General features: G+C 39.2%; 1 protein-coding gene across 1 annotated transcript in view; it reads left to right on the top strand.

The window, feature by feature from the left end:
- The first annotated feature begins 141,252 nt into the window (after positions 1 to 141,252).
- Positions 141,253 to 144,179, top strand: part of LOC137639837 (uncharacterized) — a 4,797-nt gene continuing 1,870 nt past the window's right edge. Inside the window, exons 1-2 of the mRNA XM_068372078.1 lie at positions 141,253 to 141,530; positions 141,667 to 144,179. The exon at positions 141,667 to 144,179 is cut by the window's right edge and continues 1,097 nt beyond it. Of these exons, the coding sequence (XP_068228179.1) occupies positions 142,437 to 144,179 (1,743 nt within the window). The 5' untranslated portion in view covers positions 141,253 to 141,530; positions 141,667 to 142,436. The remainder of the gene's footprint in view (positions 141,531 to 141,666) is intronic.

The raw sequence follows: 144,179 nt of genomic DNA, 5'->3' as shown, positions 1-144,179 counted from the left end.
GCACTTACACCTCTTCGCACACCCTCCCTTACATCCACAGGATATAATAAAGAGCACTTGCTATGGGGCTACAGGCCTATCAGTGAAGACGGGAGTCAGCACGTTACCTTTGTAGTACCAACCCCAATTTGTAGGATCTAGCTTTCCAGGATTTTCCAGCCACTCTTGTATTGTAAAGTAAGTCCTATATGAATGGTACTTAGCTGCTGCAGAGGTTTGGGGGAGGCTCTCTAGCTTAAAATTGCTGCTCATTTTGCTCACCTTCTGTGTGTACAATATGTACCGAGACTTGTCAAGAGATGTTGATTTATTACACTTGTAGAGATTTAATACAAAATTTTCCCCAACCCTAGCTATCTCATCATGACTTGAATCACACTTTTTAAATTTATCAACCATGTCACACTGGCTGTGGTTCTCTAAAACAGTAAGTGCTCGTTTCTTTCCAATGCTAAAAAGGGCAGACACCTTATCCCATCCGTGATTGCATGGGCTAGAAGAATGTGTCGACGGGACTGATGGCGCATTACCTCTTGCATATCACTGATATTATAGACATTATTACGTGAGTACATCATATATACATTCTTATATGTTACTTTATCAATGAGCATTACTAGTAAATCAGTGTCAGTGCCTACTAGTATCACTGGGCAATCAGTGTGGACCTCTGCATAACTAGTGGTTGTGCTGGTCAGTATGTAATCAGCATCTGCCTCTGCCTGTAGACATTTAACTCCTTTACTTGAGAGCTGAACTTTAACTTCTTCTATTAGCTCTGACTTGTTTGTTCTATTGGCCAAGAATGAACGTTGATTAGTAGTGACTGGATGTTCAAGATCGACAATTATATCAGCAGAGACCGTGTGAAAAAGACTACGCCGGTTCTGCTCCGCAAATTTTGTTGATGTAGCATAATACCCATCAAAACATACTGTGCATTTACCAAAGGTGTTTAGTACGTATGATACATATGTACTACAAACATCACCATATGTGCAACCATCTACATCTCTTGGCCAAGGAACACTTTGCAGTAGATGTCCACCATTGACAATGCAATATGGATTTTGAAGGTCATCACTTGAGATGGGTACAACTGAAGCTTTTATGAGACTTGCGAGATTACTTTTAGTATTCTTGCGCATCATCTCTTTATCAAATAATGCAGGAGGCTGTTTGCTAAACTCATGCTGAAGGTAGACTTCCATTTCAGATTGTTGTTTTTTATAACACTTGTGACACGCATGAATAATAGTGTGGAATCTACCTCTACCACTTTACCACGGACTGTCACTCCATTGGTGGCTGCTCCTATTGATGTAACTCGATCATTTCTTTTGAGTTTAACATCTGCAAAATTCTTACCTGTCACACTTTCAGCTGATTTCCTTCCCATCTCAAAGATACACTCAGCATTCGCAGATGTTGGTGCCACGATACCAGTTGTGAGCGAGATAAGATTTTCACTGTGCTCATCTGTGTATGAGAATGGCGAGTGGTCATCAAACCAATCTCGAAAAGGATATAGTGTTTCCTCTAATGTTCAGTCATGGAGGCTCTCATGTCAGTGTGTTGATCACTTGTCTGAAAATAAATTCCACAAAAATCTTCAACTACCTCACATATTAGAATAGTCTTTGGCAGGACATGAATCATCCTTGCCTGAGTGCTGCTTGTGATGCCACGGCCATGCTTCAAACCTCCACAAGTCTTCAACATCGGCATTAAAACTTGTTCTATGGTCTGGTCAGTAAAATTCCCAGACCAGAATCGGTCACTCCGGCGTATTTCCAGTATTCAGATTCTGTATATGTAACATACTGATCCTTGTCCATGATGGTGGGGAGCTCTTTCATCTGTGTGTGGTAGAGGTGGGCAGACTATGCATATGCTAGGTGTCCACCAGAATGGAAGATGGGGATCATTGCATTGACACAAAATAGATGCATTTCCCAAATACCAGTACGCTCAGCGCGTAGAAACAAGAGCATTAGACTTATCATCTTGACATATTCAATCCACACTTTTTCTGTTCTTGAGTTTGTAGTCAGATTATGTTCTAGATCAAGTAATACATTTGTTAGATGAGCCACAGAGGAGTCCTGTTGAAGAGTCCCAACCTCATATTTCCCATCAAGCAGCTTTTCATGGATAACTCTAAGATGATCCAAGTTGAGTGTCTGGAGGATTTGGACTGTTATTAATGAATGGCAGAATGTCTATTCTGTTTACATCATTGTGGATTTGCTTCATGAGAGTTTGATTGAAACCACTCCATAATGGGCACCGTGCAGTCTGTGTTGTATGGAAGCTGGCCAGCCAGATATTGTCTAAGGTTATATCTAATCTCAAGAAGGAATGGTTGGTACTGAAAGTTTCTAGTGGTTTGATTATTACATTTCTGAGACCTGGTACTTGTGGTTTTTTGTATTTTTTGTTGGGCAATTGTGCAAATCTACCAGCATCTACAACGGACTGAACTTATGTTGAACGAGACAAGTTTTCTTCTACAATCTTTCCAGCTGGCGTTACACCTGCGATGCCTCCCAAAACAGGCCATGTTCCAAATCCAGTCAGTGTATGAGTGTCAATGTCTGCATTGTCAAATACAAAATTCACAAAGATTACTTCTCAGTATTCTTCTGCAAACGCTAGACTGCTAAGTAAATCAACTAAGTAAATCCCAAGTATGAGGTAGAAATTTATTTCTATTTGAACACGATGTTGTGTTGATATTTATCCATATTGACTCATTAGGGGTAATTTGAATGAATTACTACCAATTGTGTCACGTGGTGGCCCGGGGAAATCTGGTAAAACTCGCTGGTAAAGAGACTGATGTCTCACCAGGTAAATCCTCGAACAGATAGATTATTGTCAGGTTCAGATTTCCTTTTATGGGCTCTCGTGGCATGGTTGGTTTCGACCTGGCCTTTCATTAGAAGGGGCTAGCGTTCGATCCCAAGTATGAGGTAGAAATTTATTTCTATTTGAACACGATGTTGTGTTGATATTTATCCATATTGACTCATTAGGGGTAATTTGAATGAATTACTACCAATTGTGTCACGTGGTGGCCCGGGGAAATCTGGTAAAACTCGCTGGTAAAGAGACTGATGTCTCACCAGGTAAATCCTCGGACAGATAGATTATTGTCAGGTTCAGATTTCCTTTTATGGGCTCTCGTGGCATGGTTGGTTTCGACCTGGCCTTTCATTAGAAGGGGCTAGCGTTCGATCCCAAGTATGAGGTAGAAATTTATTTCTATTTGAACACGATGTTGTGTTGATATTTATCCATATTGACTCATTAGGGGTAATTTGAATGAATTACTACCAATTGTGTCACGTGGTGGCCCGGGGAAATCTGGTAAAACTCGCTGGTAAAGAGACTGATGTCTCACCAGGTAAATCCTCGGACAGATAGATTATTGTCAGGTTCAGATTTCCTTTTATGGGCTCTCGTGGCATGGTTGGTTTCGACCTGGCCTTTCATTAGAAGGGGCTAGCGTTCGATCCCAAGTATGAGGTAGAAATTTATTTCTATTTGAACACGATGTTGTGTTGATATTTATCCATATTGACTCATTAGGGGTAATTTGAATGAATTACTACCAATTGTGTCACGTGGTGGCCCGGGGAAATCTGGTAAAACTCGCTGGTAAAGAGACTGATGTCTCACCAGGTAAATCCTCGGACAGATAGATTATTGTCAGGTTCAGATTTCCTTTTATGGGCTCTCGTGGCATGGTTGGTTTCGACCTGGCCTTTCATTAGAAGGGGCTAGCGTTCGATCCCAAGTATGAGGTAGAAATTTATTTCTATTTGAACACGATGTTGTGTTGATATTTATCCATATTGACTCATTAGGGGTAATTTGAATGAATTACTACCAATTGTGTCACGTGGTGGCCCGGGGAAATCTGGTAAAACTCGCTGGTAAAGAGACTGATGTCTCACCAGGTAAATCCTCGGACAGATAGATTATTGTCAGGTTCAGATTTCCTTTTATGGGCTCTCGTGGCATGGTTGGTTTCGACCTGGCCTTTCATTAGAAGGGGCTAGCGTTCGATCCCAAGTATGAGGTAGAAATTTATTTCTATTTGAACACGATGTTGTGTTGATATTTATCCATATATATATATATATATATATATATATATATATATATATATATATATATATATATATATATATATATATATATATATATATATATATATATATATATATATATATATATATATATACATACATACATATACATAAAAGAAGCAGGAAGAGGAAGCGAAAATGATGGATGGACGAACTACGGAAGTTTGCTGGCGTGGATTGGCACAAGGAGACCATAAGCAGACGCAAGTGGAAGAACTGGACTGAGGCCTTTGTTCTGCAGTAGACTAATACCGGATGAGTATATTATGTATGAAACATATATAGATAACGTGTTGCCATATTCAAATATGTAGCCTACATAATTAAAATGACCAATTTAACTCATCAAAAAACTAATGACAGATCAAGGGTTTAAGAATAAAGGTAATTAGAAATTCAGTACCACAGAGAGGGAGACCAAAGTAAAGGTGGATGGGCTGTATCGGGGAATACCTTCGATCAAAGGGTTTAACCCGTAATGAAGTGTGGGACAGAGGTAGATGGAGAACGCTGACCACAATAATCGACCCCACATAGAAGTGGGAAAAGATGCAGACAAAGAAGAAGAAATTCAGTACGACAATGAAAGTGTTTAGCGATGTCTGCAATAATAATATCGTTGAAATTCCTTTGCGAAATAGGACAATTGTGGCACGTCAACCTAGCTGACGCAGTTGCCATTCAACGCTACCAGACGTACGATGTATATGAATACGCCAAAATGGCCTCTATTTCTCCAGATTGATATATATATATATATATATATATATATATATATATATATATATATATATATATATATATATATATATATATATATATATATATATATATATATATATATATATATATATATATATATATATATATATATATATATATATATATATATAGACACGTAAACTGAATAATTACGGACCCAATTTGAAAAGTTGGTTGACTTTATAGTTAGTCGCCAACAGAAAACTAGCCAAATTTAACCCCTCCCGACAATGCAGTAAATCTCTCCGTCTGCTGATAATTCAATGTTTATAAATCTCTTTTCTTAATGATTTGACAGTTTCACAATGGTTCGGCCTATTGAGAATTCCCCATCAGCCTATTGACGTCAGTAGAAATGCCGAATGCATTCCTGACAAGGCTCTGAAACATCCTTCGTTTCTGCGAAGACAGTAAAAGCTCTGACGGGAAAGAGAACTTTGACGCTGAAGCAGGCTGTTCTCTTCCAAGATTTCATTTGTTTATTCTCCGTTTATTTGAGAGAGAGAGAGAGAGAGAGAGAGAGAGAGAGAGAGAGAGAGAGAGAGAGAGAGAGAGAGAGAGAGACTAGAATAGGAAAGAATTATCATAAATCGAGTCATAATGAACGGAGGAGGAAAAAATGAAATCTTGGAAGAAAACAGTCTGCTTCAGCGTCAAAGGTCTCTTTCCCGTCAGAGCCACTTTGAAGATTCCTAGCGAAGCTTTTACTGTCTTTGCAGAAAGACGGAGGATCATTCAGAGCCTTGTCAGGAATGCATTCAGCATTTCTACTGACGATGAGTGACACCTTGGAGTCGAACTCGGATCCGAGAGTGTTTTGAACACTATTTCGAATCGTGAAGTCTGTTATGGAATTCTCCTCTTCTTCTTCTTCGTCTTCGTATTCTTATTATTCCTAGCGAAGTTTTTACTGTCTTTGCAGAGAGACGGAGGATCTTTCAGAGCCTTGTCAGGAATTCATTCAGCATTTCTACGGATGAGTTTCACCTCGGAGTCAAATCCGGATCTGAGAGTGCTTTGAATCCTTTTTCAGATCATGAAGTCTGTTGTGGAATTCTGATGACAGAATTGAATTAAATAAAAATAAGGATAACTGAATGCATTACTCTATACCGTTAAAAATGGCGATTACAAGTTACAATGTATTTTTATTAAGTGTGTGGCCGAGAGAATTCTCGGAAAATATTTGTTATATCTTTAACGTCGCTCCTATCAATACGATGAACGCTCTAGGTCCTAATGATTACGAGCAAAACATACGACGCTTAATGAGTTATATGATATGGAATCTCCACAGCGAAGAGCAAATAAAGGAGAAAGTAGATGGAGATTTTAATTGCTATGAATACACCCATTGTCGGTGTGAAGAGAGAAGCAACCAAGTCGAAGTAAGGAGAAAGGAGGAGGAGAAGAAGACAAAAAATAATGAAACAAAAGAATTGAAGAGAGAAAAGAAGCATCTAAAGGAGTGTATGAGTAGACTTGAAAACCAGGTCGTCAAAAAATATAGAGGTAATACAAAGAAAATCGAAAAACTGGAAAAGGAGCTTCTACACCATCATACTCAGAAAAAGGAGAATGGAAAAGAGGAGAAGAAGAAAAAGGAGGAGGATGGAATGGCGAAGCATGAGAAGGAAAGTTAAAAGGAGGAGAAGAAGAAGAAGAAGAAAAAGAAAATCGAAAAACTGGAAAAGGAGCTTTTACATCATCATAATCATAAAGAGAAGGAGAATGGAAGAGAGGAGAAGGAGGAGGATGGAATGGCCAAGCAGGAGAAGGAAAGTGAAAAGGAGGAGAAGAAGAAGAAGAAGAAAAAGAAAATCGAAAAACTGGAAAAGGAGCTTCTACATCATCATACTCAGAAAAAGGAGAATGGAAGAGAGGAGAAGAAGAAAAAGGAGGAGGATGGAATGGCGAAGCATGAGAAGGAAAGTGAAAAGGAGGAGAAGAAGAAGAAGAAGAAAAAGAAAATCGAAAAACTGGAAAAGGAGCTTTTACATCATCATAATCATAAAGAGAAGGAGAATGGAAGAGAGGAGAAGGAGGAGGATGGAATGGCCAAGCAGGAGAAGGAAAGTGAAAAGGAGGAGAAGAAGAAGAAGAAAAAAAAGAAAATCGAAAAACTGAAAAAGGAGCTTCTACATCATCATAATCATAAAGAGAAGGAGAATGGAAGAGAGGAGAAGGAGGAAAAGGAGGAGGATGGAATGGCCAAGCATGAGAAGGAAAGTGAAAAGGAGGAGAAGAAGAAGAAAAAGAAAATCGAAAAACTGGAAAAGGAGCTTCTACATTATCATAATCATAAAGAGAAGGAGAATGGAAGAGAGGAGAAGGAGAAGAAGAAGGAGGATGGAATGGCCAAGCAGGAGAAGGAAAGTGAAAAGGAGGAAAAGAAGAAGAAGAAGAAAATCGAAAAACTGGAAAAGGAGCTTCTACATCATCATAATCATAAAGAAAAGAAGAATGGAAGAGAGGAGAAGGAGGAAAAGGAGGAGGATGGAATGGCCAAGCAGGAGAAGGAAAGTGAAAAGGAGGAGAAGAAGAAGAAGAAGAAAATCGAAAAACTGGAAAAGGAACTTCTACATCATCATAATCATAAAGAGAAGGAGAATGGAAGAGAGGAGAAGGAGGAAAAGGAGGAGGATGGAATGGCCAAGCAGGAGAAGGAAAGTGAAAAGGAGGAGAAGAAGAAGAAGAAGAAAATCGAAAAACTGGAAAAGGAACTTCTACATCATCATAATCATAAAGAGAAGGAGAATGGAAGAGAGGAGAAGGAGGAAAAGGAGGAGGATGGAATGGCCAAGCAGGAGAACGAAAGTAAAAAGGAGGAGAAGAAGAAGAAGAAGAAAAAGAACATCGAAAAACTGGAAAAGGAGCTTCTACATCATCATAATCATAAAGAGAAGGAGAATGGAAGAGAGGAGAAGGAGGAAAAGGAGGAGGATGGAATGGCCAAGCAGGAGAAGGAAAGTGAAAAGGAGGAGAAGAAGAAGAAGAAGAAAATCGAAAAACTGGAAAAGGAACTTCTACATCATCATAATCATAAAGAGAAGGAGAATGGAAGAGAGGAGAAGGAGGAAAAGGAGGAGGATGGAATGGCCAAGCAGGAGAAGGAAAGTGAAAAGGAGGAGAAGAAGAAGAAGAAGAAAAAGAAAATCGAAAAACTGAAAAAGGAGCTTCTACATCATCATAATCATAAAGAGAAGGAGAATGGAAGAGAGGAGAAGGAGGAAAAGGAGGAGGATGGAATGGCCAAGCATGAGAAGGAAAGTGAAAAGGAGGAGAAGAAGAAAAAAAAGAAAATCGAAAAACTGGAAAAGGAGCTTCTACATTATCCTAATCATAAAGAGAAGGAGAATGGAAGAGAGGAGAAGGAGAAGAAGAAGGAGGATGGAATGGCCAAGCAGGAGAAGGAAAGTGAAAAGGAGGAGAAGAAGAAGAAGAAGAAAATCGAAAAACTGGAAAAGGAGCTTCTACATCATCATAATCATAAAGAAAAGAAGAATGGAAGAGAGGAGAAGGAGGAAAAGGAGGAGGATGGAATGGCCAAGCAGGAGAAGGAAAGTGAAAAGGAGGAGAAGAAGAAGAAGAAGAAAATCGAAAAACTGGAAAAGGAACTTCTACATCATCATAATCATAAAGAGAAGGAGAATGGAAGAGAGGAGAAGGAGGAAAAGGAGGAGGATGGAATGGCCAAGCAGGAGAAGGAAAGTGAAAAGGAGGAGAAGAAGAAGAAGAAGAAAAAGAACATCGAAAAACTGGAAAAGGAGCTTCTACATCATCATAATCATAAAGAGAAGGAGAATGGAAGAGAGGAGAAGGAGGAAAAGGAGGAGGATGGAATGGCCAAGCAGGAGAAGGAAAGTGAAAAGGAGGAGAAGAAGAAGAAGAAGAAAAAGAACATCGAAAAACTGGAAAAGGAACTTCTACATCATCATAATCATAAAGAGAAGGAGATTGGAAGAGAGGAGAAGGAGGAAAAGGAGGAGGATGGAATGGCCAAGCAGGAGAAGGAAAGTGAAAAGGAGGAGAAGAAGAAGAAGAAGAAAATCGAAAAACTGGAAAAGGAACTTCTACATCATCATAATCATAAAGAGAAGGAGAATGGAAGAGAGGAGAAGGAGGAAAAGGAGGAGGATGGAATGGCCAAGCAGGAGAAGGAAAGTGAAAAGGAGGAGAAGAAGAAGAAGAAGAAAAAGAACATCGAAAAACTGGAAAAGGAACTTCTACATCATCATAATCATAAAGAGAAGGAGAATGGAAGAGAGGAGAAGGAGGAAAAGGAGGAGGATGGAATGGCCAAGCTGGAGAAGGAAAGTGAAAAGGAGGAGAAGAAGAAGAAGAAGAAAATCGAAAAACTGGAAAAGGAACTTCTACATCATCATAATCATAAAGAGAAGGAGAATGGAAGAGAGGAGAAGGAGGAAAAGGAGGAGGATGGAATGGCCAAGCAGGAGAAGGAAAGTGAAAAGGAGGAGAAGAAGAAGAAGAAAAAAATCGAAAAACTGGAAAAGGAACTTCTACATCATCATAATCATAAAGAGAAGGAGAATGGAAGAGAGGAGAAGAAGGAGGATGGAATGGCCAAGCAGGAGAAGGAAAGTGAAAAGGAGGAGAAGAAGAAGAAGAAAAAAAAGAAAATCGAAAAACTGGAAAAGGAGCTTTTACATCATCATAATCATAAAGAGAAGGAGAATGGAAGAGAGGAGAAGGAGGAAAAGGAGGAGGATGGAATGGCCAAGAAGGAGAAGGAAAGTGAAAAGGAGGAGAAGAAGAAGAAAAAGAAAATCGAAAAACTGGAAAAGGAGCTTCTACATCATCATAATCATAAAGAGAAGGAGAATGGAAGAGAGGAGAAGGAGGAAAAGGAGGAGGATGGAATGGCCAAGAAGGAGAAGGAAAGTGAAAAGGAGGAGAAGAAGAAGAAAAAGAAAATCGAAAAACTGGAAAAGGAGCTTCTACATCATCATAATCATAAAGAGAAGGAGAATGGAAGAGAGGAGAAGGAGGAAAAGGAGGAGGATGGAATGGCCAAGAAGGAGAAGGAAAGTGAAAAGGAGGAGAAGAAGAAGAAAAAGAAAATCGAAAAACTGGAAAAGGAGCTTCTACATCATCATAATGATAAAGAGAAGGAGAATGGAAGAGAGGAGAAGAAGGAGGATGGAATGGCCAAGCAGGAGAAGGAAAGTGAAAAGGAGGAGAAGAAGAAGAAGAAGAAAAAGAAAATCGAAAAACTGGAAAAGGAGCTTTTACATCATCATAATCATAAAGAGAAGGAGAATGGAAAAGAGGAGAAGGAGGAAAAGGAGGAGGATGGAATGGCCAAGAAGGAGAAGGAAAGTGAAAAGGAGGAGAAGAAGAAGAAGAAGAAAATCGAAAAACTGGAAAAGGAGCTTCTACATCATCATAATCATAAAGAGAAGGAGAATGGAAGAGAGGAGAAGAAGGAGGATGGAATGGCCAAGCAGGAGAAGGAAAGTTAAAAGGACGAGAAGAAGAAGAAGAAGAAAAAGAAAATCGAAAAACTGGAAAAGGAGCTTTTACATCATCATAATCATAAAGAGAAGGAGAATGGAAAAGAGGAGAAGGAGGAAAAGGAGGAGGATGGAATGGCCAAGCAGGAGAAGGAAAGTGAAAAGGAGGAGAAGAAGAAGAAAAAGAAAATCGAAAAACTGGAAAAGGAGCTTCTACATCATCATAATCATAAAGAGAAGGAGAATTGAAAAGAGGAGAAGAAGGAGGATGGAATGGCCAAGCAGGAGAAGGAAAGTGAAAAGGAGGAGAAGAAGAAGAAGAAGAAAAAGAAAATCGAAAAACTGGAAAAGGAGCTTTTACATCATCATAATCATAAAGAGAAGGAGAATGGAAGAGAGGAGAAGGAGGAAAAGGAGGAGGATGGAATGGCCAAGAAGGAGAAGGAAAGTGAAAAGGAGGAGAAGAAGAAGAAGAAGAAAATCGAAAAACTGGAAAAGGAGCTTCTACATCATCATAATCATAAAGAGAAGGAGAATGGAAGAGAGGAGAAGGAGGAAAAGGAGGAGGATGGAATGGCCAAGCAGGAGAAGGAAAGTGAAAAGGAGGAGAAGAAGAAGAAAAAGAAAATCGAAAAACTGGAAAAGGAGCTTCTACATCATCATAATCATAAAGAGAAGGAGAATGGAAGAGAGGAGAAGAAGGAGGATGGAATGGCCAAGCAGGAGAAGGAAAGTGAAAAGGAGGAGAAGAAGAAGAAGAAGAAAAAGAAAATCGAAAAACTGGAAAAGGAGCTTTTACATCATCATAATCATAAAGAGAAGGAGAATGGAAAAGAGGAGATGGAGGAAAAGGAGGAGGATGGAATGGCCAAGAAGGAGAAGGAAAGTGAAAAGGAGGAGAAGAAGAAGAAGAAGAAAATCGAAAAACTGGAAAGAGCTTCTACATCATCATAATCATAAAGAGAAGGAGAATGGAAGAGAGGAGAAGGAGGAAAAGGAGGAGGATGGAATGGCCAAGCAGGAGAAGGAAAGTGAAAAGGAGGAGAAGAAGAAGAAAAAGAAAATCGAAAAACTGGAAAAGGAGCTTCTACATCATCATAATCATAAAGAGAAGGAGAATGGAAGAGAGGAGAAGAAGGAGAATGGAATGGCTAAGCAGGAGAAGGAAAGTGAAAAGGAGGAGAAGAAGAAGAAGAAGAAAAAGAAAATCGAAAAACTGGAAAAGGAGCTTTTACATCATCATAATCATAAAGAAAAGGAGAATGGAAAAGAGGAGAAGGAGGAAAAGGAGGAGGATGGAATGGCCAAGAAGGAGAAGGAAAGTGAAAAGGAGGAGAAGAAGAAGAAGAAGAAAATCGAAAAACTGGAAAAGGAGCTTCTACATCATCATAATCATAAAGAGAAGGAGGATGGAAGAGAGGAGAAGGAGGAAAAGGAGGAGGATGGAATGGCCAAGCAGGAGAAGGAAAGTGAAAAGGAGGAGAAGAAGAAGAAGAAGAAAATCGAAAAACTGGAAAAGGAGCTTTTACATCATCATAATCATAAAGAGAAGGAGAATGGAAGAGAGGAGAAGGAGGAAAAGGAGGAGGATGGAATGGCCAAGAAGGAGAAGGAAAGTGAAAAGGCGGAGAAGAAGAAGAAAAAGAAAATCGAAAAACTGGAAAAGGAGCTTCTACATCATCATAATCATAAAGAGAAGGAGATTGGAAGAGAGGAGAAGAAGGAGGATGGAATGGCCAAGCAGGAGAAGGAAAGTGAAAAGGAGGAGAAGAAGAAGAAGAAGAAAAAGAAAATCGAAAAACTGGAAAAGGAGCTTTTACATCATCATAATCATAAAGAGAAGGAGAATGGAAGAGAGGAGAAGGAGGAAAAGGAGGAGGATGGAATGGCCAAGCAGGAGAAGGAAAGTGAAAAGAAGGAGAAGAAGAAGAAAAAGAAAATCGAAAAACTGGAAAAGGAGCTTCTACATCATCATAATCATAAAGAGAAGGAGAATGGAAGAGAGGAGAAGAAGGAGGATGGAATGGCCGAGCAGGAGAAGGAAAGTGAAAAGGAGGAGAAGAAGAAGAAGAAGAAAAAGAAAATCGAAAAACTGGAAAATGAGCTTTTACATCATCATAATCATAAAGAGAAGGAGAATGGAAGAGAGGAGAAGGAGGAAAAGGAGGAGGATGGAATGGCCAAGCAGGAGAAGGAAAGTGAAAAGGAGGAGAAGAAGAAGAAAAAGAAAATCGAAAAACTGGAAAAGGAGCTTCTACATCATCATAATCATAAAGAGAAGGAGAATGGAAGAGAGGAGAAGAAGGAGGATGGAATGGCCAAGCAGGAGAAGGAAAGTGAAAAGGAGGAGAAGAAGAAGAAGAAGAAAAAGAAAATCGAAAAACTGGAAAAGGAGCTTTTACATCATCATAATCATAAAGAGAAGGAGAATGGAAGAGAGGAGAAGGAGGAAAAGGAGGAGGATGGAATTGCCAAGCAGGAGAAGGAAAGTGAAAAGGAGGAGAAGAAGAAGAAGAAGAAAATCGAAAAACTGGAAAAGGAACTTCTACATCATCATAATCATAAAGAGAAGGAGAATGGAAGAGAGGAGAAGGAGGAAAAGGAGGAGGATGGAATGGCCAAGCAGGAGAAGGAAAGTGAAAAGGAGGAGAAGAAGAAGAAAAAGAAAATCGAAAAACTGGAAAAGGAGCTTCTACATCATCATAATCATAAAGAGAAGGAGAATGGAAGAGAGGAGAAGAAGGAGGATGGAATGGCCAAGCAGGAGAAGGAAAGTGAAAAGGAGGAGAAGAAGAAGAAGAAGAAAAAGAAAATCGAAAAACTGGAAAAGGAGCTTTTACATCATCATAATCATAAAGAGAAGGAGAATGGAAGAGAGGAGAAGGAGGAAAAGGAGGAGGATGGAATGGCCAAGCAGGAGAAGGAAAGTGAAAAGGAGGAGAAGAAGAAGAAAAAGAAAATCGAAAAACTGGAAAAGGAACTTCTACATCATCATAATCATAAAGAGAAGGAGAATGGAAGAGAGGAGAAGGAGGAAAAGGAGGAGGATGGAATGGCCAAGCAGGAGAAGGAAAGTGAAAAGGAGGAGAAGAAGAAGAAGAAGAAAATCGAAAAACTGGAAAAGGAACTTCTACATCATCATAATCATAAAGAGAAGGAGAATGGAAGAGAGGAGAAGGAGGAAAAGGAGGAGGATGGAATGGCCAAGCAGGAGAAGGAAAGTGAAAAGGAGGAGAAGAAGAAGAAGAAGAAAAAGAACATCGAAAAACTGGAAAAGGAGCTTCTACATCATCATAATCATAAAGAGAAGGAGAATGGAAGAGAGGAGAAGGAGGAAAAGGAGGAGGATGGAATGGCCAAGCAGGAGAAGGAAAGTGAAAAGGAGGAGAAGAAGAAGAAAAAAAAATCGAAAAACTGGAAAAGGAACTTCTACATCATCATAATCAGAAAGAGAAGGAGAATGGAAGAGAGGAGAAGGAGGAAAAGGAGGAGGGTGGAATGGCCAAGCAGGAGAAGGAAAGTGAAAAGGAGGAGAAGAAGAAGAAGAAGAAAAAGAAAATAAAAAAACTGAAAAAGGAGCTCCTACATCCTCATAATCATAAAGAGAAGGAAAATGGAAGAGAGGAGAAGGAGGAGGATGGAATGGCCAAGCAGGAGAAGGAAAGTGAAAAGGAGGAGAAGAAGAAGAAGAAGAAAAAGAAAATCGAAAAACTGAAAAAGGAGCTTCTACACCATCATAATCATAAAGAGAAGGAGAATGGAAGAGAGGAGAAGGAGGAGGATGGAATGGCCAAGCAGGAGAAGGAAAGTGAAAAGAAGGAGAAGAAGAAGAAGAAGAAAAAGAAAATCGAAAAACTGGAAAAGGAGCTTCTACATCATCATAATCAGAAAGAGAAGGAGAATGGAAGAGAGGAGAAGGAGAAGAAGAAGGAGGATGGAATGGCCAAGCAGGAGAAGGAAAGTGAAAAGGAGGAGAAGAAGAAGAAAAAATATAATGAAAAAAATCAGAGGCAAGAGGAGGAAAAGAAGATAATTACCCCAAATCGTGAAGAAGAACTAAACAAGAAAATAGAAGAATTGAAGAGAGAAAAGATGCGTTTAAAGGACTGTATAAGGAGATTTAAAAACAAGATTGTAAGAAGAAATAGAGAGAATAAAAAGAAAATTGACAGACTTGAAAAGGAGCTTCTACGAAAACAAGAAATCAACGCTAGTTTGATAGTTCTTTATGGAAAGAAGGAAAATAAGATGACCAAGAATAGCAAGGATCAGAAGGAGAAGAAGAATGGAAAGGAGGAAAAACAGAATACCAATAATCAGAGGAATAAGGGGGAGAAGGGGAAGAGAAAAAATAAAGAAAAATTAAACAAGGACAAGGAAGAGAATAGAAAAAGTGAGAGGCTAAAAAAGGATATACAACAATTAATGGAAAACGTAAACAATTCGGAGAGTATTGACAGAACATCAAAAATCTCTCCAAAAAAGGAGATCAGAACAGGGCAACCACTCAATGGAACCTTCATTGAACAAGAAATCGTTGATCATATAAACAATGGCACTCCCCCATGGGATAGAGAAAAATACCCAAATTACCGTAAATGCGACTCGGTTATGGAGGTCCATCACAATAACCCAAAAATGCCCATCCAAGTCTTCCGTTTAAAGTTCGATTGTGGCAAGTGCTACTTGGGCCACTTTCTCAATCAAATTCTTAGACCCTTGGTTGGATTTGATTACATTGAATACTTAATCTGCCCTGTATGTATTAGAATAAGTTTTGATACACAAAGGTGGGAAGAGTTTCAGAAAGATAGGAAGGAAAGGGAGGAGGAGTATCACAAGCAGAATGAAAGGAGTCAGGAGGAAGAGCAGGCGAAGAAGACAACTGACCCTAATCGTCAAAAGGAACAAGAGGAGATAATAGCAAGATTGAATATAGAAATTAAGCGTTTAGGTTTTCGTATAGAGATTCTTTACGAAAGGATGGCCAAAGGCATTAGAAACACTAGCAAAGAGGTCAAAAGGCTTCAAAAGGAGCTCCGACGAGAAGATAAAATCAACGCTCGTTTGGTGGGGCTTTATGGAAAGGATGAGGAGACCTCCTCACATTCATCACTTGATTCTTCCTCCTCACATTCATCACCTGGTTCTTCCTCCCCACAGTCACCACTTTATTCTTCCTCCTCACGTTCATCACTAGATTTTTCCTTCTCAAATTCATCACTTTATTCTTCCTCCTCACATTCATCACTTGGTTTTTCTTCCTCACATTCATCACTTGAATTCCCCCTCTTCTTAAATCCACCAGAATCCTCCCCTTTCTTAAAGGCACTCTTCTCAAAAACAACACCAGAATCCTCCCCTTTCTTAAAGTCACTCTTCTCACAAACACCACCAGAATCCTCCCCTTTCTTAAAGCCGCTCTTCTCACAAACACCACCAGAATCCTCCCCTTTCTTAAATCTACCCTTCTCACAACCACCACTAGAGATTCAAGATATGCTTCGGAGGAATTATGAAGAATGGGATGAAAGGACGACAACCCGGGATTCTGCAAAATTGTCGTGCTAGAGAGGTATCTTGACAAGGAATCACTGTACCCGTTTCGCCATATGTGCCGTCTGTTGCATATAATGCATACCACCGTGAAATTCCAATGGGAGTCCAAGGAGCGATACTTTGAAGGGTTACCAGAAAAAGACAATGAAGATAATAAATGGTTGATGCCCTTTTACAGAAAAACATCTGAATTTGAGTTCTTTGAAAAGGATGAATACCAGCCAGAAAATCTGACACCACGGCAGGTCTATGAGGCAATGACTGAACTCTATAAACTGTGGAATTTGAAAAGGTACCATCTTATGACAAACAATTGTCAATCCATGCTTAGAGAGCTTCTAGAACATCTAGGAGTTGAAATAACTGAGACAAACAGGCTTATAAGATGGCAGCATGTGTAAGGAGATTGTACTGAAAAGTCAGCATGAGGTTGCAGAAGAATCTTCAATTTGAGAGAGGATGCCCATACTAGATTGGCACGGGGAATACAGATAAAGTTAGCAGAAAGAGAAGGAGAATGGAAGGGAGCAAAATAAGAAAAAAACGAATACCAAGAATCTGGAAGAGAAGGCGAATGGAAATGAGAAGCAGGAGAAGGAAAAAGAAAAGGATGAGGAAAAGAAGAAACAACATACTAACAAGAATCAGAAGAAAGAGGAGGATAAGAAGATGGGTAGATGGAAAACGCTGGCCAGAAACATCGACCCCACACAAAAGTGGGAAAAGATGCAGACAAAGTAGGAGCAAAAGAAACATAAAATTACTTTATATATCGAAATTGATATGAAACCCAAGACAGTAAATACTTTTGAGGATCAAAGTGAGATTAATTTGTGCGGTGGATCGAGATGATTCGAAAAGTTCTTAGTCTCTATTACACAATATGAAAGAAAAGACCAAGAAAAAATATAAACAGACATCTTAATGTTGTCTAAGCAACCTGACAATTAAGAGGATGGCAAGTGAATTCCTGCCTTCTGGGTCAAAAGAAATAATCTTCAATATAGACTCAGCAGAGGGAAGAAGTCCCACTTGTTCTAGTATGCAATGTTCCTTGATAAAGATTCACCTGTACTGTTTCTTTATCATGTGGATGGATGCAGAAAAAACAAGTGTGATATCTTTTAGTATGCTGTGTCCCATGACGGAGATTCCACAGTACTGGAATAGTGGATCAGGAGTTTTTGTGATTATGGTAACAACGGACCTTAAGGATCAAGGATTTTTAGGAGATAAACTGTCAATGGCAAGTGCATTCCAGCCTTCCGGGTCAAAAGAAATAATCTACAATATGGACTCAGCAGAAGGAAGAAGTCTCCCTTGTTCTAGTATGGACTGTTCCTTGATAAAGATTCACCTGTACTGTTTCTTTATTATGTAGATGGATGCAGAAAAAAACAAGTGTGATATCTTTTAGTATGCTGTGTCCCCTGACGGAGATTCCACAGTACTGGATAGTGGATCAAGAGTTTTTGCGATTATGGTAACAAAGGACCTTAAGGATCAAGGATTTTTAGGAGATAAACTGTCAATGGCAAGTGCATTCCAGCCTTCCAGATCAAAAGAAATAATCTACAATATGGAATCAACGGAGGGAAGAAGTCTCCCTTGTTCTAGTATGCACTGTTCCTTGATAAAGATTCACCTGTACTGTTTCTTTATCATGTGGATGGATGCAGAAAAAAACAAGTGTGATATCTTTTAGTATGCTGTGTCCCCTGACGGAGATTCCACAGTACTGGAATAGTGGATCAGGAGTTTTTGCAATTATGGTAACAAAGTACCTTAAGGATCAAGGATTTTTAGGAGATAAACTGTCAATGGCAAGTGCATTCCAGCCTTCCGGGTCAAAAGAAATAATCTACAATATGGACTCAGCAGAGTGAAGAAGTCTCACTTGTTCTAATATGCAGTGTTCCTTGATAAAGATTCACCTGTACTGTTTCTTTATCATGTGGATGGATGCAGAAAAAACAAGTGTGATGTCTTTTAGTATGCTGTGTCCCCTGAAGGAGATTCCACAGTATAAGAATAGTGGATCAGGAGTTTTTGCGATTATGGTAATGAAGGACCTTAAGGATCAAGGACATTTAAGATATAAAGTTTCAATGGCAAGTGCATTCCAGCCTTCCGGGTCAAAAGATATAATCTAAAATATGAACTCGGCAGAGGGAAGAAGTCTCAGTTGTTCTAATATGCACTGTTCCTTGATAAAGATTGACCTGTACTGTTTCTTTATCATGTGGATGGATGCAGAAAAAACAAGTGTGATGTCTTTAAGTATGCTGTGTCCTCTGAAAGAGATTCCACAGTACTGGAATAGTGGATCAGGAGTTTTTGCTATTATGGTAACAAAGGACCTTAAGGATCAAGGACATTTAGGATATAAACTGTTAATGGCAAGTGCATCCCAGCCTTCCGGGTGAAAAGAAATAATCTACAATATGGACTCAGCAGAGGGAAGAAGTCTCACTTGTTCTAGTATGCACTGTTCCTTGATAAAGATTCACCTGTACTGTTTCTTTATCATGTGGATGGATGCAGAAAAAACAAGTGTGATATCTTTTAGTATGCTGTGTCCCCTGACGGAGATTCCACAGTACTTGAATAGTGGATCAGGAGTTTTTACGATTATGGTAACAAAGGACCTTAAGGATCATGGATTTTTAGGAGATAAATTGTCAATGGCAAGTGCATTCCAGCCTTCCGGGTCAAAAGAAATAATCTACAATAAGAAATCAGCAGAGGGAAGAAGTCTCACTTGTTCTAGTATGCACTGTTCCTTGATAAAGATTCACCTGTACTGTTTCTTTATCATGTGGATGAATGCAGAAAAAACAAGTGTGATGTCTTTTAGTATGCTGTGTCCCCTGAAGGAGATTCCACAGTATTAGAATAGTGGATCAGGAGTTTTTGCGATTATGGTAATGAAGGACCTTCAAGATCAAGGACATTCAAGATATAAAGTTTCAATGGCAAGTGCATTCCAGCCTTCCAGGTCAAAAGAAATAATCTACAATATGGACTCAGCAGAGTGAAGAAGTCTCACTTGTTCTAATATGCAGTGTTCCTTGATAAAGATTCACATGTAATGTTTCTTTATCATATGGATGGATGCAGAAAAAACAAGTGTGATGTCTCTTAGTATGCTGTGTCCCCTGACGGAGATTCCACAGTACTGGAATATTGGATCAGGAGTTTTTGCGATTATGGTAACAACGGACCTTAAGGATCAAGGATTTTTAGGAGATAAACTGTCAATGGCAAGTGCATTCCAGCCTTCCGTGTCAAAAGAAATAATCTACAATATGGACTCAGCAGAGGGAAGAAGTCTCCCTTGTTCTAGTATGCACTGTTCCTTGATAAAGATTCACCTGTATTGTTTCTTTATCATGTGGATGGATACAGAAAAAACAAGTGTGATGTCTTTTAGTATGCTGTGTCCCCTGAAGGAGATTCCACAGTACTGGAATAGGGGATCAGGAGTTTTTGTGATTATGGTAACAAAGGACCTTAAGGATCAAGAACATTTAAGATATAAAGTTTCAATGGCAAGTGCATTCCAGCCTTCCAGGTCGAAAGAAATAATCTACAATATGGACTCAGCAGAGTGAAGAAGTCTCACTTGTTCTAATATGCTGTGTTCCTTGATAAAGATTCACCTGTACTGTTTCTTTATCATGTGGATGGATGCAGAAAAAACAAGTGTGATGTCTTTTAGTATGCTGTGTCCCCTGAAGGAGATTCCACAGTACTGGAATAGTGGATCAGGAGTTTTTGTGATTATGGTAACAAAGGACCTTAAGGATCAAGGACATTTAAGATATAAAGTTTCAATGGCAAGTGCATTCCAGCCTTTCAGGTCAAAAGATATAATCTACAATATGGACTCAGCAGAGGGAAGAAGTCTCACTTGTTCTAATATGCAGTGTTCCTTGATAAAGATTCACCTGTACTGTTTCTTTATCCTGTGGATGGATGCAGAAAAAAACAAGTGTGATGTCTTTTAGTATGCTGTGTCCCCGGAAGGAGATTCCATGGTATTGAAATAGTGGATCAGGAGTTTTTGTGATTATGGTAACAAAGGACCTTAAGGATCAAGGACATTTAAGATATAAACTGTTAATGGCAAGTGCATTCCAGCCTTCCGGGTCAAAAGAAATAATCTACAATATGGACTCAGCAGAGGGAAGAAGTCTCCCTTGTTCTAGTATGCAGTGTTCCTTGATAAAGATTCACCTGTACTGTTTCTTTATCATGTAGATGGATGCAGAAAAAACAAATATAATGTCTTTTAGTATTCTGTGTCCCCTGAAGGAGATTCCACAGTATTAGAATAGTGGATCAGGAGTTTTTGTGATTATGGTAATGAAGTACATTAAGGATCAAGGACATTTAAGATATAAAGTTTCAATGGCAAGTGCATTCCAGACTTCCAGGTCGAAAGAAATAATCTACAATATGGACTCAGCAGAGGGAAGAAGTCTCACTTGTTCTAATATGCAGTGTTCCTTGATAAAGATTCACCTCTACAGTTTCTTTTATCATGTGGATGGATGCAGAAAAGAACCAGTGTAATGTCTTTTAGTATGCTGTGTCCCCTGAAGGAGATTCCACAGTACTGGAATAGTGGATCAGGAGTTTTTGTGATTATGGTAACAAAGGACCTACAGGATCAAGGACATTTAAGATATAAAGTTTCAATGGCAAGTGCATTCCAGCCTTCCAGGTCAAAAGAAATAATCTACAATATGGACTCAGCAGAGGGAAGAAGTCTCACTTGTTCTAATATGCAGTGTTCCTTGATAAAGATTCACCTGTACTGTTTCTTTATCCTGTGGATGGATACAGAAAAAAACAAGTGTGATGTCTTTTAGTATGCTGTGTCCCCAAAGTAGAATCCACGGTATTGAAATAATGGATCAGGAGTTTTTGTGATTATGGTAACAAAGGACCTTAGGGATCAAGGACATTTAAGATATAAACTGTTAATGGCAAGTGCATTCCAGCCTTCCGGGTCAAAAGTAATAATCTACAATATGGACTCAGCAGAGGGAAGAAGTCTCCCTTGTTCTAATATGTACTGTTCCTTGATAAAGATTCACCTGTACTGTTTCTTTATCATGTGGATGGATGCAGAAAAAAACAAGTGTGATATCTTTTAGTATGCTGTGTCCCCTGACGGAGATTCCACAGTACTGGAATAGTGGATCAGGAGTTTTTGCGATTATGGTAACAAAGGACCTTAAGGATCAAGGATTTTTAGGAGATAAACTGTCAATGGCAAGTGCATTCAAGCCTTCCGGGTCAAAAGAAATAATCTACAATATGGCCTCAGCAGAGGAAAGAAGTCTCCCTTGTTCTAGTATGCACTGTTTCTTGATAAAGATTCACCTGTACTGTTTCTTTATCATGTGGATGGATGCAGAAAAAAAAAAGTGTGATATCTTTTAGTATGCTGTGTCCCCTGAAAGAGATTCTATAGTACTCGAATAGTGGATCAGGAGCTTTTGCGATTATGGTAACAAAGGACCTTAAGGATCAAGGATTTTCAGGAGATAAACTGTCAATGGCAAGTGCATTCCAGCCTTCCGGGTCAAAAGATATAATCTACAATATGAACTCGGCAGAGGAAAGAAGTCTACCTTGTTCTAGTATGCACTGTTCCTTGATAAAGATTCACCCGTAATGTTTATTCATCATGTGGATGGATGAAGAAAAACACAAGTGTGATATCTTTTAGTATGCTGTGTCCCCTGACGGAGATTCCACAGTACTGGAATAGTGGATCAGGAGTTTTTGCGATTATGGTAACAAAGAACCATATGGATCAAGGATTTTTAGGAGATAAACTGTCAATGGCAAGTGCATTCCAGCCTTCCGTGTCAAAAGAAATAATCTACAATATGGACTCAGCAGAGGGAAGAAGTCTCCCTTTTTCTAGTATGCACTGTTCCTTGATAAAGATTCACCTGTACTGTTTCTTTATCATGTGAATGGATGCAGAAAAAACAAGTGTGATATCTTTTGGAATGCTGTGTCCCCTGGCGGAGATTCCACAGTACTGGAATAGTAGATCAGGAGTTTTTGCGATTATGGTAACAAAGGATCTTAAGGATCAAGGATTTTTAGGAGATAAACTGTCAATGGCAAGTGCATTCCAGCCTTCCGGGTCAAAAGAAATAATCAACAATATGAACTCAGCAGAGGGAAGAAGTCTCCCTTGTTCTAGTATGCACTGTTCCTTGATAAAGATTCACCTGTACTGTTTCTATATCATGTGGATGGATGCAGAAAAAACAAGTGTGATATCTTTTAGTATGCTGTGTCCCCTGACGGAGATTCCACAGTACTGGAATAGTGGATCAGGAGTTTTTGCGATTATGGTAACAAAGGACCTTAAGGATCAAGGATTTTTAGGAGATAAACTGTCAATGGCAAGTGCATTCCAGCCTTCCGGGTAAAAAGAAATAATCTACAATATGGATTCAGCAGAGGGAAGAAGTCTCACTTGTTCTAATATGCAGTGTTCCTTGATAAAGATTCACATGTACTGTTTCTTTATCATGTGGATGGATGGAGAAAAAACAAGTGTGATGTCTTTTAGTATGCTGTGTCCCCTGAAGGAGATTCCACAGTATTAGAATTGTGGATCAGGAGTTTTTGCGATTATGGTAATGAAGGACCTTAAGGATCAATGATATTTAAGATATAAAGTTTCAATGGAAAGTGCATTCCAGCCTTCCAGGTCAAAAGATATAATCTACAATATGAACTCGGCAGAGGGAAGAAGTCTCACTTGTTCTAATATGCACTGTTCCTTGATAAAGATCCACCTGTACTGTTTCTTTATCATGTGGATGGATGCAGAAAAAAACAAATGTGATGTCTTTAAGTATGCTGTTTCCCCTGAAAGAGATTCCACAGTACTGGAATAGTGGATCAGGAGTTTTTGCTATTATGGTAACAAAGGACCTTAAGGATCAAGGACATTTAAGATATAAACTGTTGATGGCAAGTGCATTCCAGCCTTCTGGGTCAAAAGAAATAATCTACAATATGGACTCAGCAGAGGGAAGAAGTCTCACTTGTTCTAATATGCACTGTTCCTTGATAAAGATTCACCTGAACTGTTTCTTTATCCTGTGGATGGATGCAGAAAAAAACAAGTGTGATGTCTTTTAGTATGCTGTGTCCCCGGAAGGAGATTCCACGGTATTGAAATAGTGGATCAGGAGTTTTTGTGATTATGGTAACAAAGGACCTTAAGGATCAAGGACATTTAAGATATAAACTGTTAATGGCAAGTGCATTCCAGCCTTCCGGGTCAAAAGAAATAATCTACAATATGGACTCAGCAGAGGGAAGAAGTCTCCCTTGTTCTAGTATGCAGTGTTCCTTGATAAAGATTCACCTGTACTGTTTCTTTATCATGTGGATGGATGCAGAAAAAACAAGTGTGATATCTTTTAGTATGCTGTGTCCCCTGACGGAGATTCCACAGTACTGGAATATTGGATCAGGAGTTTTTGCGATTATGGTAACAACGGACCTTAAGGATCAAGGATTTTTAGGAGATAAACTGTCAATGGCAAGTGCATTCCAGCCTTCCGTGTCAAAAGAAATAATCTACAATATGGACTCAGCAGAGGGAAGAAGTCTCCCTTGTTCTAGTATGCACTGTTCCTTGATAAAGATTCACCTGTATTGTTTCTTTATCATGTGGATGGATGCAGAAAAAACATGTGTGATATCTTTTAGTATGCTCTGTCCCCTGACGGAGATTCCACAGTACTGGAATAGTGGATCATGAGTTTTTACGATTATGGTAACAAAGGACCTTAAGGATCAAGGATTTTTAGGAGATAAACTGTCAATGGCAAGTGCATTCCAGCCTTCCGGGTCAAAAGAAATAAATTACAATATGGACTCAGCAGAGGGAAGAAGTCTCACTTGTTCTTGTAGGCACTGTTCCTTGACAAAGATTCACCTGAACTGTTTCTTTATCATGTGGATGGATGCAGAAAAACAAGTGTGATGTCTTTTAGTATGCTGTGTCCCCTGAAGGAGATTCCACAGTACTGGAATAGTGGATCAGGAGTTTTTGCTATTATGGTAACAAAGGACCTTAAGGATCAAGGACATTTAAGATATAAACTGTTGATGGCAAGTGCATTCCAGCCTTCTGGGTCAAAAGAAATAATCTACAATATGGACTCAGCAGAGGGAAGAAGTCTCACTTGTTCTAATATGCACTGTTCCTTGATAAAGATTCACCTGTACTGTTTCTTTATCATTTGGATGGATGCAGAAAAAACAAGTGTGATATCTTTTAGTATGCTGTGTCCCCTGACGGAGATTCCACAGTACTGGAATAGTGGATCATGAGTTTTTACGATTATGGTAACAAAGGACCTTGAGGATCAAGGATTTTTAGGAGATAAACTGTCAATGGCAAGTGCATTCCAGCCTTCCGGGTCAAAAGAAATAATTTACAATATGGACTCAGCAGAGGTAAGAAGTCTCACTTGTTCTTGTATGCACTGTTCCTTGATAAAGATTCACCTGAACTGTTTCTTTATCATGTGGATGGATGCAGAAAAACAAGTGTGATGTCTTTTAGTATGCTGTGTCCCCTGAAGGAGATTCCACAGTACTGGAATAGTGGATCAGGAGTTTTTGCGAATATGGTAATGAAGGACTTTAAGGATCAAGGACATTTCAGATATAAAGTTTCAATGGCAAGTGCATTCCAGCCTTCCAGGTCAAGAGAAATAATCTACAATATGGACTCAGCAGAGGGAAGAAGTCTCACTTGTTCTAATATGCAGTGTTCCTTGATAAAGATTCACCTGTACTGTTTCTTTATCATGTGGATGGATGCAGAAAAAAAAAGTGTGATGTCTCTTAGTATGCTGTGTCCCCTGAAGGACATTCCACGGTACTGGAATAGTGGATCAGGAGTTTTTGTGATTATGGTAACAAAGGACCTTAAGGATCAAGGACATTTAAGATATAAACTGTTAATGGCAAGTGCATTCCAGCCTTCCGGGTCAAAAGAAATAATCTACAATATGGACTCAGCAGAGGGAAGAAGTCTCCCTTGTTCTAGTATGCAGTGTTCCTTGATAAAGATTCACCTGTACTATTTTTTTATCATGTTGATGGATGCAAAAAAAAAACAAGTGTGATGTCTTTTAGTATGCTGTGTTCCCCTGAAGGAGATTCCACAGTACTGGAATAGTGGATCAGGAGTTTTTGCTATTATGGTAACTAAGGGCCTTAAGGATCAAGAACATTTAAGAGATAAGCAGTCAATGGCAAGTGCATTCCAGCCTTCCAGGTCAAAAGAACTAATTTACAATTTGGACTCGGCAGAGGGATGAAGTCTCCCTTGTTTCAGTATGCAGTGTTCCTTGATAAAGATTCACCTGTACTGTTTCTTTATCATGTCGATGGATGCAGAAAAAACAAGTGTGATATCTTTTAGTTTGCTGTGTCCCCTGACGGAGATTCCACAGTACTGGAATAGTGGATCAGGAGTTTTTGCGATTATGGTAACAACGGACCTTAAGGATCAAGGATTTTTAGGAGATAAACTGTCAATGGCAAGTGCATTCCAGCCTTCCGGGTCAAAAGAAATAATCTACAATATGGACTCAGCAGAGGGAAGAAGTCTCCCTTGTTCTAGTATGCACTGTTCATTGATAAAGATTCACCTGTACTGTTTCTTTATTATGTGGATGGATGCAGAAAAAACAAGTGTGATATCTTTTAGTATGCTGTGTCCCCTGACGGAGATTCCACAGCACTGGAATAGTGGATCAGGAGTTTTTGCGATTATGGTAACAAAGGACCTTAAGGATTAAAGATTTTTAGGAGATAAACTGTCAATGGCAAGTGCATTCCAGCCTTCCAGGTCAAAAGAGATAATCTACAATATGGACTCAGCAGAGGGAAGAAGTCTCCCTTGTTCTAGTATGCACTGTTCCTTGATAAAAATTCACCTGTACTGTTTCTTTATTATGTGGATGGATGCAAAAAAAACAAGTGTGATATCTTTTAGTATGCTGTGTCCCCTGACGGAGATTCCACAGTACTGGAATAGTGGATCAGGAGTTTTTGCGATTATGGTAACAAAGGACCTTAAGGATCAAGGATTTTTAGGAGATAAACTGTCAATGGCAAGTGCATTCCAGCCTTCCGGGTCAATCGAAATAATCTACAATATGGACTCAGCAGAGGGAAGAAGTCTCCCTTGTTTCAGTATGCAGTGTTCCTTGATAAAGATTCACCTGTACTGTTTCTTTATCATGTCGATGGATGTAGAAAAAACAAGTGTGATATCTTTTAGTTTGCTGTGTCCCCTGACGGATATTCCACAGTACTGGAATAGTGGATCAGGAGTTTTTGCGATTATGGTAACAACGGACCTTAAGGATCAAGGATTTATAGGAAATAAACTGTCAATGGCAATTGCATTCCAGCCTTCCGGGTCGAAAGAAATAATCTACAATATGGACTCAGCAGAGGGAAGAAGTCTCACTTGTTCTAATATGCAGTGTTCCTTGATAAAGATTCACCTCAACTGTTTCTTTATCATGTGGATGGATGCAGAAAAAACAAGTGTGATGTCTTTTAGTATGCTGTGTCCCCTGAAGGAGATTACACAGTATTAGAATAGTGGATCAGGAGTTTTTGCGATTATGGTAATGAAGGACCTTAAGGATCAAGGACATTTAAGATATAAAGTTTCAATGGCAAGTTCATTCCAGCCTTCCGGGTCAAAAGATATAATCTACAATATGAACTCGGCAGAGGGAAGAAGTCTCACTTGTTCTAATATGCACTGTTCCTTGATAAAGATTCACCTGTACTGTTTCTTTATCATGTGGATGGATGCAAAAAAAAAACAAGTGTGATGTCTTTAAGTATGCTGTGTCCCCTGAAAGAGATTCCACAGTACTGGAATAGTGGATCAGGAGTTTTTGCTATTATGGTAACAAAGGACCTTAAGGATCAAGGACATTTAGGATATAAACTGTTAATGGCAAGTGCATTCCAGCCTTCCGGGTCAAAAGAAATAATCTACAATATGGACTCAGCAGAGGGAAGAAGTCTCTCTTGTTCTAGTATGCACTGTTCCTTGATAAAGATTCACCTGTGCTGTTTCTTTATCATGTGGATGGATGCAGAAAAAAACAAGTGTGATATCTTTTAGTATGCTGTGTCCCCTGACGGAGATTCCACAGTACTGGAATAGTGGATCAGGAGTTTTTACGATTATGGTAACAAAGGACCTTAAGGATCATGGATTTTTAGGAGATAAATTGTCAATGGCAAGTGCATTCCAGCCTTCCGGGTCAAAAGAAATAATCTACAATATGAACTCAGCAGAGGGAAGAAGTCTCACTTGTTCTAGTATGCACTGTTCCTTGATAAAGATTCACCTGTACTGTCTCTTTATCATGTGGATGAATGCAGAAAAAACAAGTGTGATGTCTTTTAGTATGCTGTGTCCCCTGAAGGAGATTCCACAGTATTAGAATAGTGGATCAGGAGTTTTTGCGATTATGGTAATGAAGGACCTTCAAGATCAAGGACATTTAAGATATAAAGTTTCAATGGCAAGTGCATTCCAGCCTTCCAGGTCAAAAGAAATAATCTACAATATGGACTCAGCAGAGGGAAGAAGTCTCACTTGTTCTAATATGCAGTGTTCCTTGATAAAGATTCACCTGTACTGTTTCTTTATCATATGGATGGATGCAAAAAAAAACAAGTGTGATGTTCTTAGTATGCTGTGTCCCCTGAAGGAGATTCCATGGTACTGGAATAGTGGATCAGGAGTTTTTGTGATTATGGTAACAAAGGACCTTAAGGATCAAGGACATTTAAGATATAAACTGTTAATGGCAAGTGCATTCCAGCCTTCCAGGTCAAAAGAAATAATCTACAATATGGACTCAGCAGAGGGAAGAAGTCTCACTTGTTCTAATATGCAGTGTTCCTTGATAAAGATTCACCTGTACTGTTTCTTTATCATGTGGATGGATGCAGAAAAAACAAGTGTGATGTCTTTTAGTATGCTTTGTCCCCTGAAGGAGATTCCACAGTACTGGAATAGTGGATCAGGATTTTTTTGCGATTATGGTAACAAAGGACCTTAAGGATCAAGGATTTTTAGGATATAAACTGTCAATGGCAAGTGCATTCCAGCCTTCTGGGTCCAAAGAAATAATCTACAATATGGACTCAGCAGAGGGAAGAAGTCTCACTTGTTCTAATAAGCACTGTTCCTTGATAAAGATTCACCTGTACTGTTTCTTTATCATGTGGATGGATGCAAAAAAAAACAAGTGTGATGTCTTTTAGTATGCTGTGTTCCCCTGAAGGAGATTCCACAGTACTGGAATAGTGGATCAGGAGTTTTTGCGATTATGGTAACAAAGGACCTTAAGGATCAAGGATTTTTAGGAGATAAACTGTCAATGGCAAGTGCATTCCAGCCTTCCAGGTCAAAAGAAATAATCTACAATATGGACTCAGCAGAGGGAAGAAGTCTCCCTTGTTCTAGTATGCACTGTTCCTTGATAAAGATTCACCTGTACTGTTTCTTTATTATGTGGATGGATGCAGAAAAAACAAGTGTGATATCTTTTAGTATGCTGTGTCCCCTGACGGAGATTCCATAGTACTGGAATAGTGGATCAGGAGTTTTTGCGATTATGGTAACAAAGGACCTTAAGGATCAAGGATTTTTAGGAGATAAACTGTCAATGGCAAGTGCATTCCAGCCTTCCAGGTCAAAAGAAATAATCTACAATATGGACTCAGCAGAGGGAAGAAGTCTCCCTTGTTCTAGTATGCACTGTTCCTTGATAAAGATTCACCTGTACTGTTTCTTTATCATGTGGATGGATGCAGAAAAAAACAAGTGTGATATCTTTTAGTATGCTGTGTCCCCTGACGGAGATTCCACAGTACTGGAATAGTGGATCAGGAGTTTTTGCAATTATGGTAACAATGGACCTTAAGGATCAAGGATTTTTAGGAGATAAACTGTCAATGGCAAGTGCATTCATGCCTTCCGGGTCAAAAGAAATAATCTACAATATGGACTCAGCAGAGGGAAGAAGTCTCACTTGTTCTAATATGCACTGTTCCTTGATAAAGATTCACCTGTACTGTTTCTTTATCATGTGGATGGATGCAAAAAAAACATGTGTGATGTCTTTTAGTATGCTGTGTCCCCTGAAGGAGATTCCACAGTACTGGAATAGTGGATCAGGAGTTTTTGCTATTATGGTAACTAAGGGCCTTAAGGATCAAGAACATTTAAGAGATAAACAGTCAATGGCAAGTGCATTCCAGCCTTTCAGGTCAAAAGAACTAATTTACAATATGGACTCGGCAGAGGGATGAAGTCTCCCTTGTTTCAGTATGCAGTGTTCCTTGATAAAGATTCACCTGTACTGTTTCTTTATCATGTGGATGGATGCAGAAAAAACAAGTTTGATATCTTTTAGTTTGCTGTGTCCCCTGACGGAGATTCCGCAGTACTGGAATAGTGGATCAGGAATTTTTGCGATTATGGTAACAACGGACCTTAAGGATCAAGGATTTTTAGGAGATAAACTGTCAATGGCAAGTGCATTCCAGCCTTCCAGGTCAAAAGAAATAATCTACAATATGGACTCAGCAGAGGGAAGAAGTCTCCCTTGTTCTAGTATGCACTGTTCCTTGATAAAGATTCACCTGTACTGTTTCTTTATCATGTGGATGGATGCAGAAAAAAACAAGTGTGATATCTTTTAGTATGCTGTGTCCCCTGACGGAGATTCCACAGAACTGGAATAGTGGATCAGGAGTTTTTGCAATTATGGTAACAAAGGACCTTAAGGATCAAGGATTTTTAGGAGATAAACTGTCAATGGCAAGTGCATTCCGGCCTTCTGGGTCAAAAGAAATAATCTACAATAAGGACACAGCAGAGGGAAAAAGTCTCACTTGTTCTAATATGCAGTGTTCCTTGATAAAGATTCACCTGTACTGTTTCTTTATCATGTCGATGGATGCAGAAAAAACAAGTGTGATATCTTTTAGTTTGCTGTGTCCCCTGACGGAGATTCCACAGTACTGGAATGGTGGATCAGGAGTTTTTGCGATTATGGTAACAACGGACCTTAAGGATCAAGGATTTTTAGGAGATAAACTGTCAATGGCAATTGCATTCCAGCCTTCAGGGTTAAAAGAAATAATATACAATATGGACTCAGCAGAGGGAAGAAGTCTCACTTGTTCTAGTATGGACTGTTCCTTGATAAAGATTCACCTGTACTGTTTCTTTATTATGTGGATGGATGCAGAAAAAACAAGTGTGATATCTTTTAGTATGCTGTGTCCCCTGACGGAGATTCCACAGTACTGGAATAGTGGATCAGGAGTTTTTGCGATTATGGTAACAAAGGACCTTAAGGATCAAGGATTTTTAGGAGATAAACTGTCAATGGCAAGTGCATTCCAGCCTTCCAGGTCAAAAGAAATAATCTACAATATGGACTCAGCAGAGGGAAGAAGTCTCCCTTGTTCTAGTATGCACTGTTCCTTGATAAAGATTCACCTGTACTGTTTCTTTATCATGTGGATGGATGCAGAAAAAAAACAAGTGTGATATCTTTTAGTATGCTGTGTCCCCTGACGGATATTCCACAGTACTGGAATAGTGGATCAGGAGTTTTTGCAATTATGGTAACAAAGGACCTTAAGGATCAAGGATTTTTAGGAGATAAACTGTCAATGGCAAGTGCATTCCAGCCGTCCGGGTCAAAAGAAATAATCTACAATATGGACTCAGCAGAGGGAAGAAGTCTCACTTGTTCTAATATGCAGTGTTCCTTGATAAAGATTCACCTGTACTGTTTCTTTATCATGTGGATGGATGCAGAAAAAAAAAGTCTGATGTCTTTTAGTATGCTGTGTCCCCTGAAGGAGATTACACAGTATTAGAATAGTGGATCAGGAGTTTTTGCGATTATGGTAATGAAGGACCTTAAGGATCAAGGACATTTAAGATATAAAGTTTCAATGGCAAGTGCATTCCAGCCTTCCGGGTCAAAAGATATAATCTACAATATGAACTCGGCAGAGAGAAGAAGTCTCCCTTGTTCTAGTATGCACTGTTCCTTGATAAAGATTCACCTGTACTGTTTCTTTATCATGTGGATGGATGCAGAAAAAAACAAGTTTGATATCTTTTAGTATGCTGTGTCCCCTGACGGAGATTCCACAGTACTGGAATAGTGGATCAGGAGTTTTTGCAATTATGGTAACAAAGGACCTTAAGGATCAAGGATTTTTAGGAGATAAACTGTCAATGGCAATTGCATTCCAGCCTTCCGGGTTAAAAGAAATAATATACAATATGGACTCAGCAGAGGGAAGAAGTCTCCCTTGTTCTATTATGGACTGTTCCTTGAAAAAGATTCACCCGTACTGTTTCTTTATTATGTGGATGGATGCAGAAAAAACAAGTGTGATATCTTTTAGTATGCTGTGTCCCCTGACGGAGATTCCACAGTACTGGAATAGTGGATCAGGAGTTTTTGCGATTATGGTAACAAAGGACCTTAAGGATCAAGGATTTTTAGGAGATAAACTGTCAATGGCAAGTGCATTCCAGCCTTCCAGGTCAAAAGAAATAATCTACAATATGGACTCAGCAGAGGGAAGAAGTCTCCCTTGTTCTAGTATGCACTGTTCCTTGATAAAGATTCACCTGTACTGTTTCTTTATCATGTGGATGGATGCAGAAAAAAAACAAGTGTGATATCTTTTAGTATGCTGTGTCCCCTGACGGATATTCCACAGTACTGGAATAGTGGATCAGGAGTTTTTGCAATTATGGTAACAAAGGACCTTAAGGATCAAGGATTTTTAGGAGATAAACTGTCAATGGCAAGTGCATTCCAGCCGTCCAGGTCAAAAGAAATAATCTACAATATGGACTCAGCAGAGTGAAGAAGTCTCACTTGTTCTAATATGCAGTGTTCCTTGATAAAGATTCACCTGTACTGTTTCTTTATCATGTGGATGGATGCAGAAAAAAAAAGTGTGATGTCTTTTAGTATGCTGTGTCCCCTGAAGGAGATTACACAGTATTAGAATAGTGGATCAGGAGTTTTTGCGATTATGGTAATGAAGGACCTTAAGGATCAAGGACATTTAAGATATAAAGTTTCAATGGCAAGTGCATTCCAGCCTTCCGGGTCAAAAGATATAATCTACAATATGAACTCGGCAGAGGGAAGAAGTCTCACTTGTTCTAATATGCACTGTTCCTTGATAAAGATTCACCTGTACTGTTTCTTTATCATGCGGATGGATGCAGAAAAAACAAGTGTGATGTCTTTAAGTATGCTGTGTCCCCTGAAAGAGATTCCACAGTACTGGAATAGTGGATCAGGAGTTTTTGCTATTATGGTAACAAAGGACCTTAAGGATCAAGGACATTTAGGATATAAACTGTTAATGGCAAGTGCATTCCAGCCTTCCGGGTCAAAAGAAATAATCTACAATATAGACTCAGCAGAGGGAAGAAGTCTCACTTGTTCTTGTATGGACTGTTCCTTGATAAAGATTCACCTGTACTGTTTCTTTATCATATGGATGGATGCAGAAAAAACAAGTGTGATATCTTTTAGTTTGCTGTGTCCCCTGACGGAGATTCCACAGTACTGGAATAGTGGATCAGGAGTTTTTGCGATTATGGTAACAACGGACCGTAAGGATCAAGGATTTTTAGGAGATAAACTGTCAATGGCAAGTGCATTCCAGCCTTCCGGGTCAAAAGAAATAATCTACAATATGAACTCAGCAGAGGGAAGAAGTCTCCCTTGTTCTAGTATGGACTGTTCCTTGATAAAGATTCACCTGTACTGTTTCTTTATTATGTGGATGGATGCAGAAAAAACAAGTGTGATATCTTTTAGTATGCTGTGTCCCCTGAAGGAGATTCCACAGTACTGGAATAGTGGATCAGGAGTTTTTGCGATTATGGTAACAAAGGACCTTAAGGATCAAGGATTTTTAGGAGATAAACTGTCAATGGCAAGTGCATTCCAGCCTTCCGGGTCAAAAGAAATAATCTACAATATGGACTCAGCAGAGGGAAGAAGTCTCCCTTGTTCTAGTATGGACTGTTCCTTGATAAAGATTCACCTGTACTGTTTCTTTATTATGTGGATGGATGCAGAAAAAACAAGTGTGATATCTTTTAGTATGCTGTGTCCCCTGAAGGAGATTCCACAGTACTGGAATAGTGGATTAGGAGTTTTTGCTATTATGGTAACTAAGGGCCTTAAGGATCAAAAACATTTAAGAGATAAACAGTAAATGGCAAGTGCATTCCAGCCTTCCAGGTCGAAAGAACTAATTTACAATATGGACTCGGCAGAGGGATGAAGTCTCCCTTGTTTCTGTATGCAGTGTTCCTTGATAAAGTTTCACCTGTACTGTTTCTTTATCATGTCGATGGATGCAGAAAAAACAAGTGTGATATCTTTTAGTTTGCTGTGTCCCCTGACGGAGATTCCACAGTACTGGAATAGTGGATCAGGAGTTTTTGCGATTATGGTAACAACGGACCTTAAGGATCAAGGATTTTTAGGAGATAAACTGTCAATGGCAAGTGCATTCCAGCCTTCCGGGTCAAAAGAAATAATCTACAATATGGACTCAGCAGAGGGAAGAAGTCTCCCTTGTTCTAGTATGGACTGTTCCCTGATAAAGATTCACCTGTACTGTTTCTTTATTATGTGGATGGATGCAGAAAAAACAAGTGTGATATCTTTTAGTATGCTGTGTCCCCTGACGGAGATTCCACAGTACTGGAATAGTGGATCAGGAGTTTTTGCGATTATGGTAACAAAGGACCTTAAGGATCAAGGATTTTTAGGAGATAAACTATCAATGACAAGTGCATTCCAGCCTTCCAGGTCAAAAGAAATAATCTACAATATGGACTCAGCAGAGGGAAGAAGTCTCCCTTGTTCTAGTATGCACTGTTCCTTGATAAAGATTCACCTGTACTGTTTCTTTATCATGTGGATGGATGCAGAAAAAAACAAGTGTGATATCTTTTAGTATGCTGTGTCCCCTGACGGAGATTCCACAGTACTGGAATAGTGGATCAGGAGTTTTTGCAATTATGGTAACAAAGGACCTTAAGGATCAAGGATTTTTAGGAGATAAACTGTCAATGGCAAGTGCATTCCAGCCGTCCGGGTCAAAAGAAATAATCTACAATATGGACTCAGCAGAGTGAAGAAGTCTCACTTGTTCTAATATGCACTGTTCCTTGATAAAGATTCACCTGTACTGTTTCTTTATCATGTGGATGGATGCAGAAAAAACATGTGTGATGTCTTTTAGTATGCTGTGTCCCCTGAAGGAGATTCCACAGTACTGGAATAGTGGATCAGGAGTTTTAGCTATTATGGTAACTAAGGGCCTTAAGGATCAAGGACATTGAAGATATAAAGTTTCAATGGCAAGTGCATTCCAGCCTTCCAGGTCAAAAGAAATAATCTACAATATGGACTCAGCAGAGGGAAGAAGTCTCACTTGTTCTAATATGCAGTGTTCCTTGATAAAGATTCCCCTCTTCTGTTTCTTTATCCTGTGGATGGATGCAGAAAAAAACAAGTGTGATGTCTTTTAGTATGCTGTGTCCCCGGAAGGAGATTCCACGGTATTGAAATAATGGATCAGGAGTTTTTGTGATTATGGTAACAAAGGACCTTAAGGATCAAGGACATTTAAGATATAAACTGTTAATGGCAAGTGCATTCCAGCCTTCCGGGTCAAAAGAAATAATCTACAATATGGACTCAGCAGAGGGAAGAAGTCTCCCTTGTTCTAGTATGCAGTGTTCCTTGATAAAGATTCACCTGTACTGTTTCTTTATCATGTCGATGGATGCAGAAAAAACAAGTGTGATATCTTTTAGTATGCTGTGTCCCCTGACGGAGATTCCACAGTACTGGAATAGTGGATCAGGAGTTTTTGCGATTATGGTAACAAAGGACCTTAAGGATCAAGGATTTTTAGGAGATAAACTGTCAATGGCAAGTGCATTTCAGCCTTCCGGGTCAAAAGAAATAATCTACAATATGGACTCTGCAGAGGGAAGAAGTCTCCCTTGTTCTAGTATGCACTGTTCCTTGATAAAGATTCACCTGTACTGTTTCTTTATCATGTGGATGGATGCAGAAAAAACAAGTGTGATGTCTTTTAGTATGCTGTGTCCCCTGAAGGAGATTCCACAGTATTAGAATAGTGGATCAGGAGTTTTTGCGATTATGGTAATGAAGGACCTTCAAGATCAAGGACATTTAAGATATAAAGTTTCAATGGCAAGTGCATGCCAGCCTTCCAGGTCAAAAGAAATAATCTACAATATGGACTCAGCAGAGGGAAGAAGTCTCACCTGTTCTAGTATGCACTGTTCCTTGATAAAGATTCACCTGTACTGTTTATTTATCATATGGATGGATGCAGAAAAAAACAAATGTGATGTCTCTTAGTATGCTGTGTCCCCTGAAGGAGATTCCATGGTACTGGAATAGTGGATCAGGAGTTTTTGTGATTATGGTAACAAAGGACCTTAAGGATCAAGGACATTTAAGATATAAACTGTTAATGGCAAGTGTATTCCAGCCTTCCAGGTCAAAAGAAATAATCTACAATATGGAATCAGCAGAGGGAAGAAGTCTCACTTGTTCTAATATGCAGTGTTCCTTGATAAAGATTCACCTGTACTGTTTCTTTATTATGTGGATGGATGCAGAAAAAACAAGTGTGATGTCTTTTAGTATGCTTTGTCTCCTGAAGGAGATTCCACAGTACTGGAATAGTGGATCAGGATTTTTTTGCGATTATGGTAACAAAGGACCTTAAGGATCAAGGATTTTTAGGAGATAAACTGTCAATGGCAAGTGCATTCCAGCCTTCCGTGTCAAAAGAAATAATCTACAATATGGACTCAGCAGAGGGAAGAAGTCTCCCTTGTTCTAGTATGCAGTGTTCCTTGATAAAGATTCACCTGTACTGTTTCTTTATCATGTGGATGGATGCAGAAAAAACAAGTGTGATATCTTTTAGTTTGCTGTGTCCCCTGACGGAGATTCCACAGTACTGGAATAGTGGATCAGGAGTTTTTGCGATTATGGTAACAACGGACCTTAAGGATCAAGGATTTTAGGAGATAAACTGTCAATGGCAAGTGCATTCCAGCCTTCCGGGTCAAAAGAAATAATCTACAATATGGACTCAGCAGAGGGAAGAAGTCTCCCTTGTTCTAGTATGGACTGTTCCTTGATAAAGATTCACCTGTACTGTTTCTTTATTATGTGGATGGATGCAGAAAAAACAAGTGTGATATCTTTTAGTATGCTGTGTCCCCTGACGGAGATTCCACAGTACTGGAATAGTGGATCAGGAGTTTTTGCGATTATGGTAACAAAGGACCTTAAGGATCAAGGATTTTTAGGAGATAAACTGTCAATGGCAAGTGCATTCCAGCCTTCCGGGTCAAAAGAAATAATCTACAAGATGGACTCAGCAGAGGGAAGAAGTCTCACTTGTTCTAATATGCACTGTTCCTTGATAAAGATTCACCTGTACTGTTTCTTTATCATGTGGATGGATGCAGAAAAAACATGTGTGATGTCTTTTAGTATGCTGTGTCCCCTGAAGGAGATTCCACAGTACTGGAATAGTGGATCAGGAGTTTTTGCTATTATGGTAACTAAGGGCCTTAAGGATCAATAACATTTAAGAGATAAACAGTCAATGGCAAGTGCATTCCAGCCTTTCAGGTCAAAAGAACTAATTTACCATATGGACTCGGCAGAGGGATGAAGTCTCCCTTGTTCTAATATGCACTGTTCCTTGATAAAGATTCACCTGTACTGTTTCTTTATCATGTGGATGGATGCAGAAAAAACATGTGTGATGTCTTTTAGTATGCTGTGTCCCCTGAAGGAGATTCCACAGTACTGGAATAGTGGATCAGGAGTTTTTGCTATTATGGTAACTAAGGGCCTTAAGGATCAATAACATTTAAGAGATAAACAGTCAATGGCAAGTGCATTCCAGCCTTTCAGGTCAAAAGAACTAATTTACCATATGGACTTGGCAGAGGGATGAAGTCTCCCTTGTTTCAGTATGCAGTGTTCCTTGATGAAGATTCACATGTACTGTTTCTTTATCATGTCGATGGATGCAGAAAAAACAAGTGTGATATCTTTTAGTTTGCTGTGTCCCCTGACGGAGATTCCACAGTACTGGAATAGTGGATCAGGAGTTTTTGCGATTATGGTAACAACGGACCTTAAGGATCAAAGATTTTTAGGAAATAAACTGTCAATGGCAAGAGCATTCCAGCCTTCCGGGTCAAAAGAAATAATCTACAATATGGACTCAGCAGAGGGAAGAAGTCTCCCTTGTTCTAGTATGGACTGTTCCTTGATAAAGATTCACCTGTACTGTTTCTTTATTATGTGGATGGATGCAGAAAAAACAAGTGTGATATCTTTTAGTATGCTGTGTCCCCTGACGTAGATTCCACAGTACTGGAATAGTGGATCAGGAGTTTTTGCGATTATTGTAACAAAGACCTTAAGGATCAAGGATTTTTAGGAGATAAACTGTCAATGGCAAGTGCATTCCAGTCTTCTGGGTCAAAAGAAATAATCTACAATATGGACACAGCAGAGGGAAGAAGTCTCACTTGTTCTAATATGCAGTGTTCCTTGATAAAGATTAACCTGTACTGTTTTTTTATCATGTGGATGGATGCAGAAAAAACAAGTGTGATGTCTTTTAGTATGCTGTGTCCCCTGAAGGAGATTACACAGTATTAGAATAGTGGATCAGGAGTTTTTGCGATTATGGTAATGAAGGACCTTAAGGATCAAGGACATTTAAGATATAAAGTTTCAATGGCAAGAGCATTCCAGCCTTCCAGGTCAAAAGAACTAATTTACAATATGGACTCGGCAGAGGGATGAAGTCTCCCTTGTTTCAGTATGCAGTGTTCCTTGATAAAGATTCATCTGTACTGTTTCTTTATCATGTGGATGGATGCAGAAAAAACAAGTGTGATATCTTTTAGTATGCTGTGTCCCCTGAAGGAGATTCCACAGTACTGGAATAGTGGATCAGGAGTTTTTGCTATTATGGTAACTAAGGGCCTTAAGGATCAAGAACATTTAAGAGATAAACAGTCAATGGAAAATGCATTCCAGCCTTCCAGGTCAAAAGAACTAATTTACAATATGGAATCGGCAGAGGGATGAAGTCTCCCTTGTTTCAGTATGCAGTGTTCCTTGATAAAGATTCATCTGTACTGTTTCTTTATCATGTCGATGGATGCAGAAAAAACAAGTGTGATATCTTTTAGTTTGCTATGTCCCCTGACGGAGATTCCACAGTACTGGAATAGTGGATCAGGAGTTTTTGCGATTATGGTAACAACGGACCTTAAGGATCAAGGATTTTTAGGAGATAAACTGTCAATGGCAAGTGCATTCCAGCCTTCCGGGTCAAAAGAAATAATATACAATATGGACTCAGCAGAGGGAAGAAGTCTCCCTTGTTCTAGTATGGACTGTTCCTTGATAAAGATTCACCTGTACTGTTTCTTTATTATGTGGATGGATGCAGAAAAAACAAGTGTGATATCTTTTAGTATGCTGTGTCCCCTGACGGAGATTCCACAGTACTGGAATAGTGGATCAGGAGTTTTTGCGATTATGGTAACAAAGGACCTTAAGGATCAAGGATTTTTAGGAGATAAACTGTCAATGGCAAGTGCATTCCAGCCTTCCAGGTCAAAAGAAATAATCTACAATATGGACTCAGCAGAGGGAAGAAGTCTCCCTTGTTCTAGTATGCACTGTTCCTTGATAAAGATTCACCTGTACTGTTTCTTTATCATGTGGATGGATGCAGAAAAAAAACAAGTGTGATATCTTTTAGTATGCTGTGTCCCCTGACGGATATTCCACAGTACTGGAATAGTGGATCAGGAGTTTTTGCAATTATGGTAACAAAGGACCTTAAGAATCAAGGATTTTTAGGAGATAAACTGTCAATGGCAAGTGCATTCCAGCCGTCCGGGTCAAAAGAAATAATCTACAATATGGACTCAGCAGAGGGAAGAAGTCTCACTTGTTCTAATATGCAGTGTTCCTTGATAAAGATTCACCTGTACTGTTTCTTTATCATGTGGATGGATGCAGAAAAAACAAGTGTGATGTCTTTTAGTATGCTGTGTCCCCTGAAGGAGATTACACAGTATTAGAATAGTGGATCAGGAGTTTTTGCAATTATGGTAATGAAGGACCTTAATGATCAAGGACATTTAAGATATAAAGTTTCAATGGCAAGTGCATTCCAGCCTTCCGGGTCAAAAGATATAATCTACAATATGAACTCTGCAGAGGGAAGAAGTCTCAGTTGTTCTTATATGCACTGTTCCTTGATAAAGATTCACCTGTACTGTTTCTTTATCATGTGGATGGATGCAGAAAAAACAAGTGTGATGTCTTTAAGTATGCTGTGTCCCCTGAAAGAGATTCCACAGTACTGGAATAGTGGATCAGGAGTTTTTGCTATTATGGTAACAAAGGACCTTAAGGATCAAGGACATTTAGGATATAAACTGTTAATGGCAAGTGCATTCCAGCCTTCCGGGTCAAAAGAAATAATCTACAATATGGACTCAGCAGAGGGAAGAAGTCTCACTTGTTCTTGTATGCACTGTTCCTTGATAAAGATTCACCTGTACTGTTTCTTTATCATGTCGATGGATGCAGAAAAAAAAAGTGTGATATCTTTTAGTTTGCTGTGTCCCCTGACGGAGACTCCACAGTACTGGAATAGTGGATCAGGAGTTTTTGCGATTATGGTAACAACGGACTTTAAGGATCAAGGATTTTTAGGAGATAAACTGTCAATGGCAAGTGCATTCCAGCCTTCCGGGTCAAAAGAAATAATCTACAAATTGGACTCAGCAGAGGGAAGAAGTCTCCCTTGTTCTATTATGGACTGTTCCTTGATAAAGATTCACCTGTACTGTTTCTTTATTATGTGGATGGATGCAGAAAAAACAAGTGTGATATCTTTTAGTATGCTGTGTCCCCTGACGGAGATTCCAGAGTACTGGAATAGAGGATCAGGAGTTTTTGCGATTATGGTAACAAAGGACCTTAAGGATCAAGGATTTTTAGGAGATAAACTGTCAATGGCAAGTGCATTCCAGCCTTCCGGGTCAAAAGATATAATCTACAATATGGACTCAGCAGAGGGAAGAAGTCTCACTTGTTCTAATATGCAGTATTCCTTGATAAAGATTCACCTGTACTGTTTCTTTATCATGTGGATGGATGCAGAAAAAACAAGTGTGATGTCTTTTAGTATGCTGTGTCCCCTGAAGGAGATTACACAGTATTAGAATAGTGGATCAGGAGTTTTTGCGATTATGGTAATGAAGGACCTTAAGGATCAAGGACATTTAAGATATAAAGTTTCAATGGCAAGTGCATTCCAGCCTTCCGGGTCAAAAGATATAATCTACAATATGAACTCGGCAGAGGGAAGAAGTCTCACTTGTTCTAATATGCACTGTTCCTTGATAAAATTCACCTGTACTGTTTCTTTATCATGTGGATGGATGCAGAAAAAACAAGTGTGATGTCTTTTAGTATGCTGTGTCCCCGAAGGATATTCCACAGTACTGGAATAGTGGATCAGGAGTTTTTGCGATTATGGTAATGAAGGACCTTAAGGATCAAGGACATTTAAGATATAAAGTTTCAATGGCAAGTGCATTCCAGCCTTCTGGGTCAAAAGATATAATCTACAATATGAACTCGGCAGAGGGAAGAAGTCTCACTTGTTCTAATATGCACTGTTCCTTGATAAAGATTCACCTGTACTGTTTCTTCATCATGTGGATGGATGCAGAAAAAACAAGTGTGATATCTTTTAGTTTGCTGTGTCCCCTGACGGAGATTCCATAGTACTGGAATAGTGGATCAGGAGTTTTTGCGATTATGGTAACAACGGACCTTAAGGATCAAGGATTTTTAGGAGATAAACTGTCAATGGCAAGTGCATTCCAGCCTTCCGGGTCAAAAGAAATAATCTACAATATGGACTCAGCAGAGGGAAGAAGTCTCCCTTGTTCTAGTATGGACTGTTCCTTGATAAAGATTCACCTGTACTGTTTCTTTATTATGTGGATGGATGCAGAAAAAACAAGTGTGATGTCTTTTAGTATGCTTTGTCTCCTGAAGGAGATTCCACAGTACTGGAATAGTGGATCAGGATTTTTTTGCGATTATGGTAACAAAGGACCTTAAGGATCAAGGATTTTTAGGAGATAAACTGTCAATGGCAAGTGCATTCCAGCCTTCCGTGTCAAAAGAAATAATCTACAATATGGACTCAGCAGAGGGAAGAAGTCTCCCTCGTTCTAGTATGCAGTGTTCCTTGATAAAGATTCACCTGTACTGTTTCTTTATCATATGGATGGATGCAAAAAAAAACAAGTGTGATGTCTTTGAGTATGCTGTGTTCCCCTGAAGGAGATTCCACAGTACTGGAATAGTGGATCAGGAGTTTTTGCTATTATGGTAACTAAGGGCCTTAAGGATCAAGAACATTTAAGAGATAAACAGTCAATGGCAAGTGCATTCCAGCCTTCCAGGTCAAAAGAACTAATTTACAATATGGACTCGGCAGAGGGATGAAGTCTCCCTTGTTTCAGTATGCAGTGTTCCTTGATAAAGATTCACCTGTACTGTTTCTTTATCATGTCGATGGATGCAGAAAAAACAAGTGTGATATCTTTTAGTTTGCTGTGTCCCCTGACGGAGATTCCACAGTACTGGAATAGTGGATCAGGAGTTTTTGCGATTATGGTAACAACGGACCTTAAGGATCAAGGATTTTAGGAGATAAACTGTCAATGGCAAGTGCATTCCAGCCTTCCGGGTCAAAAGAAATAATCTACAATATGGACTCAGCAGAGGGAAGAAGTCTCCCTTGTTCTAGTATGCACTGTTCCTTGATAAAGATTCACCTGTACTGTTTCTTTATCATGTGGATGGATGCAGAAAAAAACAAGTGTGATATCTTTTAGTATGCTGTGTCCCCTGACGGAGATTCCACAGTACTGGAATAGTGGATCAGGAGTTTTTGCTATTATGGTAACTAAGGGCCTTAAGGATCAAGAACATTTAAGAGATAAACAGTCAATGGCAAGTGCATTCCAGCCTTTCAGGTCAAAAGAACTAATTTACCATATGGACTCGGCAGAGGGATGAAGTCTCCCTTGTTTCAGTATGCAGTGTTCCTTGATAAAGATTCACCTGTACTGTTTCTTTATCATGTCGATGGATGCAGAAAAAACAAGTGTGATATCTTTTAGTTTGCTGTGTCCCCTGACGGAGATTCCACAGTACTGGAATAGTGGATCAGGAGTTTTTGCGATTATGGTAACAACAGACCTTAAGGATCAAAGATTTAGGAAATAAACTGTCAATGGCAATAGCATTCCAGCCTTCCGGGTCAAAAGAAATAATCTACAATATGGACTCAGCAGAGGGAAGAAGTCTCCCTTGTTCTAGTATGGACTGTTCCTTGATAAAGATTCACCTGTACTGTTTCTTTATTATGTGGATGGATGCAGAAAAAACAAGTGTGATATCTTTTAGTATGCTGTGTCCCCTGACGGAGATTCCACAGTACTGGAATAGTGGATCAGGAGTTTTTGCGATTATGGTAACAAAGGACCTTAAGGATCAAAGGATTTTTAGGAGATAAACTGTCAATGGCAAGTGCATTCCAGCCTTCCAGGTCAAAAGAAATAATCTACAATATGGACTCAGCAGAGGGAAGAAGTCTCCCTTGTTCTAGTATGCACTGTTCCTTGATAAAGATTCACCTGTACTGTTTCTTTATCATGTGGATGGATGCAGAAAAAAACAAGTGTGATATCTTTTAGTATGCTGTGTCCCCTGACGGAGATTCCACAGTACTGGAATAGTGGATCAGGAGTTTTTGCAATTATGGTAACAAAGGACCTTAAGGATCAAGGATTTTTAGGAGATAAACTGTCAATGGCAAGTGCATTCCAGCCTTCTGGGTTAAAAGAAATAATCTACAATATGGACACAGCAGAGGGAAGAAGTCTCACTTGTTCTAATATGCAGTGTTCCTTGATAAAGATTCACCTGTACTGTTTCTTTATCATGTGGATGGATGCAGAAAAAACAAGTGTGATGTCTTTTAGTATGCTCTGTCCCCTGAAGGAGATTACACAGTATTAGAATAGTGGATCAGGAGTTTTTGCGATTATGGTAATGAAGGACCTTAAGGATCAAGGACATTTAAGATATAAAGTTTCAATGGCAAGTGCATTCCAGCCTTCCGGGTCAAAAGATATAATCTACAATATGAACTCGGCAGAGGGAAGAAGTCTCACTTGTTCTAATATGCACTGTTCCTTGATAAAGATTCACCTGTACTGTTTCTTTATCATGTGGATGGATGCAGAAAAAACAAGTGTGATGTCTTTTAGTATGCTGTGTCCCCTGAAGGAGATTCCACAGTACTGGAATAGTGGATCAGGAGTTTTTGCTATTATGGTAACTAAGGGCCTTAAGGATCAAGAACATTTAAGAGATAAACAGTAAATGGCAAGTGCATTCCAGCCTTCCAGGTCAAAAGAACTAATTTACAATATGGACTCGGCAGAGGGATGAAGTCTCCCTTGTTTCAGTATGCAGTGTTCCTTGATAAAGATTCACCTGTACTGATATTTTATCATGTCGATGGATGCAGAAAAAACAAGTGTGATATCTTTTAGTTTGCTGTGTCCCCTGACGGAGATTCCACAGTACTGGAATAGTGGATCAGGAGTTTTTGCGATTATGGTAACAACGGACCTTAAGGATCAAGGATTTTTAGGAGATAAACTGTCAATGGCAAGTGCATTCCAGCCTTCCGGGTCAAAAGAAATAATCTACAATATGGACTCAGCAGAGGGAAGAAGTCTCCCTTGTTCTAGTATGGACTGTTCCTTGATAAAGATTCACCTGTACTGTTTCTTTATTATGTGGATGGATGCAGAAAAAACAAGTGTGATGTCTTTTAGTATGCTTTGTCTCCTGAAGGAGATTCCACAGTACTGGAATAGTGGATCAGGATTTTTTTGCGATTATGGTAACAAAGGACCTTAAGGATCAAGGATTTTTAGGAGATAAACTGTCAATGGCAAGTGCATTCCAGCCTTCCGTGTCAAAAGAAATAATCTACAATATGGACTCAGCAGAGGGAAGAAGTCTCCCTCGTTCTAGTATGCACTGTTCCTTGATAAAGATTCACCTGTACTGTTTCTTTATCATGTCGATGGATGCAAAAAAAAACAAGTGTGATGTCTTTGAGTATGCTGTGTTCCCCTGAAGGAGATTCCACAGTACTGGAATAGTGGATCAGGAGTTTTTGCTATTATGGTAACTAAGGGCCTTAAGGATCAAGAACATTTAAGAGATAAACAGTCAATGGCAAGTGCATTCCAGCCTTCCAGGTCAAAAGAACTAATTTACAATATGGACTCGGCAGAGGGATGAAGTCTCCCTTGTTTCAGTATGCAGTGTTCCTTGATAAAGATTCACCTGTACTGTTTCTTTATCATGTCGATGGATGCAGAAAAAACAAGTGTGATATCTTTTAGTTTGCTGTGTCCCCTGACGGAGATTCCACAGTACTGGAATAGTGGATCAGGAGTTTTTGCGATTATGGTAACAACGGACCTTAAGGATCAAGGATTTTAGGAGATAAACTGTCAATGGCAAGTGCATTCCAGCCTTCCGGGTCAAAAGAAATAATCTACAATATGGACTCAGCAGAGGGAAGAAGTCTCCCTTGTTCTAGTATGCACTGTTCCTTGATAAAGATTCACCTGTACTGTTTCTTTATCATGTGGATGGATGCATAAAAAAACAAGTGTGATATCTTTTAGTATGCTGTGTCCCCTGACGGAGATTCCACAGTACTGGAATAGTGGATCAGGAGTTTTTGCAATTATGGTAACAATGGACCTTAAGGATCAAGGATTTTTAGGAGATAAACTGTCAATGGCAAGTGCATTCCAGCCTTCCGGGTCAAAAGAAATAATCTACAATATGGACTCAGCAGAGGGAAGAAGTCTCACTTGTTCTAATATGCACTGTTACTTGATAAAGATTCACCTGTACTGTTTCTTTATCATGTGGATGGATGCAGAAAAAACATGTGTGATGTCTTTTAGTATGCTGTGTCCCCTGAAGGAGATTCCACAGTACTGGAATAGTGGATCAGGAGTTTTTGCTATTATGGTAACTAAGGGCCTTAAGGATCAAGAACATTTAAGAGATAAACAGTCAATGGCAAGTGCATTCCAGCCTTTCAGGTCAAAAGAACTATTTTACCATATGGACTCGGCAGAGGGATGAAGTCTCCCTTGTTTCAGTATGCAGTGTTCCTTGATAAAGATTCACCTGTACTGTTTCTTTATCATGTCGATGGATGCAGAAAAAACAAGTGTGATATCTTTTAGTTTGCTGTGTCCCCTGACGGAGATTCCACAGTACTGGAATAGTGGATCAGGAGTTTTTGCGATTATGGTAACAACAGACCTTAAGGATCAAAGATTTTTAGGAAATAAACTGTCAATGGCAAGAGCATTCCAGCCTTCCGGGTCAAAAGAAATAATCTACAATATGGACTCAGCAGAGGGAAGAAGTCTCCCTTGTTCTAGTATGGACTGTTCCTTGATAAAGATTCACCTGTACTGTTTCTTTATTATGTGGATGGATGCAGAAAAAACAAGTGTGATATCTTTTAGTATGCTGTGTCCCCTGACGGAGATTCCACAGTACTGGAATAGTGGATCAGGAGTTTTTGCGATTATGGTAACAAAGGACCTATGGATCAAGGATTTTTAGGAGATAAACTGTCAATGGCAAGTGCATTCCAGCCTTCCAGGTCAAAAGAAATAATCTACAATATGGACTCAGCAGAGGGAAGAAGTCTCCCTTGTTCTAGTATGCACTGTTCCTTGATAAAGATTCACCTGTACTGTTTCTTTATCATGTGGATGGATGCAGAAAAAAACAAGTGTGATATCTTTTAGTATGCTGTGTCCCCTGACGGAGATTCCACAGTACTGGAATAGTGGATCAGGAGTTTTTGCAATTATGGTAACAAAGGACCTTAAGGATCAAGGATTTTTAGGAGATAAACTGTCAATGGCAAGTGCATTCCAGCCTTCTGGGTCAAAAGAAATAATCTACAATATGGACACAGCAGAGGGAAGAAGTCTCACTTGTTCTAATATGCAGTGTTCCTTGATAAAGATTCACCTGTACTGTTTCTTTATCATGTGGATGGATGCAGAAAAAACAAGTGTGATGTCTTTTAGTATGCTGTGTCCCCTGAAGGAGATTACACAGTGTTAGAATAGTGGATCAGGAGTTTTTGCGATTATGGTAATGAAGGACCTTAAGGATCAAGGACATTTAAGATATAAAGTTTCAATGGCAGGTGCATTCCAGCCTTCCGGGTCAAAAGATATAATCTACAATATGAACTCGGCAGAGGGAAGAAGTCTCACTTGTTCTAATATGCACTGTTCCTTGATAAAGATTCACCTGTACTGTTTCTTTATCACGTGGATGGATGCAGAAAAAACAAGTGTGATGTCTTTTAGTATGCTGTGTCCCCTGAAGGAGATTCCACAGTACTGGAATAGTGGATCAGGAGTTTTTGCTATTATGGTAACTAAGGGCCTTAAGGATCAAGAACATTTAAGAGATAAACAGTCAATGGAAAATGCATTCCAGCCTTCCAGGTCAAAAGAACTAATTTACAATATGGACTCGGCAGAGGGATGAAGTCTCCCTTGTTTCAGTATGCAGTGTTCCTTGATAAAGATTCACCTGTACTGATATTTTATCATGTCGATGGATGCAGAAAAAACAAGTGTGATATCTTTTAGTTTGCTGTGTCCCCTGACGGAGATTCCACAGTACTGGAATAGTGGATCAGGAGTTTTTGCGATTATGGTAACAACGGACCTTAAGGATCAAGGATTTTTAGGAGATAAACTGTCAATGGCAAGTGCATTCCAGCCTTCCGGGTCAAAAGAAATAATCTACAATATGGACTCAGCAGAGGGAAGAAGTCTCCCTTGTTCTAGTATGGACTGTTCCTTGATAAAGATTCACCTGTACTGTTTCTTTATTATGTGGATGGATGCAGAAAAAACAAGTGTGATGTCTTTTAGTATGCTTTGTCTCCTGAAGGAGATTCCACAGTACTGGAATAGTGGATCAGGATTTTTTTGCGATTATGGTAACAAAGGACCTTAAGGATCAAGGATTTTTAGGAGATAAACTGTCAATGGCAAGTGCATTCCAGCCTTCCGTGTCAAAAGAAATAATCTACAATATGGACTCAGCAGAGGGAAGAAGTCTCCCTCGTTCTAGTATGCACTGTTCCTTGATAAAGATTCACCTGTACTGTTTCTTTATCATGTCGATGGATGCAAAAAAAAACAAGTGTGATGTCTTTGAGTATGCTGTGTTCCCCTGAAGGAGATTCCACAGTACTGGAATAGTGGATCAGGAGTTTTTGCTATTATGGTAACTAAGGGCCTTAAGGATCAAGAACATTTAAGAGATAAACAGTCAATGGCAAGTGCATTCCAGCCTTCCAGGTCAAAAGAACTAATTTACAATATGGACTCGGCAGAGGGATGAAGTCTCCCTTGTTTCAGTATGCAGTGTTCCTTGATAAAGATTCACCTGTACTGTTTCTTTATCATGTCGATGGATGCAGAAAAAACAAGTGTGATATCTTTTAGTTTGCTGTGTCCCCTGACGGAGATTCCACAGTACTGGAATAGTGGATCAGGAGTTTTTGCGATTATGGTAACAACGGACCTTAAGGATCAAGGATTTTAGGAGATAAACTGTCAATGGCAAGTGCATTCCAGCCTTCCGGGTCAAAAGAAATAATCTACAATATGGACTCAGCAGAGGGAAGAAGTCTCCCTTGTTCTAGTATGCACTGTTCCTTGATAAAGATTCACCTGTACTGTTTCTTTATCATGTGGATGGATGCATAAAAAAACAAGTGTGATATCTTTTAGTATGCTGTGTCCCCTGACGGAGATTCCACAGTACTGGAATAGTGGATCAGGAGTTTTTGCAATTATGGTAACAATGGACCTTAAGGATCAAGGATTTTTAGGAGATAAACTGTCAATGGCAAGTGCATTCCAGCCTTCCGGGTCAAAAGAAATAATCTACAATATGGACTCAGCAGAGGGAAGAAGTCTCACTTGTTCTAATATGCACTGTTACTTGATAAAGATTCACCTGTACTGTTTCTTTATCATGTGGATGGATGCAGAAAAAACATGTGTGATGTCTTTTAGTATGCTGTGTCCCCTGAAGGAGATTCCACAGTACTGGAATAGTGGATCAGGAGTTTTTGCTATTATGGTAACTAAGGGCCTTAAGGATCAAGAACATTTAAGAGATAAACAGTCAATGGCAAGTGCATTCCAGCCTTTCAGGTCAAAAGAACTATTTTACCATATGGACTCGGCAGAGGGATGAAGTCTCCCTTGTTTCAGTATGCAGTGTTCCTTGATAAAGATTCACCTGTACTGTTTCTTTATCATGTCGATGGATGCAGAAAAAACAAGTGTGATATCTTTTAGTTTGCTGTGTCCCCTGACGGAGATTCCACAGTACTGGAATAGTGGATCAGGAGTTTTTGCGATTATGGTAACAACAGACCTTAAGGATCAAAGATTTTTAGGAAATAAACTGTCAATGGCAAGAGCATTCCAGCCTTCCGGGTCAAAAGAAATAATCTACAATATGGACTCAGCAGAGGGAAGAAGTCTCCCTTGTTCTAGTATGGACTGTTCCTTGATAAAGATTCACCTGTACTGTTTCTTTATTATGTGGATGGATGCAGAAAAAACAAGTGTGATATCTTTTAGTATGCTGTGTCCCCTGACGGAGATTCCACAGTACTGGAATAGTGGATCAGGAGTTTTTGCGATTATGGTAACAAAGGACCTATGGATCAAGGATTTTTAGGAGATAAACTGTCAATGGCAAGTGCATTCCAGCCTTCCAGGTCAAAAGAAATAATCTACAATATGGACTCAGCAGAGGGAAGAAGTCTCCCTTGTTCTAGTATGCACTGTTCCTTGATAAAGATTCACCTGTACTGTTTCTTTATCATGTGGATGGATGCAGAAAAAAACAAGTGTGATATCTTTTAGTATGCTGTGTCCCCTGACGGAGATTCCACAGTACTGGAATAGTGGATCAGGAGTTTTTGCAATTATGGTAACAAAGGACCTTAAGGATCAAGGATTTTTAGGAGATAAACTGTCAATGGCAAGTGCATTCCAGCCTTCTGGGTCAAAAGAAATAATCTACAATATGGACACAGCAGAGGGAAGAAGTCTCACTTGTTCTAATATGCAGTGTTCCTTGATAAAGATTCACCTGTACTGTTTCTTTATCATGTGGATGGATGCAGAAAAAACAAGTGTGATGTCTTTTAGTATGCTGTGTCCCCTGAAGGAGATTACACAGTGTTAGAATAGTGGATCAGGAGTTTTTGCGATTATGGTAATGAAGGACCTTAAGGATCAAGGACATTTAAGATATAAAGTTTCAATGGCAGGTGCATTCCAGCCTTCCGGGTCAAAAGATATAATCTACAATATGAACTCGGCAGAGGGAAGAAGTCTCACTTGTTCTAATATGCACTGTTCCTTGATAAAGATTCACCTGTACTGTTTCTTTATCACGTGGATGGATGCAGAAAAAACAAGTGTGATGTCTTTTAGTATGCTGTGTCCCCTGAAGGAGATTCCACAGTACTGGAATAGTGGATCAGGAGTTTTTGCTATTATGGTAACTAAGGGCCTTAAGGATCAAGAACATTTAAGAGATAAACAGTCAATGGAAAATGCATTCCAGCCTTCCAGGTCAAAAGAACTAATTTACAATATGGACTCGGCAGAGGGATGAAGTCTCCCTTGTTTCAGTATGCAGTGTTCCTTGATAAAGATTCACCTGTACTGTTTCTTTATCATGTCGATGGATGCAGAAAAAACAAGTGTGATATCTTTTAGTTTGCTGTGTCCCCTGACGGAGATTCCACAGTACTGGAATAGTGAATCAGGAGTTTTTGCGATTATGGTAACATCGGACCTTAAGGATCAAGGATTTTTAGGCGATAAACTGTCAATGGCAAGTGCATTCCAGCCTTCCGGGTCAAAAGAAATAATATACAATATGGACTCAGCAGAGGGAAGAAGTCTCCCTTGTTCTAGTATGGAATGTTCCTTGATAAAGATTCACCTGTACTGTTTCTTTATTATGTGGATGGATGCAGAAAAAACAAGTGTGATATCTTTTAGTATGCTGTGTCCCCTGACGGAGATTCCACAGTACTGGAATAGTGGATCAGGAGTTTTTGCGATTATGGTAACAAAGGACCTTAAGGATCAAGGATTTTTAGGAGATAAACTGTCAATGGCAAGTGCATTCCAGCCTTCCAGGTCAAAAGAAATAATCTACAATATGGACTCAGCAGAGGGAAGAAGTCTCCCTTGTTCTAGTATGCACTGTTCCTTGATAAAGATTCACCTGTACTGTTTCTTTATCATGTGGATGGATGCAGAAAAAAAACAAGTGTGATATCTTTTAGTATGCTGTGTCCCCTGACGGAGATTCCACAGTACTGGAATAGTGGATCAGGAGTTTTTGCAATTATGGTAACAAAGGACCTTAAGGATCAAGGATTTTTAGGAGATAAACTGTCAATGGCAAGTGCATTCCAGCCGTCCGGGTCAAAAGAAATAATCTACAATATGGACTCAGCAGAGGGAAGAAGTCTCACTTGTTCTAATATGCAGTGTTCCTTGATAAGGATTCACCTGTACTGTTTCTTTATCATGTGGATGGATGCAGAAAAAACAAGTGTGATGTCTTTTAGTATGCTGTGTCCCCTGAAGGAGATTACACAGTATTAGAATAGTGGATCAGGAGTTTTTGCAATTATGGTAATGAAGGACCTTAAGGATCAAGGACATTTAAGATATAAAGTTTCAATGGCAAGTTCATTCCAGCCTTCCGGGTCAAAAGATATAATCTACAATATGAACTCGGCAGAGAGAAGAAGTCTCAGTTGTTCTAACATGCACTGTTCCTTGATAAAGATTCACCTGTACTGTTTCTTTATCATGTGGATGGATGCAGAAAAAAACAAGTGTGATGCCTTTAAGTATGCTGTGTCCCCTGAAAGAGATTCCACAGTACTGGAATAGTGGATCAGGAGTTTTTGCTATTATGGTAACAAAGGACCTTAAGGATCAAGAACATTTAGGATATAAACTGTTAATGGCAAGTGCATTCCAGCCTTCCGGGTCAAAAGAAATAATCTACAATATGGACTCAGCAGAGGGAAGAAGTCTCACTTGTTCTTGTATGCACTGTTCCTTGATAAAGATTCACCTGTACTGTTTCTTTATCATGTCGATGGATGCAGAAAAAACAAGTGTGATATCTTTTAGTTTGCTGTGTCCCCTGACGGAGACTCCACAGTACTGGAATAGTGGATCAGGAGTTTTTGCGATTATGGTAACAACGGACTTTAAGGATTAAGGATTTTTAGGAGATAAACTGTCAATGGCAAGTGCATTCCAGCCTTCCGGGTCAAAAGAAATAATCTACAAATTGGACTCAGCAGAGGGAAGAAGTCTCCCTTGTTCTAGTATTGACTGTTCCTTGATAAAGATTCACCTGTACTGTTTCTTTATTATGTGGATGGATGCAGAAAAAACAAGTGTGATATCTTTTAGTATGCTGTGTCCCCTGACGGAGATTCCACAGTACTGGAATAGTGGATCAGGAGTTTTTGCGATTATGGTAACTAAGGGCCTTAAGGATCAAGAACATTTAAGAGATAAACAGTAAATGGCAAGTGCATTCCAGCCTTCCGGGTCAAAAGATATAATCTACAATATGAACTCGGCAGAGGGAAGAAGTCTCACTTGTTCTAATATGCACTGTTCCTTGATAAAGATTCACCTGTACTGTTTCTTTATCATGTGGATGGATGCAGAAAAAACAAGTGTGATGTCTTTTAGTATGCTGTGTCCCCTGAAGGAGATTCCACAGTAATGGAATAGTGGATCAGGAGTTTTTGCTATTATGGTAACTAAGGGCCTTAAGGATCAAGAACATTTAAGAGATAAACAGTAAATGGCAAGTGCATTCCAGCCTTCCAGGTCAAAAGAACTAATTTACAATATGGACTCGGCAGAGGGATGAAGTCTCCCTTGTTTCAGTATGCAGTGTTCCTTGATAAAGATTCACCTGTACTGTTTCTTTATCATGTCGATGGATGCAGAAAAAACAAGTGTGATATCTTTTAGTTTGCTGTGTCCCCTGACGGAGATTCCGAAGTACTGGAATAGTGGATCAGGAGTTTTTGCGATTATGGTAACAACGGACCTTAAGGATCAAGGATTTTTAGGAGATAAACTGTCAATGGCAAGTGCATTCCAGCCTTCCGGGTCAAAAGAAATAATCTACAATATGGACTCAGCAGAGGGAAGAAGTCTCCCTTGTTCTAGTATGGACTGTTCCTTGATAAAGATTCACCTGTACTGTTTCTTTATTATGTGGATGGATGCAGAAAAAACAAGTGTGATATCTTTTAGTATGCTGTGTCCCCTGACGGAGATTCCACAGTACTGGAATAGTGGATCAGGAGTTTTTGCGATTATGGTAACAAAGGACCTTAAGGATCAAGGATTTTTAGGAGATAAATTATCAATGGCAAGTGCATTCCAGCCTTCCAGGTCAAAAGAAATAATCTACAATATGGACTCAGCAGAGGGAAGAAGTCTCCCTTGTTCTAGTATGCACTGTTCCTTGATGAAGATTCACCTGTACTGTTTCTTTATCATGTGGATGGATGCAGAAAAAAACAAGTGTGATATCTTTTAGTATGCTGTGTCCCCTGACGGAGATTCCACAGTACTGGAATAGTGGGTCAGGAGTTTTTGCAATTATGGCAACAAAGGACCTTAAGGATCAAGGATTTTTAGGAGATAAACTGTCAATGGAAAGTGCATTCTAGCCGTCCGGGTCAAAAGAAATAATCTACAATATGGACTCAGCAGAGGGTAGAAGTCTCACTTGTTCTAATATGCAGTGTTCCTTGATAAAGATTCACCTGTACTGTTTCTTTATCATGTGGATGGATGCAGAAAAAACAAGTGTGATGTCTTTTAGTATGCTGTGTCCCCTGAAGGAGATTCCACAGTACTGGAATAGTGGATCAGGAGTTTTTGTGATTATGGTAACAAAGGACCTTAAGGATCAAGGACATTTAAGATATAAAGTTTCAATGTCAAGTGCATTCCAGCCTTCCAGGTCAAAAGAAATAATCTACAATATGGACTCAGCAGAGGGAAGAAGTCTCACTTGTTCTAATATGCAGTGTTCCTTGATAAAGATTCACCTGTACTGTTTCTTTATCATGTGGATGGATGCAGAAAAAACAAGTGTGATATCTTTTAGTATGCTGTGTCCCCTGAAGGAGATTACACAGTATTAGAATAGTGGATCAGGAGTTTTTGCGATTATGGTAATGAAGGACCTTAAGGATCAAGGACATTTAAGATATAAAGTTTCAATGGCAAGTGCATTCCAGCCTTCCGGGTCAAAAGATATAATCTACAATATGAACTCGGCAGAGGGAAGAAGTCTCAGTTGTTCTAATATGCACTGTTCCTTGATAAAGATTCACCTGTACTGTTTCTTTATCATGTGGATGGATGCAGAAAAAAACAAGTGTGATGTCTTTAAGTATGCTGTGTCCCCTGAAAGAGATTCCACAGTACTGGAATAGTGGATCAGGAGTTTTTGCTATTATGGTAACAAAGGACCTTAAGGATCAAGGACATTTAGGATATAAACTGTTAATGGCAAGTGCATTCCAGCCTTCCGGGTCAAAAGAAATAATCTACAATATGGACTCAGCAGAGGGAAGAAGTCTCACTTGTTCTTGTATGCACTGTTCCTTGATAAAGATTCACCTGTACTGTTTCTTTATTATGTGGATGGATGCAGAAAAAACAAGTGTGATATCTTTTAGTATGCTGTGTCCCCTGACGGAGATTCCACAATACTGGAATAGTGGATCAGGAGTTTTTGCGATTATGGTAACAAAGGACCTTAAGGATCAAGGATTTTTAGGAGATAAACTATCAATGGCAAGTGCATTCCAGCCTTCCAGGTCAAAAGAAATAATCTACAATATGGACTCAGCAGAGGGAAGAAGTCTCCCTTGTTCTAGTATGCACTGTTCCTTGATGAAGATTCACCTGTACTGTTTCTTTATCATGTGGATGGATGCAGAAAAAAACAAGTGTGATATCTTTTAGTATGCTGTGTCCCCTGACGGAGATTCCACAGTACTGGAATAGTGGATAAGGAGTTTTTGCAATTATGGTAACAAAGGACCTTAAGGATCAAGGATTTTTAGGAGATAAACTGTCAATGGAAAGTGCATTCCAGCCGTCCGGGTCAAAAGAAATAATCTACAATATGGACTCAGCAGAGGGAAGAAATCTCACTTGTTCTAATATGCAGTGTTCCTTGATAAAGATTCACCTGTACTGTTTCTTTATCATGTGGATGGATGCAGAAAAAACAAGTGTGATGTCTTTTAGTATGCTGTGTCCCATGAAGGAGATTACACAGTACTGGAATAGTGGATCAGCAGTTTTTGAGATTATGGTAACAAAGGACCTTAAGGATCAAGGACATTTAAGATATAAAGTTTCAATGGCAAGTGCATTCCAGCCTTCCAGGTCAAAAGAAATAATCTACAATATGGACTCAGCAGAGGGAAGAAGTCTCACTTGTTCTAATATGCAGTGTTCCTTGATAAAGATTCACCTCTACTGTTTCTTTATCCTGTGGATGGATGCAGAAAAAAAACAAGTGTGATGTCTTTTAGTATGCTGTGTCCCCTGACGGAGATTCCACAGTATTGGAATAGTGGATCAGGAGTTTTTGCGATTATGGTAACAACGGACCTTAAGGATCAAAGATTTTCAGGATATAAACTGTCAATGGCAAGATCATTCCAGCCTTCCGGGTCAAAAGAAATAATCTACAATATGGACTCAGCAGAGGGAAGAAGTCTCCCTTGTTCTAGTATGGACTGTTCCTTGATAAAGATTCACCTGTACTGTTTCTTTATTATGTGGATGGATGCAGAAAAAACAAGTGTGATATCTTTTAGTATGCTGTGTCCCCTGACGGAGATTCCACAGTACTGGAATAGTGGATCTGGAGTTTTTGCGATTATAGTAACAAAGGACCTTAAGGATCAAGGATTTTTAGGAGATAAACTGTCAATGGCAAGTGCATTCCAGCCTTCCGGGTCAAAAGAAATAATCTACAATATGGACTCAGCAGAGGGAAGAAGTCTCCCTTGTTCTAGTATGCACTGTTCCTTGATAAAGATTCACCTGTACTGTTTCTTTATCATGTGGATGGATGCAGAAAAAACAAGTGTGATATCTTTTAGTATGCTGTGTCCCCTGACGTAGATTCCACAGTACTGGAATAGTGGATCAGGAGTTTTTGCGATTATGGTAACAAAGGACCTTAAGGATCAAGTATTTTTAGGAGATAAACTGTCAATGGCAAGTGCATTCCAGCCTTCCGGGTCAAAAGAAATAATCTACAATATGGACTCAGCAGAGGGAAGAAGTCTCCCTTGTTCTAGTATGCACTGTTCCTTGATAAAGATTCACCTCTACTGTTTCTTTATCATGTGGATGGATGCAAAAAAAAAAGTGTGATATCTTTTAGTATGCTGTGTCCCCTGACAGAGATTCCACAGTACTGGAATAGTGGATCATGAGTTTTTGCGATTATGGTAACAAAGGACCTTAAGGATCAAGGATTTTTAGGAGATAAACTGTCAATGGCAAGTGCATTCAAGCCTTCCGGGTCAAAAGAAATAATCTACAATATGGACTCAGCAGAGGGAAGAAGTCTCCCTTGTTCTAGTATGCACTGTTCCTTGATAAAGATTCACCTGTACTGTTTCTTTATCATGTGGATGGAAGCAGAAAAAACATGTGTGATATCTTTTAGTATGCTGTGTCCCCTGACGGAGATTCCACAGTACTGGAATAGTGGATCATGAGTTTTTGCGATTATGGTAACAAAGGACCTTAAGGATCAAGGATTTTTAGGAGATAAACTGTCAATGGCAAGTGCATTCCAGCCTTCCGGGTCAAAAGAAATAATCTACAATATGAACTCAGCAGAGGGAAGAAGTCTCACCTGTTCTAATATGCAGTGTTCCTTGATAAAGATTCACCTGTACTGTTTCTTTATCATGTGGATGGATGCAGAAAAAACAAGTGTGATGTCTTTTAGTATGCTGTGTCCCCTGAAGGAGATTCCACAGTATTAGAATAGTGGATCAGGAGTTTTTGTGATTATGGTAATGAAAGACATTAAGGATCAAGGACATTTAAGATATAAAGTTTCAATGGCAAGTGCATTCCAGCCTTCCAGGTCGAAAGAAATAATCTACAATATGGACTCAGCAGAGGGAAGAAGTCTCCCTTGTTCTAATATGCAGTGTTCCTTGATAAAGATTCACCTGTACTGTTTCTTTATCATGTGGATGGATGCAGAAAAAACAAGTGTGATGTCTTTTAGTATGCTGTGTCCCATTAAGGAGATTACACAGTATTAGAATAGTGGATCAGGAGTTTTTGCGATTATGGTAATGAAGGACCTTAAGGATCAAGGACATTTAAGATATAAAGTTTCAATGGCAAGTGCATTCCAGCCTTCCGGGTCAAAAGATATAATCTACAATATGAACTCGGCAGAGGGAAGAAGTCTCACTTGTTCTAATATGCACTGTTCCTTGATAAAGATTCACCTGTACTGTTTCTTTATCATGTGGATGGATGCAGAAAAAACAAGTGTGATGTCTTTTAGTATGCTGTGTCCCCTGAAGGAGATTCCACAGTACTGGAATAGTGGATCAGGAGTTTTTGCTATTATGGTAACTAAGGGCCCTAAGGATCAAGAACATTTAAGAGATAAACAGTAAATGGCAAGTGCATTCCAGCCTTCCAGGTCAAAAGAACTAATTTACAATATGGACTCGGCAGAGGGATGAAGTCTCCCTTGTTTCAGTATGCAGTGTTCCTTGATAAAGATTCACCTGTACTGTTATTTTATCATGTCGATGGATGCAGAAAAAACAAGTGTGATATCTTTTAGTCTGCTGTGTCCCCTGACGGAGATTCCACAGTACTGGAATAGTGGATCAGGAGTTTTTGCGATTATGGTAACAACGGACCTTAAGGATCAAGGATTTTTAGGAGATAAACTGTCAATGGCAAGTGCATTCCAGCCTTCCGGGTCAAAAGAAATAATCTACAATATGGACTCAGCAGAGGGAAGAAGTCTCCCTTGTTCTAGTATGGACTGTTCCTTGATAAAGATTCACCTGTACTGTTTCTTTATTATGTGGATGGATGCAGAAAAAACAAGTGTGATGTCTTTTAGTATGCTTTGTCTCCTGAAGGAGATTCCACAGTACTGGAATAGTGGATCAGGATTTTTTTGCGATTATGGTAACAAAGGACCTTAAGGATCAAGGATTTTTAGGAGATAAACTGTCAATGGCAAGTGCATTCCAGCCTTCCGTGTCAAAAGAAATAATCTACAATATGAACTCAGCAGAGGGAAGAAGTCTCCCTCGTTCTAGTATGCACTGTTCCTTGATAAAGATTCACCTGTACTGTTTCTTTATCATGTCGATGGATGCAAAAAAAAACAAGTGTGATGTCTTTGAGTATGCTGTGTTCCCCTGAAGGAGATTCCACAGTACTGGAATAGTGGATCAGGAGTTTTTGCTATTATGGTAACTAAGGGCCTTAAGGATCAAGAACATTTAAGAGATAAACAGTCAATGGCAAGTGCATTCCAGCCTTCCAGGTCAAAAGAACTAATTTACAATATGGACTCGGCAGAGGGATGAAGTCTCCCTTGTTTCAGTATGCAGTGTTCCTTGATAAAGATTCACCTGTACTGTTTCTTTATCATGTCGATGGATGCAGAAAAAACAAGTGTGATATCTTTTAGTTTGCTGTGTCCCCTGACGGAGATTCCACAGTACTGGAATAGTGGATCAGGAGTTTTTGCGATTATGGTAACAACGGACCATAAGGATCAAGGATTTTAGGAGATAAATTGTCAATGGCAAGTGCATTCCAGCCTTCCGGGTCAAAAGAAATAATCTACAATATGGACTCAGCAGAGGGAAGAAGTCTCCCTTGTTCTAGTATGCACTGTTCCTTGATAAAGATTCACCTGTACTGTTTCTTTATCATGTGGATGGATGCAGAAAAAAACAAGTGTGATATCTTTTAGTATGCTGTGTCCCCTGACGGAGATTCCACAGTACTGGAATAGTGGATCAGGAGTTTTTGCAATTATGGTAACAATGGACCTTAAGGATCAAGGATTTTTAGGAGATAAACTGTCAATTGCAAGTGCATTCCAGCCTTCCAGGTCAAAAGAAAATATCTACAATATGGACTCAGCAGAGGGAAGAAGTCTCCCTTGTTCTAGTATGCTCTGTTCCTTGATAAAGATTCACCTGTACTGTTTCTTTATCATGTGGATGGATGCAGAAAAAACATGTGTGATGTCTTTTAGTATGCTGTGTCCCCTGAAGGAGATTCCACAGTACTGGAATAGTGGATCAGGAGTTTTTGCTATTATGGTAACTAAGGGCCTTAAGGATCAAGAACATTTAAGAGATAAACAGTCAATGGCAAGTGCATTTCAGCCTTTCAGGTCAAAAGAACTATTTTACCATATGGACTCGGCAGAGGGATGAAGTCTCCCTTGTTTCAGTATGCAGTGTTCCTTGATAAAGATTCACCTGTACTGTTTCTTTATCATGTCGATGGATGCAGAAAAAACAAGTGTGATATCTTTTAGTTTGCTGTGTCCCCTGACGGAGATTCCACAGTACTGGAATAGTGAATCAGGAGTTTTTGCGATTATGGTAACATCGGACCTTAAGGATCAAGGATTTTTAGGAGATAAACTGTCAATGGCAAGTGCATTCCAGCCTTCCGGGTCAAAAGAAATAATATACAATATGGACTCAGCAGAGGGAAGAAGTCTCCCTTGTTCTAGTATGGAATGTTCCTTGATAAAGATTCACCTGTACTGTTTCTTTATTATGTGGATGGATGCAGAAAAAACAAGTGTGATATCTTTTAGTATGCTGTGTCCCCTGACGGAGATTCCACAGTACTGGAATAGTGGATCAGGAGTTTTTGCGATTATGGTAACAAAGGACCTTAAGGATCAAGGATTTTTAGGAGATAAACTGTCAATGGCAAGTGCATTCCAGCCTTCCAGGTCAAAAGAAATAATCTACAATATGGACTCAGCAGAGGGAAGAAGTCTCCCTTGTTCTAGTATGCACTGTTCCTTGATAAAGATTCACCTGTACTGTTTCTTTATCATGTGGATGGATGCAGAAAAAAAACAAGTGTGATATCTTTTAGTATGCTGTGTCCCCTGACGGATATTCCACAGTACTGGAATAGTGGATCAGGAGTTTTTGCAATTATGGTAACAAAGGACCTTAAGGATCAAGGATTTTTAGGAGATAAACTGTCAATGGCAAGTGCATTCCAGCCGTCCGGGTCAAAAGAAATAATCTACAATATGGACTCAGCAGAGGGAAGAAGTCTCACTTGTTCTAATATGCAGTGTTCCTTGATAAAGATTCACCTGTACTGTTTCTTTATCATGTGGATGGATTCAGAAAAAACAATTGTGATGTCTTTTAGTATGCTGTGTCCCCTGAAGTAGATTACACAGTATTAGAATAGTGGATCAGGAGTTTTTGCAATTATGGTAATGAAGGACCTTAAGGATCAAGGACATTTAAGATATAAAGTTTCAATGGCAAGTTCATTCCAGCCTTCCGGGTCAAAAGATATAATCTACAATATGAACTCGGCAGAGAGAAGAAGTCTCAGTTGTTCTAACATGCACTGTTCCTTGATAAAGATTCACCTGTACTGTTTCTTTATCATGTGGATGGATGCAGAAAAAAACAAGTGTGATGCCTTTAAGTATGCTGTGTCCCCTGAAAGAGATTCCACAGTACTGGAATAGTGGATCAGGAGTTTTTGCTATTATGGTAACAAAGGACCTTAAGGATCAAGAACATTTAGGATATAAACTGTTAATGGCAAGTGCATTCCAGCCTTCCGGGTCAAAAGAAATAATCTACAATATGGACTCAGCAGAGGGAAGAAGTCTCACTTGTTCTTGTATGCACTGTTCGTTGATAAAGATTCACCTGTACTGTTTCTTTATCATGTCGATGGATGCAGAAAAAACAAGTGTGATATCTTTTAGTTTGCTGTGTCCCCTGACGGAGACTCCACAGTACTGGAATAGTGGATCAGGAGTTTTTGCGATTATGGTAACAACGGACTTTAAGGATCAAGGATTTTTAGGAGATAAACTGTCAATGGCAAGTGCATTCCAGCCTTCCGGGTCAAAAGAAATAATCTACAAATTGGACTCAGCAGAGGGAAGAAGTCTCCCTTGTTCTAGTATTGACTGTTCCTTGATAAAGATTCACCTGTACTGTTTCTTTATTATGTGGATGGATGCAGAAAAAACAAGTGTGATATCTTTTAGTATGCTGTGTCCCCTGACGGAGATTCCACAGTACTGGAATAGTGGATCAGGAGTTTTTGCGATTATGGTAACTAAGGGCCTTAAGGATCAAGAACATTTAAGAGATAAACAGTAAATGGCAAGTGCATTCCAGCCTTCCGGGTCAAAAGATATAATCTACAATATGAACTCGGCAGAGGGAAGAAGTCTCACTTGTTCTAATATGCACTGTTCCTTGATAAAGATTCACCTGTACTGTTTCTTTATCATGTGGATGGATGCAGAAAAAACAAGTGTGATGTCTTTTAGTATGCTGTGTCCCCTGAAGGAGATTCCACAGTAATGGAATAGTGGATCAGGAGTTTTTGCTATTATGGTAACTAAGGGCCTTAAGGATCAAGAACATTTAAGAGATAAACAGTAAATGGCAAGTGCATTCCAGCCTTCCAGGTAAAAAGAACTAATTTACAATATGGACTCGGCAGAGGGATGAAGTCTCCCTTGTTTCAGTATGCAGTGTTCCTTGATAAAGATTCACCTGTACTGTTTCTTTATCATGTCGATGGATGCAGAAAAAACAAGTGTGATATCTTTTAGTTTGCTGTGTCCCCTGACGGAGATTCCGAAGTACTGGAATAGTGGATCAGGAGTTTTTGCGATTATGGTAACAACGGACCTTAAGGATCAAGGATTTTTAGGAGATAAACTGTCAATGGCAAGTGCATTCCAGCCTTCCGGGTCAAAAGAAATAATCTACAATATGGACTCAGCAGAGGGAAGAAGTCTCCCTTGTTCTAGTATGGACTGTTCCTTGATAAAGATTCACCTGTACTGTTTCTTTATTATGTGGATGGATGCAGAAAAAACAAGTGTGATATCTTTTAGTATGCTGTGTCCCCTGACGGAGATTCCACAGTACTGGAATAGTGGATCAGGAGTTTTTGCGATTATGGTAACAAAGGACCTTAAGGATCAAGGATTTTTAGGAGATAAATTATCAATGGCAAGTGCATTCCAGCCTTCCAGGTCAAAAGAAATAATCTACAATATGGACTCAGCAGAGGGAAGAAGTCTCCCTTGTTCTAGTATGCACTGTTCCTTGATGAAGATTCACCTGTACTGTTTCTTTATCATGTGGATGGATGCAGAAAAAAACAAGTGTGATATCTTTTAGTATGCTGTGTCCCCTGACGGAGATTCCACAGTACTGGAATAGTGGATCAGGAGTTTTTGCAATTATGGCAACAAAGGACCTTAAGGATCAAGGATTTTTAGGAGATAAACTGTCAATGGAAAGTGCATTCTAGCCGTCCGGGTCAAAAGAAATAATCTACAATATGGACTCAGCAGAGGGTAGAAGTCTCACTTGTTCTAATATGCAGTGTTCCTTGATAAAGATTCACCTGTACTGTTTCTTTATCATGTGGATGGATGCAGAAAAAACAAGTGTGATGTCTTTTAGTATGCTGTGTCCCCTGAAGGAGATTCCACAGTACTGGAATAGTGGATCAGGAGTTTTTGTGATTATGGTAACAAAGGACCTTAAGGATCAAGGACATTTAAGATATAAAGTTTCAATGTCAAGTGCATTCCAGCCTTCCAGGTCAAAAGAAATAATCTACAATATGGACTCAGCAGAGGGAAGAAGTCTCACTTGTTCTAATATGCAGTGTTCCTTGATAAAGATTCACCTGTACTGTTTCTTTATCATGTGGATGGATGCAGAAAAAACAAGTGTGATATCTTTTAGTATGCTGTGTCCCCTGAAGGAGATTACACAGTATTAGAATAGTGGATCAGGAGTTTTTGCGATTATGGTAATGAAGGACCTTAAGGATCAAGGACATTTAAGATATAAAGTTTCAATGGCAAGTGCATTCCAGCCTTCCGGGTCAAAAGATATAATCTACAATATGAACTCGGCAGAGGGAAGAAGTCTCAGTTGTTCTAATATGCACTGTTCCTTGATAAAGATTCACCTGTACTGTTTCTTTATCATGTGGATGGATGCAGAAAAAAACAAGTGTGATGTCTTTAAGTATGCTGTGTCCCCTGAAAGAGATTCCACAGTACTGGAATAGTGGATCAGGAGTTTTTGCTATTATGGTAACAAAGGACCTTAAGGATCAAGGACATTTAGGATATAAACTGTTAATGGCAAGTGCATTCCAGCCTTCCGGGTCAAAAGAAATAATCTACAATATGGACTCAGCAGAGGGAAGAAGTCTCACTTGTTCTTGTATGCACTGTTCCTTGATAAAGATTCACCTGTACTGTTTCTTTATTATGTGGATGGATGCAGAAAAAACAAGTGTGATATCTTTTAGTATGCTGTGTCCCCTGACGGAGATTCCACAATACTGGAATAGTGGATCAGGAGTTTTTGCGATTATGGTAACAAAGGACCTTAAGGATCAAGGATTTTTAGGAGATAAACTATCAATGGCAAGTGCATTCCAGCCTTCCAGGTCAAAAGAAATAATCTACAATATGGACTCAGCAGAGGGAAGAAGTCTCCCTTGTTCTAGTATGCACTGTTCCTTGATGAAGATTCACCTGTACTGTTTCTTTATCATGTGGATGGATGCAGAAAAAAACAAGTGTGATATCTTTTAGTATGCTGTGTCCCCTGACGGAGATTCCACAGTACTGGAATAGTGGATAAGGAGTTTTTGCAATTATGGTAACAAAGGACCTTAAGGATCAAGGATTTTTAGGAGATAAACTGTCAATGGAAAGTGCATTCCAGCCGTCCGGGTCAAAAGAAATAATCTACAATATGGACTCAGCAGAGGGAAGAAATCTCACTTGTTCTAATATGCAGTGTTCCTTGATAAAGATTCACCTGTACTGTTTCTTTATCATGTGGATGGATGCAGAAAAAACAAGTGTGATGTCTTTTAGTATGCTGTGTCCCATGAAGGAGATTACACAGTACTGGAATAGTGGATCAGCAGTTTTTGAGATTATGGTAACAAAGGACCTTAAGGATCAAGGACATTTAAGATATAAAGTTTCAATGGCAAGTGCATTCCAGCCTTCCAGGTCAAAAGAAATAATCTACAATATGGACTCAGCAGAGGGAAGAAGTCTCACTTGTTCTAATATGCAGTGTTCCTTGATAAAGATTCACCTCTACTGTTTCTTTATCCTGTGGATGGATGCAGAAAAAAAACAAGTGTGATGTCTTTTAGTATGCTGTGTCCCCTGACGTAGATTCCACAGTATTGGAATAGTGGATCAGGAGTTTTTGCGATTATGGTAACAACGGACCTTAAGGATCAAAGATTTTCAGGATATAAACTGTCAATGGCAAGATCATTCCAGCCTTCCGGGTCAAAAGAAATAATCTACAATATGGACTCAGCAGAGGGAAGAAGTCTCCCTTGTTCTAGTATGGACTGTTCCTTGATAAAGATTCACCTGTACTGTTTCTTTATTATGTGGATGGATGCAGAAAAAACAAGTGTGATATCTTTTAGTATGCTGTGTCCCCTGACGGAGATTCCACAGTACTGGAATAGTGGATCTGGAGTTTTTGCGATTATAGTAACAAAGGACCTTAAGGATCAAGGATTTTTAGGAGATAAACTGTCAATGGCAAGTGCATTCCAGCCTTCCGGGTCAAAAGAAATAATCTACAATATGGACTCAGCAGAGGGAAGAAGTCTCCCTTGTTCTAGTATGCACTGTTCCTTGATAAAGATTCACCTGTACTGTTTCTTTATCATGTGGATGGATGCAGAAAAAACAAGTGTGATATCTTTTAGTATGCTGTGTCCCCTGACGTAGATTCCACAGTACTGGAATAGTGGATCAGGAGTTTTTGCGATTATGGTAACAAAGGACCTTAAGGATCAAGTATTTTTAGGAGATAAACTGTCAATGGCAAGTGCATTCCAGCCTTCCGGGTCAAAAGAAATAATCTACAATATGGACTCAGCAGAGGGAAGAAGTCTCCCTTGTTCTAGTATGCACTGTTCCTTGATAAAGATTCACCTCTACTGTTTCTTTATCATGTGGATGGATGCAAAAAAAAAAGTGTGATATCTTTTAGTATGCTGTGTCCCCTGACAGAGATTCCACAGTACTGGAATAGTGGATCATGAGTTTTTGCGATTATGGTAACAAAGGACCTTAAGGATCAAGGATTTTTAGGAGATAAACTGTCAATGGCAAGTGCATTCAAGCCTTCCGGGTCAAAAGAAATAATCTACAATATGGACTCAGCAGAGGGAAGAAGTCTCCCTTGTTCTAGTATGCACTGTTCCTTGATAAAGATTCACCTGTACTGTTTCTTTATCATGTGGATGGAAGCAGAAAAAACATGTGTGATATCTTTTAGTATGCTGTGTCCCCTGACGGAGATTCCACAGTACTGGAATAGTGGATCATGAGTTTTTGCGATTATGGTAACAAAGGACCTTAAGGATCAAGGATTTTTAGGAGATAAACTGTCAATGGCAAGTGCATTCCAGCCTTCCGGGTCAAAAGAAATAATCTACAATATGAACTCAGCAGAGGGAAGAAGTCTCACCTGTTCTAATATGCAGTGTTCCTTGATAAAGATTCACCTGTACTGTTTCTTTATCATGTGGATGGATGCAGAAAAAACAAGTGTGATGTCTTTTAGTATGCTGTGTCCCCTGAAGGAGATTCCACAGTATTAGAATAGTGGATCAGGAGTTTTTGTGATTATGGTAATGAAAGACATTAAGGATCAAGGACATTTAACATATAAAGTTTCAATGGCAAGTGCATTCCAGCCTTCCAGGTCGAAAGAAATAATCTACAATATGGACTCAGCAGAGGGAAGAAGTCTCCCTTGTTCTAATATGCAGTGTTCCTTGATAAAGATTCACCTGTACTGTTTCTTTATCATGTGGATGGATGCAGAAAAAACAAGTGTGATGTCTTTTAGTATGCTGTGTCCCATTAAGGAGATTACACAGTATTAGAATAGTGGATCAGGAGTTTTTGCGATTATGGTAATGAAGGACCTTAAGGATCAAGGACATTTAAGATATAAAGTTTCAATGGCAAGTGCATTCCAGCCTTCCGGGTCAAAAGATATAATCTACAATATGAACTCGGCAGAGGGAAGAAGTCTCACTTGTTCTAATATGCACTGTTCCTTGATAAAGATTCACCTGTACTGTTTCTTTATCATGTGGATGGATGCAGAAAAAACAAGTGTGATGTCTTTTAGTATGCTGTGTCCCCTGAAGGAGATTCCACAGTACTGGAATAGTGGATCAGGAGTTTTTGCTATTATGGTAACTAAGGGCCCTAAGGATCAAGAACATTTAAGAGATAAACAGTAAATGGCAAGTGCATTCCAGCCTTCCAGGTCAAAAGAACTAATTTACAATATGGACTCGGCAGAGGGATGAAGTCTCCCTTGTTTCAGTATGCAGTGTTCCTTGATAAAGATTCACCTGTACTGTTATTTTATCATGTCGATGGATGCAGAAAAAACAAGTGTGATATCTTTTAGTCTGCTGTGTCCCCTGACGGAGATTCCACAGTACTGGAATAGTGGATCAGGAGTTTTTGCGATTATGGTAACAACGGACCTTAAGGATCAAGGATTTTTAGGAGATAAACTGTCAATGGCAAGTGCATTCCAGCCTTCCGGGTCAAAAGAAATAATCTACAATATGGACTCAGCAGAGGGAAGAAGTCTCCCTTGTTCTAGTATGGACTGTTCCTTGATAAAGATTCACCTGTACTGTTTCTTTATTATGTGGATGGATGCAGAAAAAACAAGTGTGATGTCTTTTAGTATGCTTTGTCTCCTGAAGGAGATTCCACAGTACTGGAATAGTGGATCAGGATTTTTTTGCGATTATGGTAACAAAGGACCTTAAGGATCAAGGATTTTTAGGAGATAAACTGTCAATGGCAAGTGCATTCCAGCCTTCCGTGTCAAAAGAAATAATCTACAATATGAACTCAGCAGAGGGAAGAAGTCTCCCTCGTTCTAGTATGCACTGTTCCTTGATAAAGATTCACCTGTACTGTTTCTTTATCATGTCGATGGATGCAAAAAAAAACAAGTGTGATGTCTTTGAGTATGCTGTGTTCCCCTGAAGGAGATTCCACAGTACTGGAATAGTGGATCAGGAGTTTTTGCTATTATGGTAACTAAGGGCCTTAAGGATCAAGAACATTTAAGAGATAAACAGTCAATGGCAAGTGCATTCCAGCCTTCCAGGTCAAAAGAACTAATTTACAATATGGACTCGGCAGAGGGATGAAGTCTCCCTTGTTTCAGTATGCAGTGTTCCTTGATAAAGATTCACCTGTACTGTTTCTTTATCATGTCGATGGATGCAGAAAAAACAAGTGTGATATCTTTTAGTTTGCTGTGTCCCCTGACGGAGATTCCACAGTACTGGAATAGTGGATCAGGAGTTTTTGCGATTATGGTAACAACGGACCATAAGGATCAAGGATTTTAGGAGATAAATTGTCAATGGCAAGTGCATTCCAGCCTTCCGGGTCAAAAGAAATAATCTACAATATGGACTCAGCAGAGGGAAGAAGTCTCCCTTGTTCTAGTATGCACTGTTCCTTGATAAAGATTCACCTGTACTGTTTCTTTATCATGTGGATGGATGCAGAAAAAAACAAGTGTGATATCTTTTAGTATGCTGTGTCCCCTGACGGAGATTCCACAGTACTGGAATAGTGGATCAGGAGTTTTTGCAATTATGGTAACAATGGACCTTAAGGATCAAGGATTTTTAGGAGATAAACTGTCAATGGCAAGTGCATTCCAGCCTTCCAGGTCAAAAGAAATAATCTACAATATGGACTCAGCAGAGGGAAGAAGTCTCCCTTGTTCTAGTATGCTCTGTTCCTTGATAAAGATTCACCTGTACTGTTTCTTTATCATGTGGATGTATGCAGAAAAAACATGTGTGATGTCTTTTAGTATGCTGTGTCCCCTGAAGGAGATTCCACAGTACTGGAATAGTGGATCAGGAGTTTTTGCTATTATGGTAACTAAGGGCCTTAAGGATCAAGAACATTTAAGAGATAAACAGTCAATGGCAAGTGCATTCCAGCCTTTCAGGTCAAAAGAACTATTTTACCATATGGACTCGGCAGAGGGATGAAGTCTCCCTTGTTTCAGTATGCAGTGTTCCTTGATAAAGATTCACCTGTACTGTTTCTTTATCATGTCGATGGATGCAGAAAAAACAAGTGTGATATCTTTTAGTTTGCTGTGTCCCCTGACGGAGATTCCACAGTACTGGAATAGTGAATCAGGAGTTTTTGCGATTATGGTAACATCGGACCTTAAGGATCAAGGATTTTTAGGAGATAAACTGTCAATGGCAAGTGCATTCCAGCCTTCCGGGTCAAAAGAAATAATATACAATATGGACTCAGCAGAGGGAAGAAGTCTCCCTTGTTCTAGTATGGAATGTTCCTTGATAAAGATTCACCTGTACTGTTTCTTTATTATGTGGATGGATGCAGAAAAAACAAGTGTGATATCTTTTAGTATGCTGTGTCCCCTGACGGAGATTCCACAGTACTGGAATAGTGGATCAGGAGTTTTTGCGATTATGGTAACAAAGGACCTTAAGGATCAAGGATTTTTAGGAGATAAACTGTCAATGGCAAGTGCATTCCAGCCTTCCAGGTCAAAAGAAATAATCTACAATATGGACTCAGCAGAGGGAAGAAGTCTCCCTTGTTCTAGTATGCACTGTTCCTTGATAAAGATTCACCTGTACTGTTTCTTTATCATGTGGATGGATGCAGAAAAAAAACAAGTGTGATATCTTTTAGTATGCTGTGTCCCCTGACGGATATTCCACAGTACTGGAATAGTGGATCAGGAGTTTTTGCAATTATGGTAACAAAGGACCTTAAGGATCAAGGATTTTTAGGAGATAAACTGTCAATGGCAAGTGCATTCCAGCCGTCCGGGTCAAAAGAAATAATCTACAATATGGACTCAGCAGAGGGAAGAAGTCTCACTTGTTCTAATATGCAGTGTTCCTTGATAAAGATTCACCTGTACTGTTTCTTTATCATGTGGATGGATGCAGAAAAAACAATTGTGATGTCTTTTAGTATGCTGTGTCCCCTGAAGGAGATTACACAGTATTAGAATAGTGGATCAGGAGTTTTTGCAATTATGGTAATGAAGGACCTTAAGGATCAAGGACATTTAAGATATAAAGTTTCAATGGCAAGTTCATTCCAGCCTTCCGGGTCAAAAGATATAATCTACAATATGAACTCGGCAGAGAGAAGAAGTCTCAGTTGTTCTAACATGCACTGTTCCTTGATAAAGATTCACCTGTACTGTTTCTTTATCATGTGGATGGATGCAGAAAAAAACAAGTGTGATGCCTTTAAGTATGCTGTGTCCCCTGAAAGAGATTCCACAGTACTGGAATAGTGGATCAGGAGTTTTTGCTATTATGGTAACAAAGGACCTTAAGGATCAAGAACATTTAGGATATAAACTGTTAATGGCAAGTGCATTCCAGCCTTCCGGGTCAAAAGAAATAATCTACAATATGGACTCAGCAGAGGGAAGAAGTCTCACTTGTTCTTGTATGCACTGTTCGTTGATAAAGATTCACCTGTACTGTTTCTTTATCATGTCGATGGATGCAGAAAAAACAAGTGTGATATCTTTTAGTTTGCTGTGTCCCCTGACGGAGACTCCACAGTACTGGAATAGTGGATCAGGAGTTTTTGCGATTATGGTAACAACGGACTTTAAGGATCAAGGATTTTTAGGAGATAAACTGTCAATGGCAAGTGCATTCCAGCCTTCCGGGTCAAAAGAAATAATCTACAAATTGGACTCAGCAGAGGGAAGAAGTCTCCCTTGTTCTAGTATTGACTGTTCCTTGATAAAGATTCACCTGTACTGTTTCTTTATTATGTGGATGGATGCAGAAAAAACAAGTGTGATATCTTTTAGTATGCTGTGTCCCCTGACGGAGATTCCACAGTACTGGAATAGTGGATCAGGAGTTTTTGCGATTATGGTAACTAAGGGCCTTAAGGATCAAGAACATTTAAGAGATAAACAGTAAATGGCAAGTGCATTCCAGCCTTCCGGGTCAAAAGATATAATCTACAATATGAACTCGGCAGAGGGAAGAAGTCTCACTTGTTCTAATATGCACTGTTCCTTGATAAAGATTCACCTGTACTGTTTCTTTATCATGTGGATGGATGCAGAAAAAACAAGTGTGATGTCTTTTAGTATGCTGTGTCCCCTGAAGGAGATTCCACAGTAATGGAATAGTGGATCAGGAGTTTTTGCTATTATGGTAACTAAGGGCCTTAAGGATCAAGAACATTTAAGAGATAAACAGTAAATGGCAAGTGCATTCCAGCCTTCCAGGTCAAAAGAACTAATTTACAATATGGACTCGGCAGAGGGATGAAGTCTCCCTTGTTTCAGTATGCAGTGTTCCTTGATAAAGATTCACCTGTACTGTTTCTTTATCATGTCGATGGATGCAGAAAAAACAAGTGTGATATCTTTTAGTTTGCTGTGTCCCCTGACGGAGATTCCGAAGTACTGGAATAGTGGATCAGGAGTTTTTGCGATTATGGTAACAACGGACCTTAAGGATCAAGGATTTTTAGGAGATAAACTGTCAATGGCAAGTGCATTCCAGCCTTCCGGGTCAAAAGAAATAATCTACAATATGGACTCAGCAGAGGGAAGAAGTCTCCCTTGTTCTAGTATGGTCTGTTCCTTGATAAAGATTCACCTGTACTGTTTCTTTATTATGTGGATGGATGCAGAAAAAACAAGTGTGATATCTTTTAGTATGCTGTGTCCCCTGACGGAGATTCCACAGTACTGGAATAGTGGATCAGGAGTTTTTGCGATTATGGTAACAAAGGACCTTAAGGATCAAGGATTTTTAGGAGATAAATTATCAATGGCAAGTGCATTCCAGCCTTCCAGGTCAAAAGAAATAATCTACAATATGGACTCAGCAGAGGGAAGAAGTCTCCCTTGTTCTAGTATGCACTGTTCCTTGATGAAGATTCACCTGTACTGTTTCTTTATCATGTGGATGGATGCAGAAAAAAACAAGTGTGATATCTTTTAGTATGTTGTGTCCCCTGACGGAGATTCCACAGTACTGGAATAGTGGATCAGGAGTTTTTGCAATTATGGCAACAAAGGACCTTAAGGATCAAGGATTTTTAGGAGATAAACTGTCAATGGAAAGTGCATTCTAGCCGTCCGGGTCAAAAGAAATAATCTACAATATGGACTCAGCAGAGGGAAGAAGTCTCACTTGTTCTAATATGCAGTGTTCCTTGATAAAGATTCACCTGTACTGTTTCTTTATCATGTGGATGGATGCAGAAAAAACAAGTGTGATGTCTTTTAGTATGCTGTGTCCCCTGAAGGAGATTCCACAGTACTGGAATAGTGGATCAGGAGTTTTTGTGATTTTGGTAACAAAGGACCTTAAGGATCAAGGACATTTAAGATATAAAGTTTCAATGTCAAGTGCATTCCAGCCTTCCAGGTCAAAAGAAATAATCTACAATATGGACTCAGCAGAGGGAAGAAGTCTCACTTGTTCTAATATGCAGTGTTCCTTGATAAAGATTCACCTGTACTGTTTCTTTATCATGTGGATGGATGCAGAAAAAACAAGTGTGATATCTTTTAGTATGCTGTGTCCCCTGAAGGAGATTACACAGTATTAGAATAGTGGATCAGGAGTTTTTGCGATTATGGTAATGAAGGACCTTAAGGATCAAGGACATTTAAGATATAAAGTTTCAATGGCAAGTGCATTCCAGCCTTCCGGGTCAAAAGATATAATCTACAATATGAACTCGGCAGAGGGAAGAAGTCTCAGTTGTTCTAATATGCACTGTTCCTTGATAAAGATTCACCTGTACTGTTTCTTTATCATGTGGATGGATGCAGAAAAAACAAGTGTGATGTCTTTAAGTATGCTGTGTCCCCTGAAAGAGATTCCACAGTACTGGAATAGTGGATCAGGAGTTTTTGCTATTATGGTAACAAAGGATCTTAAGGATCAAGGACATTTAGGATATAAACTGTTAATGGCAAGTGCATTCCAGCCTTCCGGGTCAAAAGAAATAATCTACAATATGGACTCAGCAGAGGGAAGAAGTCTCACTTGTTCTTGTATGCACTGTTCCTTGATAAAGATTCACCTGTACTGTTTCTTTATTATGTGGATGGATGCAGAAAAAACAAGTGTGATATCTTTTAGTATGCTGTGTCCCCTGACGGAGATTCCACAGTACTGGAATAGTGGATCAGGAGTTTTTGCGATTATGGTAACAAAGGACCTTAAGGATCAAGGATTTTTAGGAGATAAACTATCAATGGCAAGTGCATTCCAGCCTTCCAGGTCAAAAGAAATAATCTACAATATGGACTCAGCAGAGGGAAGAAGTCTCCCTTGTTCTAGTATGCACTGTTCCTTGATGAAGATTCACCTGTACTGTTTCTTTATCATGTGGATGGATGCAGAAAAAAACAAGTGTGATATCTTTTAGTATGCTGTGTCCCCTGACGGAGATTCCACAGTACTGGAATAGTGGATAAGGAGTTTTTGCAATTATGGTAACAAAGGACCTTAAGGATCAAGGATTTTTAGGAGATAAACTGTCAATGGAAAGTGCATTCCAGCCGTCCGGGTCAAAAGAAATAATCTACAATATGGACTCAGCAGAGGGAAGAAATCTCACTTGTTCTAATATGCAGTGTTCCTTGATAAAGATTCACCTGTACTGTTTCTTTATCATGTGGATGGATGCAGAAAAAACAAGTGTGATGTCTTTTAGTATGCTGTGTCCCATGAAGGAGATTCCACAGTACTGGAATAGTGGATCAGGAGTTTTTGAGATTATGGTAACAAAGGACCTTAAGGATCAAGGACATTTAAGATATAAAGTTTCAATGGCAAGTGCATTCCAGCCTTCCAGGTCAAAAGAAATAATCTACAATATGGACTCAGCAGAGGGAAGAAGTCTCACTTGTTCTAATATGCAGTGTTCCTTGATAAAGATTCACCTCTACTGTTTCTTTATCCTGTGGATGGATGCAGAAAAAAAACAAGTGTGATGTCTTTTAGTATGCTGTGTCCCCTGACGGAGATTCCACAGTATTGGAATAGTGGATCAGGAGTTTTTGCGATTATGGTAACAACGGACCTTAAGGATCAAAGATTTTTAGGAAATAAACTGTCAATGGCAAGATCATTCCAGCCTTCCGGGTCAAAAGAAATAATCTACAATATGGACTCAGCAGAGGGAAGAAGTCTCCCTTGTTCTAGTATGGACTGTTCCTTGATAAAGATTCACCTGTACTGTTTCTTTATTATGTGGATGGATGCAGAAAAAACAAGTGTGATATCTTTTAGTATGCTGTGTCCCCTGACGGAGATTCCACAGTACTGGAATAGTGGATCTGGAGTTTTTGCGATTATAGTAACAAAGGACCTTAAGGATCAAGGATTTTTAGGAGATAAACTGTCAATGGCAAGTGCATTCCAGCCTTCCGGGTCAAAAGAAATAATCTACAATATGGACTCAGCAGAGGGAAGAAGTCTCCCTTGTTCTAGTATGCACTGTTCCTTGATAAAGATTCACCTGTACTGTTTCTTTATCATGTGGATGGATGCAGAAAAAACAAGTGTGATATCTTTTAGTATGCTGTGTCCCCTGACGTAGATTCCACAGTACTGGAATAGTGGATCAGGAGTTTTTACGATTATGGTAACAAAGGACCTTAAGGATCAAGTATTTTTAGGAGATAAACTGTCAATGGCAAGTGCATTCCAGCCTTCCGGGTCAAAAGAAATAATCTACAATATGGACTCAGCAGAGGGAAGAAGTCTCCCTTGTTCTAGTATGCAATGTTCCTTGATAAAGATTCACCTCTACTGTTTCTTTATCATGTGGATGGATGCAAAAAAAAAAGTGTGATATCTTTTAGTATGCTGTGTCCCCTGACAGAGATTCCACAGTACTGGAATAGTGGATCATGAGTTTTTGCGATTATGGTAACAAAGGACCTTAAGGATCAAGGATTTTTAGGAGATAAACTGTCAATGGCAAGTGCATTCAAGCCTTCCGGGTCAAAAGAAATAATCTACAATATGGACTCAGCAGAGGGAAGAAGTCTCCCTTGTTCTAGTATGCACTGTTCCTTGATAAAGATTCACCTGTACTGTTTCTTTATCATGTGGATGGAAGCAGAAAAAACATGTGTGATATCTTTTAGTATGCTGTGTCCCCTGACGGAGATTCCACAGTACTGGAATAGTGGATCATGAGTTTTTGCGATTATGGTAACAAAGGACCTTAAGGATCAAGGATTTTTAGGAGATAAACTGTCAATGGCAAGTGCATTCCAGCCTTCCGGGTCAACAGAAATAATCTACAATATGGACTCAGCAGAGGGAAGAAGTCTCACCTGTTCTAATATGCAGTGTTCCTTGATAAAGATTCACCTGTACTGTTTCTTTATCATGTGGATGGATGCAGAAAAAACAAGTGTGATGTCTTTTAGTATGCTGTGTCCCCTGAAGGAGATTCCACAGTATTAGAATAGTGGATCAGGAGTTTTTGTGATTATGGTAATGAAAGACATTAAGGATCAAGGACATTTAAGATATAAAGTTTCAATGGCAAGTGCATTCCAGCCTTCCAGGTCGAAAGAAATAATCTACAATATGGACTCAGCAGAGGGAAGAAGTTTCACTTGTTCTAATATGCAGTGTTCCTTGATAAAGATTCACCTCTACCGTTTCTTTATCATATGGATGGATGCAGAAAAAACAAGTGTAATGTCTTTTAGTATGCTGTGTCCCCTGAAGGAGATTCCACAGTACTGGAGTAGTGGATCAGGAGTTTTGTGATTATGGTAACAAAGGACCTTAAGGATCAAGGACATTTAAGATATAAAGTTTCAATGGCAAGTGCATTCCAGCCTTCCAGGTCAAAAGAAATAATCTACAATATTGACTCAGCAGAGGGAAGAAGTCTCTCTTGTTCTAATATGCAGTGTTCCTTGATAAAGATTCACCTGTACTGTTTCTTTATCCTGTGGATGGATACAGAAAAAAACAAGTGTGATGTCTTTTAGTATGCTGTGTCCCCAGAGTAGAATCCACGGTATTGAAATAATGGATCAGGAGTTTTTGTGATTATGGTAACAAAGGACCTTAAGGATCAAGGATTTTTAGGAGATAAACTGTCAATGGCAAGTGCATTCCAGCCTTCCGGGTCAAAAGTAATAATCTACAATATGGACTCAGTAGAGGGAAGAAGTCTCCCTTGTTCTAATATGTACTGTCCCTTGATAAAGATTCACCTGTACTGTTTCTTTATCATGTGGATGGATGCAGGAAAAACAAGTGTGATATCTTTTAGTATGCTGTGTCCCCTGACGGAGAGTCTATAGTACTCGAATAGTGGATCAGGAGCTTTTGCGATTATGGTAACAAAGGACCTTAAGGATCAAGGATTTTTAGGAGATAAACTGTTAATGGCAAGTGCATTCCAGCCTTCCGGGTCAAAAGAAATAATCTACAGTATGGACTCAGCAGAGGGAAGAAGTCTCCCTTGTTCTAGTATGCACTGTTCCTTGATAAAGATTCACCTGTACTGTTTCTTTATCATGTGAATGGATGCAGAAAAAACAAGTGTGTGATATCTTTTGGAATGCTGTGTCCCCTGGCGGAGATTCCACAGTACTGGAATAGTGGATCAGGAGATTTTGCGATTATGGTAACAAAGGATCTTAAGGATCAAGGATTTTTAGGAGATAAACTGTCAATGGCAAGTGCATTCCAGCTTTCCGGGTCAAAAGAAATAATCTACAATATGAACTCAGCAGAGGGAAGAAGTCTCCCTTGTTCTAGTATGCACTGTTCCTTGATAAAGATTCACCTGTACTGTTTCTATATCATGTGGATGGATGCAGAAAAAACAAGTGTGATATCTTTTAGTATGCTGTGTCCCCTGACGGAGATTCCACAGTACTGGAATAGTGGATCAGGAGTTTTTGCAATTATGGTAACAAAGGACCTTAAGGATCAAGGATTTTTAGGAGATAAACTGTCAATGGCAAGTGCATTCCAGCCTTCCGGGTCAAAAGAAATAATCTACAATATGGACTCAGCAGAGGGAAGAAGTCTCACTTGTTCTAATATGCAGTGTTCCTTGATAAAGATTCACATGTACTGTTTCTTTATCATGTGGATGGATGCAGAAAAAACAAGTGTGATGTCTTTTAGTATGCTGTGTCCCCTGAAGGAGATTCCACAGTATTAGAATAGTGGATCAGGAGTTTTTGCGATTATGGTAATGAAGGACCTTAAGGATCAATGATATTTAAGATATAAAGTTTCAATGGAAAGTGCATTCCAGCCTTCCAGGTCAAAAGATATAATCTACAATATGAACTCGGCAGAGGGAAGGAGTCTCACTTGTTCTAATATGCACTGTTCCTTGATAAAGATTCACCTTTACTGTTTCTTTATCATGTGGATGGATGCAGAAAAAACAAGTGTGATGTCTTTAAGTATGCTGTGTCCCCTGAAAGAGATTCCACAGTACTGGAATAGTGGATCAGGAGTTTCTGCTATTATGGTAACAAAGGACCTTAAGGATCAAGGACATTTAAGATATAAACTGTTGATGGCAAGTGCATTCCAGCCTTCTGGGTCAAAAGAAATAATCTACAATATGGACTCAGCAGAGGGAAGGAGTCTCACTTGTTCTAATATGCACTGTTCCTTGATAAAGATTCACCTGTACTGTTTCTTTATCATGTGGATGGATGCAGAAAAAACAAGTGTGATATCTTTTAGTATGCTGTGTCCCCTGACGGAGATTCCACAGTACTGGAATAGTGGATCAGGAGTTTTTGCGATTATGGTAATGAAGGACCTTAAGGATCAAGAACATTTCAGATATAAAGTTTCAATGGCAAGTGCATTCCAGCCTTCCAGGTCAAGAGAAATGATCTACAATATGGACTCAGCAGAGGGAAGAAGTCTCACTTGTTCTAATATACAGTGTTCCTTGATAAAGATTCACCTGTACTGTTTCTTTATCATGTGGATGGATGCAGAAAAAAACAAGTGTGATGTCTCTTAGTATGCTTTGTCCCCTGAAGGAGATTCCACGGTACTGGAATAGTGGATCAGGAGTTTTTGTGATTATGGTAACAAAGGACCTTAAGGATCAAGGATTTTTAGGAGATAAACTGTCAATGGCAAGTGCATTCCAGCCTTCCAGGTCAAAAGAAATAATCTACAATATGGACTCAGCAGAGGGAAGAAGTCTCCCTTGTTCTAGTATGCACTGTTCCTTGATAAAGATTCACCTGTACTGTTTCTTTATCATGTGGATGGATGCAGAAAAAAACAAGTGTGATATCTTTTAGTATGCTGTGTCCCCTGACGGAGATTCCACAGTACTGGAATAGTGGATCAGGAGTTTTTGCAATTATGGTAACAAAGGACCTTAAGGATCAAGGATTTTTAGGAGATAAACTGTCAATGGCGAGTGCATTCCAGCCTTCCGGGTCAAAAGAAATAATCTACAATATGGACACAGCAGAGGGAAGAAGTCTCACTTGTTCTAATACGCAGTGTTCCTTGATAAAGATTCACCTGTACTGTTTCTTTATCATGTTGATGGATGCAGAAAAAACAAGTGTGATGTCTTTTAGTATGCTGTGTCCCCTGAAGGAGATTACACAGTATTAGAATAGTGGATCAGGAGTTTTTGCGATTATGGTAATGAAGGACCTTAAGGATCAAGGACATTTAAGATATAAAGTTTCAATGGCAAGTGCATTCCAGCCTTCCGGGTCAAAAGATATAATCTACAATATGAACTCGGCAGAGGGAAGAAGTCTAACTTGTTCTAATATGCACTGTTCCTTGATAAAGATTCACCTGTACTGTTTCTTCATCATGTGGATGGATGCAGAAAAAACAAGTGTGATGTCTTTTAGTATGCTGTGTCCCCTGAAGGAGATTCCACAGTACTGGAATAGTGGATCAGGAGTTTTTGCTATTATGGTAACTAAGGGCCTTAAGGATCAAGAACATTTAAGAGATAAACAGTCAATGGAAAGTGCATTCCAGCCTTCCAGGTCAAAAGAACTAATTTACAATATGGACTCGGCAGAGGGATGAAGTCTCCCTTGTTTCACTATGCAGTGTTCCTTGATAAAGATTCACCTGTACTGTTTCTTTATCATGTCGATGGATGCAGAAAAAACAAGTGTGATATCTTTTAGTTTGCTGTGTCCCCTGACGGAGATTCCACAGTACTGGAATAGTGGATCAGGAGTTTTTGCGATTATGGTAACAACGGACCTTAAGGATCAAGGATTTTTAGGAGATAAACTGTCAATGGCAAGTGCATTCCAGCCTTCCGGGTCAAAAGAAATAATCTACAATATGGACTCAGCAGAGGGAAGAAGTCTCCCTTGTTCTAGTATGGACTGTTCCTTGATAAAGATTCACCTGTACTGTTTCTTTATTATGTGGATGGATGCAGAAAAAACAAGTGTGATCTCTTTTAGTATGCTGTGTCCCCTGACGGAGATTCCACAGTACTGGAATAGTGGATCAGGAGTTTTTGCGATTATGGTAACAAAGGACCTTAAGGATCAAGGATTTTTAGGAGATAAACTGTCAATGGCAAGTGCATTCCAGCCTTCCAGGTCAAAAGAAATAATCTACAATATGGTCTCAGCAGAGGGAAGAAGTCTCCCTTGTTCTAGTATGCACTGTTCCTTGATAAAGATTCACCAGTACTGTTTCTTTATCATGTGGATGGATGCAGAAAAAAACCAGTGTGATATCTTTTAGTATGCTGTGTCCCCTGACGGAGATTCCACAGTACTGGAATAGTGGATCAGGAGTTTTTGCTATTATGGTAACTAAGGGCCTTAAGGATCAAGAACATTTAAGAGATAAACAGTCAATGGCAAGTGCATTCCAGCCTTCCAGGTCAAAAGAACTAATTTACAATATGGACTCGGCAGAGGGATGAAGTCTCCCTTGTTTCAGTATGCAGTGTTCCTTGATACAGATTCACCTGTACTGTTTCTTTACCATGTCGATGGATGCAGAAAAAACAAGTGTGATATCTTTTAGTTTGCTGTGTCCCCTGACGGAGATTCCACAGTACTGGAATAGTGGATCAGGAGTTTTTGCGATTATGGTAACAACGGACCTTAAGGATCAAGGATTTTTAGGAAATAAACTGTCAATGGAAAGTGCATTCCAGCCTTCCGGGTCAAAAGAAATAATCTACAATATGGACTCAGCAGAGGGAAGAAGTCTCCCTTGTTCTAGTATGGACTGTTCCTTGATAAAGATTCACCTGTACTGTTTCTTTATTATGTGGATGGATGCAGAAAAAACAAGTGTGATATCTTTTAGTATGCTGTGTCCCCTGACGGAGATTCCACAGTACTGGAATTGTGGATCAGGAGTTTTTGCGATTATGGTAACAAAGGCCCTTAAGGATCAAGGATTTTTAGGAGATAAACTGTCAATGGCAAGTGCATTCCAGCCTTCCAGGTCAAAAGATATAATCTACAATATGGACTCAGCAGAGGGAAGAAGTCTCCCTTGTTCTAGTATGCACTGTTCCTTGATAAAGATTCACCTGTACTGTTTCTTTATCATGTGGATGGATGCAGAAAAAAACAAGTGTGATATCTTTTAGTATGCTGTGTCCCCTGACGGAGATTCCACAGTACTGGAATAGTGGATCAGGAGTTTTTGCAATTATGGTAACAAAGGACCTTAAGGATCAAGGATTTTTAGGAGATAAACTGTCAATGGCGAGTGCATTCCAGCCTTCCGGGTCAAAAGAAATAATCTACAATATGGACACAGCAGAGGGAAGAAGTCTCACTTGTTCTAATACGCAGTGTTCCTTGATAAAGATTCACCTGTACTGTTTCTTTATCATGTTGATGGATGCAGAAAAAACAAGTGTGATGTCTTTTAGTATGCTGTGTCCCCTGAAGGAGATTACACAGTATTAGAATAGTGGATCAGGAGTTTTTGCGATTATGGTAATGAAGGACCTTAAGGATCAAGGACATTTAAGATATAAAGTTTCAATGGCAAGTGCATTCCAGCCTTCCGGGTCAAAAGATATAATCTACAATATGAACTCGGCAGAGGGAAGAAGTCTCACTTGTTCTAATATGCACTGTTCCTTGATAAAGATTCACCTGTACTGTTTCTTCATCATGTGGATGGATGCAGAAAAAACAAGTGTGATGTCTTTTAGTATGCTGTGTCCCCTGAAGGATATTCCACAGTACTGGAATAGTGGATCAGGAGTTTTTACTATTATGGTAACTAAGGGCCTTAAGGATCAAGAACATTTAAGAGATAAACAGTCAATGGAAAGTGCATTCCAGCCTTCCAGGTCAAAAGAACTAATTTACAATATGGACTCGGCAGAGGGATGAAGTCTCCCTTGTTTCACTATGCAGTGTTCCTTGATAAAGATTCACCTGTACTGTTTCTTTATCATGTCGATGGATGCAGAAAAAACAAGTGTGATATCTTTTAGTTTGCTGTGTCCCCTGACGGAGATTCCACAGTACTGGAATAGTGGATCAGGAGTTTTTGCGATTATGGTAACAACGGACCTTAAGGATCAAGGATTTTTAGGAGATAAACTGTCAATGGCAAGTGCATTCCAGCCTTCCGGGTCAAAAGAAATAATCTACAATATGGACTCAGCAGAGGGAAGAAGTCTCCCTTGTTCTAGTATGGACTGTTCCTTGATAAAGATTCACCTGTACTGTTTCTTTATTATGTGGATGGATGCAGAAAAAACAAGTGTGATATCTTTTAGTATGCTGTGTCCCCTGACGGAGATTCCACAGTACTGGAATAGTGGATCAGGAGTTTTTGCGATTATGGTAACAAAGGACCTTAAGGATCAAGGATTTTCAGGAGATAAACTGTCAATGGCAAGTGCATTCCAGCCTTCCAGGTCAAAAGAAATAATCTACAATATGGACTCAGCAGAGGTAAGAAGTCTCCTTTGTTCTAGTATGCACTGTTCCTTGATAAAGATTCACCTGTACTGTTTCTTTATCATGTGGATGGATGCAGAAAAAACAAGTGTGATGTCTTTAAGTATGCTGTGTCCCCTGAAAGAGATTCCACAGTACTGGAATAGTGGATCATGAGTTTTTGCTATTATGGTAACAAAGGACCTTAAGGACCAAGGACATTTAGGATATAAACTGTTAATGGCAAGTGCATTCCAGCCTTCCGGGTCAAAAGAAATAATCTTCAATATGGACTCAGCAGAGGGAAGAAGTCTCACTTGTTCTAGTATGCACTGTTCCTTGATAAAGATTCACCTGTACTGTTTCTTTATCATGTTGATGGATGCAGAAAAAACAAGTGTGATATCTTTTAGTTTGCTGTGTCCCCTGACGGAGATTCCACAGTACTGGAATAGTGGATCAGGAGTTTTTGCGGTTATGGTAACAACGGAACTTAAGGATCAAGGATTTTTAGGAGATAAACTGTCAATGGCAAGTGCATTCCAGCCTTCCGGGTCAAAAGAAATAATTTACAATATGGACTCAGCAGAGGGAAGAAGTCTCCCTTGTTCTAGTATGGACTGTTCCTTGATAAAGATTCACCTTTACTGTTTCTTTATTATGTGGATGGATGCAGAAAAAACAAGTGTGATATCTTTTAGTATGCTGTGTCTCCTGACGGAGATTCCACAGTACTGGAATAGTGGATCAGGAGTTTTTGCGATTATGGTAACAAAGGACCTTAAGGATCAAGGATTTTTAGGATATAAACTGTCAATGGCAAGTGCATTCCAGCCTTCCGGGTCAAAAGATATAATCTACAAAATGAACTCGGCAGAGGGAAGAAGTCTCACTTGTTCTAATATGCAATGTTCCTTGATAAAGATTCACCTGTACTGTTTCTTTATCATGTGGAGGGATGCAGAAAAAACAAGTGTGATGTCTTTAAGTATGCTGTGTCCCCTGAAAGAGATTCCACAGTACTGGAATAGTGGATCAGGAGTTTTTGCTATTATGGTAACAAAGGACCTTAAGGATCAAGGACATTTAGGATATAAACTGTTAATGGCAAGTGCATTCCAGCCTTCCGGGTCAAAAGAAATAATCTACAATATGGACTCAGCAGAGGGAAGAAGTCTCCCTTGTTCTAGTATGCACTGTTCCTTGATAAAGATTCACCTGTACTGTTTCTTTATCATGTGGATGGATGCAGAAAAAAACAAGTGTGATATCTTTTAGTATGCTGTGTCCCCTGACGGAGATTCCACAGTACTGGAATTGTGGATCAGGAGTTTTCGCAATTATGGTAACAAAGGACCTTAAGGATCAAGGATTTTTAGGAGATAAACTGTCAATGGCAAGTGCATTCCAGCCTTCCGGGTCAAAAGAAATAATCTACAATATGGACTCAGCAGAGGGAAGAAGTCTCACTTGTTCTAATATGCAGTGATCCTTGATAAAGATTCACCTGTACTGTTTCTTTATCATGTGGATGGATGCAGAAAAAACAAGTGTGATGTGTTTTAGTATGCTGTGTCCCCTGAAGGAGATTACACAGTATTAGAATAGTGGATCAGGAGTTTTTGCGATTATGGTAATGAAGGACCTTAAGGATCAAGGACATTTAAGATATAAAGTTTCAATGGCAAGTGCATTCCAGCCTTCCGGGTCAAAAGATATAATCTACAATATGAACTCGGCAGAGGGAAGAAGTCTCACTTGTTCTAATATGCACTGTTCCTTGATAAATATTCACCTGTACAGTTTCTTTATCATGTGGATGGATGCAGAAAAAACAAGTGTGATGTCTTTTAGTATGCTGTGTCCCCTGAAGGAGATTCCACAGTACTGGAATAGTGGATCAGGAGTTTTTGCTATTATGGTAACTAAGAGCCTTAAGGATCAAGAACATTTAAGAGATAAACAGTAAATGGCAAGTGCATTCCAGCCTTCCAGGTGAAAAGAACTAATTTACAATATGGACTCGGCAGAGGGATGAAGTCTCCCTTGTTTCAGTATGCAGTGTTCCTTGATAAAGATTCACCTGTACTGTTTCTTATCATGTCGATGGATGCAGAAAAAAAAAGTGTGATATCTTTTAGTTTGCTGTGTCCCCTGACGGAGATTCCACAGTACTGGAATAGTGGATCAGGAGTTTTTGCGATTATGGTAACAAAGGACCTTAAGGATCAAGGATTTTTAGGAGATAAACTGTCAATGGCAAGTGCATTCCAGCCTTCCGGGTCAAAAGAAATAATCTACAATATGGACTCAGCAGAGGGAAGAAGTCTCCCTTGTTCTAGTATGGACTGTTCCTTGATAAAGATTCACCTGTACTGTTTCTTTATTATGTGGATGGATGCAGAAAAAACAAGTGTGATATCTTTTAGTATGCTGTGTCCCCTGACGGAGATTCCACAGTACTGGAATAGTGGATCAGGAGTTTTTGCGATTATGGTAACAAAGGACCTTAAGGATCAAGGATTTTTAGGAGATAAACTATCAATGGCAAGTGCATTCCAGCCTTCCAGGTCAAAAGAAATAATCTATAATATGGACTCAGCAGAGGGAAGAAGTCTCCCTTGTTCTAGTATGCACTGTTCCTTGATAAAGATTCACCTGAACTGTTTCTTTATCAAGTGGATGGATGCAGAAAAAAACAAGTGTGATATCTTTTAGTATGCTGTGTCCCCTGACGGAGATTCCACAGTACTGGAATAGTGGATCAGGAGTTTTTGCAATTATGGTAACAAAGGACCTTAAGGATCAAGGATTTTTAGGAGATAAACTGTCAATGGCGAGTGCATTCCAGCCTTCCGGGTCAAAAGAAATAATCTACAATATGGACACAGCAGAGGGAAGAAGTCTCACTTGTTCTAATACGCAGTGTTCCTTGATAAAGATTCACCTGTACTGTTTCTTTATCATGTTGATGGATGCAGAAAAAACAAGTGTGATGTCTTTTAGTATGCTGTGTCCCCTGAAGGAGATTACACAGTATTAGAATAGTGGATCAGGAGTTTTTGCGATTATGGTAATGAAGGACCTTAAGGATCAAGGACATTTAAGATATAAAGTTTCAATGGCAAGTGCATTCTAGCCTTCCGGGTCAAAAGATATAATCTACAATATGAACTCGGCAGAGGGAAGAAGTCTCACTTGTTCTAATATGCACTGTTCCTTGATAAAGATTCACCTGTACTGTTTCTTCATCATGTGGATGGATGCAGAAAAAACATGTGTGATGTCTTTTAGTATGCAGTGTCCCCTGAAGGAGATTCCACAGTAATGGAATAGTGGATAAGGAGTTTTTGCTATTATGGTAACTAAGGGCCTTAAGGATCAAGAACATTTAAGAGATAAACAGTCAATGGAAAGTGCATTCCAGCCTTCCAGGTCAAAAGAACTAATTTACAATATGGACTCGGCAGAGGGATGAAGTCTCCCTTGTTTCACTATGCAGTGTTCCTTGATAAAGATTCACCTGTACTGTTTCTTTATCATGTGGATGGATGCAGAAAAAACAAGTGTGATATCTTTTAGTTTGCTGTGTCCCCTGACGGAGATTCCACAGTACTGGAATAGTGGATCAGGAGTTTTTGCGATTATGGTAACAACGGACCTTAAGGATCAAGGATTTTTAGGAGATAAACTGTCAATGGCAAGTGCATTCCAGCCTTCCGGGTCAAAAGAAATAATCTACAATATGGACTCAGCAGAGGGAAGAAGTCTCCCTTGTTCTATTATGGACTGTTCCTTGATAAAGATTCACCTGTACTGTTTCTTTATTATGAGGATGGATGCAGAAAAAACAAGTGTGATATCTTTTAGTATGCTGTGTCCCCTGAAGGAGATTCCACAGTACTGGAATAGTGGATCAGGAGTTTTTGCGATTATGGTAATGAAGGACCTTAAGGATCAAGGACATTTAAGATATAAAGTTTCAATGGCAAGTGCATTCCAGCCTTCCGGGTCAAAAGATATAATCTACAAAATGAACTCGGCAGAGGGAAGAAGTCTCACTTGTTCTAATATGCACTGTTCCTTGATAAAGATTCACCTGTACTGTTTCTTTATCATGTGGATGGATGCAGAAAAAACAAGTGTGATGTCTTTAAGTATGCTGTGTCCCCTGAAAGAGATTCCACAGTACTGGAATAGTGGATCATGAGTTTTTGCTATTATGGTAACAAAGGACCTTAAGGACCAAGGACATTTAGGATATAAACTGTTAATGGCAAGTGCATTCCAGCCTTCCGGGTCAAAAGAAATAATCTTCAATATGGACTCAGCAGAGGGAAGAAGTCTCACTTGTTCTAGTATGCACTGTTCCTTGATAAAGATTCACCTGTACTGTTTCTTTATCATGTTGATGGATGCAGAAAAAACAAGTGTGATATCTTTTAGTTTGCTGTGTCCCCTGACGGAGATTCCACAGTACTGGAATAGTGGATCAGGAGTTTTTGCGGTTATGGTAACAACGGAACTTAAGGATCAAGGATTTTTAGGAGATAAACTGTCAATGGCAAGTGCATTCCAGCCTTCCGGGTCAAAAGAAATAATCTACAATATGGACTCAGCAAAGGGAAGAAGTCTCCCTTGTTCTAGTATGGACTGTTCCTTGATAAAGATTCACCTTTACTGTTTCTTTATTATGTGGATGGATGCAGAAAAAACAAGTGTGATATCTTTTAGTATGCTGTGTCCCCTGACGGAGATTCCACAGTACTGGAATAGTGGATCAGGAGTTTTTGCGATTATGGTAACAAAGGACCTTAAGGATCAAGGATTTTTAGGATATAAACTGTCAATGGCAAGTGCATTCCAGCCTTCCGGGTCAAAAGATATAATCTATAATATGAACTCGGCAGAGGGAAGAAGTCTCACTTGTTCTAATATGCAATGTTCCTTGATAAAGATTCACCTGTACTGTTTCTTTATCATGTGGATGGATGCAGAAAAAACAAGTGTGATGTCTTTAAGTATGCTGTGTCCCCTGAAAGAGATTCCACAGTACTGGAATAGTGGATCAGGAGTTTTTGCTATTATGGTAACAAAGGACCTTAAGGATCAAGGACATATAGGATATAAACTGTTAATGGCAAGTGCATTCCAGCCTTCCGGGTCAAAAGAAATAATCTACAATATGGACTCAGCAGAGGGAAGAAGTCTCCCTTGTTCTAGTATGCACTGTTCCTTGATAAAGATTCACCTGTACTGTTTCTTTATCATGTGGATGGATGCAGAAAAAAACAAGTGTGATATCTTTTAGTATGCTGTGTCCCCTGACGGAGATTCCACAGTACTGGAATTGTGGATCAGGAGTTTTCGCAATTATGGTAACAAAGGACCTTATGGATCAAGGATTTTTAGGAGATAAACTGTCAATGGCAAGTGCATTCCAGCCTTCCGGGTCAAAAGAAATAATCTACAATATGGACTCAGCAGAGGGAAGAAGTCTCACTTGTTCTAATATGCAGTGTTCCTTGATAAAGATTCACCTGTACTGTTTCTTTATCATGTGGATGGATGCAGAAAAAACAAGTGTGATGTGTTTTAGTATGCTGTGTCCCCTGAAGGAGATTACACAGTATTAGAATAGTGGATCAGGAGTTTTTGCGATTATGGTAATGAAGGACCTTAAGGATCAAGGACATTTAAGATATAAAGTTTCAATGGCAAGTGCATTCCAACCTTCCGGGTCAAAAGATATAATCTACAATATGAACTCGGCAGAGGGAAGAAGTCTCACTTGTTCTAATATGCACTGTTCCTTGATAAAGATTCACCTGTACTGTTTCTTTATCATGTGGATGGATGCAGAAAAAACAAGTGTGATGTCTTTTAGTATGCTGTGTCCCCTGAAGGAGATTCCACAGTACTGGAATAGTGGATCATGAGTTTTTGCTATTATGGTAACTAAGGGCCTTAAGGATCAAGAACATTTAAGAGATAAACAGTAAATGGCAAGTGCATTCCAGCCTTCCAGGTCAAAAGAACTAATTTACAATATGGACTCGGCAGAGGGATGAAGTCTCCCTTGTTTCAGTATGCAGTGTTCCTTGATAAAGATTCACCTGTACTGTTTCTTATCATGTCGATGGATGAAGAAAAAACAAGTGTGATATCTTTTAGTTTGCTGTGTCCCCTGACGGAGATTCCACAGTACTGGAATAGTGGATCAGGAGTTTTTGCGATTATGGTAACAAAGGACCTTAAGGATCAAGGATTTTTAGGAGATAAACTGTCAATGGCAAGTGCATTCCAGCCTTCCGGGTCAAAAGAAATAATCTACAATATGGACTCAGCAGAGGGATGAAGTCTCCCTTGTTCTAGTATGGACTGTTCCTTGATAAAGATTCACCTGTACTGTTTCTTTATTATGTGGATGGATGCAGAAAAAACAAGTGTGATATCTTTTAGTATGCTGTGTCCCCTGACGGAGATTCCACAGTACTGGAATAGTGGATCAGGAGTTTTTGCGATAATGGTAACAAAGGACCTTAAGGATCAACGATTTTTAGGAGATAAACTATCAATGGCAAGTGCATTCCAGCCTTCCAGGTCAAAAGAAATAATCTACAATATGGACTCAGCAGAGGGAAGAAGTCTCCCTTGTTCTAGTATGCACTGTTCCTTGATAAAGATTCACCTGTACTGTTTCTTTATCATGTGGATGGATGCAGAAAAAAACAAGTGTGATATCTTTTAGTATGCTGTGTCCCCTGACGGAGATTCCACAGTACTGGAATAGTGGATCAGGAGTTTTTGCAATTATGGTAACAAAGGACCTTAAGGATCAAGGATTTTTAGGAGATAAACTGTCAATGGCAAGTGCATTCCAGCCGTCCGGGTCAAAAGAAATAATCTACAATATGGACTCAGCAGAGGGAAGAAGTCTCACTTGTTCTAATATGCAGTGTTCCTTGATAAAGATTCACCTGTACTGTTTCTTTATCATGTGGATGGATGCAGAAAAAAACAAGTGTGATGTCCTTTAGAATGCTGTGTCCCCTGAAGGAGATTACACAGTATTAGAATAGTGGATCAGGAGTTTTTGCGATTATGGTAATGAAGGACCTTAAGGATCAAGGACATTTAAGATATAAAGTTTCAATGGCAAGTTCATTCCAGCCTTCCGGGTCAAAAGATATAATCTACAATATGAACTCGGCAGAGGGAAGAAGTCTCACTTGTTCTAATATGCACTGTTCCTTGATAAAGATTCACCTGTACTGTTTCTTTATCATGTGGATGGATGCAGAAAAAACAAGTGTGATGTCTTTAAGTATGCTGTGTCCCCTGAAAGAGATTCCACAGTACTGGAATAGTGGATCAGGAGTTTTTGCTATTATGGTAACAAAGGACCTTAAGGATCAAGGACAATTAAGATATAAACTGTTAATGGCAAGTGCATTCCAGCCTTCCGGGTCAAAAGAAATAATCTACAATATGGACTCAGTAGAGGGAAGAAGTCTCACTTGTTCTAGTATGCACTGTTCCTTGATAAAGATTCACCTATGCTGTTTCTTTTTCATGTGGATGGATGCAGAAAAAACAAGTGTGATATCTTTTAGTATGCTGTGTCCCCTGACGGAGATTCCACAGTACTGGAATAGTGGATCAGTAGTTTTTACGATTATGGTAACAAAGGACTTTAAGGATCATGGATTTTTAGGAGATAAATTGTCAATGGCAAGTGCATTCCAGCCTTCCGGGTCAAAAGATATAATCTACAATATGAACTCAGCAAAGGGAAGAAGTCTCACTTGTTCTAGTATGCACTGTTCCTTGATAAAGATTCACCTGTACTGTTTCTTTATCATGTGGATGAATGCAGAAAAAACAAGTGTGATGTCTTTTAGTATGCTGTGTCCCCTGAAGGAGATTCCACAGTATTAGAATAGTGGATCAGGAGTTTTTGCGATTATGGTAATGAAGGACCTTCAAGATCAAGGACATTTAAGATATAAAGTTTCAATGGCAAGTGCATTCCAGCCTTCCAGGTCAAAAGAAATAATCTACAATATGGACTCAGCAGAGGGAAGAAGTCTCACTTGTTCTAATATGCAGTGTTCCTTGATAAAGATTCACCTGTACTGTTTCTTTATCATATGGATGGATGCAGAAAAAAACAAGTGTGATGTCTCTTAGTATGCTGTGTCCCCTGAAGGAGATTCCACGGTACTGAAATAGTGGATCAGGAGTTTTTGTGATTATGGTAACAAAGGACCTTAAGGATCAATGACATTTAAGATATAAACTGTTAATGGCAAGTGCATTCCAGCCTTCCAGGTCAAAAGAAATAATCTACAATATGGACTCAGCAGAGGGAAGAAGTCTCACTTGTTCTAATATGCAGTGTTCCTTGATAAAGATTCACCTGTACTGTTTCTTTATCAAGTGGATGGATGCAGAAAATCAAGTGTGATGTCTTTTAGTATGCTGTGTCCCCTGAAGGAGATTTCACAGTACTGGAATTGTGGATCAGGAGTTTTTGTGATTATGGTAACAAAGGACCTTAAGGATCAAGGACATTTAAGATATAAAGTTTCAATGGCAAGTGCATTCCAGCCTTCCAGGTCGAAAGAGATAATCTACAATATGGACTCAGCAGAGTGAAGAAGTCTCAATTGTTCTAATATGCAGTGTTCCTTGATAAAGATTCACCTGTACTGTTTCTTTATCATGTGGATGGATGCAGAAAAAACAAGTGTGATGTCTTTTAGTATGCTGTGTCCCCTGAAGGAGATTCCACAGTACTGGAATAGTGGATCAGGAGTTTTTGTGATTATGGTAACAAAGGACCTTAAGGATCAAGGACATTTAAGATATAAAGTTTCAATGGCAAGTGCATTCCAGCCTTCCAGGTCAAAAGAAATAATCTACAATATGGACTCAGCAGAGGGAAGAAGTCTCACTTGTTCTAATATGCAGTGTTCCTTGATAAAGATTCACCTGTACTGTTTCTTTATCCTGTGGATGGATGCAGAAAAAAACAAGTGTGATTGTCTTTTAGTATGCTGTGTCCCCTGAAGGAGATTCCACAGTACTGGAATAGTGGATCAGGAGTTTTTGCGATTATGGTAACAAAGGACCTTGAGGATCAAAGATTTTTAGGAGATAAACTGTCAATGGCAAGTGCATTCCAGCCTTACGGGTCAAAAGAAATAATCTACAATATGGACTCAGCAGAGGGAAGAAGTCTCCCTTGTTCTAGTATGCACTGTTCCTTGATAAAGATTCACCTGTACTGTTTCTTTATCATGTGGATGGATGCAGAAAAAACAAGTGTGATGTCTTTTAGTATGCTGTGTCCCCTGAAGGAGATTCCACAGTATTAAAATAGTGGATCAGGATATTTTGCGATTATGGTAATGAAGGACCTTAAGGATCAATGATATTTAAGATATAAAGTTTCAATGGAAAGTGCATTCCAGCCTTCCAGGTCAAAAGATATAATCTACAATATGAACTCGGCAGAGGGAAGAAGTCTCACTTGTTCTAATATGCACTGTTCCTTGATAAAGATTCACCTGTACTGTTTATTTATCATGTGGATGGATGCAGAAAAAACAAATGAAATGTCTTTAAGTATGCTGTGTCCCCTGAAAGAGATTCCACAGTACTGGAATAGTGGATCAGGAGTTTTTGCTATTATGGTAACAAAGGACCTCAAGGATCAAGGACATTTAAGATATAAACTGTTAATGGCAAGTGCATTCCAGCCTTCTGGGTCAAAAGAAATAATCTACAATATGGACTCAGCAGAGGGAAGAAGTCTCACTTGTTCTAATATGCACTGTTCCTTGATAAAGATTCACCTGTACTGTTTCTTTATCATGTGGATAGATGCAGAAAAAACAAGTGTGATATCTTTTAGTATGCTGTGTCCCCTGACGGAGATTCCACAGTACTGGAATAGTGGATCATGAGTTTTTACGATTATGGTAACGAAGGACCTTAAGGGTCAAGAATTTTTAGGAGATAAACTGTCAATTGCAAGTGTATTCCAGCCCTCCGGGTCAAAAGAAATAATTTACAATATAGACTCAGCAGAGGGAAGAAGTCTCACTTGTTCTTGTATACACTGTTCCTTGATAAAGATTCACCTGAACTGTTTCTTTATCATGTGGATGGATGCAGAAAAACAAGTGTGATGTCTTTTAGTATGCTGTGTCCCCTGAAGGAGATTCCACAGTACTGGAATAGTGGATCAGGAGTTTTTGCGATTATGGTAATGAAGGACCTTAAGGATCAAGGACATTTCAGATATAAAGTTTCAATGGCAAGAGCATTCCAGCCCTCCAGGTCAAGAGAAATAATCTACATTATAGACTCAGCAGAGGGAAGAAGTCTCACTTGTTCTAATATACAGTGTTCCTTGATAAAGATTCACCTATACTGTTTCTTTATCATGTGGATGGATGCAGAAAAAAACAAGTGTGATGTCTCTTAGTATGCTGTGTCCCCTGAAGGAGATTCCACGGTACTGGAATAGGGGATCAGGAGTTTTTGTGATTATGGTAACAAAGGACCTTAAGGATCAAGGAGATTTAAGATATAAACTGTTAATGGCAAGTGCATTCCAGCCTTCCAGGTCAAAAGAAATAATCTACAATATGGACTCAGCAGAGGGAAGAAGTCTCACTTGTTCTAATATGCAGTGTTCCTTGATAAAGATTCATCTGTACTGTTTCTTTATCATGTGGATGGATGCAGAAAAAACAAGTGTGATGTCTTTTAGTATGCTTTGTTCCCTGAAGGAGATTCCACAGTACTGGAATAGAGGATCAGGATTTTTTGCGATTATGGTAACAAAGGACCTTAAGGATCAAGGATTTCTAGGAGATAAACTGTCAATGGCAAGTGCATTCCAGCCTTCCGGGTCAAAAGAAATAATCTACAATATGGACTCAGCAGAAGGAAGAAGTCTCCCTTGTTCTAGTATGCACTGTTCCTTGATAAAGATTCACCTGTACTGTTTCTTTATCATGTGGATGGATGCAGAAAAAAACAAGTGTGATGTCTTTTAGTATGCTGTGTTCCCCTGAAGGAGATTCAACAGTACTGGAATAGTGGATCAGGAGTTTTTGCTATTATGGTAACTAAGGGCCTTAAGGATCAAGAACATTTAAGAGATAAACAGTCAATGACAAGTGCATTCCAGCCTTCCAGGTCAAAAGAACTAATTTACAATATGGACTCGGCAGAGGGATGAAGTCTCCCTTGTTTCCGTATGCAGTATTCCTTGATAAAGATTCACCTGTACTGTTTCTTTATCATGTCGATGGATGCAGAAAAAACAAGTGTGATATCTTTTAGTTTGCTGTGTCCCCTGACGGAGATTCCACAGTACTGGAATAGTGGATCAGGAGTTTTTGCGATTATGGTAACAACGGACCTTAAAGATCAACTATTTTTAGGAGATAAACTGTCAATCGCAAGTGCATTCCAGCCTTCCGGGTCAAAAGAAATAATCTACAATATGGACTCAGTAGAGGGAAGAAGTCTCCCTCGTTCTAGTATGGACTGTTCCTTGATAAAGATTCACCTGTACTGTTTCTTTATAATGTGGATGGATGCAGAAAAAACAAGTGTGATATCTTTTAGTATGCTGTGTCCCCTGACGGAGATTCCACAGTACTGGAATAGTGGATCAGGAGTATTTGCAATTATGGTAACAAAGGACCTTAAGGATCAAGGATTTTTAGGAGATAAACTGTCAATGGCAAGTGCATTCCAGCCTTCCGGGTCAAAAGAAATAATCTACAATATGGACTCAGCAGAGGGAAGAAGTCTCACTTGTTCTAATATGCAGTGTTCCTTGATAAAGATTCACCTGTACTGTTTCTTTATCATGTGGATGGATGCAGAAAAAACTAGTGTGATGTCTTTTAGTATGCTGTGTCCCCTGAAGGAGATTTCACAGTATTAGAATAGTGGATCAGGAGTTTTTGCGATTATGGTAATGAAGGACCTTAAGGATCAAGGACATTTAAGATATAAAGTTTCAATGGCAAGTGCATTCCACCCTTCTGGGTCAAAAGATATAATCTACAATATGAACTCGGCAGAGGGAAGAAGTCTCACTTGTTCTAATATGCACTGTTCCTTGATAAAGATTCACCTGTACTCTTTCTTTATCATGTGGATGGATGCAGAAAAAACAAGTGTGATGTCTTTAAGTATGCTGTGTCCCCTGAAAGAGATTCCACAGTACTGGAATAGTGGATCAGGAGTTTTTGCTATTATGGTAACAAAGGACCTTAAGGATCAAGGACATTTAGGATATAAACTGTTAATGGCAAGTGCATTCCAGCCTTCCGGGTCAAAAGAAATAATCTACAATATGGACTCAGCAGAGGGAAGAAGTCTCACTTGTTCTAGTATGCACTGTTCCTTGATAAAGATTCACCTGTGCTGTTTCTTTTTCATGTGGATGGATGCAGAAAAAACAAGTGTGATGTCTTTTAGTATGCTGTGTCCCCTGACGGAGATTCCACAGTACTGGAATAGTGGATCGGGAGTTTTTACGATTATGGTAACAAAGGACCTTACGGATCATGGATTTTTAGGAGATAAATTGTCAATGGCAAGAGCATTCCAGCCTTCCGGGTCAAAAGAAATAATCTACAATATGAGATCAGCAGAGGGAAGAAGTCTCACTTGTTCTAGTATGCACTGTTCCTTGATAAAGATTCACCTGTACTGTTTCTTTATCATGTGGATGAATGCAGAAAAAACAAGTGTGATGTCTTTTAGTATGCTGTGTCCCCTGAAGGAGATTCCACAGTATTAGAATAGTGGATCAGGAGTTTTTGCGATTATGGTAATGAAGGACCTTCAAGATCAAGAACATTTAAGATATAAAGTTTCAATGGCAAGTGCATTCCAGCCTTCCAGGTCAAAAGAAATAATCTACAATATGGACTCAGCAGAGGGAAGAAGTCTCACTTGTTCTAGTATGCAGTGTTCCTTGATAAAGATTCACCTGTACTGTTTCTTTATCATATGGATGGATGCAGAAAAAAACAAGTGTGATGTTTCTTAGAATGCTGTGTCCCCTGAAGGAGATTCCACGGTACTGGAATAGTGGATCAGGAGTTTTTGTGATTATGGTAACAAAGGACCTTAAGGATCAAGGACATTTAAGATATAATCTGTTAATGGCAAGTGCATTCCAGCCTTCCAGGTCAAAAGAAATAATCTACAATATGGACTCAGCAGAGGGAAGAAGTCTCACTTGTTCTAATATGCAGTGTTCCTTGATAAAGATTCACCTGTACTGTTTTTTTATCAAGTGGATGGATGCAGAAAAAACAAGTGTGATGTCTTTTAGTATGCTGTGTCCCCTGAAGGAGATTCCACAGTACTGGAATAGTGGATCAGGAGTTTTTGTGATTATGGTAACAAAGGACCTTAAGGATCAAGGACATTTAAGATATAAAGTTTCAATGGCAAGTGCATTCCAGCCTTCCAGGTCGAAAGAAATAATCTACAATATGGACTCAGCAGAGTGAAGAAGTCTCACTTGTTCTAATATGCAGTGTTCCTTGATAAAGATTCACCTGTACTGTTTCTTTATCATGTGGATGGATGCAGAAAAAACAAGTGTGATGTCTCTTAGTATGCTGTGTCCCCTGAAGGAGATTCCACAGTCCTGGAATAGTGGATCAGGAGTTTTTATGATTATGGTAACAAAGGACCTTAAGGATCAAGGACATTTAAGATATAAAGTTTCAATGGCAAGTGCATTCCAGCCTTCCAGGTCAAAAGAAATAATCTACAATATGGACTCAGCAGAGGGAAGAAGTCTCACTTGTTCTAATATGCAGTGTTCCTTGATAAAGATTCCCCTGTACTGTTTCTTTATCATGTGGATGGATGCAGAAAAAACAAGTGTGATGTCTTTTAGTATGATGTGTCCCCTGAAGGAGATTCCACAGTACTGGAATAGTGAATCAGAAGTTTTTGTGATTATGGTAACAAAGGACCTTAAGGATCAAGGACATTTAAAATATAAAGTTTCAATGGCAAGTGCATTCCAGCCTTTCAGGTCTAAAGAAATAATCTACAATATGGACTCAGCAGAGGAAAGAAGTCTCACTTGTTGTAATATGCAGTGTTCCTTGATAAAGATTCACCTGTACTATTTCTTTATCCTTTGGATGGATGAAGAAAAAAACAAGTGTGATGTCTTTTAGTATGCTGTGTCCCCGGAAGGAGATTCCACGGTATTGAAATAGTGGATCAGGAGTTTTTGTGATTATGGTAACAAAGGACCTTAAGGATCAAGGACATTTAAGATATAAACTGTTAATGGCAAGTGCATTCCAGCCTTCCGGGTCAAAAGAAATAATCTACAATATGGACTCAGCAGAGGGAAGAAGTCTCTCTTGTTCTAGTATGCAGTGTTCCTTGATAAAGATTCACCTGTACTGTTTCTTTATCATGTGGATGGATGCAGAAAAAACAAGTGTGATATCTTTTAGTATGCTGTGTCCCCTGACGGAGATTCCACAGTACTGGAATAGTGGATCAGGAGTTTTTGTGATTATGGTAACAAAGGACCTTAAGGATCAAGGATTTTTAGGAGATAAACTGTCAATGGCAAGTGCATTCCAGCCTTCCGGGTCAAAAGAAATAATCTACAATATGGAGTCAGCAGAGGGAAGAAGTCTCCCTTGTTCTAGTATGCACTGTTCCTTGATAAAGATTCACCTGTACTGTTTCTTTATCATGTAGATGGATGCAGAAAAAACAAGTGTGATATCTTTTAGTATGCTGTGTCCCCTGACGGAGTTTCCACAGTACTGGAATAGTGGATCAGGAGTTTTTGCGATTATGGTAACAAAGGACCTTAAGGATCAAGTATTTTTAGGAGGTAAACTGTCAATGGCAAGTGCATTCCAGCCTTCCGGGTCAAAAGAAATAATCTACAATATTGACTCAGCAGAGGGAAGAAGTCTCGCTTGTTCTAGTATGCACTGTTCCTTGATAAAGATTCACCTGTACTGTTTCTTTATCATGTGGATGAATGCAGAAAAACAAGTGTGATATCTTTTAGTATGCTGTGTCCCCTGACGGAGATTCCACAGTACTGGAATAGTGGATCAGGAATTTTTGCGATTATGGTAACAAAGGACCTTAAGGATCAAGTATTTTTAGGAGATAAACTGTCAATGGCAACTGCATTCCAGCCTTCCGGGTCAAAAGAAATAATCTACAATATGGACTCAGCAGAGGGAAGAAGTCTCACTTGTTCTAATATGCACTGTTCCTTGATAAAGATTCACCTGTACTGTTTCTTTATCATGTGGATGGATGCAGAAAAAACAAGTGTGATGTCTTTAAGTATGCTGTGTCCCCTGAAAGAGATTCCACAGTACTGGAATAGTGGATCAGGAGTTTTTGCTATTATGGTAACAAAGGACCTTAAGGATCAAGGACATTTAAGATATAAACTGTTAATGGCAAGTGCAATCCAGCCTTCCGGGTCAAAAGAAATAATCTACAATATGGACTCAGCAGAGGGAAGAAGTCTCACTTGTTCTAGTATGCACTGTTCCTTGATAAAGATTCACCTGTGCTGTTTCTTTTTCATGTGGATGGATGCAGAAAAAACAAGTGTGATATCTTTTAGTATGCTGTGTCCCCTGACGGAGATTCCACAGTACTGGAATAGTGGATCAGGAGTTTTCACGATTATGGTAACAAAGGACCTTAAGGATCATGGATTTTTAGGAGATAAATTGTCAATGGCAAGCGCATTCCAGCCTTCCGGGTCAAAAGAAATAATCCACAATATGAACTCAGCAGAGGGAAGAAGTCTCACTTGTTCTAGTATGCACTGTTCCTTGATAAAGATTCACCTGTACTGTTTCTTTATTATGTGGATGGATGCAGAAAAAACAAGTGTGATCTCTTTTAGTATGCTGTGTCCCCTGACGGAGATTCCACAGTATTAGAATAGTGGATCAGGAGTTTTTGCGATTATGGTAATGAAGGACCTTCAAGATCAAGGACATTTAAGATATAAAGTTTCAATGGCAAGTGCATTCCAGCCTTCCAGGTCAAAAGAAATAATCTACAATATGGACCAGCAGAGGGAAGAAGTCTCACTTGTTCTAATATGCAGTGTTCCTTGATAAAGATTCACCTATACTGTTTCTTTATCATATGGATGGATGCAGAAAAAAACAAGTGTGATGTCTCTTAGTATGCTGTGTCCCCTGAAGGAGATTCCACGGTACTGAAATAGTGGATCAGGAGTTTTTGTGATTATGGTAACAAAGGACCTTAAGGATCAAGGACATTTAAGATATAAACTGTTAATGGCAAGTGCATTCCAGCCTTCCGGGTCAAAAGAAATAATCTACAATATGGACTCAGCAGAGGGAAGAAGTCTCACTTGTTCTAATATGCAGTGTTCCTTGATAAAGATTCACCTGTACTGTTTCTTTATCAAGTGGATGGATGCAGAAAATCAAGTGTGATGTCTTTTAGTATGCTGTGTCCCCTGAAGGAGATTTCACAGTACTGGAATTGTGGATCAGGAGTTTTTGTGATTATGGTAACAAAGGACCTTAAGGATCAAGGTCATTTAAGATATAAAGTTTCAATGGCAAGTGCATTCCAGCCTTCCAGGTCGAAAGAAATAATCTACAATATGGACTCAGCAGAGTGAAGAAGTCTCACTTGTTCTAATATGCAGTGTTCCTTGATAAAGATTCACCTGTACTGTTTCTTTATCATGTGGATGGATGCAGAAAAAACAAGTGTGATTTCTTTTAGTATGCTGTGTCCCCTGAAGGAGATTCCACAGTCCTGGAATAGTGGATCAGGAGTTTTTATGATTATGGTAACAAAGGACCTTGAGGATCAAGGACATTTAAGATATAAAGTTTCAATGGCAAGTGCATTCCAGCCTTCCAGGTCAAAAGAAATAATCTACAATATAGACTCAGCAGAGGGAAGAAGTCTCACTTGTTCTAATATGCAGTTTTCCTTGATAAAGATTCACCTGTACTGTTTCTTTATCATGTGGATGGATGCAGAAAAAACAAGTGTGATGTCTTTTAGTATGCTGTGTCCCCTGAAGGAGATTCCACAGTACTGGAATAGTGGATCAGGAGTTTTTGTGATTATGGTAACAAAGGACCTTAAGGATCAAGGACATTTAGGATATAAAGTTTCAATGGCAAGTGCATTTCAGCCTTCCAGGTCAAAAGAAATAATCTACAATATGGACTCAGCAGAGGGAAGAAGTCTCACTTGTTCTAATATGCAGTATTCCTTGATAAAGATTCACCTGTACTGTTTCTTTATCCTGTGGATGGATGCAGAAAAAAACAAGTGTGATGTCTTTTAGTATGCTGTGTCCCCTGAAGGAGATTCCACAGTACTGGAATAGTGGATCAGGAGTTTTTGCGATTATGGTAACAAAGGACCTTAAGGATCAAGGATTTTTAGGAGATAAACTGTCAATGGCAAGTGCATTCCAGCCTTCCGGGTCAAAAGAAATAATCTACAATATGAACTCAGCAGAGGGAAGAAGTCTCACTTGTTCTAGTATGCACTGTTCCTTGATAAAGATTCACCTGTACTGTTTCTTTATCATGTGGATGGATGCAGAAAAAACAAGTGTGATGTCTTTTAGTATGTTGTGTCCCCTGAAGGAGATTCCACAGTATTAGAATAGTGGATCAGGAGTTTTTGCGATTATGGTAATGAAGGACCTTAAGGATCAATGATATTTAAGATATAAAGTTTCAATGGAAAATGCATTCCAGCCTTCCAGGTCAAAAGATATAATCTACAATATGAACTCGGCAGAGGGAAGAAGTCTCACTTGTTCTAATATGCACTGTTCCTTGATAAAGATTCACCTGTACTGTTTCTTTATCATGTGGATGGATGCAGAAAAAACAAATGAAATGTCTTTAAGTATGCTGTGTCCCCTGAAAGAGATTCCACAGTACTGGAATAGTGGATCAGGAGTTTTTGCTATTATGGTAACAAAGGACCTTAAGGATCAAGGACATTTAAGATATAAACTGTTAATGGCAAGTTCATTCCAGCCTTCTGGGTCAAAAGAAATAATCTACAATATGGACTCAGCAGAGGGAAGAAGTCTCACTTGTTCTAATATGCACTGTTCCTTGATAAAGATTCACCTGTACTGTTTCTTTATCATGTGGATGGATGCAGAAAAAACAAGTGTGATATCTTTTAGTATGCTGTGTCCCCTGACGGAGATTCCACAGTACTGGAATAGTGGATCATGAGTTTTTACGATTATGGTAACGAAGGACCTTAAGGATCAAGGATTTTTAGGAGATAAACTGTCAATGGCAAGTGTATTCCAGCCCTCCGGGTCAAAAGAAATAATTTACAATATAGACTCAGTAGAGGGAAGAAGTCTCACTTGTTCTTGTATACACTGTTCCTTGATAAAGATTCACCTGAACTGTTTCTTTATCATGTGGATGGATGCAGAAAAAACAAGTGTGATGTCTTTTAGTATGCTTTGTCCCCTGAAGGAGATTCCACAGTACTGGAATAGTGGATCAGGAGTTTTTGCGATTATGGTAACAAAGGACCTTAAGGATCAAGGATTTCTAGGAGATAAACTGTCAATGGCAAGTGCATTCCAGCCTTCCGGGTCAAAAGAAATAATCTACAATATGTACTCAGCAGAGGGAAGAACTCTCCCTTGTTCTAGTATCCACTGTTCCTTGATAAAGATTCACCTGTACTGTTTCTTTATCATGTGGATGGATGCAGAAAAAAACAAGTGTGATGTCTTTTAGTATGCTGTGTTCCCTTGAAGGAGATTCAACAGTACTGGAATAGTGGATCAGGAGTTTTTGCTATTATGGTAACTAAGGGCCTTAAGGATCAAGAACATTTAAGAGATAAACAGTCAATGGCAAGTGCATTCCAGCCTTCCAGGTCAAAAGAACTAATTTACAATATGGACTCGGCAGAGGGATGAAGTCTCCCTTGTTTCAGTATGCAGTATTCCTTGATAAGGATTCACCTGTACTGTTTCTTTATCATGTCGATGGATGCAGAAAAAACAAGTGTGATATCTTTTAGTTTGCTGTGTCCCCTGACGGAGATTCCACAGTACTGGAATAGTGGATCAGGAGTTTTTGCGATTATGGTAACAACGGACCTTAAAGATCAACTATTTTTAGGAGATAAACTGTCAATCGCAAGTGCATTCCAGCCTTCCGGGTCAAAAGAAATAATCTACAATATGGACTCAGTAGAGGGAAGAAGTCTCCCTTGTTCTAGTATGGACTGTTCCTTGATAAAGATTCACCTGTACTGTTTCTTTATTATGTGGATGGATGCAGAAAAAACAAGTGTGATATCTTTTAGTATGCTGTGTCCCCTGACGGAGATTCCACAGTACTGGAATAGTGGATCAGGAGTTTTTGCGATTTTGGTAACAAAGGACCTTAAGGATCAAGGATTTTTAGGAGATAACCTGTCAAGGGCAAGTGCATTCCAGCATTCCAGGTCAAAAGAAATAATCTACAATATGGACTTAGCAGAGGGAAGAAGTCTCCCTTGTTCTAGTATGCACTGTTCCTTGATAAAGATTCACCTGTACTGTTTCTTTATCATGTGGATGGATGCAGAAAAAAACAAGTGTGATATCTTTTAGTATGCTGTGTCCCCTGACGGAGATTCCACAGTACTGGAATAGTGGATCAGGAGTTTTTGCAATTATGGTAACAAAGGACCTTAAGGATCAAGGATTTTTAGGAGATAAACTGTCAATGGCAAGTGCATTCCAGCCTTCCGGGTCAAAAGAAATAATCTACAATATGGACTCAGCAGAGGGAAGAAGTCTCACTTGTTCTAATATGCAGTGTTCCTTGATAAGGATTCACCTGTACTGTTTCTTTATCATGTGGATGGATGCAGAAAAAACAAGTGTGATGTCTTTTAGTATGCTGTGTCCCCTGAAGGAGATTTCACAGTATTAGAATAGTGGATCAGGAGTTTTTGCGATTATGGTAATGAAGGACCTTAAGGATCAAGGACATTTAAGATATAAAGTTTCAATGGCAAGTGCATTCCAGCCTTCTGGGTCAAAAGATATAATCTACAATATGAACTCGGCAGAGGGAAGAAGTCTCACTTGTTCTAATATGCACTGTTCCTTGATAAAGATTCACCTGTACTGTTTCTTTATCATGTGGATGGATGCAGAAAAAACAAGTGTGATGTCTTTAAGTATGCTGTGTCCCCTGAAAGAGATTCCACAGTACTGGAATAGTGGATCAGGAGTTTTTGCTATTATGGTAACAAAGGACCTTAAGGATCAAGGAAATTTAGGATATAAACTGTTAATGGCAAGTGCATTCCAGCCTTCTGGGTCAAAAGAAATAATCTACAATATGGACTCAGCAGAGGGAAGAAGTCTCACTTGTTCTAGTACGCACTGTTCCTTGATAAAGATTCACCTGTGCTGTTTCTTTTTCATGTGGATGGATGCAGAAAAAACAAGTGTGATATCTTTTAGTATGCTGTGTCCCCTGACGGAGATTCCACAGTACTGGAATAGTGGATCGGGAGTTTTTACGATTATGGTAACAAAGGACCTTACGGATCATGGATTTTTAGGAGATAAATTGTCAATGGCAAGAGCATTCCAGCCTTCCGGGTCAAAAGAAATAATCTACAATATGAGATCAGCAGAGGGAAGAAGTCTCACTTGTTCTAGTATGCACTGTTCCTTGATAAAGATTCACCTGTACTGTTTCTTTATCATGTGGATGAATGCAGAAAAAACAAGTGTGATGTCTTTTAGTATGCTGTGTCCCCTGAAGGAGATTCCACAGTATTAGAATAGTGGATCAGGAGTTTTTGCGATTATGGTAATGAAGGACCTTCAAGATCAAGGACATTTAAGATATAAAGTTTCAATGGCAAGTGCATTCCAGCCTTCCAGGTCAAAAGAAATAATCTACAATATGGACTCAGCTGAGGGAAGAAGTCTCACTTGTTCTAATATGCAGTGTTCCTTGATAAAGATTCACCTGTACTGTTTCTTTATCATATGGATGGATGCAGAAAAAAACAAGTGTGATGTTTCTTAGTATGCTGTGTCCCCTGAAGGAGATTCCACGGTACTGGAATAGTGGATCAGGAGTTTTTGTGATTATGGTAACAAAGGACCTTAAGGATCAAGGACATTTAAGATATAATCTGTTAATGGCAAGTGCATTCCAGCCTTCCAGGTCAAAAGAAATAATCTACAATATGGACTCAGCAGAGGGAAGAAGTCTCACTTGTTCTAATATGCAGTGTTCCTTGATAAAGATTCACCTGTACTGTTTCTTTATCAAGTGGATGGATGCAGAAAAAACAAGTGTGATGTCTTTTAGTATGCTGTGTCCCCTGAAGGAGATTCCACAGTACTGGAATAGTGGATCAGGAGTTTTTGCGATTATGGTAACAAAGGACCTTAAGGATCAAGGATTTCAGGAGATAAACTGTCAATGGCAAGTGCATTCCAGCCTTCCGGGTAAAAAGAAATAATCTACAATATGGACTCAGCAGAGGGAAGAAGTCTCGCTTGTTCTAGTATGCACTGTTCCTTGATAAAGATTCACCTGTACTGTTTCTTTATCATGTGGATGAATGCAGAAAAAACAAGTGTGATATCTTTTAGTATGCTGTGTCCCCTGACGGAGATTCCACAGTACTGGAATAGTGGATCAGGAGTTTTTGCGATTATGGTAACAAAGGACCTTAAGGATCAAGTATTTTTAGGAGATAAACTGTCAATGGCAACTGCATTCCAGCCTTCCGGGTCAAAAGAAATAATCTACAATATGGACTCAGCAGAGGGAAGAAGTCTCACTTGTTCTAATATGCACTGTTCCTTGATAAAGATTCACCTGTACTGTTTCTTTATCATGTGGATGGATGCAGAAAAAACAAGTGTGATGTCTTTAAGTATGCTGTGTCCCCTGAAAGAGATTCCACAGTACTGGAATAGTGGATCAGGAGTTTTTGCTATTATGGTAACAAAGGACCTTAAGGATCAAGGACATTTAAGATATAAACTGTTAATGGCAAGTGCATTCCAGCCTTCCGGGTCAAAAGAAATAATCTACAATATGGACTCAGCAAAGGGAAGAAGTCTCACTTGTTCTAGTATGCACTGTTCCTTGATAAAGATTCACCTGTGCTGTTTCTTTTTCATGTGGATGGATGCAGAAAAAACAAGTGTGATATCTTTTAGTATGCTGTGTCCCCTGACGGAGATTCCACAGTACTGGAATAGTGGATCAGGAGTTTTTACGATTATGGTAACAAAGGACCTTAAGGATCATGGATTTTTAGGAGATAAATTGTCAATGGCAAGTGCATTCCAGCCTTCCGGGTCAAAAGAAATAATCTGCAATATGAACTCAGCAGAGGGAAGAAGTCTCACTTGTTCTAATATGCAGTGTTCCTTGATAAAGATTCACCTGTACTGTTTCTTTATCAAGTGGATGGATGCAGAAAATCAAGTGTGATGTCTTTTAGTATGCTGTGTCCCCTGAAGGAGATTTCACAGTACTGGAATCTTGGATCAGGAGTTTTTGTGATTATGGTAACAAAGGACCTTAAGGATCAAGGACATTTAAGATATAAAGTTTCAATGGCAAGTGCATTCCAGCCTTCCAGGTCGAAAGAAATAATCTACAATATGGACTCAGCAGAGTGAAGAAGTCTCACTTGTTCTAATATGCAGTGTTCCTGATAAAGATTCACCTGTAGTGTTTCTTTATCATGTGGATGGATGCAGAAAAAACAAGTGTGATTTCTTTTAGTATGCTGTGTCCCCTGAAGGAGATTCCACAGTCCTGGAATAGTGGATCAGGAGTTTTTATGATTATGGTAACAAAGGACCTTAAGGATCAAGGACATTTAAGATATAAAGTTTCAATGGCAAGTGCATTCCAGCCTTCCAGGTCAAAAGAAATAATCTACAATATAGACTCAGCAGATGGAAGAAGTCTCACTTGTTCTAATATGCAGTTTTCCTTGATAAAGATTCACCTGTACTGTTTCTTTATCATGTGGATGGATGCAGAAAAAACAAGTGTGATGTCTTTTAGTATGCTGTGTCCCCTGAAGGAGATTCCAGAGTACTGGAATAGTGGATCAGGAGTTTTTGTGATTATGGTAACATAGGACCTTAAGGATCAAGGACATTTAAGATATAAAGATTCAATGGCAAGTGCATTTCAGCCTTCCAGGTCAAAAGAAATAATCTACAATATGGACTCAGCAGAGGGAAGAAGTCTCACTTGTTCTAATATGCAGTGTTCCTTGATAAAGCTTCACCTGTACTGTTTCTTTATCCTGTGGATGGATGCAGAAAAAAACAAGTGTGATGTCTTTTAGTATGCTGTGTCCCCTGAAGGAGATTCCACAGTACTGGAATAGTGGATCAGGAGTTTTTGCGATTATGGTAACAAAGGACCTTAAGGATCAAAGATTTTTAGGAGATAAACTGTCAATGGCAAGTGCATTCCAGCCTTCCGGGTCAAAAGAAATAATCTACAATATGGACTCAGCAGAGGGAAGAAGTCTCCCTTGTTCTAGTATGCACTGTTCCTTGATAAAGATTCACCTGTACTGTTTCTTTATCATGTGGATGGATGCAGAAAAAACAAGTGTGATGTCTTTTAGTATGTTGTGTCCCCTGAAGGAGATTCCACAGTATTAGAATAGTGGATCAGGAGTTTTTGCGATTATGGTAATGAAGGACCTTAAGGATCAATGATATTTAAGATATAAAGTTTCAATGGAAAGTGCATTCCAGCCTTCCAGGTCAAAAGATATAATCTACAATATGAACTCGGCAGAGGGAAGAAGTCTCACTTGTTCTAATATGCACTGTTCCTTGATAAAGATTCACCTGTACTGTTTCTTTATCATGTGGATGGATGCAGAAAAAACAGATGAAATGTCTTTAAGTATGCTGTGTCCCCTGAAAGAGATTCCACAGTACTGGAATAGTGGATCAGGAGTTTTTGCTATTATGGTAACAAAGGACCTTAAGGATCAAGGACATTTAAGATATAAACTGTTAATGGCAAGTGCATTCCAGCCTTCTGGGTCAAAAGAAATAATCTACAATATGGACTCAGCAGAGGGAAGAAGTCTCACTTGTTCTAATATGCACTGTTCCTTGATAAAGATTCACCTGTACTGTTTCTTTATCATGTGGATGGATGCAGAAAAAAACAAGTGTGATATCTTTTAGTATGCTGTGTCCCCTGACGGAGATTCCACAGTACTGGAATAGTGGATCATGAGTTTTTACGATTTTGGTAACGAAGGACCTTAAGGATCAAGGATTTTTAGGAGATAAACTGTCAATGGCAAGTGTATTCCAGCCCTCCGGGTCAAAAGAAATAATTTACAATATAGACTCAGCAGAGGGAAGAAGTTTCACTTGTTCTTGTATGCACTGTTCCTTGATAAAGATTCACCTGAACTGTTTCTTTATCATGTGGATGGATGCAGAAAAACAAGTGTGATGTCTTTTAGTATGCTGTGTCCCCTGAAGGAGATACCACAGTACTGGAATAGTGGATCAGAAGTTTTTGCGATTATGGTAATGAAGGACCTTAAGGATCAAGGACATTTCAGATATAAAGTTTCAATGGCAAGAGCATTCCAGCCCTCCAGGTCAAGAGAAATAATCTACATTATGGACTCAGCAGAGGGAAGAAGTCTCACTTGTTCTAATATACAGTGTTCCTTGATAAAGATTCACCTGTACTGTTTCTTTATCATGTGGATGGATGCAGAAAAAAACAAGTGTGATGTCTCTTAGTATGCTGTGTCCCCTGAAGGAGATTCCACGGTACTGGAATAGTGGATCAGGAGTTTTTGTGATTATGGTAACAAAGGACCTTAAGGATCAAGGAGATTTAAGATATAAACTGTTAATGGCAAGTGCATTCCAGCCTTCCAGGTCAAAAGAAATAATCTACAATATGGACTCAGCAGAGGGAAGAAGTCTCACTTGTTCTAATATGCAGTGTTCCTTGATAAAGATTCACCTGTACTGTTTCTTTATCATGTGGATGGATGCAGAAAAAACAAGTGTGATGTCTTTTAATATGCTTTGTCCCCTGAAGGAGATTCCACAGTACTTGAATAGTGGATCAGGATTTTTTGCGATTATGGTAACAAAGGACCTTAAGGATCAAGGATTTCTAGGAGAAAAACTGTCAATGGCAAGTGCATTCCAGCCTTCCGGGTCAAAAGAAATAATCTACAATATGGACTCAGCAGAGGGAAGAAGTCTCCCTTGTTCTAGTATGCACTGTTCCTTGATAAAGATTCACCTGTACTGTTTCTTTATCATGTGGATGGATGCAGAAAAAAACAAGTGTGATGTCTTTTAGTATGCTGTGTTCCCCTGAAGGAGATTCAACAGTACTGGAATAGTGGATCAGGAGTTTTTGCTATTATGGTAACTAAGGGCCTTAAGGATCAAGAACATTTAAGAGATAAACAGTCAATGGCAAGTGCATTCCAGCCTTCCAGGTCAAAAGAACTAATTTACAATATGGACTCGGCAGAGGGATGAAGTCTCCCTTGTTTCAGTATGCAGTATTCCTTGATAAAGATTCACCTGTACTGTTTCTTTATCATGTCGATGGATGCAGAAAAAATAAGTGTGATATCTTTTAGTTTGCTGTGTCCCCTGAAGGAGATTCCACAGTACTGGAATAGTGGATCAGGAGTTTTTGCAATTATGGTAACAACGGACCTTAAAGATCAACTATTTTTAGGAGATAAACTGTCAATCGCAAGTGCATTCCAGCCTTCCGGGTCAAAAGAAATATTCTACAATATGGACTCAGTAGAGGGAAGAAGTCTCCCTTGTTTTAGTATGGACTGTTCCTTGATAAAGATTCACCTGTACTGTTTCTTTATTATGTGGATGGATGCAGAAAAAACAAGTGTGATATCTTTTAGTATGCTGTGTCCCCTGACGGAGATTCCACAGTACTGGAATAGTGGATCAGGAGTTTTTGCAATTATGGTAACAAAGGACCTTAAGGATCAAGGATTTTTAGGAGATAAACTGTCAATGGCAAGCGCATTCCAGCCTTCCGGGTCAAAAGAAATAATCTACAATATGGACTCAGCAGAGGGAAGAAGTCTCACTTGTTCTAATATGCAGTGTTCCTTGATAAAGATTCACCTATACTGTTTCTTTATCATGTGGATGGATGCAGAAAAAACAAGTGTGATGTCTTTTAGTATGCTGTGTCCCCTGAAGGAGATTTCACAGTATTAGAATAGTGGATCAGGAGTTTTTGCGATTATGGTAATGAAGGACCTTAAGGATCAAGGACATTTAAGATATAAAGTTTCAATGGCAAGTGCATTCCAGCCTTCTGGGTCAAAAGATATAATCTACAATATGAACTCGGCAGAGGGAAGAAGTCTCACTTGTTCTAATATGCACTGTTCCTTGATAAAGATTCACCTGTACTGTTTCTTTATCATGTGGATGGATGCATAAAAAACAAGTGTGATGTCTTTAAGTATGCTGTGTCCCCTGAAAGAGATTCCACAGTACTGGAATAGTGGATCAGGAGTTTTTGCTATTATGGTAACAAAGGACCTTAAGGATCAAGGACATTTAGGATATAAACTGTTAATGGCAAGTGCATTCCAGCCTTCCGGGTCAAAAGAAATAATCTACAATATGGACTCAGCAGAGGGAAGAAGTCTCACTTGTTCTAGTATGCACTGTTCCTTGATGAAGATTCACCTGTGCTGTTTCTTTTTCATGTGGATGGATGCAGAAAAAACAAGTGTGATATCTTTTAGTATGCTGTGTCCCCTGACGGAGATTTCACAGTACTGGAATAGTGGATCGGGAGTTTTTACGATTATGGTAACAAAGGACCTTACGGATCATGGATTTTTAGGAGATAAATTGTCAATGGCAAGAGCATTCCAGCCTTCCGGGTCAAAAGAAATAATCTACAATATGAGATCAGCAGAAGGAAGAAGTCTCACTTGTTCTAGTATGCACTGTTCCTTGATAAAGATTCACCTGTACTGTTTCTTTATCATGTGGATGAATGCAGAAAAAACAAGTGTGATGTCTTTTAGTATGCTGTGTCCCCTGAAGGAGATTCCACAGTATTAGAATAGTGGATCAGGAGTTTTTGCGATTATGGTAATGAAGGACCTTCAAGATCAAGGACATTAAAGATATAAAGTTTCAATGGCAAGTGCATTCCAGCCTTCCAGGTCAAAAGAAATAATCTACAATATGGACTCAGCAGAGGGAAGAAGTCTAACTTGTTCTAATATGCAGTGTTCCTTGATAAAGATTCACCTGTACTGTTTCTTTATCATATGGATGGATGCAGAAAAAAAACAAGTGTGATGTTTCTTAGTATGCTGTGTCCCCTGAAGGAGATTCCACGGTACTGGAATAGTGGATCAGGAGTTTTTGTGATTATGGTAACAAAGGACCCTAAGGATCAAGGACATTTAAGATATAAAGTTTCAATGGCAAGTGCATTCCAGCCTTCCAGGTCGAAAGAAATAATCTACAATATGGACTCAGCAGAGTGAAGAAGTCTCACTTGTTCTAATATGCAGTGTTCCTTGATAAAGATTCACCTGTACTGTTTCTTTATCATGTGGATGGATGCAGAAAAAACAAGTGTGATGTCTCTTAGTATGCTGTGTCCCCTGAAGGAGATTCCACAGTCCTGGAATAGTGGATCAGGAGTTTTTATGATTTTTGTAACAAAGGACCTTAAGGATCAAGGACATTTAAGATATAAAGTTTCAATGGCAAGTGCATTCCAGCCTTCCAGGTCAAAAGAAATAATCTACAATATGGACTCAGCAGAGGGAAGAAGTCTCACTTGTTCTAATATGCAGTGTTCCTTGATAAAGATTCCCCTGTACTGTTTCTTTATCATGTGGATGGATGCAGAAAAAACAAGTGTGATGTCTTTTAGTATGCTGTGTCCCCTGAAGGAGATTCCACAGTACTGGAATAGTGAATCAGGAGTTTTTGTGATTATGGTAACAAAGGACCTTAAGGATCAAGGACATTTAAGATATAAAGTTTCAATGGCAAGTGCATTCCAGCCTTCCAGGTCAAAAGAAATAATCTACAATATGGACTCAGCAGAGGGAAGAAGTCTCACTTGTTCTAATATGCAGTGTTCCTTGATAAAGATTCACCTGTACTATTTCTTTATCCTGTGGATGGATGAAGAAAAAAACAAGTGTGATGTCTTTTAGTATGCTGTGTCCCCGGAAGGAGATTCCACGGTATTGAAATAGTGGATCAGGAGTTTTTGTGATTATGGTAACAAAGGACCTTAATGATCAAGGACATATAAGATATAAACTGTTAATGGCAAGTGCATTCCAGCCTTCCGGGTCAAAAGAAATAATCTACAATATGGACTCAGCAGAGGGAAGAAGTCTCTCTTGTTCTAGTATGCAGTGTTCCTTGATAAAGATTCACCTGTACTGTTTCTTTATCATGTGGATGGATGCAGAAAAAACAAGTGTGATATCTTTTAGTATGCTGTGTCCCCTGACGGAGATTCCACAGTACTGGAATAGTGGATGAGGAGTTTTTGCGATTATGGTAACAAAGGACCTTAAGGATCAAGGATTTTTAGGAGATAAACTGTCAATGGCAAGTGCATTCCAGCCTTCCGGGTCAAAAGAAATAATCTACAATATGGAGTCAGCAGAGGGAAGAAGTCTTCCTTGTTCTAGTATGCACTGTTCCTTAATAAAGATTCACCTGTACTGTTTCTTTATCATGTAGATGGATGCAGAAAAAACAAGTGTGATATCTTTTAGTATGCTGTGTCCCCTGACGGAGATTCCACAGTACTGGAATAGTGGATCAGGAGTTTTTGCGATTAATGTAACAAAGGACCTTAAGGATCAAGTATTTTTAGGAGGTAAACTGTCAATGGCAAGTGCATTCCAGCCTTCCGGGTCAAAAGAAATAATCTACAATATGGACTCAGCAGAGGGAAGAAGTCTCGCTTGTTCTAGTATGCACTGTTCCTTGATAAAGATTCACCTGTACTGTTTCTTTATCATGTGGATGAATGCAGAAAAAACAAGTGTGATATCTTTTAGTATGCTGTGTCCCCTGACGGAGATTCCACAGTACTGGAATAGTGGATCAGGAGTTTTTGCGATTATGGTAACAAAGGACCTTTTAAGGATCAAGTATTTTTAGGAGATACACTGTCAATGGCAACTGCATTCCAGCCTTCCGGGTCAAAAGAAATAATCTACAATATGAACTCGGCAGAGGGAAGAAGTCTCACTTGTTCTAATATGCACTGTTCCTTGATAAAGATTCACCTGTACTGTTTCTTTATCATGTGGATGGATGCAAAAAAAACAAGTGTGATATCTTTTAGTATGCTGTGTCCCCTGACGGAGATTCCACAGTACTGGAATAGTGGATCAGGAGTTTTTGCAATTATGGTAACAAAGGACCTTAAGGATCAAGGATTTTTAGGAGATAAACTGTCAATGGCAAGTGTATTCCAGCCTTCTGGGTCAAAAGAAATAATCTACAATATGGACTCAGCAGAGGGAAGAAGTCTCCCTTGTTCTAGTATGCACTGTTCCTTGATAAAGATTCACCTGTACTGTTTCTTTATCATGTGGATGGATGAAGAAAAAACAAGTGTGATATATTTTAGTATGCTGTGTCCCCTGACGGAGATTCCACAGTACTGGAATAGTGGATCATGAGTTTTTGCGATTATGGTAACAAAGGACCTTAAGGATCAAGGATTTTTAGGAGATAAACTGTCAATGGCAAGTGCATTCCAGCCTTCCGGGTCAAAAGAAATAATCTACAATATGGACTCAGCAGAGGGAAGAAGTCTCACTTGTTCTAATATGCAGTGTTCCTTGATAAAGATTCACCTGTACTGTTTCTTTATCATATGGATGGAGGCAGAAAAAACAAGTGTGATGTCTTTTAGTATGCTCTGTCCCCTGAAGGAGATTCCACAGTATTAGAATAGTGGATCAGGAGTTTTTGCGATTATGGTAATGAAGGACCTTAAGGATCAAGGACATTTAAGATATAAAGTTTCAATGGCAAGTGCATTCCAGCCTTCCAGGTCGAAAGAAATAATCTACAATATGGACTCAGCAGAGGGAAGAAGTCTCACTTGTTCTAATATGCAGTGTTCCTTGATAAAGATTCACCTCTACCGTTTTTTTATCATGTGGATAGATGCAGAAAAAACAAGTGTGATGTCTTTTAGTATGCTGTGTCCCCTGAAGGAGATTCCACAGTATTAGAATTGTGGATCAGGAGTTTTTGTGATTATGGTAACAAAGGACCTTAAGGATCAAGGACATTTAAGATATAAAGTTTCAATGGAAAGTGCATTCCAGCCTTCCAGGTCAAAAGAAATAATCCACAATATGGACTCAGCAGAGGGAAGAAGTCTCACTTGTTCTAATATGCAGTGTTCCTTGATAAAGATTCACCTGTACTGTTTCTTTATCCTGTGGATGGATACAGAAAAAAACAAGTGTGATGTCTTTTAGTATGCTGTGTCCCGAGAAGGAGATTCCACGGTATTGAAATAATGGATCAGGAGTTTTTGTGATTATGGTAACAAAGGACCTTAAGGATCAAGGATATTTAAGATATAAACTGTTAATGGCAAGTGCATTCCAGCCTTCTGGGTCAAAAGTAATAATCTACAATATGGACTCAGCAGAGGGAAGAAGTCTCCCTTGTTCTAATATGCACTGTTCCTTGATAAAGATTCACCTGTACTGTTTCTTTATCATGTGAATGGATGCAGAAAAAACAAGTGTGATATCTTTTAGTATGCTGTGTCCCCTGACGGAGATTCCACAGTACTGGAATAGTGGATCAAGAGTTTTTGCGATTATGGTAACAAAGGACCTTAAGGATCAAGGATTTTTAGGAGATAAACTGTCAATGGCAAGTGCATTCCAGCCTTCTGGGTCAAAAGAAATAATCTACAATATGGACTCAGCAGAGGGAAGAAGTCTCCCTTGTTCTAGTATGCACTGTTCCTTGATAAAGATTCACCTGTACTGTTTCTTTATCATGTGGATGGATGAAGAAAAAACAAGTGTGATATATTTTAGTATGCTGTGTCCCCTGACGGAGATTCCACAGTACTGGAATAGTGGATCATGAGTTTTTGCGATTATGGTAACAAAGGACCTTAAGGATCAAGGATTTTTAGGAGATAAACTGTCAATGGCAAGTGCATTCCAGCCTTCTGGGTCAAAAGAAATAATCTACAATATGGACTCAGCAGAGGGAAGAAGTCTCCCTTGTTCTAGTATGCACTGTTCCTTGATAAAGATTCACCTGTACTGTTTCTTTATCATGTGGATGGATGAAGAAAAAACAAGTGTGATATCTTTTAGTATGCTGTGTCCCCTGACGGAGATTTCACAGTACTGGAATAGTGGATCGGGAGTTTTTACGATTATGGTAACAAAGGACCTTACGGATCATGGATTTTTAGGAGATAAACTGTCAATGGCAAGTGTATTCCAGCCCTCCGGGTCAAAAGAAATAATTTACAATATAGACTCAGCAGAGGGAAGAAGTTTCACTTGTTCTTGTATGCACTGTTCCTTGATAAAGATTCACCTGAACTGTTTCTTTATCATGTGGATGGATGCAGAAAAACAAGTGTGATGTCTTTTAGTATGCTGTGTCCCCTGAAGGAGATACCACAGTACTGGAATAGTGGATCAGAAGTTTTTGCGATTATGGTAATGAAGGACCTTAAGGATCAAGGACATTTCAGATATAAAGTTTCAATGGCAAGAGCATTCCAGCCCTCCAGGTCAAGAGAAATAATCTACATTATGGACTCAGCAGAGGGAAGAAGTCTCACTTGTTCTAATATACAGTGTTCCTTGATAAAGATTCACCTGTACTGTTTCTTTATCATGTGGATGGATGCAGAAAAAAACAAGTGTGATGTCTCTTAGTATGCTGTGTCCCCTGAAGGAGATTCCACGGTACTGGAATAGTGGATCAGGAGTTTTTGTGATTATGGTAACAAAGGACCTTAAGGATCAAGGAGATTTAAGATATAAACTGTTAATGGCAAGTGCATTCCAGCCTTCCAGGTCAAAAGAAATAATCTACAATATGGACTCAGCAGAGGGAAGAAGTCTCACTTGTTCTAATATGCAGTGTTCCTTGATAAAGATTCACCTGTACTGTTTCTTTATCATGTGGATGGATGCAGAAAAAACAAGTGTGATGTCTTTTAATATGCTTTGTCCCCTGAAGGAGATTCCACAGTACTTGAATAGTGGATCAGGATTTTTTGCGATTATGGTAACAAAGGACCTTAAGGATCAAGGATTTCTAGGAGAAAAACTGTCAATGGCAAGTGCATTCCAGCCTTCCGGGTCAAAAGAAATAATCTACAATATGGACTCAGCAGAGGGAAGAAGTCTCCCTTGTTCTAGTATGCACTGTTCCTTGATAAAGATTCACCTGTACTGTTTCTTTATCATGTGGATGGATGCAGAAAAAAACAAGTGTGATGTCTTTTAGTATGCTGTGTTCCCCTGAAGGAGATTCAACAGTACTGGAATAGTGGATCAGGAGTTTTTGCTATTATGGTAACTAAGGGCCTTAAGGATCAAGAACATTTAAGAGATAAACAGTCAATGGCAAGTGCATTCCAGCCTTCCAGGTCAAAAGAACTAATTTACAATATGGACTCGGCAGAGGGATGAAGTCTCCCTTGTTTCAGTATGCAGTATTCCTTGATAAAGATTCACCTGTACTGTTTCTTTATCATGTCGATGGATGCAGAAAAAATAAGTGTGATATCTTTTAGTTTGCTGTGTCCCCTGAAGGAGATTCCACAGTACTGGAATAGTGGATCAGGAGTTTTTGCAATTATGGTAACAACGGACCTTAAAGATCAACTATTTTTAGGAGATAAACTGTCAATCGCAAGTGCATTCCAGCCTTCCGGGTCAAAAGAAATATTCTACAATATGGACTCAGTAGAGGGAAGAAGTCTCCCTTGTTTTAGTATGGACTGTTCCTTGATAAAGATTCACCTGTACTGTTTCTTTATTATGTGGATGGATGCAGAAAAAACAAGTGTGATATCTTTTAGTATGCTGTGTCCCCTGACGGAGATTCCACAGTACTGGAATAGTGGATCAGGAGTTTTTGCAATTATGGTAACAAAGGACCTTAAGGATCAAGGATTTTTAGGAGATAAACTGTCAATGGCAAGCGCATTCCAGCCTTCCGGGTCAAAAGAAATAATCTACAATATGGACTCAGCAGAGGGAAGAAGTCTCACTTGTTCTAATATGCAGTGTTCCTTGATAAAGATTCACCTATACTGTTTCTTTATCATGTGGATGGATGCAGAAAAAACAAGTGTGATGTCTTTTAGTATGCTGTGTCCCCTGAAGGAGATTTCACAGTATTAGAATAGTGGATCAGGAGTTTTTGCGATTATGGTAATGAAGGACCTTAAGGATCAAGGACATTTAAGATATAAAGTTTCAATGGCAAGTGCATTCCAGCCTTCTGGGTCAAAAGATATAATCTACAATATGAACTCGGCAGAGGGAAGAAGTCTCACTTGTTCTAATATGCACTGTTCCTTGATAAAGATTCACCTGTACTGTTTCTTTATCATGTGGATGGATGCATAAAAAACAAGTGTGATGTCTTTAAGTATGCTGTGTCCCCTGAAAGAGATTCCACAGTACTGGAATAGTGGATCAGGAGTTTTTGCTATTATGGTAACAAAGGACCTTAAGGATCAAGGACATTTAGGATATAAACTGTTAATGGCAAGTGCATTCCAGCCTTCCGGGTCAAAAGAAATAATCTACAATATGGACTCAGCAGAGGGAAGAAGTCTCACTTGTTCTAGTATGCACTGTTCCTTGATGAAGATTCACCTGTGCTGTTTCTTTTTCATGTGGATGGATGCAGAAAAAACAAGTGTGATATCTTTTAGTATGCTGTGTCCCCTGACGGAGATTTCACAGTACTGGAATAGTGGATCGGGAGTTTTTACGATTATGGTAACAAAGGACCTTACGGATCATGGATTTTTAGGAGATAAATTGTCAATGGCAAGAGCATTCCAGCCTTCCGGGTCAAAAGAAATAATCTACAATATGAGATCAGCAGAAGGAAGAAGTCTCACTTGTTCTAGTATGCACTGTTCCTTGATAAAGATTCACCTGTACTGTTTCTTTATCATGTGGATGAATGCAGAAAAAACAAGTGTGATGTCTTTTAGTATGCTGTGTCCCCTGAAGGAGATTCCACAGTATTAGAATAGTGGATCAGGAGTTTTTGCGATTATGGTAATGAAGGACCTTCAAGATCAAGGACATTAAAGATATAAAGTTTCAATGGCAAGTGCATTCCAGCCTTCCAGGTCAAAAGAAATAATCTACAATATGGACTCAGCAGAGGGAAGAAGTCTAACTTGTTCTAATATGCAGTGTTCCTTGATAAAGATTCACCTGTACTGTTTCTTTATCATATGGATGGATGCAGAAAAAAAACAAGTGTGATGTTTCTTAGTATGCTGTGTCCCCTGAAGGAGATTCCACGGTACTGGAATAGTGGATCAGGAGTTTTTGTGATTATGGTAACAAAGGACCCTAAGGATCAAGGACATTTAAGATATAAAGTTTCAATGGCAAGTGCATTCCAGCCTTCCAGGTCGAAAGAAATAATCTACAATATGGACTCAGCAGAGTGAAGAAGTCTCACTTGTTCTAATATGCAGTGTTCCTTGATAAAGATTCACCTGTACTGTTTCTTTATCATGTGGATGGATGCAGAAAAAACAAGTGTGATGTCTCTTAGTATGCTGTGTCCCCTGAAGGAGATTCCACAGTCCTGGAATAGTGGATCAGGAGTTTTTATGATTTTTGTAACAAAGGACCTTAAGGATCAAGGACATTTAAGATATAAAGTTTCAATGGCAAGTGCATTCCAGCCTTCCAGGTCAAAAGAAATAATCTACAATATGGACTCAGCAGAGGGAAGAAGTCTCACTTGTTCTAATATGCAGTGTTCCTTGATAAAGATTCCCCTGTACTGTTTCTTTATCATGTGGATGGATGCAGAAAAAACAAGTGTGATGTCTTTTAGTATGCTGTGTCCCCTGAAGGAGATTCCACAGTACTGGAATAGTGAATCAGGAGTTTTTGTGATTATGGTAACAAAGGACCTTAAGGATCAAGGACATTTAAGATATAAAGTTTCAATGGCAAGTGCATTCCAGCCTTCCAGGTCAAAAGAAATAATCTACAATATGGACTCAGCAGAGGGAAGAAGTCTCACTTGTTCTAATATGCAGTGTTCCTTGATAAAGATTCACCTGTACTATTTCTTTATCCTGTGGATGGATGAAGAAAAAAACAAGTGTGATGTCTTTTAGTATGCTGTGTCCCCGGAAGGAGATTCCACGGTATTGAAATAGTGGATCAGGAGTTTTTGTGATTATGGTAACAAAGGACCTTAATGATCAAGGACATATAAGATATAAACTGTTAATGGCAAGTGCATTCCAGCCTTCCGGGTCAAAAGAAATAATCTACAATATGGACTCAGCAGAGGGAAGAAGTCTCTCTTGTTCTAGTATGCAGTGTTCCTTGATAAAGATTCACCTGTACTGTTTCTTTATCATGTGGATGGATGCAGAAAAAACAAGTGTGATATCTTTTAGTATGCTGTGTCCCCTGACGGAGATTCCACAGTACTGGAATAGTGGATCAGGAGTTTTTGCGATTATGGTAACAAAGGACCTTAAGGATCAAGGATTTTTAGGAGATAAACTGTCAATGGCAAGTGCATTCCAGCCTTCCGGGTCAAAAGAAATAATCTACAATATGGAGTCAGCAGAGGGAAGAAGTCTTCCTTGTTCTAGTATGCACTGTTCCTTAATAAAGATTCACCTGTACTGTTTCTTTATCATGTAGATGGATGCAGAAAAAACAAGTGTGATATCTTTTAGTATGCTGTGTCCCCTGACGGAGATTCCACAGTACTGGAATAGTGGATCAGGAGTTTTTGCGATTAATGTAACAAAGGACCTTAAGGATCAAGTATTTTTAGGAGGTAAACTGTCAATGGCAAGTGCATTCCAGCCTTCCGGGTCAAAAGAAATAATCTACAATATGGACTCAGCAGAGGGAAGAAGTCTCGCTTGTTCTAGTATGCACTGTTCCTTGATAAAGATTCACCTGTACTGTTTCTTTATCATGTGGATGAATGCAGAAAAAACAAGTGTGATATCTTTTAGTATGCTGTGTCCCCTGACGGAGATTCCACAGTACTGGAATAGTGGATCAGGAGTTTTTGCGATTATGGTAACAAAGGACCTTTTAAGGATCAAGTATTTTTAGGAGATACACTGTCAATGGCAACTGCATTCCAGCCTTCCGGGTCAAAAGAAATAATCTACAATATGAACTCGGCAGAGGGAAGAAGTCTCACTTGTTCTAATATGCACTGTTCCTTGATAAAGATTCACCTGTACTGTTTCTTTATCATGTGGATGGATGCAAAAAAAACAAGTGTGATATCTTTTAGTATGCTGTGTCCCCTGACGGAGATTCCACAGTACTGGAATAGTGGATCAGGAGTTTTTGCAATTATGGTAACAAAGGACCTTAAGGATCAAGGATTTTTAGGAGATAAACTGTCAATGGCAAGTGCATTCCAGCCTTCTGGGTCAAAAGAAATAATCTACAATATGGACTCAGCAGAGGGAAGAAGTCTCCCTTGTTCTAGTATGCACTGTTCCTTGATAAAGATTCACCTGTACTGTTTCTTTATCATGTGGATGGATGAAGAAAAAACAAGTGTGATATATTTTAGTATGCTGTGTCCCCTGACGGAGATTCCACAGTACTGGAATAGTGGATCATGAGTTTTTGCGATTATGGTAACAAAGGACCTTAAGGATCAAGGATTTTTAGGAGATAAACTGTCAATGGCAAGTGCATTCCAGCCTTCCGGGTCAAAAGAAATAATCTACAATATGGACTCAGCAGAGGGAAGAAGTCTCACTTGTTCTAATATGCAGTGTTCCTTGATAAAGATTCACCTGTACTGTTTCTTTATCATATGGATGGAGGCAGAAAAAACAAGTGTGATGTCTTTTAGTATGCTCTGTCCCCTGAAGGAGATTCCACAGTATTAGAATAGTGGATCAGGAGTTTTTGCGATTATGGTAATGAAGGACCTTAAGGATCAAGGACATTTAAGATATAAAGTTTCAATGGCAAGTGCATTCCAGCCTTCCAGGTCGAAAGAAATAATCTACAATATGGACTCAGCAGAGGGAAGAAGTCTCACTTGTTCTAATATGCAGTGTTCCTTGATAAAGATTCACCTCTACCGTTTTTTTATCATGTGGATAGATGCAGAAAAAACAAGTGTGATGTCTTTTAGTATGCTGTGTCCCCTGAAGGAGATTCCACAGTATTAGAATTGTGGATCAGGAGTTTTTGTGATTATGGTAACAAAGGACCTTAAGGATCAAGGACATTTAAGATATAAAGTTTCAATGGAAAGTGCATTCCAGCCTTCCAGGTCAAAAGAAATAATCCACAATATGGACTCAGCAGAGGGAAGAAGTCTCACTTGTTCTAATATGCAGTGTTCCTTGATAAAGATTCACCTGTACTGTTTCTTTATCCTGTGGATGGATACAGAAAAAAACAAGTGTGATGTCTTTTAGTATGCTGTGTCCCGAGAAGGAGATTCCACGGTATTGAAATAATGGATCAGGAGTTTTTGTGATTATGGTAACAAAGGACCTTAAGGATCAAGGATATTTAAGATATAAACTGTTAATGGCAAGTGCATTCCAGCCTTCTGGGTCAAAAGTAATAATCTACAATATGGACTCAGCAGAGGGAAGAAGTCTCCCTTGTTCTAATATGCACTGTTCCTTGATAAAGATTCACCTGTACTGTTTCTTTATCATGTGAATGGATGCAGAAAAAACAAGTGTGATATCTTTTAGTATGCTGTGTCCCCTGACGGAGATTCCACAGTACTGGAATAGTGGATCAAGAGTTTTTGCGATTATGGTAACAAAGGACCTTAAGGATCAAGGATTTTTAGGAGATAAACTGTCAATGGCAAGTGCATTCCAGCCTTCTGGGTCAAAAGAAATAATCTACAATATGGACTCAGCAGAGGGAAGAAGTCTCCCTTGTTCTAATATGCACTGTTCCTTGATAAAGATTCACCTGTACTGTTTCTTTATCATGTGGATGGATGAAGAAAAAACAAGTGTGATATATTTTAGTATGCTGTGTCCCCTGACGGAGATTCCACAGTACTGGAATAGTGGATCATGAGTTTTTGCGATTATGGTAACAAAGGACCTTAAGGATCAAGGATTTTTAGGAGATAAACTGTCAATGGCAAGTGCATTCCAGCCTTCTGGGTCAAAAGAAATAATCTACAATATGGACTCAGCAGAGGGAAGAAGTCTCCCTTGTTCTAGTATGCACTGTTCCTTGATAAAGATTCACCTGTACTGTTTCTTTATCATGTGGATGGATGAAGAAAAAACAAGTGTGATATCTTTTAGTATGCTGTGTCCCCTGACGGAGATTCACAGTACTGGAATAGTGGATCGGGAGTTTTTACGATTATGGTAACAAAGGACCTTAACGGATCAATGGATTTTTAGGAGATAAACTGTCAATGGCAAGTGCATTCCAGCCTTCCGGGTCAAAAGAAATAATCTACAATATGGACTCAGCAGAGGGAAGAAGTCTCACTTGTTCTAGTATGCACTGTTCCTTGATAAAGATTCACCTGTACTGTTTCTTTATCATGTGGATGGATGCAGAAAAAACAAGTGTGATGTCTTTTAGTATGCTGTGTCCCCTGAAGGAGATTCCACAGTACTGGAATAGTGGATCAGGAGTTTTTGCGATTATGGTAATGAAGGACCTTAAGGATCAAGGACATTTAGATATAAAGTTTCAATGGCAAGTGCATTCCAGCCTTCCAGGTCAAAAGAAATAATCTACAATATGGACTCAGCAGAGGGAAGAAGTCTCACTTGTTCTAATATGCAGTGTTCCTTGATAAAGATTCACCTGTACTGTTTCTTTATCATGTGGATGGATGCAGAAAAAACAAGTGTGATGTCTTCTTAGTATGCTGTGTCCCCTGAAGGAGATTCCACGGTACTGGAATAGTGGATCAGGAGTTTTTGTGATTATGGTAACAAAGGACCTTAAGGATCAAGGACATTTAAGATATAAAGTTTCAATGGCAAGTGCATTCCAGCCTTCCAGGTCAAAAGAAATAATCTACAATATGGACTCAGCAGAGGGAAGAAGTCTCACTTGTTCTAATATGCAGTGTTCCTTGATAAAGATTCACCTGTACTGTTTCTTTATCATGTGGATGGATGCAGAAAAAACAAGTGTGATGTCTTTTAGTATGCTGTGTCCCCTGAAGGAGATTCCACAGTACTGGAATAGTGGATCAGGAGTTTTTTGATTATGGTAACAAAGGACCTTAAGGATCAAGGACATTTAAGATATAAAGTTTCAATGGCAAGTGCATTCCAGCCTTCCAGGTCAAAAGAAATAATCTACAATATGGACTCAGCAGAGGGAAGAAGTCTCACTTGTTCTAATATGCACTGTTCCTTGATAAAGATTCACCTGTACTGTTTCTTTATCATGTGGATGGATGCAGAAAAAACAAGTGTGATGTCTTTTAGTATGCTGTGTCCCCTGAAGGAGATTCCACAGTACTGGAATAGTGGATCAGGAGTTTTTGTGATTATGGTAACAAAGGACCTTAAGGATCAAGGACATTTAGATATAAACTTCAATGGCAAGTGCATTCCAGCCTTCCGGGTCAAAAGAAATAATCTACAATATGGACTCAGCAGAGGGAAGAAGTCTCCCTTGTTCTAGTATGCACTGTTCCTTGATAAAGATTCACCTGTACTGTTTCTTTATCATGTGGATGGATGCAGAAAAAACAAGTGTGATGTCTTTTAGTATGCTGTGTCCCCTGAAGGAGATTCCACAGTACTGGAATAGTGGATCAGGAGTTTTTGTGATTATGGTAACAAAGGACCTTAAGGATCAAGGACATTAAGAGATAAACTGTCAATGGCAAGTGCATTCCAGCCTTCCGGGTCAAAAGAAATAATCTACAATATGGACTCAGCAGAGGGAAGAAGTCTCACTTGTTCTAGTATGCAGTGTTCCTTGATAAAGATTCACCTGTACTGTTTCTTTATCATGTGGATGGATGCAGAAAAAACAAGTGTGATATCTTTTAGTATGCTGTGTCCCCTGAAGGAGATTCCACAGTACTGGAATAGTGGATCAGGAGTTTTTGCGATTATGGTAACAAAGGACCTTAAGGATCAAGGATTTTTAGGAGATAAACTGTCAATGGCAAGTGCATTCCAGCCTTCCGGGTCAAAAGAAATAATCTACAATATGGACTCAGCAGAGGGAAGAAGTCTCACTTGTTCTAATATGCAGTGTTCCTTGATAAAGATTCACCTGTACTGTTTCTTTATCATGTGGATGGATGCAGAAAAAACAAGTGTGATATCTTTTAGTATGCTGTGTCCCCTGAAGGAGATTCCACAGTACTGGAATAGTGGATCAGGAGTTTTTGCGATTATGGTAACAAAGGACCTTAAGGATCAAGGACATTTTTAGGATAAACTGTCAATGGCAAGTGCATTCCAGCCTTCCGGGTCAAAAGAAATAATCTACAATATGGACTCAGCAGAGGGAAGAAGTCTCACTTGTTCTAATATGCACTGTTCCTTGATAAAGATTCACCTGTACTGTTTCTTTATCATGTGGATGGATGCAGAAAAAACAAGTGTGATGTCTTTTAGTATGCTGTGTCCCCTGAAGGAGATTCCACAGTACTGGAATAGTGGATCAGGAGTTTTTGCGATTATGGTAACAAAGGACCTTAAGGATCAAGGACATTTAGATATAAACTGTTCAATGGCAAGTGCATTCCAGCCTTCCGGGTCAAAAGAAATAATCTACAATATGGACTCAGCAGAGGGAAGAAGTCTCACTTGTTCTAATATGCACTGTTCCTTGATAAAGATTCACCTGTACTGTTTCTTTATCATGTGGATGGATGCAGAAAAAACAAGTGTGATATCTTTTAGTATGCTGTGTCCCCTGACGGAGATTCCACAGTACTGGAATAGTGGATCAGGAGTTTTTGCATTATGGTAACAAAGGACCTTAAGGATCAAGGATTTTTAGGAGATAAACTGTCAATGGCAAGTGCATTCCAGCCTTCCGGGTCAAAAGAAATAATCTACAATATGGACTCAGCAGAGGGAAGAAGTCTCACTTGTTCTAGTATGCACTGTTCCTTGATAAAGATTCACCTGTACTGTTTCTTTATCATGTGGATGGATGAAGAAAAAACAAGTGTGATATCTTTTAGTATGCTGTGTCCCCTGACGGAGATTCCACAGTACTGGAATAGTGGATCAGGAGTTTTTGCGATTATGGTAACAAAGGACCTTAAGGATCAAGGATTTTTAGGAGATAAACTGTCAATGGCAAGTGCATTCCAGCCTTCCGGGTCAAAAGAAATAATCTACAATATGGACTCAGCAGAGGGAAGAAGTCTCACTTGTTCTAATATGCAGTGTTCCTTGATAAAGATTCACCTGTACTGTTTCTTTATCATGTGGATGGATGCAGAAAAAACAAGTGTGATGTCTTTTAGTATGCTGTGTCCCCTGAAGGAGATTCCACAGTACTGGAATAGTGGATCAGGAGTTTTTGCGATTATGGTAATGAAGGACCTTAAGGATCAAGGACATTTAAGATATAAAGTTTCAATGGCAAGTGCATTCCAGCCTTCCAGGTCGAAAGAAATAATCTACAATATGGACTCAGCAGAGGGAAGAAGTCTCACTTGTTCTAATATGCAGTGTTCCTTGATAAAGATTCACCTGTACTGTTTCTTTATCATGTGGATGGATGCAGAAAAAACAAGTGTGATGTCTTTTAGTATGCTGTGTCCCCTGAAGGAGATTCCACAGTACTGGAATAGTGGATCAGGAGTTTTTGTGATTATGGTAACAAAGGACCTTAAGGATCAAGGACATTTAAGATATAAAGTTTCAATGGCAAGTGCATTCCAGCCTTCCAGGTCAAAAGAAATAATCTACAATATGGACTCAGCAGAGGGAAGAAGTCTCACTTGTTCTAATATGCAGTGTTCCTTGATAAAGATTCACCTGTACTGTTTCTTTATCATGTGGATGGATGCAGAAAAAAACAAGTGTGATGTCTTTTAGTATGCTGTGTCCCCTGAAGGAGATTCCACAGTACTGGAATAGTGGATCAGGAGTTTTTGTGATTATGGTAACAAAGGACCTTAAGGATCAAGGATATTTAAGATATAAACTGTTCAATGGCAAGTGCATTCCAGCCTTCCAGGTCAAAAGAAATAATCTACAATATGGACTCAGCAGAGGGAAGAAGTCTCACTTGTTCTAATATGCACTGTTCCTTGATAAAGATTCACCTGTACTGTTTCTTTATCATGTGGATGGATGCAGAAAAAACAAGTGTGATATCTTTTAGTATGCTGTGTCCCCTGACGGAGATTCCACAGTACTGGAATAGTGGATCAGGAGTTTTTGCGATTATGGTAACAAAGGACCTTAAGGATCAAGGATTTTTAGGAGATAAACTGTCAATGGCAAGTGCATTCCAGCCTTCTGGGTCAAAAGAAATAATCTACAATATGGACTCAGCAGAGGGAAGAAGTCTCCCTTGTTCTAATATGCACTGTTCCTTGATAAAGATTCACCTGTACTGTTTCTTTATCATGTGGATGGATGAAGAAAAAACAAGTGTGATATCTTTTAGTATGCTGTGTCCCCTGACGGAGATTCCACAGTACTGGAATAGTGGATCATGAGTTTTTGCGATTATGGTAACAAAGGACCTTAAGGATCAAGGATTTTTAGGAGATAAACTGTCAATGGCAAGTGCATTCCAGCCTTCCGGGTCAAAAGAAATAATCTACAATATGGACTCAGCAGAGGGAAGAAGTCTCCTTGTTCTAGTATGCACTGTTCCTTGATAAAGATTCACCTGTACTGTTTCTTTATCATGTGGATGGATGCAGAAAAAACAAGTGTGATATCTTTTAGTATGCTGTGTCCCCTGACGGAGATTCCACAGTACTGGAATAGTGGATCAGGAGTTTTTGCGATTATGGTAACAAAGGACCTTAAGGATCAAGGATTTTTAGGAGATAAACTGTCAATGGCAAGTGCATTCCAGCCTTCCGGGTCAAAAGAAATAATCTACAATATGAGACTCAGCAGAGGGAAGAAGTCTCACTTGTTCTAGTATGCACTGTTCCTTGATAAAGATTCACCTGTACTGTTTCTTTATCATGTGGATGAATGCAGAAAAAACAAGTGTGATGTCTTTTAGTATGCTGTGTCCCCTGAAGGAGATTCCACAGTATTAGAATAGTGGATCAGGAGTTTTTGCGATTATGGTAACAAAGGACCTTAAGGATCAAGGACATTTTTAGATATAAAGTTTCAATGGCAAGTGCATTCCAGCCTTCCAGGTCAAAAGAAATAATCTACAATATGGACTCAGCAGAGGGAAGAAGTCTCACTTGTTCTAATATGCAGTGTTCCTTGATAAAGATTCACCTGTACTGTTTCTTTATCATGTGGATGGATGCAGAAAAAAACAAGTGTGATGTCTTTTAGTATGCTGTGTCCCCTGAAGGAGATTCCACGGTACTGGAATAGTGGATCAGGAGTTTTTGTGATTATGGTAACAAAGGACCTTAAGGATCAAGGACATTTAAGATATAAAGTTTCAATGGCAAGTGCATTCCAGCCTTCCAGGTCAAAAGAAATAATCTACAATATGGACTCAGCAGAGGGAAGAAGTCTCACTTGTTCTAATATGCACTGTTCCTTGATAAAGATTCACCTGTACTGTTTCTTTATCATGTGGATGGATGCAGAAAAAACAAGTGTGATATCTTTAGTATGCTGTGTCCCCTGACGGAGATTCCACAGTACTGGAATAGTGGATCAGGAGTTTTTGATTATGGTAACAAAGGACCTTAAGGATCAAGGATTTTTAGGAGATAAACTGTCAATGGCAAGTGCATTCCAGCCTTCCAGGTCAAAAGAAATAATCTACAATATGGACTCAGCAGAGGGAAGAAGTCTCACTTGTTCTAATATGCAGTGTTCCTTGATAAAGATTCACCTGTACTGTTTCTTTATCATGTGGATGGATGCAGAAAAAACAAGTGTGATGTCTTTTAGTATGCTGTGTCCCCTGAAGGAGATTCCACAGTACTGGAATAGTGGATCAGGAGTTTTTGCGATTATGGTAACAAAGGACCTTAAGGATCAAGGATTTTTAGAGATAAACTGTCAATGGCAAGTGCATTCCAGCCTTCCGGGTCAAAAGAAATAATCTACAATATGGACTCAGCAGAGGGAAGAAGTCTCCCTTGTTCTAATATGCACTGTTCCTTGATAAAGATTCACCTGTACTGTTTCTTTATCATGTGGATGGATGAAGAAAAAAACAAGTGTGATGTCTTTTAGTATGCTGTGTCCCCTGAAGGAGATTCCACAGTACTGGAATAGTGGATCAGGAGTTTTTGTGATTATGGTAACAAAGGACCTTAAGGATCAAGGACATTTAAGATAAACTGTCAATGGCAAGTGCATTCCAGCCTTCCGGGTCAAAAGAAATAATCTACAATATGGACTCAGCAGAGGGAAGAAGTCTCACTTGTTCTAGTATGCAGTGTTCCTTGATAAAGATTCACCTGTACTGTTTCTTTATCATGTGGATGGATGCAGAAAAAACAAGTGTGATATCTTTTAGTATGCTGTGTCCCCTGAAGGAGATTCCACAGTACTGGAATAGTGGATCAGGAGTTTTTGCGATTATGGTAACAAAGGACCTTAAGGATCAAGGATTTTTAGGAGATAAACTGTCAATGGCAAGTGCATTCCAGCCTTCCGGGTCAAAAGAAATAATCTACAATATGGACTCAGCAGAGGGAAGAAGTCTCCTTGTTCTAGTATGCACTGTTCCTTGATAAAGATTCACCTGTACTGTTTCTTTATCATGTGATGGATGCAGAAAAAACAAGTGTGATATCTTTTAGTATGCTGTGTCCCCTGACGGAGATTCCACAGTACTGGAATAGTGGATCAGGAGTTTTTGCGATTATGGTAACAAAGGACCTTAAGGATCAAGGATTTTTAGGATAAACTGTCAATGGCAAGTGCATTCCAGCCTTCCGGGTCAAAAGAAATAATCTACAATATGGACTCAGCAGAGGGAAGAAGTCTCACTTGTTCTAATATGCACTGTTCCTTGATAAAGATTCACCTGTACTGTTTCTTTATCATGTGGATGGATGCAGAAAAAACAAGTGTGATGTCTTTTAGTATGCTGTGTCCCCTGAAGGAGATTCCACAGTACTGGAATAGTGGATCAGGAGTTTTTGCGATTATGGTAACAAAGGACCTTAAGGATCAAGGACATTTAAGATATAAACTGTCAATGGCAAGTGCATTCCAGCCTTCCTGGGTCAAAAGAAATAATCTACAATATGAACTCGGCAGAGGGAAGAAGTCTCACTTGTTCTAATATGCACTGTTCCTTGATAAAGATTCACCTGTACTGTTTCTTTATCATGTGGATGGATGCAGAAAAAACAAGTGTGATATCTTTTAGTATGCTGTGTCCCCTGACGGAGATTCCACAGTACTGGAATAGTGGATCAGGAGTTTTTGCATTATGGTAACAAAGGACCTTAAGGATCAAGGATTTTTAGGAGATAAACTGTCAATGGCAAGTGCATTCCAGCCTTCCTGGGTCAAAAGAAATAATCTACAATATGGACTCAGCAGAGGGAAGAAGTCTCCCTTGTTCTAGTATGCACTGTTCCTTGATAAAGATTCACCTGTACTGTTTCTTTATCATGTGGATGGATGAAGAAAAAACAAGTGTGATATCTTTTAGTATGCTGTGTCCCCTGACGGAGATTCCACAGTACTGGAATAGTGGATCAGGAGTTTTTGCGATTATGGTAACAAAGGACCTTAAGGATCAAGGATTTTTAGGAGATAAACTGTCAATGGCAAGTGCATTCCAGCCTTCCGGGTCAAAAGAAATAATCTACAATATGGACTCAGCAGAGGGAAGAAGTCTCACTTGTTCTAGTATGCAGTGTTCCTTGATAAAGATTCACCTGTACTGTTTCTTTATCATGTGGATGGATGCAGAAAAAACAAGTGTGATGTCTTTTAGTATGCTGTGTCCCCTGAAGGAGATTCCACAGTATTAGAATAGTGGATCAGGAGTTTTTGCGATTATGGTAATGAAGGACCTTAAGGATCAAGGACATTTAAGATATAAAGTTTCAATGGCAAGTGCATTCCAGCCTTCCAGGTCAAAAGAAATAATCTACAATATGGACTCAGCAGAGGGAAGAAGTCTCACTTGTTCTAATATGCAGTGTTCCTTGATAAAGATTCACCTGTACTGTTTCTTTATCATGTGGATGGATGCAGAAAAAACAAGTGTGATGTCTTTTAGTATGCTGTGTCCCCTGAAGGAGATTCCACAGTACTGGAATAGTGGATCAGGAGTTTTTGTGATTATGGTAACAAAGGACCTTAAGGATCAAGGACATTTAAGATATAAAGTTTCAATGGCAAGTGCATTCCAGCCTTCCAGGTCAAAAGAAATAATCTACAATATGGACTCAGCAGAGGGAAGAAGTCTCACTTGTTCTAATATGCAGTGTTCCTTGATAAAGATTCACCTGTACTGTTTCTTTATCATGTGGATGGATGCAGAAAAAACAAGTGTGATGTCTTTTAGTATGCTGTGTCCCCTGAAGGAGATTCCACAGTATCCTGGAATAGTGGATCAGGAGTTTTTGTGATTATGGTAACAAAGGACCTTAAGGATCAAGGATATTTAAGATATAAACTGTTTCAATGGCAAGTGCATTCCAGCCTTCCGGGTCAAAAGAAATAATCTACAATATGGACTCAGCAGAGGGAAGAAGTCTCACTTGTTCTAATATGCACTGTTCCTTGATAAAGATTCACCTGTACTGTTTCTTTATCATGTGGATGGATGCAGAAAAAACAAGTGTGATATCTTTTAGTATGCTGTGTCCCCTGACGGAGATTCCACAGTACTGGAATAGTGGATCAGGAGTTTTTGCGATTATGGTAACAAAGGACCTTAAGGATCAAGGATTTTTAGGAGATAAACTGTCAATGGCAAGTGCATTCCAGCCTTCTGGGTCAAAAGAAATAATCTACAATATGGACTCAGCAGAGGGAAGAAGTCTCCCTTGTTCTAGTATGCACTGTTCCTTGATAAAGATTCACCTGTACTGTTTCTTTATCATGTGGATGGATGAAGAAAAAACAAGTGTGATATATTTTAGTATGCTGTGTCCCCTGACGGAGATTCCACAGTACTGGAATAGTGGATCATGAGTTTTTGCGATTATGGTAACAAAGGACCTTAAGGATCAAGGATTTTTAGGAGATAAACTGCAATGGCAAGTGCATTCCAGCCTTCCGGGTCAAAAGAAATAATCTACAATATGGACTCAGCAGAGGGAAGAAGTCTCACTTGTTCTAATATGCAGTGTTCCTTGATAAAGATTCACCTGTACTGTTTCTTTATCATGTGGATGGAGGCAGAAAAAACAAGTGTGATGTCTTTTAGTATGCTGTGTCCCCTGAAGGAGATTCCACAGTATTAGAATAGTGGATCAGGAGTTTTTGCGATTATGGTAATGAAGGACCTTAAGGATCAAGGACATTTAAGATATAAAGTTTCAATGGCAAGTGCATTCCAGCCTTCCAGGTCGAAAGAAATAATCTACAATATGGACTCAGCAGAGGGAAGAAGTCTCACTTGTTCTAATATGCAGTGTTCCTTGATAAAGATTCACCTCTACCGTTTTTTTATCATGTGGATAGATGCAGAAAAAACAAGTGTGATGTCTTTTAGTATGCTGTGTCCCCTGAAGGAGATTCCACAGTATTAGAATTGTGGATCAGGAGTTTTTGTGATTATGGTAACAAAGGACCTTAAGGATCAAGGACATTTAAGATATAAAGACTTCAATGGAAAGTGCATTCCAGCCTTCCAGGTCAAAAGAAATAATCTACAATATGGACTCAGCAGAGGGAAGAAGTCTCACTTGTTCTAATATGCAGTGTTCCTTGATAAAGATTCACCTGTACTGTTTCTTTATCCTGTGGATGGATACAGAAAAAAACAAGTGTGATGTCTTTTAGTATGCTGTGTCCCCAGAAGGAGATTCCACGGTATTGAAATAATGGATCAGGAGTTTTTGTGATTATGGTAACAAAGGACCTTAAGGATCAAGGATATTTAAGATATAAACTGTTAATGGCAAGTGCATTCCAGCCTTCTGGGTCAAAAGTAATAATCTACAATATGGACTCAGCAGAGGGAAGAAGTCTCCCTTGTTCTAATATGCACTGTTCCTTGATAAAGATTCACCTGTACTGTTTCTTTATCATGTGAATGGATGCAGAAAAACAAGTGTGATATCTTTTAGTATGCTGTGTCCCCTGACGGAGATTCCACAGTACTGGAATAGTGGATCAAGAGTTTTTGCGATTATGGTAACAAAGGACCTTAAGGATCAAGGATTTTTAGGAGATAAACTGTCAATGGCAAGTGCATTCCAGCCTTCTGGGTCAAAAGAAATAATCTACAATATGGACTCAGCAGAGGGAAGAAGTCTCCCTTGTTCTAGTATGCACTGTTCCTTGATAAAGATTCACCTGTACTGTTTCTTTATCATGTGGATGGATGAAGAAAAAACAAGTGTGATATATTTTAGTATGCTGTGTCCCCTGACGGAGATTCCACAGTACTGGAATAGTGGATCATGAGTTTTTGCGATTATGGTAACAAAGGACCTTAAGGATCAAGGATTTTTAGGAGATAAACTGTCAATGGCAAGTGCATTCCAGCCTTCCGGGTCAAAAGAAATAATCTACAATATGGACTCAGCAGAGGGAAGAAGTCTCACTTGTTCTAATATGCAGTGTTCCTTGATAAAGATTCACCTGTACTGTTTCTTTATCATGTGGATGGAGGCAGAAAAAACAAGTGTGATGTCTTTTAGTATGCTGTGTCCCCTGAAGGAGATTCCACAGTATTAGAATAGTGGATCAGGAGTTTTTGCGATTATGGTAATGAAGGACCTTAAGGATCAAGGACATTTAAGATATAAAGTTTCAATGGCAAATGCATTCCAGCCTTCCAGGTCGAAAGAAATAATCTACAATATGGACTCAGCAGAGGGAAGAAGTCTCACTTGTTCTAATATGCAGTGTTCCTTGATAAAGATTCACCTCTACCGTTTTTTTATCATGTGGATAGATGCAGAAAAAACAAGTGTGATGTCTTTTAGTATGCTGTGTCCCCTGAAGGAGATTCCACAGTATTAGAATTGTGGATCAGGAGTTTTTGTGATTATGGTAACAAAGGACCTTAAGGATCAAGGACATTTAAGATATAAAGTTTCAATGGAAAGTGCATTCCAGCCTTCCAGGTCAAAAGAAATAATCTACAATATGGACTCAGCAGAGGGAAGAAGTCTCACTTGTTCTAATATGCAGTGTTCCTTGATAAAGATTCACCTGTACTGTTTCTTTATCCTGTGGATGGATACAGAAAAAAACAAGTGTGATGTCTTTTAGTATGCTGTGTCCCCAGAAGGAGATTCCACGGTATTGAAATAATGGATCAGGAGTTTTTGTGATTATGGTAACAAAGGACCTTAAGGATCAAGGATATTTAAGATATAAACTGTTAATGGCAAGTGCATTCCAGCCTTCTGGGTCAAAAGTAATAATCTACAATATGGACTCAGCAGAGGGAAGAAGTCTCCCTTGTTCTAATATGCACTGTTCCTTGATAAAGATTCACCTGTACTGTTTCTTTATCATGTGAATGGATGCAGAAAAAACAAGTGTGATATCTTTTAGTATGCTGTGTCCCCTGACGGAGATTCCACAGTACTGGAATAGTGGATCAAGAGTTTTTGCGATTATGGTAACAAAGGACCTTAAGGATCAAGGATTTTTAGGAGATAAACTGTCAATGGCAAGTGCATTCCAGCCTTCCGGGTCAAAAGAAATAATCTACAATATGGACTCAGCAGAGGGAAGAAGTCTCCCTTGTTCTAGTATGCACTGTTCCTTGATAAAGATTCACCTGTACTGTTTCTTTATCATGTGGATGGATGCAGAAAAAACAAGTGTGATATCTTTTAGTATGCTGTGTCCCCTGACGGAGATTCTATAGTACTCGAATAGTGGATCCGGAGCTTTTGTGATTATGGTAACAAAGGACCTTAAGGATCAAGGATTTCTAGGAGATAAACTGTCAATGGCAAGTGCATTCCAGCCTTCCGGGTCAAAAGATATAATCTACAATATGAACTCGGCAGAGGAAAGAAGTCTCCCTTGTTCTAGTATGCACTGTTCCTTGATAAAGATTCACCCGTATTGTTTCTTTATCATGTGGATGGATGCAGAAAAAACAAGTGTGATATCTTTTAGTATGCTCTGTCCCCTGACGGAGATTCCACAGTACTGGAATAGTGGATCAGGAGTTTTTGCGATTATGGTAACAAAGGACCTTATGGATCAAGGATTTTTAGGAGATAAACTGTCAATGGCAAGTGCATTCCAGCCTTCCGGGTCAAAAGAAATAATCTACAATATGGTCTCAGCAGAGGGAAGAAGTCTCCCTTGTTCTAGTATGCACTGTTCCTTGATAAAGATTCACCTGTATTGTTTCTTTATCATGTGAATGGATGCAGAAAAAACAAGTGTGATATCTTTTTGAATGCTGTGTCCCCTGGCGGAGATTCCACAGTACTGGAATAGTGGATCAAGAGTTTTTGCGATTATGGGTACAAAGGACCTTAAGGATCAAGGATTTTTAGGAGATAAACTGTCAATGGCAAGTGCATTCCAGCCTTCCGGGTCAAAAGAAATAATCTACAATATGAACTCAGCAGAGGGAAGAAGTCTCCCTTGTTCTAGTATGCACTGTTCCTTGATAAAGATTCACCTCTACTGTTTCTATATCATGTTGATGGATGCAGAAAAAAAAGTGTGATATCTTTTAGTATGCTGTGTCCCCTAACGGAGATTCCACAGTACTGGAATAGTGGATCAGGAGTTTTTGCGATTATGGTAACAAAGGACCTTAAGGATCAAGGATTTTTAGGAGATAAACTGTCAATGGCAAGTGCATTCCAGCCTTCCAGGTCAAAAGAAATAATCTACAATATGGACTCAGCAGAGGGAAGAAGTCTCACTTGTTCTAATATGCAGTGTTCCTTGATAAAGATTCACATGTACTGTTTCTTTATCATGTGGATGGATGGAGAAAAAACAAGTGTGATGTCTTTTAGTATGCTGTGTCCCCTGAAGGAGATTCCACAGTATTAGAATAGTGGATCAGGAGTTTTTGCTATTATGGTAACAAAGGACCTTAAGGATCAAGACATTTAAGATATAAAGTTTCAATGGCAAGTGCATTCCAGCCTTCCAGGTCAAAAGAAATAATCTACAATATGAACTCGGCAGAGGGAAGAAGTCTCACTTGTTCTAATATGCACTGTTCCTTGATAAAGATTCACCTGTACTGTTTCTTTATCATGTGGATGGATGCAGAAAAAATAAATGTGATGTCTTTAAGTATGCTGTGTCCCCTGAAAGAGATTCCACAGTACTGGAATAGCGGATCAGGAGTTTTTGCTATTATGGTAACAAAGGACCTTAAGGATCAAGGACATTTAAGATATAAACTGTTAATGGCAAGTGCATTCCAGCCTTCCAGGTCAAAAGAAATAATCTACAATATGAACTCAGCAGAGGGAAGAAGTCTCACTTGTTCTAATATGCACTGTTCCTTGATAAAGATTCACTTGTACTGTTTCTTTATCATGTGGATGGATGCAGAAAAAACAAATGTGATATCTTTTAGTATGCTGTGTCCCCTGACGGAGATTCCACAGTACTGGAATAGTGGATCATGAGTTTTTACGATTATGGTAACAAAGGACCTTAAGGATCAAGGATTTTTAGGAGATAAACTGTCAATGGCAAGTGCATTCCAGCCTTCCGGGTCAAAAGAAATAATTTACAATATGGACTCAGCAGAGGGAAGAAGTCTCACTTGTTCTTGTATGCACTGTTCCTTGATAAAGATTCACCTGTACTGTTTCTTTATCATGTGGATGGATGCAGAAAAACAAGTGTGATGTCTTTTAGTATGCTGTGCCCCCTGAAGGAGATTCCACAGTACTGGAATAGTGGATCAGGAGTTTTTGCGATTATGGTAATGAAGGACCTTAAGGATCAAGGACATTTCAGATATAAAGTTTCAATGGCAAGTGCATTCCAGCCTTCCAGGTCAAGAGAAATAATCTACAATATGGACTCAGCAGAGGGAAGAAGTCTCACTTGTTCTAATATACAGTGTTCCTAAATAAAGATTCACCTGTACTGTTTCTTTATCATGTGGATGGATGCAGAAAAAAACAAGTGTGATGTCTCTTAGTATGCTGTGTCCCCTGAAGGAGATTCCACGGTACTGGAATAGTGGATCAGGAGTTTTTGTGATTATGGTAACAAAGGACCTTAAGGATCAAGGACATTTAAGATATAAACTGTTAATGGCAAGTGCATTCCAGCCTTCCAGGTCAAAAGAAATAATCTACAATATAGACTCAGCAGAGGGAAGAAGTCTCACTTGTTCTAGTATGCAGTGTTCCTTGATAAAGATTCACCTGTACTGTTTCTTTATCATGTGGATGGATGCAGAAAAAACAAGTGTTATGTCTTTTAGTATGCTGTGTCCCCTGAAGGAGATTCCACAGTACTGGAATAGTGGATCAGGAGTTTTTGTGATTATGGTAACAAAGGACCTTAAGGATCAAAGACATTTAAGATATAAAGTTTCAATGGCAAGTGCATTCCAGCCTTCCAGGTCAAAAGAAATAATCTACAACATGGACTCAGCAGAGGGAAGAAGTCTCACTTGTTCTAATATGCAGTGTTCCTTGATAAAGATTCACCTGTACTGTTTCTTTATCATGTGGATGGATGCAGAAAAAAACAAGTGTGATATCTTTTAGTATGCTGTGTCCCCTGAAGGAGATTCCACAGTACTGGAATAGTGGATCAGGAGTTTTTACGATTATGGTAACAAAGGACCTTAAGGATCAAGGACATTTAAGATATAAACTGTTAATGGCAAGTGCATTCCAGCCTTCCGGGTCAAAAGATATAATCTACAATATGAACCTGGCAGAGGGAAGAAGTCTCACTTGTTCTAATATGCAGTGTTCCTTGATAAAGATTCACCTGTACTGTTTCTTTATCATGTGGATGGATGCAGAAAAAAACAAGTGTGATGTCTTTTAGTATGCTGTGTCCCCTGAAGGAGATTCCACGGTATTGAAATAGTGGATCAGGAGTTTTTGTGATTATGGTAACAAAGGACCTTAAGGATCAAGGACATTTAAGATATAAACTGTTAATGGCAAGTGCATTCCAGCCTTCCAGTTCAAAAGAAATAATCTACAATATGGACTCAGCAGAGGGAAGAAGTCTCACTTGTTCTAATATGCAGTGTTCCTTGATAAAGATTCACCTGTACTGTTTCTTTATCATGTGGATGGATGCAGAAAAAAACAAGTGTGATGTCTTTTAGTATGCTGTGTCCCCTGAAGGAGATTCCAGTAATTGAATACCGGATGAAGAGTTTGTGCGCTTATTGTAACTAAGGATCATCTGGATCAAGGACAATTAAGAAATAATCGGTCAATGCCAAGTGTATTCCAGCCTTCTAGGGCAAATGGAATAATCTACAAGATGGACTCAGCAGAGGGAAGAAGTCTCACTTGTTTTAGTATGCAGTGTTCCTTGGTAGAATCATTTGTACTTTTTATCATGTGAACAATTGTAGAAATGAAAATTGGGAAGTCTTTTAGTATGGTGTGTCCCCTGAAGGAGATTCCATTGTTTTGAAATAGTAAAACAACGGTTTGTGGTTAGGTTATGACAACTGAGAACCTTCTGGACCAAGAGCCATTGAGAGACAAAGTGGCAATGCCCAGTAGATTCCAGCCATATAGGTCAAAGGAAATAATTTACAAGAAGGACTCAGCAGAGGGAAGAAGTCTCGCTTGTTCCAGAATGCAGTGTTCCTATGGTAAATATTAACTTGTACTGTTTCTTTATAATGTATAAAATGCAAAAGTAAAAAGTGTTAAGTCTTTTAATATGCCGTATCCCTTGAAGGAGATTCCTTTGTACTGGAATAGTGCATCAAAATTTTGTGGTCTTGGTTATGGTAACTAAAGACCTTCTGGATAAAAAATACCAAGTGTATTCCAGCCTTCCAGGTCAAAGAGAATACAGAACAAGATGGACTCAGCAGACAGAACCCAGCCACTGATTAAGACATTTTTGGAGGGCACAGAGGGGTATTCAAAATTAAGTTTCTTGTAAAAATACAGTGTATACAATATTTATTTCATAGCCACAAACCATTAAAGTTTTCTTAGACACAAACCACTATTTTATTTCAACATTAATCGAAAGAATGAAAGGTTGAGCAAATGATAAGTTTTGCTTTAAAGTGTTCATTGTATCGGAGATAATTACTCAAATTGACTGACTGTCGAGTTACAAACTTTAAGGCATTCGTTAAGCTCCTGTGTACCCCTGATACAGTTTTTTCTTAATTATCTTATTTTTGACATTAAATGAGGTTTTTTATGATTAATTTTAATGACGCTATGTATGTGCCTTTGATTTGAATATAATTTATGTATCATACTTCCTCTAAAAATATTTGCATAGTGTTGTTTACCAAATAAAGATTTTCTATAAATACTTTCCTTTCTCATTCATTGTCAGTAAATAGCAGTTGTGTGGTTTTTCAGAGAATGGCTCAATATGAAATTAGCAGGTTATGAAAGTTCAAAAAGGAGTGTCGTCGTCGGGGACTAGAAGAGCAACCGTTTTATGAAATGACCCAAGCTTCGAGGTCAGTTTTCACGATTGCTTCAAGATTCAGGGTTGCAAGATAGTGCTAGCCAATCTCGAACAGCCCTTACTAGTGCTAAACGTGCAATAAGGCATGGAGAGCTTCGACAACTGCATGAGTTGAAGAAAGCGCTTCATAAGGAAGGACCAAGAAAAACTAATATGTTGAAAGTCTCACATACTGAACATATCTATCAACAGAGAAGCTCATCTCAATAACATTGATACCAATAGGAAAAATCTTTGATCAGTTACGCCAAAAGAAAAGAAGTATCAAAGCAAATAATTGGAAAAACTGATAACGCTGTCAGTGGATTCCTAATGGCTGACAGATTAATTTGACGGCATTAGACGAGCTCACAATATTGCAATTTTTGCAATTAAAATAGTACAGATTATTTTCATCTTTTGTCTGGCAACAGTTGATTTTTGCCGAATTTCGAGTTTTTCTTTGTCTGCATGTTTTCCCACTTTTATGTGGGGTCGATGTTTCTGGCCAGCGTTCTCCATCTACCGCTATCCCACACTTCATCAACGGTTAATCCCTTTGATTGAGGTCATCTGTGATACAGTCTATCCACCTTCGCTTTGGTCTCCCTCTCCTTCTCGTTCCCTGTACCTCCATTTCATCACTGTCCTCCTAGTATACTGTTCATTTCTTCTCATGACATGACCATACCACCTCAGTCTACTTTCTTGGATCTTATCTGATAGTTTTCTAACTACTGTGGTACCCCTAATTACCTCATTCCGTGTCTTATCTCTTCTTGTCACCCCACACATCCATCTCAACATTTTCATCTCTGCCACATCCAGCTTCTTCTCTTCTGTCTTCTTTATTGCCAATGTCTCCACTCCATACATCATTGCCGGTCTCACAACTGTCCTGTGTACTTTACCCTTCAACTTAGCCCTTATTTTCCTATTGCATAGTATTCCACACACTTTTTCCAATTCTTCCATCCTGCTTGTAGGCTGTGGTTTATTTCTACCCCCAGGTCACCATCCTCTGCAACTGTGGATCCTAAATACTTGAAATTTTCAACTCTTTTCAATCTCTCTCATTGTAAACTAAATTTCCCATTTTTCATTTCCAATTAAGAGCTCAATGCAGACCCCTAATGTAGTCCCAATTTTACTGGGAAACTTTGTTAGGCCTATACTGCTCTTAACATTTGCTTCTACCCTCTCATACATATCTTGGGTGATTCTGATGTATTTCTCAGGGACTCCCTTTTCTCTCATACATCTTCACAGCTCCTGACGTGGTACTCGATCGTATGCCTTCTCCATGTCAATAAAGACCATTTGTAATCCTTTCTGTTTCTCCCGATGTTTTCCTATCATCTGCCTCAAAGCAAATATTGCTTCTACAGTCCCTCTTCCAGGCATGAATTCAAATTGTTCCTCACCAATAGTTGTTTCATCTCAAGAGACTCCTCTCAATGATCTTCTCCCATATTTTCATAGTATGGCTTATCAACTTTATGCCTCTGTAGTTACCACATTCCTGGATGTCTCCCTTCCCATATAGATGGGAATGATTAGGCTTCTTCTCCATTCCTCTGGCATCTTTTTCTGATTGAAGATCTTCTGCATCAGGTCCCACAAGATATCTATGCCTTCCTCTACAAGACTCTTCCATACCTCTACTGGTATATTACCCGGTCCTGCAGCTTTACCATTTCTCATCTTCTTTACTGCTTGTTCTACTTCTCTTCTAGTCACTCCTATGGTAACTGCCTCGTTTGGGAGTCCATCTTCAAATACTGCCCTTGGGTTCTCCTCACTAATAGTCCTTCAAAATAACTTTCCTACCTTTTAATTTCAGTCTCTTCTGCTAGAACTAAACCATTGCTATCTTTTATTAGCCTTATCTGTGTCAGGTCTTTAGATGCAGCATCTCGGGCCTTAGCAATTCGTAATAATTTCTTCTCTCCTTCTGGTGTTTCCATCTCTTTATACACTTCATGTAATGTGTCTGCCTTCGCCTTTGCTACTGCTCTTCTTGCTTCTTTCTTTACCTGTTTATAGTTTTCTTTATCCTGCTCTTGTCTTGATAGATCTGCCTTCTTCTTGTCTTCTTTCTTAGTTTTTACCCGTTCTTGCACCTCATCATTCCACCACCACAATTCTTTATCATTTGGGGGTCTTCTTTGATGACTTTCCAAGTACTTCCTCGTCGATCCTTTGAATCACTTTACTATTCTCGGTCCACCATTCTTGTACATCCTCATGTAACCTTATTGCTTTCAGCACTCTTTCCTTAAACAACACTCTCAGTTCTTCCTCTTTCAATTTCCACCACTTAATCTTTGTGTCCATTCTCGTCTTTCTGCCTCTTCTACAATTCCTTAGCATGCAATCAATTACCACTAACTTGTGTTGAGCTGCTATACTCTCCCCATTTATCATGCAATTTCTAACCTACATCAGATGGTCTCTCTTACACAGCAGGAAATCTATCTGGCTCTCCCTGCTACCGCTACTTGAAGTAATCAGTCCGTTAATCTTTTTCTCAAAGAAGGTGTTGATCATTGCTAGGTAAACAGCCACTGCAAAATCAATCACTCTTTCTCCCCCATCATTTCTCTCACCCACATCCTAACCTCCATGCACTCTCTCTATCCCTTCCCTACTTATTCCCAAGTGGCCATTCAGATCTCCTATAATTGCCCTTTCCGTTGCAGGAATTATTCCAAGCTCCTGGTCCATCTCCTCCCAGGAGATGGACCAATGCAGAACAAACACTGTATCTGTATCTCCTGAAGGAGATTCCCTTGTACTGGAAGAGTGGGTCAAATGTTTGTGGGTTTGGCTATGGTACCTATGGACCTTCTGCATCAAGGGCCATTGAAAGAAAGTCAATCTCAATTGCATTCCAGCCTTCCAGGTCAAAGAGAATAATCTACAAGATGGATTCAGTATACAGTGTTCCTTGATAAAGATTCACTTGTACAGTTTCTTTATCATGTGGACAAATGCAGAAGTAACAAGTGTGGAGTCTTTAAGTACGTTCAGTCCCCTGAAGGAGATTCCAATGTTCTGGAATAGTGGAACAAAACTTTGTGGGTCTGGTTATGGTAAGCAAGGTCCTTCTGGATTAAGAGCCATTGAGAGAAACTGTTAATGCCAAGTGTATTCCAGCCTTCCAGGTCAAAGGGAATAATCTGCAAGTTGGACTCGACAGAGAGAAGAAATCTTACTTGTTCCAGTATGCAATGTTCCTTGATAGAGATTAACCTGTACTCTCTTTATCATGTGGAAAAATGCAGAAGAAACTGGTAAAAAACCTTGACACCTCACTAAAAGGAAAACATTGTGTAATACACTAGTAGCAGCCTGAGCAACCTGTGTGGTTTGAGGAACTAGCAATTTGACTGTCTCCTCTTTTTCTTCTTTGTCTGCATCTTTTCCCACTTCTATGTGCGGTCCATGTTTCTGGACAGCATTCTCCATCTACCTCTGTCCCACACTTCATCACCGGTTAATCCCTTTGATCGAAGGTCATCCTTGATACAGTCCACCCACCTTCGCTTTGGTCTCCCTCTCCTTTTCCTTCCCTGTACCTCCATTTTTATCAGTCTCCTCCCAATATAATGTTTATTTCTTCTCATGACAGGACCATAGCACCTCAGTCTACTTTCTTGGATCTTATCTGATATTTCTGTAACTCTTGTGGTACCCTTATCTTATCTCTTCATGTCATCCCACACATCCATCTCAACATTCTCATCTCTGCCACATCCAGCTTCTTCTCTTCTGTCTTCTTTATTGCCCTTGTCTCCGCTCCATACACCATTGCTGGTCTCACAACTGTCCTGTGTACTTTACCTTTCAACTTTACCCCTATTTTCCTGTCACATAGTACTCAATTATTTTTTGCTTTATACCTCACTTAGTTTGCCTAATATCTACCTGGTTCTTTGGTCACTCACAGATTAAAGGTAGATGATGAGTATTACATTGAAAAAAATATCCATATCTTAAAATAATATACGAAAAAATACGAGTTGAAGTGAAAAGAGCCCTAATAGAACTTTATACAAGTTTTTTATATTCTGTTTTTTACCTACAAATTTCATCCAAACGTAGATGAAAATACTGTAATTGGATTTTGTAGAAAAAATCCTCTTGAAAGTCATGAAACTAAAATTAAAGCAAGAAAGGAAAATATTGTTAAAATATTTGTCTTTGTAACAAACTCGATATCATTGCAAATTTAGGTGACGTTTTGTCGATGCATCCCGCCCACCCACGATTACTCGTCATCAAAATATTCCAATACTCATCATGAGAGGTTTTTATTTTTTCTTTCGTAGCTCACCTATTTCCCCACTATTGGCACACGGGGACAAGCTGCTGCAATGCATTCATGGTAATATTTCAAAACTGCTCATTGGACAAAGTAACAGTTGATCCAGATCATCGGTTACAGAACGAAGACTCTCAATCTGAAAAGGCCCGAATCTAGGATCCATTATCCCTGAATTTTGAGTCATGGCAATAAACTCAGGGACGAAGCCGAGTGTCACCTCCCCCAATCCCCTTGAATGGGCAACGTCGTAGGATAGACCATGAAATTCAATACCTTGCTTTGCAGAAGCTAAAGCGAATAGGAAAACTGTCTTTAAAGTGAATGGTAATCTGTTGCCTGGCATAATGGTTTAAAGGGACTGCCCTTCAGGGATGAAAGGACGAAAACTATGTTGCAAGGAGGTCTAACTTCTGACTGGAAGCAGGTAATTTCATAGCTTTGTATGATGAGAGATAACTCTACCGAAGAGGAAAGATCGACTCCCTTCAGTCTTAAGTCCATGCTTAAGGCTTAGCGGTAAACTTTTCACTGCCCAGACCGAGAGGAGCTTTTCCTCCCGAAGGTATACTGTGGAGGATTTATTTTTGCTTTATTTTTATTTTTGTTTTGCCAAATCCTGTGTGAGAGAGAGAGAGAGAGAGAGAGAGAGAGAGAGAGAGAGAGAGAGAGAGAGAGAGAGAGAGAGATTGTGTTAGCGAGCGAAAGTAGTTAGTGTAACGATCGTTTGTGGTGAGGAAGACTGTTGGTATAAATGAGATTGTTTGTTTACATGTTTTAGTTAGGTTACGACAGTGGTGAATGTTTCGGAGCGAATGCTTTTTTATTTGACTGCAGCATAAGGCAGTTGTGTGAGAGCTGGATTATATATATATTTTTTCGACCAGCGTGGAAGTGTTTTTTGATTTTCAAAGTAAGTACAGTTTTGTTTATCTTTGTTTGTCGTGATTGTGAATGATAGGAACAATTTATTATTTATCTTTGATTATAGTGCGATAGTTCAGTTAGCTAGAAGTGTTCGTAAGTGTTTTTCTTTTTTATTTTGGCAGGCTGCGATTCCTCCTTTGGAGTGACCGAATTTTGAAAGTGGATTTATTGTTGATGACCTGGCCTGTATTAAGATTTTGTTTGTACCGATCATTTGACTGCTCAACTGTTGACGACCTGGCCTGTGTATTTGGATTGATGATGATGATGATGACGATGATGATGATGATGATGATGATGATACTGGCACCTGTGACTCAAGGAGTTGAGGCCGATATGGCATAGAGAGAGAGACTCCTGTTTACCATATAGTGGTAGTTTGCCGTGAAAAGACAGTTCGGCTTGTGTGTGGCGTCAGTGCTGGTGTCGCAATATTTATAAACATATATTTTGAGTTGGTGTGCGGTTTAGATTTAAGTTTGTTAGGGTTTTTTGCGTTTATTTGGATGGGGTTTATGGTATATATAGTGTAAAGTTTTTGATGCTGGTGATTCTAGTTTAAAGTGTTAAGTTTTGATTAGTTTAAAGTTTTTTTTGGATGGTTTGGTTTGATTTATTATAGTTTGTAAGAAATATATAGTTTTAAGGTCATGTTTTTGTTTTGTTTTTGTCCTTTTGTCCAAGAGTCCCGCTGCTGATAACGTAAGGGGAAAGGTTGTATTGAGGAGACATTGGTCTGTTTAGAGTGATTCAAGGGTGTGGGGGTTGTTTTTGCAACATCCCGCCACATTATTTTGGCGCCCGAACAGGGACTGCTGAGGTGGGATAGAAGCTGGACTGTTGGACGAAGGACGGAATTAGGTTAAGAATTTAGGATTAAGGTTGATGAAAAATGGAAGAGCAGAACAAGTTACTGAAGGAGGAATTGCGGCTGAGTAAGGAGCGTGAGGAGAGGTTGCTAATAGAGAATGAGAGGTTGAACTGGGAGAATGCGGCGATGCAGAAGGAGCTTAGGGAGTTAAAGGGGACAGTAGAGAGAGTGGAAGAATGTGTTGAGATGAGGATGCGAGAGAATGAAGAACGAATGGAGAAACGAATGGAAGATATGATGGGGCAAGTCATGGGGATGATGAAAACTATAATGGGTGAAGGTGCAGTCGGAGGAGTGTCCTCAGCTTCGGGTAATGGGTTGGTAGTGAAAGAGAAGGTTAAGGTAGGTGATAATGGGAAAGGAAGTGATAGTGATAGTAGTAATAGTGATGGTGATATTGAAGATAAGGGAATTAGGCATAGTAAGGATGAACAGAAAGGGGAGAGGAAAGATGAAAGGAAAGGTAAAAGTGATGTGAAGAAAGAGAAGAAAAAGTATCAGGCTGATAGCAAGGACGATCGTGAATGGGTGAAAGTGGTAAGTAAGAAAAAGGGTAAGAAGGGAATGGTTAAGGATAGGAATTTAAGTGTGGAAGTGGATTCATTATATTCGAATGAGGAAGAAGGTAACAAGGGAGTAGACAGTGATGATAGCAGTGAGAATGAACGTGATGTGTGTAAGACTGTGTTTATGAGAGAGGTACCTCGGTGTGAAAGGTTCAATGAGCATAGCAGTAGGGATGTAAATGATTTTTTCAAGGAGTATGAGAGGTATTGTCAGGATAAGTATGGTGATAGTAAAAGAGTTTGGGCTAGGGAGTTAGGAGAATATTTGACTGGGTATTTGTTGACGATGTATGGAGTGATAATGAGTGTAGGGGACGTTGATTATGAAAGTGTGAAAACGAGAATAATTGAGCAGGTAAAACGTATGAAAGGGAGTGTTAAGTATAAGCGTAAAAATGATTTTGATGAGGCAAGGATGAATGCAGGAGAAGCTATATCAATGTACGTATGTAGGTTGGAAACTTTAGCTAGGAAGAAGTATGGGGATGAAGGTATAAATGAGAATAAGGAGTTAATGAGGAAGTTTTTGGCAACAGTACCTGAGAATGTGTGTGAATTTATTAATTTGAAACGCAAAGAGAAAATGAGGTGGACGCAAGAGAGATTGACATGGGATGATATACTAGAGATAGTTGAGGATTATGAGTTAGATAGGTGCATGAAAGAAAGTAAATCTGTGAGTGTAAGAACTGGAATGGAAGAAAGTGTAATAGAATTTGGTAGTTATAAGGATGCAATTTTGAGAGGACCAATGAGGGTAGCTGATAATGTAGTAGATAGGAGTGTTAGGGCGAGTAATGTGGGAATACCTGTAAGGACAAATGAAGGATTTAGGCAGGGTAATTGGCGCAATAGGGATAGGAGTGTGAGTGCACATCGAGGTATGTCAGATAGCCGTGTCCGTGATGAAAAGTGTTATAGGTGTGGGAAAGTAGGACATAAGAAGAATGAATGTAGATGGGCTCTTGGTGCTTGTTTTGGATGTGGTGAGGTAGGGCATAGAATTAGCGAGTGCACGAAAGAGAAAGGGGTAAAATGTTATCGGTGTGGTATGACTGGGCACGTAGCAAGTGGATGTATGAGTAATCGTATGAATGTGATTTGTGGTAATTGTGGTAAGGATGGTCATTATGCTAGAATGTGCAAGGAGCCGCGGGGTAAGTGTACTGAATGTGGTGCAGATGGGCATGTAGCTAGA

Source organism: Palaemon carinicauda, chromosome 4 (assembly GCF_036898095.1).
Source record: "Palaemon carinicauda isolate YSFRI2023 chromosome 4, ASM3689809v2, whole genome shotgun sequence".
In the NCBI taxonomy this organism is placed as follows: Eukaryota; Metazoa; Arthropoda; class Malacostraca; order Decapoda; family Palaemonidae; genus Palaemon; species Palaemon carinicauda.
The sequence above is the reverse complement of the archived record's forward strand: the minus strand, read 5'-3'. Positions and strand labels throughout refer to the sequence as shown.